Source organism: Orcinus orca, chromosome 6 (genome assembly GCF_937001465.1).
Source record: "Orcinus orca chromosome 6, mOrcOrc1.1, whole genome shotgun sequence".
NCBI lineage: Eukaryota > Metazoa > Chordata > Mammalia > Artiodactyla > Delphinidae > Orcinus > Orcinus orca.
Window position 1 is genome coordinate 86,335,693 of NC_064564.1, and position 118,873 is coordinate 86,454,565.

The 118,873-nt window shown below is 46.1% G+C and overlaps 3 protein-coding genes across 9 annotated transcripts; 2 read left to right on the top strand and 1 right to left on the bottom strand.

Annotated features, from left to right (window-relative positions):
- Nucleotides 1-14,510: 14,510 nt before the first annotated feature.
- Nucleotides 14,511-19,595, top strand: ALDH1B1 (aldehyde dehydrogenase 1 family member B1). Its single transcript, XM_004271460.4, has 2 exons — nucleotides 14,511-14,622; nucleotides 16,672-19,595. The coding sequence occupies exon 2, from the start codon at nucleotides 16,682-16,684 to the stop codon at nucleotides 18,233-18,235; it is 1,554 nt and encodes a 517-aa protein (XP_004271508.2). The 5' UTR covers nucleotides 14,511-14,622; nucleotides 16,672-16,681; the 3' UTR covers nucleotides 18,236-19,595.
- A 7,172-nt stretch (nucleotides 19,596-26,767) lies between these two features.
- On the bottom strand, nucleotides 26,768-41,555 carry IGFBPL1 (insulin like growth factor binding protein like 1). Of its 3 annotated transcripts, none has more exons than XM_004271527.3 (5): nucleotides 40,784-41,555; nucleotides 32,740-32,849; nucleotides 32,004-32,120; nucleotides 30,237-30,382; nucleotides 26,768-29,087 (listed from the first exon to the last, which is right to left on the bottom strand). In XM_004271527.3, the coding sequence occupies exons 1-5, from the start codon at nucleotides 41,229-41,231 to the stop codon at nucleotides 29,060-29,062; spliced, it is 849 nt and encodes a 282-aa protein (XP_004271575.2). In that variant the 5' UTR covers nucleotides 41,232-41,555; the 3' UTR covers nucleotides 26,768-29,059. The 3 variants fall into 3 exon arrangements, with proteins under 3 accessions (XP_004271575.2, XP_033287041.1, XP_033287040.1); XM_033431150.2 differs by having other exon boundaries at nucleotides 30,224-30,382; nucleotides 40,784-41,554; XM_033431149.2 differs by having other exon boundaries at nucleotides 30,229-30,382; nucleotides 40,784-41,552.
- Nucleotides 41,556-52,180: 10,625 nt separating this feature from the next.
- On the top strand, nucleotides 52,181-113,630 carry LOC101282148 (stimulated by retinoic acid gene 6 protein-like). Of its 5 annotated transcripts, XM_033431159.2 has the most exons (20): nucleotides 52,187-52,605; nucleotides 61,337-61,465; nucleotides 77,725-77,908; nucleotides 78,931-79,006; nucleotides 80,761-80,861; nucleotides 83,561-83,691; nucleotides 87,459-87,579; nucleotides 89,167-89,212; nucleotides 91,404-91,532; nucleotides 94,143-94,213; nucleotides 95,620-95,731; nucleotides 98,090-98,243; nucleotides 103,652-103,727; nucleotides 106,851-106,932; nucleotides 107,279-107,327; nucleotides 107,786-107,903; nucleotides 108,995-109,114; nucleotides 110,391-110,554; nucleotides 111,263-111,409; nucleotides 112,134-113,630. In XM_033431159.2, exons 4-20 carry the CDS (start codon nucleotides 78,971-78,973, stop codon nucleotides 112,262-112,264), a joined length of 1,788 nt encoding a protein of 595 aa, XP_033287050.1. In that variant the 5' UTR covers nucleotides 52,187-52,605; nucleotides 61,337-61,465; nucleotides 77,725-77,908; nucleotides 78,931-78,970; the 3' UTR covers nucleotides 112,265-113,630. The 5 variants fall into 5 exon arrangements, 4 of the variants coding, with proteins under 4 accessions (XP_033287050.1, XP_012389114.1, XP_049567095.1 ...); XM_012533660.3 differs by lacking the exon at nucleotides 77,725-77,908; XR_004484021.2 differs by lacking the exons at nucleotides 77,725-77,908; nucleotides 112,134-113,630 and having other exon boundaries at nucleotides 52,181-52,605; nucleotides 108,927-109,114; nucleotides 111,263-111,397.
- The last annotated feature ends 5,243 nt before the right edge of the window (nucleotides 113,631-118,873 follow it).

The following is a 118,873-nucleotide window of genomic DNA, read 5'->3' on the forward strand; positions in this document are numbered from 1 at the left end:
TGGGTTCCAGCCCCTGCTCCACCACTTAACAAGGCTTGTGGATTTCTCTGAGCCTCAGTGTCCTCTTCTGTAAAATGATTGCTTCCTTTTGAGGGAAGAGTTCATGACTATAAAGCATGTAGTACACCTAGTATATGATTGGCTTTCATGAAAAAGAGAACAACTACCTTTTGTTAGGACTAGAAATGGACCTTTTACTCGCTCCTCACTCTGGTTCCTCCTAGGGCCTGGCCTGAAATCTCTCACTGGTCTGCACAACCCAGCAGAAACCCCTCCCAGGCAGTGCACGGAGGCCAGGCCTGGAACCCAGGAAACCTAGATTCAGTTCCCACCTCTTCCACAGACATGCTGTGTGACCGTAGACTCGTGCCTTCACCTCTCTGGGCCTTAAATCTCCCATCTGGCATTGAGGTTAACAGTCTGTAAGTGCTTTATTTCATTTATTCCTTATGCCTATCTTAGATGATAAGTATTACTGATATTTCTTTCTCACAGATGTGAAAATCGGGGCACAGAGAGGTAAAGTGACATGCCTAAGGTTATTCATCTAGTGAGGGGCAGGGTCAGGATTCAGTCAAGTGTCTAATTTCAGTCATCCTGGAGAACCTCAGGAGTGGTGAGGCAGATGGTGAGCATGGTGAGCTCCAGACAGGCTTGCAAGTCTGTGACAGAATTGAGGAGAAGGCAAAGGACCAAAAGGGAGGAGGTGGGGGAATGTCTGACTCATCAAGGCAGCTGCAAGGAGAGGAGCCGGTGAAGACTGAAGGCAGTGGGGGAATCGGGCCAGAGCCAAGTCTGTGGCCAGGGGCAGAGGGCGCTCCTTGGAGAGTTTGAGGGGCCTCATGGGCACAGTAAGGAGCCCTGGACTGAACTCTTGGATGGCAGAGGATTTGTGTCGGGGCAAAGGCTGATGTAAGGAGGAGTCATGGCCTTGGGTGTAATGCTGATCTATCCCATGATTATTGTACATTTACAGCCCTCTATCTCGTCACTGTGTGATCTGCAGGTGTTTATCAGTATGTCCTCATGGTGATCTAGGGAGGGAAGTGGGGAGGTGAGCCCTGTTTCACAAACTTTAGAGGTGGGTATTGAGTGGGAGCAGAGAATTTAGAGAGATTTGAGCCATTTGTTGGAGCCAGTCCTGGGCTCCCCAGCAAAAGAGATGTAGGAAATTCTCCTCTCTAACCCCCAGCTGCTCTGTCACTTGAATTCTCTCCACCAGAGAGGTTGAAAACAGGTGGTCACCAGTGAAATCCGTATTTTGTTTCGCTTGCAAAGGGTGTTAAAAATTTGTAGTTAATATTTTAAAACAGGGAGATGTGGGGCAACTGGAACTCTCATCCACAGCTACTGGGGTGTAAATGAGAACAACCTCTTTGGAAAGCTGTTTGACATTTATCTGCTAAAAGCTGAATACCTGCATGCATGCATGCCCAGAGGCCCAGCAATTCCTCTTCCAATTGTATCTGGGCACCAAAAGACACGTGCTGTTCAAAGTAGCACAATATGTAATTGACCCAAATTGGAAACAACCCAAAAGCCCATCAAGAGTAGAGTGAATGAATAAATTGTGGTATATTCACACAAAGGAATACTATACAGCAGTGAGGATGAAATAACAGCTACATGACTGAATCTCTCATGATGTTGAGGGACAAACACTAGATGCAATGTCCTATGATTCCCATTAATAGAGTCCCATTTTTGTAAAGTTTAAAAACAGGATAAACTGGTTTATGGTGTCAGAAGTCAGGACGATGGTTACCTTTAGGGAGGGTCACTGGAAGGGGCACTGGCTAGGGTGAGGGTGTCTGGGCACTCATAATATTTTGTTTCTTGATGTTGATGCTGCTCTCACAGGTACATTCATCTTGTGAAAATTCCTCAAGCTGTACACTTGTGATGTATGTATCCACTTTTCTGTCTGTGCATTATCCTTCAATAAAAAGTTGGTTTTTTTTTTTTTTTTTTTAAAGCAGTACAGCTTAAAAAAAAAAAAAAAGAGGGAGGTTGTTTATAACTACCCAAGTTTTCTGCTTCTTTGGAAAGTAGGAAACTCTGACCACTCTGGCTTGTGACCCAGCCTGGCTGTCCCAGTGAGAGTGTGTGGGATGCCTGCTGACCACAGTCCTCACCACTTTGTTCCCTGTCCTGAGACAGAGGACTAGTTACTGTATATCAACGCAGTTGCAGTATTATTTTTCGTAGAGTAGAGAAGTATTTGCATCTACCAAAAATAGAACAGAAAGAAAGACAGAAGGAAAGATGGAAAGAAAGAAAGAGAGAAAGAAGGAAAGCAAGCATGCAAGCAGGCTAAGAGGGCCACATGATCTCAGAAAAAAATTGGGAGAGACGATTCTTGTTTGGCTCTCTACATGTATATATATATATATTTTTCTGTGGTACGTGGGCCTCTCGCTGTTGTGGCCTCTCCCATTGCGGAGCACAGGCTCCGGACACGCAGGCTCAGCGACCATGGCTCATGGGCCCAGCCGTTCTGCGGCATGTAGGATCTTCCTGGACCGGGGCACGAACCCATGTCCCCTGTATCGGCAGGCGGACTCTCAACCACTGCGCCACCAGGGAAGCCCCCTCTACATGTTTAATATACAAACCTACTTCACTCTTGGCAGGTCATTTGCCTGGCCCTTGGATGCATTTCAGTTTGCAGCCCTTGCTCTACAATCACCCCTGCCAATGTCTGGCCTCTGTTTGCATACCCTGATGACAGGGAACTCATTCCCTATCAAGGCAGTGCTTTCCATTATGGGGCAGTTCTGGTTGGAAAGTTCTTTCTCAAGCTGACCTGAAATCTGAGAGTCTCAGACTGCGACGCCTGGATGAGACTTGAGAGATTTCCCAGCCAGAAGTCCTCAGCCTTTTTTGTCCCCAGAGGCCCCTGTCATTACCCATTCCCTCAGGCTCTTTGCTGGGATCTATTGTGTCTACCTCTCAAGCTGAGTTTATTAAGTACTCACCTGAGAGGAAGTATTTCCAAGCAATAGTGTCCTCTGGAATTTTTTAACTCTGAAAAGCCTTTAACTGGGAACAGCTGGTCTAGTCTAGCCCCCGGGCTTTGCAGGTGAACAGCAGATGCCCAGAGAGGAGAAGAAAAGTCCAAGGACACATGGTGAGAATGCCTTAGCAGATATAGCTCTCTGACGACTCCAAACCCTAACTGGTCACTGGGGTTGTTTTCATCCAGCCTGACCCAGGCAGAGAGCAGAGGGAAATGGGAAATGGGACAAAGGAGGGGTAAACTTTGGTGAAGAGAAGAGGAAGGACACAAAGGTGGATCCAGGGCAGTTTGTGCCTCTGTCCAAGGCAGAGAGTACCAGGAGGGAGGCCAAGTGCACTGGGCAAGGGGCAGTGGATCTGGGGGCATAGGCTGGATGGGAGATGAGCCGGCATATGAATAGAGGGCAGATTCCATCACAAGCTTACTTACCCAAGCTTCATGCTCCCTCACTCACTCTGAGCCACCCGTTCCCAAACCCTCCCTCCCCTCCACGCTCTTCCCACCTCCAGGGCTTTGGTCCCAATGGTCCTTGGGCTGTTCCCTCCTCTCTCCTCTGCTGCTCAAATGGATCACTGACCAACACAATGCTGGACTTGGTTGTGCCCTTTGGTGTGCTGGTCACACTCCACAGTCGTGGTTCTCTTAGTCCTTACCGTGGCCCTGCAGAATGAGTATAGTTATTTCTAACTTACAGACAAGAAAACTGAGGCTCAGAAAAAGTACATTTTTTAATTTTAGGGACCCCTAAAAAATGAAGTGGGGAAATGAGACTGGGACCCCAGGTCTTCAGGCTTCAAGGTCAATGTTCTTTCGACTACACTTCACCACCATGCCTTTCATGTGAAAAATATTCCAAACCACGGGGTCTCATGTATATTCATAGAAAACAAAACTGGATAGAAACATCCAAAAATGGGAATAGTGGTTATCACTGGATGATTTTTATCCTTTTCACTCCAATATTTTCAGTTCAATCCATTTTTTTTTTTTTTACAATGAACATGAATTGTTTCTATAATCAGAAAAAAAAACCCAAAAAAACATTAGAAGTTAAATCATTCTCATCTCCCCAAAGCCCAGCTTAGTTTAGAAGGAGAGCTCCCTGGAGATTAGCAGCTCTGTCCTCTAAACCTTAGTAGTTGTGTCCTGCAGTCCTTGCTATGGACTGAATTGTGTCCACCCAAAATGCATATGTTGAAGCCCTAACTCCCAGTAAGACTGTATTTGGAGATAGGGCCTATAAGGAGGTAATTAAGGTTAAATAAGATCATATGGGTTGGACCCTGATCCAATAGGATTAGTATCCTTATAAGAAGAGAGCTTTCTTTCTCTGCCCACCATGTGAGGACACAGCCAGGAAGTGGCTGTCTGGAGGCCAGGAAGAGTGTTCTCACCAGAAACTAACTCTTGGCCTCTAGCCCCCAGAAACATGAGAAAATAAATTTCTGTTAATTTAGCCATTCAGTATGTGGTATTTTGTTATGGCAGCCCAAGCAGAGTGAGACACCCCTTCAACAGCAGAGAGGAGTGGGCCTGGAGCAGGGGTTAGGGTACTCACGAGGCTCCCCAGGGGTGCTTGGGTGTTTGTGGAGGACACAGACTACCAGATCAGCCCCCACCCCCAGGATTTCAAGTGGGCATGTCGGAGGATGAGCCCAAACAGATTCAGGTCCTAATCCCTGGAATCTGTATTATTTTAGATGGGAAAAGGGACTTTGTAGATGTGATTAAGTTAAAGATCTTAAAATAAGGAGATTATCTTGTATTATCCAGGTAGGCCCTAAATGCAATCAATCACAAGTATCCTTACAAAAGAGAAGCAGATAATATGCTGCTGACTTTGAAGATGAAGGAAGGGGCCGTGAGCCAAGGAATGCAAGAAAAGTCATTCTAGAAACTGAAAAAGGCAAGGAAGTGGATTCTCCCTTAGAGCCTGCCTTGTGCTCAGGAAGGAGTATGGCCCTGACACCTTGATTTTCTTTTTTTTTTTTTTTTTTTACACCTTGATTTTCGTCAATGAAACTGATTTCAGACTTCTGACTTCCAGAATCATAAGAGAGTAAATGTGCATTGTTTCAAACCACAAGTTTGTGGTAATTTGTTACAGCAGCAATAGCAAACCAATACACAGTGTCATATCCATTTGGTACAACCAGGAATGTTTAGAGCAGGAAATAAATATCACCTCTGGTTCCAGAGCTGTAAGTGCTGGAGGTTTCAGGCTCACATATGCCTTTGTTGTTAAGGGGAGAAGGAACTTCCTCAAAGCCCCAGTTCCTCTGAGAGAGCAATGACTGACACTGATTTCCGGAGTGTTCAAGTGAGTCTGGGTGAGTTGGACATCCTGGGTTAGAAACCACCACTCATTAGCTGGGTGACCTTGAGCAAATTATGCAACCTGATCTTTTCTTCTGATTCTGACTACACATTAGAATCACCCTGAGCATTTCAAACCATACCCGTGGCCAGTCCCTATCCTTAGAGTCTCTGATTTAAGTGGTCTGGGGTGAGGCTTGGGCATCAGTGTTTTGTTTCGCTTTTAATGGATTGTTTTTGGCCGTGCCACATGGCTCGTGAGATCTTAGTTCCCCAACCAGAGATTGAACCCATGCCCTCAGCAGTGAAAGCACAGAGTCCTAACCACTGGACCGCCAGGGAAGTCCCAGTATCAGTGTTTCTATAAGCCCCCTGGTGATTATAACATAGAGCCAGACTGAGCAACCCCTCTCTCAATCTGTTCCTCCTCCAAGATAGAAATCGTAGTTAGGTACATATCACATGGGTGTGAGGAGCCTGAAACGAGGTAATCCATGGTAAGTGTTCAGCACACAGTAAGCCCTCAGTAAATATTAATTATTATTATACTTCAATCTAGACAGGTGGATCATCTTTCATCATCATCATCTTTCAGTGTCCCCTACTCTATCCCTTTTCAAAATTTTCAGGATAAATAGAAAGGCCCAGTAGATCACTAACATGATGACATTTTCAGGTACACTTAAACCAAGCATTTCAAACTCCAGGGAGACAGACGCGGTCTAATCAGAGGTCTCTCTGGCTTTGTGGGAATCCAGTGCCACACAGGGCAGTGTCACCTAGGTGAGTGTCTCACTCCCAGCATTGCCTTAAGGTTGCAAGAAATGACCCATTTATAAATATTCTGGATGGAAAGGACCTGTCTGGCAAGCAGACCAGTAGTTTTAAAAAATCCTTCAGGTTTTAAGACCAAGAGCTTGATTTACAATGGACTCAAGGGCTGCCTCGAAGGGGTGGCTTCCAGTTTTCAAAAATAATTGCTTTTCTTCTTCTGTGCTCCTCAGAGCTCTTCAGGAAGAGGGAGAAACAGTTTCCTAACTGGAGAGAGCTTTGGGAATGGAACCCAGCGGCTACAAGCCCTGGGAGCAGGAATCAGGGAACAAGCAAGGGCAGACCCAGGTTTTGTGGGGCCTGAGGCCTATATGTTATGGGTGGGTTGAGGCGCTCTCTGCCACACCTGGGGCTCTGGGAAGCAGAACCGATGATGGTGATTATAAAGAGATAATGATTAAACAGGTTGGCAAACGTTGCTTGGTGAATAAACCACCTGCCCCAGTATAGCTGTTCCTTTGTCCCCGCTTGAGGTCTGAGATGGGCTGAGGTGGAAGGCAACCAGAGATTCCAGCTGGAAGATTGTTCTGCCCCCTAGTTACCCCTCTTTGTTTTGATTTTGCTTGAAAACAAGATTGAATTATCCTTTTTTCCCCTCTGGGTGTTACAAGTCAGGAAGCCTGTTAAATAAACATATCTATTAAAGGCACTGATCTGTCCCCAGCATGCAGTTAATTGCAGCTCCAAGGCCACAGATGTAGTGGCTTTCGGATGTGGAGGCTGCCTCTTGGTGCTACTCTACCCTGCCCTGGCCTGCTGCGGTCTCCTTGCCTGGCTCGGGGTAAGTCCCTGTCCCTCTCTGGGATCCAGTCTCCTGTCCCATATAATCAGGGTGACAATACTATGAATTCATAGTCAACCCATCACAGTGATGAACCCCTTTGGCGCAAGCCCTAAATGACAAGACAGGACTCATCTTCAGCTGAAAAGCACTAGTATTGCCGTATGGGTACTTTAATATAAAACGATCACCTACTACTTTGTAAGCAGCCGATGTCTAAGCCCCCAAGAGCCCACCTCCACTCTGACCTCCCAGCCCCTGCCCTGGGACCCCGCCCCACCCCAAACGTCCCCATGATTCAGCATCTAGAGGAATAATGCCTGGCCGAGTGAGGGGGACCCAAGGACTGGCCATAGAAAAATTACAGCCAGGCTCACGTACATTGTCAGTGCTGGATGTTCTGTTAGTTAACATTTGGAAGAGCATGCCTGGGCCCTCCACGGACTCAAGCACTTCCCAGTCTTGATATTGTCTCTCTGAGGAGCCTCTCCCACCCTTTGCATCCCAGAGTGGGGCCCAGCTTGTGGAAGAACCTGAGTGCAGCTGGGAATGAAGCCACTTCCCAGCCAGGGACCCGTGATCTGTCTACCCACCCTCCTTTCTGGCAGGTCATCTGGTCCAAAAAGTTGGCCTTGAGAGGACAGAGCAGGCCAGCTGTCCTCCAACCCCATGGAGGACTCTCACCAGACCAGGTAGAGGCCACGTTCCCTGGTTCCTGCTCCTGAGTCACTTTATACTGCCCCTTCCTCATGAATATTCCCAGACCCCTCTACCCAGGAGCATAGCTGGGAAGGACCACAGAGCTACAGAGACCCTGGAACTGCCTCAGGGGTCACCAGGGTAGGGGTCTAGCAAGCTACTCCTCTTTACCTGGCTTGACATTGGCCTTTTGTATAAAATTTCCCCTCAGTGTGTGGACCGTTAGGCCCAGAGGGCACATAGTGAGGCAGGCCTCTGGCCCCCCCAGCCACATGAGATGCCACTGCATCTCATGTCCTCTTTCCTCTGTGGTTCCATTGTCCTCATTGTGCAGACACATCACTCTGTTCTGGGGAAGGAATATTCCATGACCCATACATAATCCATATGAACAGATGTACAATGGGAAGCAGCTTCCTTATTCCAATTTCACCAACCTGCAGCTAATGCCTTAATCAGCCTATCTGAAAAGGTGGTTTAAATACCACACCTGACACCAGGTGAACAGTAAATAAGACTGTGGCACTTGTGGGTTCTTATTATGGTTGCTGGTCCAACCCCCTCCTCCCCATGAATTGATTCCCTGAAGGACCTGGAGAAGCCCTTTTGCCTCTCTGGGCCTCAGTCTCCCCATCTGTACAACAGTGAGGTTGAGGCTCTAACAGCCCCCTTGTTCCCTGATCTGTCCCTGATTTTATAAGGCCAGGGGCAGGAGTAGCCATCATGGGAATCCTCTCTGCTAGGGGCTGCTCCTCCTGGATGACACACTGAGGCAGATACATGGCAGGATCTTTAGAATCAGATTTGGAGAGGAGAGACTCAACCTGGGTCAGTCACCTCCAGTAGCTTGTGGGGTGCTTAAGAGAGTGGCATTCAAATTCAAACTTTGCAATTCCAGATGTACTACTTACTAGTGAATCATTTTCTCCTCTCAGCCTCAGTGTCCTTAGCTGTCAAAGAAATTGATAACACTTGTCTTCACAGCAGAAGGGTCTGTAGACTCCTAGTTATCCCATGTCTTGTCTTTCACAGTCACAGAAATGGAAGCCCTCAAAATGACCACCCAAAATAAAAACTACTTTCCCAGCCTCCTTTGCAGCTAGTTGTACCATGTGACTAAGTTCTCGTCAGTGGGATGAAAGTATAAGTGTTTGGGGGCAGCTTTGGGGGCCCGTCCTTTAAGCAGCTGGCATGCGTTCTTTGCCTTTTTGTCTTCGTCCCTCCCTCCATCCTGCCGCCTGAAATCTGGATGTGGTAGCTACCATTTTGAACGATGAAGACAATGCTTACTGCTAAGATTGACCAAATCATGAATTGGAAGGGGCAAATATCCTTGAGGATCATTTATCACCTTCCTAGACTGCTTACCTCTGGACTTACTTTACTTATTTAGAGAAATCAACTCCCATTTTGCCACTGTTATTAGAGTTTCTGTCACTCAGAGCGAAACCTAATCCTCACTCACTGCCGTGGGATCTGATGAAATTAGAAGGTTCTCTCTAACCAAGGCACCCTCCTGCCTTAAAGTCCTTCTGTGCCTTCTCAGGATAACATTGAAACTCCTTAGCATGACATTTAAGACCCTTCGTGGTTTGTCCCCTCTAACCCCTCCAGCCTTGGCTCTCTCACTGCTCCCCACCCTGTGCATCATACTGCAGGCACCGGCCAGCAGGAGCTACTCACAGCTCCCTGCCACCAAGCCACCACTCACCTCTGGCCTTTAGCACATGCAACTCTGTCTTCCAGAAATGCCATCTCTCCCCTGGCCCTTTTCAGATTTCAAGATTCAGCCCAAGTATCACCTCCTCCAGGAAGCCTCCCCAGACCTTCCCAGGCTTTGTTTTGCTCCGTTTCTTGTTTCTCTTTCCTCCACCGCATGAGAGACGCACACCAGTTTCTGTGTCTGTCTGCCTCCCCAGTCTATGGGTGGCCTGAGGATGGGGATGGTGTCTGGTTCATCTGTGCACTGCCAGGGCCTCTGTGACAGGGTTGTCAGTAACAGGAGCTGAGTGAGGGAGGGATAATGGGTGGCAGATGCTTGCCAATGTGGAAACTGCTGGGCCTGGTGAGGGCTGTGCTGAGGGAATAGTCTTTGAAGCAGAGAGAACTGACTCGAGACAGAGGTGAAAGTCAAGGGCATCCTGAGCAGCTGTTCATCCCTGCTGCCCTACTCTGGTCACCTAGGAGCTGGATACTGCTGGATCCAAGATACCCTGGTGCATTCGTTGGCAGATCTGCACTATGTATCGTTAACGGTGGGGCAGCATTTCAGGATCACTCAATCAGAAAGTGTGTGAAGATACACTTGGTCCCTGCCAACTCTTTGCACTTCAACCGTTGCCTCATTATGGCCCAGAACCAGCAAAGATAACAGGAAGGGAAAGTCAGTTGAATGGGTTTCATAAGTAACATGCATTTGGAGTCCAAAGTTTGTGGTCCAAGGACTCTGCTAACAATGAACATTATTTAGCAGCTTTACTAGAACTTTCTGGGGCCCTGATCACCTAATGGCCCTTTCGTTCATCTCATATCCCCTCCTTTTATAGTGGAGAAGACCAAGGCCAAGAGAGAGGAAGTTGCCCAAGGTCACAGGGAGAGGCTGGTGAAGGGACCAGGAGCCAGGCTCTCACTCCAACCCTCATGCCCTTTGCACAACCCTTGCCCATTCTGTGATTGCTGTCCAATAATTAACTGTGGATTTAGAAAGACATGGACTCCTTGGAGCCATTCATGAGGGTCATGAAGGGACAGATCCATTATACAGAGTCTTTGAACCAGGAAGATACATCCTATTGATGTGGTAACATAATCTTTTCTTATTTAACAAGGTCTCCCTTGTTTAACAAGGTCTCCCAAATATGTAGAATGCAGCTATGATGGGTAGTTCTGACTCAAAAATATGATTGGGGTGAAGGCAGGAGAAGGGGGTGCTGTTTTTAGAAGAAAGGAATGTTGGGCAGACAAAAGAAATGATGTCCACCATAATGATGGAGTGTCTACACAACAGAACACTGTCGACCACCTGGCCTGCTCCAGCTAGGCCAGAGGCCGTAATCCCAAATGCCTACAAGGCCTATAGATTGAGTGAATCAATGTATTAGTTTCCATTTGTTAGCTGTACCAAATTATCACAAATTTAGTAGCTTAGAACAACACAAACTTTATCTTGCAGTTCTGGGGGCTCAGAAGTCTGAAATGAGTGTCACTGGGCAAAATTAAGGTGTTGGCAGAGACCCATGTTCCTTCTGGAGACACTAGGGGAGAATTGTTCCCTTGCCTTTCCCAGCCACTTGCATTCTTTGGCTTGTGGCTGCATCACTCTAACCTCTGCTTCCATCATCGTATCTTCTCTGATGTTGACATTCCCGTCTCCCTTTGATGAGGACCCTTGTGATTACATTGGACCCACCCATATGATCCAGGATCATCTCCCTACTTCAGGATCCTTAACTGCAGACATCCATGTGCTGCCACAACGTCTGTTTCCATCCCAGTGTTATTTGTGTGTTTGTGTGAGAGTCTCGATTCTAGTCGGAACTCAGACACTCATTCTCCTGTGTGACATTGGGCAAGTCCCTCTCCCTTTCTGGATTTCAGTTTCCTCAACCATGAACTGAGGTGTAGAGGGAGGGAACGAACAAGGAAGCCAGGCAGGTGGGAGGGAAACAGTTTGTGGTAAAGACTCAGGGCTTCTTTGGTTTGACAACATTCAGACTTAGTTCATGTTCACAGACTGTAAATTTAGCCGAGTGTAGAGGTTCACGTAGGAGAAAAAGAGCGGGGGAGGTATATTTTGGGTTGCTTTTACATGCATCTTTATTTTTATTTATTTATTTATTTTTGCATCTTTATTTTTAAACTTCCATTTCTTGCACCTCCCTTGGTGTCTTGACCCCGTCTTCCATCTTCTGTTCAAATGCAGAGAATGGAGGCACCTGCTATGTTCATTGTAGAATCAATGCCCAGGGAAGCTGGCATGTCTTTTTGTTTGGAATCTGTCTGATCCATTCATTATCTCAGAGCCTGGAATCTTCTCCAGCAACTTCCTAGACATCCAAGGCTTCAAAACCCTGAAAGAGAGATATAGCTTCTCTTTCCCCACCAGGCCAGTGTAAACACATCCCTGGGTGACATTCTTTGCTGACAATGACCTGACTATGGCTTGTGTTATCTCATTATTCCCCTTCAATCCTTTCAGTCCAAACACTCACAGTGGCTCCAGGCCCAACTTGCATTCTAGAGGCCTGGATCATTTTTTGCCAATTAAAAAGATGAATCTAAAACATTCCTTCTGCAGAAATAATCTGTGCCTTTTACCCTGAGCCATTGCACATTCATCCGTCTCTCTAAACCATAAATGTCAAGCACTGTGGAAGGTTTTAAGTTTTAAAATTTTTGGATGCTTTTACAAATGCCTTGCAACAGGACTACCTTCTGGTGCCAGCCACAGCTTATGAAGTGTCAAGGGTGGGTCTTCTGGATGGACTCTAGATACAGACAAAGCATTCACTTGATAAGTCCCTTTCTTAAAACCACCCATGATGGAGTCATAGAATCCCAAAGACCACTTAGGCTGCTGTTTCCCAAATATAGTTGTGCATCAGAAGCATATGGGGAACTTAAAAAATTCCTGGATCACAGCCAACATCTAATAATTTAGAATCTCTGAAGGTAAGCCCAGGGAGATTATAAAGTTTTGCTTTTTTTTTTTTTTATTTTTTTAATGCTCCCCAGGCAATCCTGATGCACAGCTACATTTGGGAACCACTGGTCTAGTTCAGTCCTTATCTGGTATTCTCCTCTATAGGATTTTGCCAAGTGGTTTTATATCCCTCCTTGTACTCCTCCAGTGATGGGGGACTGACTGCCTTTCAAGGCAGCCCCTCCCACCCATCCTTAGCCAGCTCTGCTTTGTCATGAAGTTCTTCCTCTGACCCCGTTAACTTCCTCTCATGGGTCTGGCTCTGTCTTCTAGGGCCCCACAGACTACGTCTGTTTTTACCCTTTGGAGATTTGAAGGGTGAAATCCTGTCCCTTGAGCTCTGAGGGATGGATATGCCCAGTTCCTTCAGCTGCTTCTCACAGGACGCAGCCTCTCCCAAGGGGGTCACTTCTTGTTTGCTGCTGGCCTCTCACACCTGCCACAGCTTTCCAAGTGGTCTGACCATATGAAGACTGACTGATACTTGCTTTGTCATAGACTCACTGCCTCTTATCAATGAGGCCTGTTAATAGTTGACCAAATAATCCTTAAGTTAATCTACCAAGGAGTGCCATGCCAAGTGCCCAAGGGGTGCTAGGCTGGCCATGTGCTGTGTGGGCCACATGGTTGCTGGGAAAACATGAACATAGATGTGGCAAGACACAAGATGTAGTGCTTTTAGTGAAGAACTAAATTTCGCCTCAAGGACTGTGAACATCCTAAGGATGACATGGTAACAAAAGATTGCATAGAGATGTAGCTTAAGGAAAGAATCATGTGAATTAGTCAGGTTCAACAGGAAAATGTGAATACTCTAAATATGTGGAGAGGTAAAGAGTTAATACAGACATTGGGTGCTGACAGAATTGCTGGAAGGGCCAGAGGGAGGGAGAATCAGGGAGGACTCGACCTTCAGGACTGATGCCCAGAACGAGATGGATGTGGCCCACCAGCGTTGTTACTATCTGAGGCCACCTCTGGAGCTATTTAGCTCAAGACACACCCCTGCAGCCATGATTCAAAGAGCAAGGGAACAGGTAGCTGGAGTCAAGGAGCTGCAGTTGCAGTGGCCACCCCACACCCAGGAAGCTGGAGAAGGATGCAGAAAATCCTCATGTTTCTGCCATCATGCTAGTGATGACCCAAGGGGGCAGGACAATACCCTCCACCTTCCACATGTGACAGGGGTACTGCTAATCGGCACCACTGAGTTCACATCCAGAACTCTAGCTGCAAACAAGGCTGCGAAACAGCTTGTAGCTTCCCAACGTCTCCAACCAGAAGGAGGGTGCAGTGTAAGCGAAGTGACTGAGAGATGCAGGTTCTGGATTTAGCTTCCTTTATGGCAACAACAAGGTGGAGACAATCTAAATGTCCATCAACAATCCACCCTACCATGGAATTTTACACCACCCCGGAGAGGAGGATGTTGTCTTTTAATTAGTGACATGAGAAAATGTTCATAATAAATTGCTGTTAAAAAAAAAAAAAAGGTAGCAAAATAGAGGTCACCATATGATTTCATTTTTATTAAAAGAATTTTTGAAAAATGCAGAGGAAAAAATACCAGCAAGGTGAATGGCAACTTTGGGGTGAAAGGATTGAAAGTAATATGTTTTCTTCTTTTATCCTTTTCTGTGTTTTCCAAGCTTTGTACATTGCACATATACTCTTTATGTCCTTTAAAAAAAATGCAGCTTTTAAAAACACAAAAAAAATCAACTGGGAAAAAGAGCAGAGAGAGTGGAAGACAGTCAAATTAGTGAAACAAGGAAAAAACAGAGAGAGAGGGGAGACCCAGAAGGGGTTAAGGAGAAGTTCAAATGATGGTAACCTAACAAGGCGCCTCGTGTTGCGAGAAAGGAAGAATACAATTGGGGTCCAGTCTCCGATTGCTGTGTGACCTGTGAACTCCTACCCATTCGGGCCTTAGGACTCCAGCTCTGAGCGGCGATGCGAGAGGAGAGCGCTGGCGTGTTGCGGGATACCCCGCGGGGTACGGGGCGCTGGGACGTGGGAAAGGTGGGGCGCTCCCCACCCCCAGTCCCATCACCCCAGTCCCAGCAGCCCCAACACGCCTGCGCCCGGAGGGAGGAGCTGCCTTAGCAGCGGGGCTGGAAGTCGGCGGCGCGCCAGGCGCAGGCGGAGCCTCATTGGTGGCTGAGCCCCGCCACTGCGCGGAGGCGGGGCCTGCGGCAAGCGCCCAGCTAGAGGCCAGGCTAGACCTGTGAGAATCCGAACCTGCACCGGAGCGCGAGCGCCAACCTTCTGCAGGTAACTGGCGCCCTTCCCACTCGGCCCCCCGGGCAGGCCGCAGCTCCCCTTCCTGCAGTGGAGGCTTCCTCTCTGGGTCTCGGCTTCTCCACGTGGTGGCCGGCCTTTCTGCCCCGGAGGCGTGCACTGTAGGAACCTCTTCACGCTTCCCACCCCTCCTTACGCACCCGGGTATCGGGGTGGCGCCTTATCGCCCCGTGGACTCACACCCTCGAAATCTTCCCGGGTTAGCTCGGCCTCATCGCTCCCGCCCACCGGGCCTACTGGGCCCCTGACTGGTAGCTGAGAGGCCAGGACACGCACTCTCTCCCCGCAGAAAGGGTGAGGTGGGAGCCACCCGGTACTCGATGACCCAGAAGGTCCGATCCTTGGCACATTGGGCGCTAATAGTGGGAACTGTAAGAAATTGTCCGTAGTACGGAAGAAACACAAAGCTAGGGCTGTGGGAATCCAGCCTGAGGCTCCTATTCTTAATTGCTGCGTGTCCTCAGTGAGTCCCAGAACCTCTCTGATCCCCAGCTTTCTTCCACAATGAGGGTCATCAGGGCTGCTGGAAGCCTCGGTGAGTTAACTACTGAGAAGGTGGCCTAGAAACTGCAAAGCATGGTGTGCTTTGAGCAGTCCTCTTCCCATATGCAGCTGGAGGCCCAATGCACACCCCACGTAGGCCTCTAGAGTAGAAACAGCCTTGGCTGGGCGTGAAAGCAGGCTTGCCATTCTTGGTCTGTGACCACCCCTCCTGCCATTTGAACCCTTGCACCACCACCCCATGGATTAGTGACCCCGCATCCCCCTTATCCTGACCTCCCCTGGGACCCCTCCTTCCTCAGACCCAGGCCTGTTGGACCCAAGGCTGCTTCTGTCCCAGCATGGGGCAGAGTCCTGAGCAGAGTGGACCTGTGTGCACCCCTGACAGTTCTGCTGGCTCAGCTTCTTCCCAAGGGATGGCTTCCTGGGCAGCACTGATTTGCGTGGGGCCAGGGACCTGGGTGGAGTCTTGTTTTCCTGGATGAGTTCTCTGCTCCTTTCCCTCCCCAGTGGCAGAGGGTGTGTGTGCTGGGGTAGGGCAGGTGCAATTCCTTTTGGGGGCTGGTGGGGTAAGGCTCAAGAAAGACAGCAGGAGTGGAGGGATTGATGTCCTAGCTGGAGAGTAACTGCTTTAATGAATCTAGGAAATGTATATACCATTTAAATTACATTGAATACATTATATAGACTGTTTAAATGTTATAGTTGTTTTAATAAAGTCTACACTGTTTTCAGAGTTGTAGGCAAGAGTAAACAGAGCCTTCTTTCCAGCTGCCGGACTCACTGCACTCCTGGGAAAGCTGAAGCCAGTCCCCCGGGGGGACTGGGCTGGGCTGGTTTCTGAGGGTGCCGCCAGCTCCGATGACCTGGGTGGGCGTGCCAGGCTTTTCATACGCACGACCCCATTCAGCATTCAACAACTCTGGCTCTGAGTCCCTTGGGGTTTTACTCTACCCGTAGGTCAGTTAAACAGCCTTAGTAAACAGCCTTTGTGGATACTTTGATGTTTCCTCTGTCTGTCATTTAATAACTACCCACTGAGCAGCTACTCTGTAGCCAACGTAATTCTAGGTATCAGGGACATAGCAATGAATGAAACAGGAAAAAAAGTCCCTGCCCTCATGGAGCCCATTTTGTTGGGGAGAGGCAGACAATAAACATAGAAGCATGTACATATACTATTTGGTATGTCAGATGGGGGAAGATAGAGCACAGTATGGGGGAGAGAGAGTCCTGGGGCTGAGGAAAGTTGCAGTTTTATAAAGGGTGCTCAGGGAAGGCCTTACTAAGAAGGTGACATTTGAGCGAAGACCCAGAAGAGGTGAAGGAGTGAGCAAGAGGCTAGATCGGACATGACAGAATTGAACCAGAGAGTTCTTCAGGGCTTCTGTAGCCCTTGTGATCCGTGTTTTCAGAGGTGACACCCCTTTATGCTAGAATCTTGGAACATCTGAGCTGATGGGCCTTTGGGGGACCCCTGCTTCCCTCTCCGTGTTCACCCTGGCTCCTGTCCCCCTCCAGAGTACTCAGCATGCTGCGCTTCCTGGTGCCCCGGCTCTTTCGCCTGCGCCGTCTGGCCACCCCGTACTCCTCAGCAGCAGCCCTCCCCAGCCCCATCCTGAACCCTGACATCCGCTACAACCAGCTGTTCATCAACAATGAGTGGCAAGATGCGGTCAGCAAGAAGACCTTCCCAACAGTCAACCCTGCCACGGGGGAGGTCATCGGCCATGTGGCTGAAGGGGACCGGGCTGACGTGGATCGGGCGGTGAAAGCAGCCCGGGAGGCCTTCCAGCTGGGGTCTCCATGGCGCCGGATGGATGCCTCAGAGCGGGGCCGGCTGCTGAACCGCCTGGCTGACCTAGTGGAGCGGGATCGTGTCTACTTGGCCTCACTGGAGACCCTGGACAATGGGAAGCCTTTCCAGGAGTCTTATTTCTTGGACCTGGATGAGGTCATCAAGGTATACCGGTACTTTGCTGGCTGGGCTGACAAGTGGCATGGCAAGACCATCCCCATGGATGGCGAGCATTTCTGCTTCACCCGGCACGAGCCTATTGGCGTCTGTGGCCAGATAATCCCGTGGAACTTCCCCTTGGTCATGCAGGGCTGGAAGCTGGCCCCGGCACTTGCCACGGGCAACACTGTGGTCATGAAGGTGGCAGAGCAGACCCCCCTTTCTGCCCTGTACTTGGCCTCCCTCGTCAAAGAGGCGGGCTTTCCCCCTGGGGTGGTAAACATCGTCACAGGCTATGGCCCAACAGCAGGAGCGGCCATTGCCCATCACATGGATATCGACAAAGTTGCCTTCACTGGCTCCACCGAGGTGGGCCACCTGATCCAGAAGGCGGCCAGCGAGTCCAACCTCAAGAGAGTCACCCTGGAGCTGGGTGGGAAGAGCCCGAGCATTGTGTTGGCCGATGCCGACATGGACCACGCCGTGGAGCAGTGCCACGAAGCCCTGTTCTTCAACATGGGTCAGTGCTGCTGTGCCGGTTCCCGGACCTTCGTTGAAGAATCCATCTATGATGAGTTTCTCGAGAGAACTGTGGAAAAAGCTAAGCAGAGGAAAGTTGGGAACCCCTTTGAGCTGGACACCCAGCAGGGGCCCCAGGTGGACAAGGAACAGTTTGAACGAATCCTGGGCTACATCCAGCTTGGCCAGAAGGAGGGGGCAAAACTTCTGTGCGGTGGGGAGCGTTTTGGAGAGCGAGGCTTCTTCATCAAGCCCACGGTCTTTGGTGGTGTGCAGGATGACATGAGGATTGCCAAGGAAGAGATCTTCGGGCCTGTGCAGCCTCTGTTCAAGTTCAGGAAGGTGGAGGAGGTGGTGGAGAGGGCCAACAGCACCAGGTACGGCTTGGCTGCTGCTGTGTTCACCCGGGACCTGGACAAAGCCATGTACTTCACACAGGCGCTCCAAGCTGGGACGGTGTGGGTAAACACCTACAACGTTGTCACCTGCCACACGCCATTTGGAGGCTTTAAGGAATCTGGCAATGGGAGGGAGCTGGGGGAGGATGGGCTTAAGGCCTACACAGAGGTGAAGACAGTCACCATCAAGGTTCCTCAGAAGAACTCGTAAGAACGGCTGCCAGGGAGCGCCAACTCTAGTCCCAGGATGCCAAAACCACCTACCAGTGGTTGCCAAACAGTTTTTTAGCCACGGACCCCCTTTATTTGTTCCAGATGAATACTTAGAGGAACCTCAACAAATCAAGCAATTAAAATGAGAGCTGCTCTAGTTAAAGCAGGGATGGGGGCTGGGCTCAGAGCCCTGTCCACCTGCACTCCAGCCCCCTTGGTGGCCCTGTGTTACTTCCATGAAACCTTAGGAGTCTCGGAAAGACAGAGTAAGAAACACTGATCCAGACCATGGCTCTCAGTTCTTCTTACTGATCCAAGGACTTCCCGGTGGATTAACTGATGTCTTAGTGGGTAGACTCATCTCAGACATGGGATTGGAAGGCATTAGGAGTTTTAAGCTAGACCCCATAATCTTGGCCCCCTTCTTCAGTGACGTACCCTAAAAATCAAGGCTGCTTTTCTTTTTCTAAGTACCAGTTGCTGACTCGTTTGCTTGCTTGCATTGCTTCATTTTGCTACTGATTGTCCTTAATTTGAGGGAAGGGGTAGACAGAAAATGCATTTATATAACCATTCACTTAAAATAAGCTCAAACAGGGGCTTCCCTGGTGCCGCTGTGGTTGAGAGTCTGCCTGCCGATGCAGGGGACACGGGTTCGAGCCCTGGTCTGGGAAGATCCCACATGCTGCGGAGCAACTTAGCCCATGCACCACAACTACTGAGCCTGCGCGTCTGGAGCCTGTGCTCCGCAACAAGAGAGGCCGCAATAGTGAGAGGCCTGTGCACTGCGATGAAGAGTGGCCCCAGCTTGCCGCAACTAGAGAAAGCCCTCGCACAGAAACGAAGACCCAACACAGCCATAAATAAATAAATTAATAAAAAATAAATAAAATAAGCTCAAATAGCTCTAATGTCCATCAACTAATGAGTGGATAAACAAAATGTTTCTATGGAATATTTCTTATACTGTTCAGCCTTAAAAAGGAAAGAAGTACTGACACATGCTACAACGTGGGTGAACCTTGAAAGCATTATGCTGAGTGAAAGAAACCAGACGTACAAGGCCACATATTGTATGATTCCATTTATATGAAATATCCAGAGTCCATAGAGACAGAAAGTATACTAGTGGTTGCCAGGGGCTGGGGGAGGAGGGAATGGGGAATAGCTGCTAATGGCTATAGGATTTCTTTTGGGGAGGTTTTGAAATGTTCTGGAGTTAGTGTTGATGGTTGTACAACTTTGTGAATATACCAAAACGCGCTGAATTACATACTTTAAAAGGGTGAATTTTATATGTGAATTAATTTCAGTTAAAAATTAAACTCACACATTCTGTTTGCAAATCAATTTTGTATCAATATTCTTTTGCTGCTGAATATTTTACAGAGTCTTGGGGATGGAAGGGACCCCGATAGTCAGAAGTCCCCTCCATAATATTTCTAGTTTTGATTTTGTTTTCTCTCACCTGAGTGACAATGTGCAACTTTAAGACCCACAGAGAAAAGTGCTGGGTCCTGCCTAAAACCAGTTTATTTCAGCTCTCATTTCAAGGCTTCTGCTGGCATTGTCCCTCCAACCCTCACCAATACACACCAGCCCTCAAGCCAAGCTCAGCGTCAGGGCCATCCTGACACGCTAGGGTTTGGGGAATTTCAAACCTGAGAGTTCAGTTTGTTTGTTGTTAGTCTCACAACTCCATTCCGCAGCTGATGGGAGTGAGACCAGGTCAGCCAGACCCCGATTCAGAAGCAGAATGCTGATCCTCTCTCTCCTTGTCTTCCATCTTTCCAGACCATGCTGCTCATGACTCACCATACTTTGAGGTCCACTCAGCCTTGTGAATGCACCCGCCCACCCCGTCATCTCTTTAACACCCCATTATCTCACCTAGGCATTGAAACGATTTTGTTCAGTATCTTACCTTGGAGTTGGCCTGAAACTGCTTCCTGAGGACTCAGGGTCTGTTTGGTCCCTTCATCTCGCCTTCCTAGGATCTCCTTTCTACACCATTTGTCTAAGGCTGGGGTGACCCTGACTGCCCCGCAAAGTGCACATTTTACCTAGTTTTCTTGGAGGCTATTGGCACTTTCCAACATCTCAATGTTTTAACAAATTCATTCCTCATTTGCTTCTCAATACTTCTAAACCGGACTTCCCTGGTGGTGCGGCGGTTAAGAATCCGCCTGCCCGTGCAAGGGACATGGGTTCAAGCCCTGGTCCGGGAAGATCCCACATGCCGTGGAGCAACAAAGCCCGTGCGCCACAGCTACTGAGCCTACACTCTAGAGCCCACGAGCCACAACTGCTGAGCCCGTGTGCCACAACTACTGAGCCTGTGCTCTAGGGCCTGCGTGCTGCATCTACTGAGCCCGTGAGCCACAACTACTGAGCCCTTGTGCCACAACTACTGAAGTCTGCATGCCTAGAGCCTGTGCTCCACAACAAGAGAAGCCACCGCAATGAGAAGCCTGTGCACCGCAATGAAGAGTAGCCCCTGCTCGCCACAACTAGAGAAAGCCCGTGCACAGTAACCAAGACCCAACACAGCCAAAAGTAAATAAGTAAAAAATAAGTAAATTAAAAAAAAAATTTCTAAACCAAAGAGGAGTTTTGTAGAGGGTGTCCCAGTATGGGGTGGGACTGGAAAAGGATAATCTTCTAGGTCCCTTATTTCAGTCCCTAAGATTCTGAGACTGAGGAGTCAAATAGGTCAGATTCCCAATCAGCTCAGCCCCCAAAATCCCTCTGTTCTCATCACCATTGCTCTGAATGTGGGGAAGTGTGAGCAGGGAGGCTGAACGGGGCATCATTACTGAGTGTGGACACTGCCTGCATGATGACTTCACTTGGTCATAGACGTTGCAATTCCGGGGCATCTACCCATTCGACAAACTTATACCAAGCACTTAGTTTGTCAGTCTCTATGCCTTACATGCCTTTGAAGTCTCACAATAATCCTATCAAGTAGGCAGTGGGGTTACCCTTTTTTTCAGAGGAGGAAAGAGAAGCTGAGAGGTTTTGTATGCAGCTCATTTGGAGTAATTTTCCCATGTGCCTACACTATGGGCCAGGAGGAAGGTGTGATACTGTGATTTATAATGAGACATATATATTTGGTCTTCATGCATTTCTGGCACGGCTCCTAAAACCCTTGGAATTTCCTAAGTGATGAGAGTGATAAAGGTGTTTTTCGTTATGTTAATGAAGTGACTTTTGGGCCTTGTCCATCAGAAGCACAGGTGGACTTGTGGCTGGCATCTGAAGGGGGGGTGGAGCAACAACGACGACGGACGGACGGACGACAACAGTCTAGTAAGACTGACCCCTAAATGGGATTTGGGTATCTATCTATCTATCTCTGGGTAGTGTCAGAATTGAGTTGAGTTCTACTACCTGCTTGTGTCTGAGAATTGCTTGTTGGTATGGGGGACCCCCCCTTCTGAGCAACACGCACTTTGGAATTGGGTCCAGGAGACAGGGGAGGGGGAGGCAAACTAAGAGCACATATAATCAAACCCCGAAGCCTGGAGAGCCCACAGCAATGCCAAACAATCCCAAACACCCAACCCCTTTGCTGGAGCGGTCAGGCTGCTGCTCCATCACCCAGATGCCAGGCCACTTAAGAACCTCAGTTTGAGTTGGCTGTATTCTGGGTGTGAGGCTGCCCTCTGGTGGCCACTTTGTTAATTAATTTGAAGGCTAAGGTGCTGGCTCTAGGCAAGTTGTAGGGAAACAGAATTGAATGAGGCCGTCCCTGCCCTGCAGGGGCTCATGGTCTGGCAGGGGGATAATTACAGACCAAGGTGAAAAGTGATAAGTTTTAGTGAAAAGTGATAAGCTGTGATAAGTAGAAGTACAGAGACTGTAAGCTCACAGAAAGAAATAATATTAAGCACCCACAATGTTTGTAAAGCACCTACAATAATGTTTGTTATATCATTTAATGCTTCTGATTACCCTCAAGGCACTTATTATTATCATTCCATGCTTGATAAATAAACATGGAAGCCCAGCCATGTTCAGCTAGTAAGTGGAGCCAGGACTCAAATTCAGGTCTTCTGACTGCCTTCTGCACCCAGCTCAGCCCAAGGGAAAGGCCCAATGGCAGGAGCATGGGACTCTGCAGCATGAAAAGGAGGTAATCTGGCACAGGGATGCAGGAAGGGTATTCCTGGGAGAGGAAAGGGCATGGAGTCTGTGAGAGAGCACGGAGGGTGCAAGGAATGGTGTGAGGAAGGGAGAGACCTGGGAGGAGGCAGGGACTGGATGGGGAAGGGCCCTTACCCCTGCGAGGAAGGCCGCGTGTTGTCCAGCCACGAGGGTTTCAAGGGAAAGTGATTGGGTCATATTTTGGTTCCTAAAGCTGGCTCTGCTTCAATGTGCAGGATAGGTTGAGGGGTCAGCTTGGTGTGGGAGCCCACTCGGGACACTGCTGCTTATGCCAGGGATGCTGACCTGAACCAGGTGTGAGGGTGGGTGGGAGATCCTGAGAGCCAAGAGGTGGGCTTTGGGGTGTGGTGACAGACTGCTTGCAAGAGGAGAGTGAAAGTTAGGGTGACCCTGAATTCCTTGCTGGGATAACAAAGTGGGTGATTGTGCCCCCACTGGGAAAGGGAACCTAGCTGGAGGAGCAGGTTTGGGGACAAGGTAGTGAGTTTATTTATCTATTTGTTTGTTTATTCAGCACACTTCATTGAGTGCTGGCTATGTGCTGGGCAGTATTGTTGGTGCTGACGATACAGCAGGGAACTAAAGTCCTGCACATCCTCCCCATCAGGGGGAGGCTGACCATAAGCAAAATAAATGAAATATTTAGTCTGTCAGATGGTTAAGGTTATTAGGGAGAAAGGTCCTGCTGGGAAGGGGAATAGGGAATATGGGTGGGGTGGGGTAGGAATTGTTATCTTCAATAAGTGATAGACCATCTGAAGAGGTCCATCACTTAACAAAGGTCTCACTGAAGAGATGACAAAGGACTGAAAGAGGTGTGGAAATGGCAGGTGCAAAGGTCTGGGGGCTGAAGCACACCTGAGGTGTCCAGGGAGCTGGATGGAGCAAGCAGTGGGGAGAGACAAGGACAGAGAAAAGGCCGGGCTGGGGGAGGGGCAGATGGTGAGAGCTTTGAAGGCCACTGTGCCGACTGGGGCCTTTACTCTGAACCGTGAAGGAACCAGAAGGGGAGCAGGGCTGTAATGTGATCTGACATGTTTTAAAAGGATCACTGGGTCTGCTGTGTTTTCAGCAGATTGCAGGGAGGGCAAGGATAGCTTGATCTTGATGATGCTGACATCAAGGGGCGGGTGGAGGATGAGAATTCTGTGAAAGGCACTAAGGAAAAGCAGGAGAACCTGGGAGAGAGGAGTCAAGAAGCCAAGGAAGGTGGGAACGGGAGGGAGCCATGGGTGGAATCAAGTGTTTCCAAGAGATCAAGTAAGAGGAGGCTGAAGCCATGGGGCTCCCTGGAGACCTCGGTAAGGGCAGGTTGTGTGAATGGGTGGGGGCAGAAGCCAGACTGCTGTGTGTTGAGAGCACCACTTAATCCCCCCAAGCCCCAGTGATCTGTACATTAACCCTAGATTGGAAGACCTTGGAAGGAAAGCAGGAAGGCACATTGTGAGGGCCTTTGAGAGCCCCTAGCCTCCCCATTCACTTAACTAGAGTGGACCGAGTGACCGTCCAAGGCCAAGGAACTCAGTGGGGTCAGAGCGTGGCCTGGATTACAGGTCTCTTGCCCCCAACCAAATGCTTTTCCCACATGTATCGGGGTAACATTAGGTGCCACAACAAATAAACCCCCAAGTTTTCAGGGTTCAACACAACAGTGCCTTATTTCTTGCTTATTAGATAATAATCTAATGCAGGTGTGGTTAATCAGCACTTGTCCTCCATGTGGAGATTCAGAAACACAGGTTCCTTCCATCTTGGCTCCACTGTCTACAGTACTTCTTGACCATTTTTATGTTACGTATTCCTTTGAGACGCTAGTGAAAGCTAATTTTTTTCACCAGAAATAAATACACACATGCACATCCACACAAAATCTGGCACACTTTCAAGGGGCTCATAGACCCCATGCAGTCATCTATAGAATTCCTATGAGTCCACAGGCCCAGGTGAAAACCTGCTGCATGGGGCCTTAGAGACCTCACGTCCCCTGTTAGATGGGGAAGAAAGCACAGAAAAGGCACAGCTACTTCTTAAGGCCCTGGCATTGTCGTGGAATGCACTGCTTCCATGCCCAGCCGTTGGCAAAAACCATCTGACCCAACTGAGGTGCAGAAGGAAGCGGAAACGTAGTTATGGGGACATTTCCATGTTGTCCTCAAGTTTTGGAGGACAGCTCGCTCTGGCACACAGAAGCACCTCTTTGCAGTTGTGCACAATGGTTAGAGTGTGTCTTACAAAGATGCTTTTAAAGCTTAATCCTCTTGTGGGCTGTTCACTCCTACCTTCCAGCCTTACTCAATGCTGTTTCTTTCTCCTTCCTTCTTTCCTCTCCAAATTCAGCCCATTGTCTTGGAGCCTTGTTGGGGACCTACCTCCTCCAGGACGCTTTCTCTGACCATCGCAATCAAGTCATCTCTGGCCCCTTTGAGCTCATAGCACCCACCCTTCCTTTAGTCTTGCCTTGTGGAAGCTCTTGTTCGTTATCACAGGTCTGATTTTCTGTCCCACTAGGCTGTGTTTCGCGCAGACCACCAGCATGTCTGATCTGACTCCCTGTGTCCTTGCCACTCAGCTCACAGCCCTCAGTATCCCCTAGAGAGTGGATGGTGCATGTCCGTTCATGCATGGGATCCTCAGGGCAGCAGGACAGGGCAGTGATGCTGACCTGCCTGGACTGATGAGGAAATGAAGGCTCCTAGAGTAGAGGCAAGTGCCTCAGACCCACAGACCATGGCAGGGTTTGACCTTGGTTCCGGGTCTTTCAACTCCAAATGTAATGCCTACTCTATCCCAGGGATGACTGCAGCACCTTCAGTAGCAGAGACAGGTCCAGCTCTCTGCACCAGGGCTGCTACTCCGGGGGCTGTGAGCAACAGTAGATCCCTCAGCACCAAGCAGTGCCTGGCGCCCAGTAGGTGCTCTGTAGATGCGTGTGGTGGGTGGATTTACCAATGGAGGTGAGAAAAGCTTCTGCTCCCTGCCTCCCATCCCCTAGCATTAATGATTTTTACTCTTCCCCTGACATCCAACCACTCCCTAATATCATGGGGGAGATTTAGGATAACAAAGAGACAGCCATAGTGAACGGAGACACAGGTGCAGTCAATGCTGAACTCAGAGGCAGTCATGACTGTAAAAAAGTTCAGGCTCCAGGAGAGAGGTGTCAGCTTGAGCTGAGAGTGGGCAAGTGTAGCCACTTCTGCCCTGGATGATGGGCTCCCTACGCTCTGAATTCATTATTCAGCTGCAGACACCAGGGCACTTTAGTTTCCCTTAATTAATTAAAATATCACATAATAATCATTCTCTGATTTAATGTTCAAGAGGCTCTGGCGAAGGCTGGGGATGAGGAAATTTATTATGGGAGACTGTTCACTGTCAGCTGGTTTGCTCGTTCTTATTAATCTTTCCTGCATCATCCACCTCTGGAGGAACGGAGAGGGCAGTGTTTTTTAAAGACATGGGATTAATTTCACCCTAAAACTTGAAGAAAAAAATCCATTTTGACTAAAAACTACCCTTTCTTGTTTAAGGTGGAAAGTGGATACCTTTGGGATTGAACACTAGCTTTTGGATTATCTTCCTCAAGCCTAGTTATAACCCAGTTGACAACAGAAGACTGAGATTCAGGCCCACCTCTTATAGCATCAAGTCCAACCTCTTCTGGTGGCAGTTAGGGGTGTGGCCAAAAACTACCCCACTACCTGCCACTAGAGCTCTCAGCCACAACTGGTCACTACTCCCCATGCACAAACTACACTGCACTTCTCCACCCCTGCTCCTTTTACGTGCTACTTCCCTAGCCTGGAATCTCCCACATCACTTCAATCCCCAGCTTAGATGGCTCTCCTCTTCCAGGAAGTCTTCCTTGATCTCCCCCTACTCTGATCACAAAGCAGACACCTTGTGCTGTGTGGCAGGATGGCAACCTTGTCCCACTCATCCCCACTCAAGTCTCACCTGAGTGCAGGGCCCAGGTCCCACATACCTTCATATTGCCAGTGTCTGCACCCTCTGGCCTCTGGGGAATGCTATTCCGTGTGCATGTGGGGTAATAGAGGGCAGATCTAAGTGAATGAATTAAATAGTAGAATGCTTATACAGTGGGAGACACCAGTTCAGAGGGAGTTAGAAGGATCAGGCTGGCAGTAGATGATTAGTTAGGGCTGGTTAAAAATTGCAAGCAGGGTGACCAGGTACGACAGTAACCACAGCTCAGGTGTGAGAGGTAAGGACAATTCGGATGACAGTAGTTGATGTGGGCAAGCGAAAGAAGGGAAAGATGCATAAGGGATGATGGAGAAGTATCAGTGGTGCCTGGGCCCACCTACAGCAGCGTTCCAAGGACAGAGACCACAAAGACTGTCCCTAAAAACATTTATTTTCAGAGTGCAGGGGTCCTGTGACATCATCACATCTATGAACATAGGGTAGAAAACATAGGCTCTGAGGGCATCATGTTTCCAAATGATAAAAGCCACAGCACACATTCGCTTCGCCTCTGAGAGGTCTTGGGGCTCTCGCAGTTGAAAAGTCATTAGGTTGGAACAGTCATGCTAACTTGCCTTTTTGGTTTTGGTGAAAACTTCAGACAGTGTAACATTTATTATGATTATTTTTTGTACATCATTACGAGGCTACACCCAGCCTCCTGCGGGCTTGATGCTCAGCCCTGTCACCCCGGGGCTCCATCTACCTGCTCTTTGGGTCCACATCCAGCTCTCCAGATTTGACTGGGCAAATGTGAGGTGATTCAACTGATTTTGCTGAATGTGCTTATTAGCAGATGCATGATGTTGTTCTACTACCTTCTCTACAGTTCCCTATTCCTCTGACATGGTTTCACTAAGTCTCTTCCCAAGCCATCTCCCAACCACTCAAATCACAGAGGAATTAACTGCAGACTTGGATACGGAAATCACTGCCGTGGGGTTTGGGGGAGCTAGTAGGGAGGGGACGTGAGCAGATCCCCTGGAAGGCCCAACCTCCAACAGACAAGGACAGCTTCCCTTTTGATCAGGTTCAATTTTGACTTTATTTGAAGAAGGGGTTCCAATGTTTTTAAAGTTTGAAAACCACCCATCTAGTTTCGTTCCCTTATTCAAATGAGGAACTGAGGTCCAGAAAGTGAAGGGGACTTTCTCAGGGTCACCCAGAAAGACAGGGGTGAATTCCCAAATGGACCTCATGTTTCTGGATTCCTGGGCCACCCTCCTGCTATGTACGTCAGGGTGATGCCACCCCAGCATTTCAGATGTGGAACAGCCAGGCTTAAAGGCAGAAAATGCAATTCCAGAAAGGACTCCAAAATGCAACGCCCAGCGTGAGTGGCTTGAGAGTGTTGCTTTAAACGTTGAGATGGACCTTAAGGAGAATCCCTGAAACCTGTGGAAATGGCAACATCTTCCTTTCCATAGTTATGAGATTCTTCTGAGAAGCAGCACCATGGAGTGGAAAGGGTGCCAAAGAGGACCAGATGCCCTCAGCTCCTGTCCTTCTCAGAGGCTTTCAGGCCTCAGGCAAGCGCTTTACTCTCGGAGCCTGGTTTTCTTCATCTGTAAAGGGGGAGGGACATTAATGCTTATCCTGCCTGCCGTCCCAGAGATGGGAAGTGACCACGGACAGGACAGTGTTTCTTGAAATTTAACAACTGTCCATATGTGAGATCCCAATTCTGATTTTAAAAAATTTTAGTCACCTAGGGGGTCTATTTTTTTAGGCCAGATATTAAATATTCTCCTTTTTTCTTTCTTGATTAAAAGAAAAGAAAGAAAGCTTTATTTCTGGTTAAGGTCAAAACATCTCTAAGTAAAATGTATTCTACTACACTCTAATTCCACAGCCCAGAGAGAGCAGTTAACGCCGTTTTTACAATTTGATGTCCAAAAGCCAGGTCTCCACTGCCAGCTTGGTTAGAGAATGCTGGGCGTGTTAATAAGTGGACATCTTGGTCCCCAGATGCCCAGCCAAGGGGCCCCCGAGTCTGGTTAAGTTTCCATCTAGGACTGAGTCTCTTTATAATGGGAAAGCAGCAGGAATAACAGCTATCCACACCTTCATGTGAAGCAATGGCATTTGTTTTTGAGGGAATATTATTTTTAAAAGAATGCTAAGACTACACTTCCCATATTTTTTCTGTAGGACCGTCTTACTCCAGGATGACAGTGTTTGAAGGGACATGGGTAACATCCAGTCCAAATACCACATTCACAGCTGAAGAGAACAAGGCTCAGAGAGGGAGGGACCTACCCAGTTCACACAGCAAAGTTAGAGAGGTCAGGCAGAGGACAGCAGGACCCTCCCCCCTCTTCCTACAACACATACTAAGTCACTAATCAGCCCTACACAAATGAGGTAAAGAGTCACAGCTGACACACACCTCGGTCCAGCCCTTTAGAATTACAAATATACCTAAGGTGACTTTCCCTTGGAGGGAGAAGTTAAAAAAAGAATTCTCACAGAGCTATTCATTTCAGAAGTATAAAAAGGCTACATGCAGTCTGTTTTCCCAATGTTTGCCCTGCTAAAAACTACATCTGCATACGAATCTAGTTTGCATCTAATTTTTAAAAACATACGAAAGCGGTTATCTACAAACACAGTTCTTCCAATTCTTCACAAAGCAAACAAGATCCATGACTTGACTTTTCCATCATCCTGTAATCAATGTTTCTAAGACCCTAGAAGAAAAGAGGGAAAAGAATTAGAGAAAAAAAGCCTGCTCTGTCATAGTCAACTATGTGTTAGACGGAAGGTGGGGGAAATGCGCCTAACTTTAAATATCTCCCCAACCAGGAGTGGTGCCGGTGGGAGCAGAGATGCCTGTGGGGGTCTAGGAAATACATGTAAGGCCAATGGATGGGCATTTCAGGGAGGCAGATTCCAGCTTAATGTGCGGAAAAACTTTCAACTATTGGAAAAATCCACAGATGGTTGTTTGGTGGTAGTGAGCTCTGTGTCCCTGGAGGTATGCAAGCAATAGCCGGCCAATTCTGCATGTTGTAGAGGGAACTCACGGACTGGGCTGTGGCAATGGTATTAAAATTCCATGGCTCTTTGTGACCCCTTTGAAAACTCATTTATAGTAGACTATATTCATACCCTGGTATCATTTCTGTTTTTAAAATATAAATATATGTACTTATAAATTATACATATATTTAAAACATGAAACATACATACACACACACATGTACATACAGAAGTATACATACAAGTGTACAGGACAAAAAGTCTCGATACTTGGCTTTTTGATACATATATATAACTATACACATATATAAAAAACTATAAGTTAAGTATCAGGAGGGCAACTTTAAGAGCCTTCTCCTCACTGAATTCCTATTTGACGATTTTACACCTTACATTTTCCTCCCTGTTTCTAGAAGCTCTAACTACTTGCAGAGCTACAGACAAGGAAGAACCTGGGAATAGACCCATGAAGCTCAGACTGTCTTCTTTGCGGGCGTGTTTTCACCTGGGTGCTGTCATAGTGACCACATCTGCTCTCTTAGCACCCTCACTGGGCGGACTTGGAGAAATAGAAAAAAATAGGTGGTCTTTTTCACCTGACGGACACCCATAACAGTCACAGCTCTTGACTTTGCATCCTAGCGGGAAGCCCAGTGTGATACGTGTGTAGAACATACCACAGAGTCTACCTGCCAATTTTGTAATATGTTCCTACTCTTGGTTTGCATTTCTCTGGTTTCCTTGATTCATGTATTTTTCTTCTTATTTATTATGCATCTTATGACTCATCTCAATCTCCCGTGACACAGGTGTACAAATACTGCAGATGACTTGGAACATGCACATTACCCCCTCACATGTGGTCATCTGGACCTGGGAAGCGGGCGGCTCTGTACTGGCTCCGATCCACCACGGTGACTGTGCCGTGCGACTGGGCCTCCCCAACCGCGTTGGCTGAATGGCACTGGTACACCCCCTCGTCTTCCTTCCTCAGAGGGTTGATCTAGAAGTTAAACAGGCAAGTTTGTACAGTCATATATGGCATAGCAAAATTACTTATTTAGTTCTTAATGATTCTGAACACTTACTCCTTTTCAAAATAAGACAGAGCTCACCCTCTATTTCTCTTCTTGCCTCGGCTGCCAAGAAAGAGTTAAACTTCCTTCTCAGTACCCTCTCTATCCTGGCTCTCATTTTAATGTTTCCTCTGCATTTCTGCCTTTTACTGTGAGCTACCTGGTCCTTTTATTGAAGGTGATAGGTATAGATTCCAAGGAAAATACTGCAAACTAAAAGAACAAAACTCTACTGACCACAGAATAGCCCTCAAATGCTCCCAACGGACGCAGCCTTTACAAAATAACACCAGAGACAACCTTCCCCCACCTCTCCTTGTAATAAAAGGAGGGGAATATGCTTGATGTGAAAAAGCCATGGACCCAACTGCATTCTGAGTCTCTGAGCTGGGTGGAGAAGTTGCCCACGCTGGCCGAGATGGGGGTGGAATGAGGAGGACACCCTCAAGGGCCCATCTCACGCCCCTGCAGAGGAGATCCACGGTAGCTCCCTCCTCTCTTGCTTTCTCTCGTCATAACAGCTTCTCTCCACTGTGAGTCACTACAGACTGGAGAGGGTATGTGCACCCTATCTCATTTTGATCCCATGGTGGCTGAAGGCGGAGCATCGTTATCCTCACGTTACAGGAGACTCACAGGTAAGTCACAGACTGTTAGGGTCACTGGACATGGTCCAGTCCAAGGCCCTCTTTTTATGGTTGTGGACGCTGAAGCTCTGAGAGGTAGGGTAACTAGCCCCACTCGGGCCCCCATCTCGTCACTCCATCGCCCTTTTAAACACAGGGCGTTCCCTCTTCTCAGCCAAACTGCCGCACGTGGCATAGAAGAGCCCTGGAGGAGGGTGTGAATCTGCCATCTTCCGTCTTTATCAGCCATGTGGTCTCAGGCAAGTGTATTAGCTTCCTATGGCTGCTGTTGCAAATGACCACACGTTTAATGGCTTAAGACAACACAAATTTATTATCTACAGTTCTGGAGGTCAGAAGTCCGAATGGGTCTCAGTGGGCTAAACCCAAGGTATCAGCAGGGTTGCCTTCTTTCTAGAAGCCCTAAGAGAAGCATTCTAGAGGCTGCCTGCAGTCCTTGGCCTGTGGCTCCCTCTTGCATCTTCAAAGCCAGCAACAGTAGTTCATGTCTTCTGACACTGCCATCTCTCTGGCTCTCTCTCCTGCCTCCCTCTTCCACATTTAAAGGACTCCTGTGATTATATCGGGTCCACCCAGATAACCCAGGATAACTTTATTAAAGTCAGCTGATTAACAACTTTAATTCCATCCTTATTCCCCTCTTGCCACACAACATACCATATCCACCAGTTCCAAGGATTAGCATAGACATCTTTCCGGGGCCATAATTCTGCCTACCTCTGAAGATCACTTCTGCTCTCAGGGGTTATACTACCTGCCTACTTTCCTCTCAGTTACTGTAGCGTCCAAGGAGAAATGGATCAGAGTATTTGAAAGGTGTAACATGTTATAGAAATACAAAAGGTGCTTTATAAGGGCCAGTCAATAATAGCCAATAATCCTAAACAAATGAGATACTCACCAAAACCCAGGCCGTGGCTGCGTGGTCAGAAGGGCCCCCTTGCACCTGGACAGCTATATTGATGTGGTCCCCAGGCAGGTCCTTCAGCACCTGGGTGCCCTCAGGAGACCGTGTGACCTACAGAGGACAGAAAAACCAGGAGTGATTTAGAAAAAGCATTTCTGGATAAGGACCACCCCACAGACACCCTCGTTGTCTTCACCCTCCTGCTGACTTGAAGGCTGACCCTAGTATCTCTTCTTCCTAAGCCTGAACGTATGTACAGACAGTGCCCCCTGCTGGACAGCGAAGATGTAGACACCACCACTATCAGAATCTCATTGTCTTTCACAGGGCTGTTGAGATAAGGAGACAACATATGCCAGTCTCTCAAAAACTGAACTGCAGAAAGATCTAGTTTTGGAATAGGATTGGGTCATTTGCCACCAGCCAAGTCTTTCTAAAACCCAGATCCAGTGAAGGAAGCTCTAACTTCATCCCAGCTGACCTAGGCTAGATAAACAGCAGAACTTCCTGGACAGCTAAGTGGCAGAGGGAGCAAATGGCAACACCCCTTCTCTGGGGAGACGTTTGGGGTAAAAGTTTTGAGGCATAAATCTGGAGGCAGAGGAGTGGAACATAAGTTTTTTTTTAATCCTCCAATTCACATATAAACACACACACACCCTTAAAAAACATTTATACACCCCACCCCCCCCAAACACACACACACAGAGAAGTTCTTGGATATAAATACCTTCCTCCATGTGACAACTGGGGCAGGCACAGCTCTCACCTCACAGGACAGGGATGCCTGTGCCCCGGTGACATTGTGAACACTCCGGGGTGGAGTGATGACCACAGGAGCTGGGAGAAGAAGACAAGGGAAGACAGCCTTGACCCTGATCAAGCCCCCCACATCTAAGATACCCTGCCTGCAGAGAGCATGTTGGGGCAGATGAGAGCTCCCCACAGAAAGGACACACTTATAGGCAAGGAATCATAGAAGAGAGTTTTCTTAGACCTGGAAGGATGCCTACTTGTTTCCTCCTACATTGCCTTTGTTCTACCAACAGGAAAACAGGGATCCAGAGAGGAAAGGCGACTTCTCAAAGTCGCCCAGCATGTCTGTCTGTGGTCTCATCACACTCCCTCCCAGGATCCCTTCCAGGACCCCAGCTGCCATCTGCTTACAGCTCAACTACACTGACAGTGCGCCAGGCTCCGGGAGGGGCTGGTGTCACTTCACCCAAGGCAGAGTCTTCTACCAGATGGGCTTTTCTCCTTCCGCATGGAGGGCATTTCAAAGAATAACGCCATGCAGAACAGCTGCCCTCACCCCCTGCTGAGACCCCCTGCGGTTCCAGATGCTCATTTGCATATCACAGGCTCCACACACCTCCCCATCCCCGAGGATAAAACTGCAGGCATGGACACCGCCTCGCTGCGTGGAGAAAGGTAAATCAGGGAATCCGGCAGTGTGGTGCTAGGCTGCCAGCACACTACAGAAAGGACAGGGCGGGTGTGGGCTCGCTGGGCGGGACAGGAGAGCATGTGGCATTTGAGTTAGACATTCTTAGCTGATACTCCACACTCTGCCCTTCTCCCTGTGCCTGGCATCTGCTCTACTCACACTGGAACTAAAAGAATCAAGTCCAACTGCCTCAGCTTTCAGGCCCTCCGCCCGGCCCTCAGCGTACCTGCCTGCCCTGCCCTGCCTTTCTTCTACGTGGAGTGCGCCCCCAGCTCCCCATCCTGAGGGCCTGGGGGTGTGTCCTAGTCCAGGACCAGGGCGTCTGCCCGCTTTGACTTACTGAAACCCAGCCTGCCTTGCAGTGCAGGTGCTTCATCTCCACAGACCCACGCTCGCAGCTGTCCCCGTGGGGTCTTGGGCGAGGCGCAATGTGGAGGCTTGGTGAGGAGTATGCTCTCTGCTCAGGTCTGCTGTCTGTAAGATGGGGATAATACCCCCTGCTTCACAGGGCTGTTGAGCTGATCTTACCACGTGATGAGTGTGAAACTGAGGGTTTGAGTTAACACAATATGCAAGTGGGGGGCAGGGGAGGCCTGTTAAACAGATGACTCCGCGAAGAAAGGCATGACAAAAGAGCAAACACATTCACCCTTGGGCCATCAAAATGCAGAGTTCACGACTCTTGGGGCTTCATCTGGGGACTCAGACATCCCTGCAGCCCTCCACAGGCCAGCCTTGGAGAGAGAAAGGGCCCTCGCCCACCTAGGTGGGGCTGCAATGAAAAAGGAGAACAAAGGGAGAGAGACAGAAGGCTGGAGCAAGAGCATGGAGAGAAGGAGTGAAGGGGCGCAGAAATGAGACTGGCCTGACCCCTCCAGACAGACTGGGGGGCAGACCCTGTCAAACTGGTGCCAAAAAATCTCTGGGAAAGTGTCTTAGAGCTATGGAGTCTCAAACTGGAGGGGCCCAACTCCCCAAGAGCATGTGCCTATCTGTGACGGGCTCATCTAGTCTTCACTTGCATGCCCCCAGTGATGGAGAGCTCACTACCTATGAAGCCAGGTCCTTCCGTCCTTGGCTCTGCTGGTTAGAAACCTTGTTCTCACCTGGAGCTAAAACTCACCTCCTGTAACTCCCACCTATTAATCTCAGGGCTGCCCTCAGGAGCCCCACAGCACCTTGGGTGCCTCAAATGGCTTCCAGTGAGTTGAATACAGACCCTGCCCTCCTCACCCCCAGGCTGCTTTCTTCCCCCTCAGCCTGATCAGCTCACTCCTTCAGTTGTGACCAACTGAACGCCCTCCAAGCACCACACCGCTACCCACAGCCCCGATTGTAGCCAGTCCCCTGAATGGACTAAGGTTCTAGGCTTCTAACATTGCCCAATGTGACCCAGCCACCTGCTGACTGCTACAAAGAACCACAGCACTGCTGTTCTCTGGCGGAGCCCCATCTGCAATGGATGACAAAGAAAGTCTAATTTATTCCAACCCCCTGCCAGCATTACTTCCTTTGGAGCCCAAACCAGTCGTCAAATGGCTCACTGTGGGAACAATCAGACCTGCATCTTATTCCAAAGCCCTCAGTAGATTCCAAAGGGACACTCAATCAACATGCTTTACTTTCTTTCATGTAGAGTCATAAATTTTAAATGAGATTTCATCAGTCCCTTTCAGGCCTAAATGAATAAGCCAGTAAATCACATTTCATCTTTCTCTCTCTTTGCATTTCCCCCTTTTTCCATAACTACAATTAAGAAAGACCATCTTGGAAATACTGCCTTTGCCACTAATTTCAAGGCAGAAAATAGCACTTATTTTCCAAAAGAGCCCCCTGCTTTTGGTGATAAAGTGATGTTCAAATTTTGATTTCTTTTTAAATGTACATACAGTACATTCATTCCTTCTAGTATACAGTTCTAAGTTTTGGCAAATGCATACGCCATGTAACCACCACCATACCCAAGATACAGCATTGTTCAGTTATCTTGAAAATTGTCCTCATGTTGCTTAATCTGTTTTTAATTTTAACATCTGATTTTAAATTTAAAATATTTTTATCCATAATAGCTCTTTACAATCAGTCATCATTATCATGATAGTATTAATGGTAATAATACCACCCTTCTGCTTACAGGCTTAAGCCATTCGATCCTTCCAGCAATCTCCCCAGCTGCCAGATGGGGGAGCTAGCCAGGGTTACCCAGCCTTAAACAGCTGGGTGAGGCTATGAGCCCAGCGGTCTAGCTCTGAGCTCTGTCCCACACCATCCTGCCTTCTCCTGAAATGACAGGGAGTTCCATGTCTGCTACTCCTTTCATCCTCACACCAGCCCTGTGAAGTAGGTGCTTTTAGCCCCACTTTACAGATGAGAAATCCAAGGCTCAGAAAGGTGAAGCACCTGGAGGAGTGAAGATGCAAACCCAGGCACGCTGATTCCATTAATCCCACATGGATTTTTAAAGTGAAACATTTGTTAGCCATATGGACTCCATTCCAGAATAAGAAAGAGTTCCTTAGGGATTGTGTTGGGGGCCCCCAAGATAAGTCCCGGGATCAATGATTTGCTACAAGGACTCACAGGACTCGGCACAGTTTACTCACAGCTGGGATTTATTACAACAAACAGAGACAAAGCAACTCAGCAGAGGGAAAAGAGGCTCATGGGGCAAAGACCCGGGAAGCCAGGAGCACACTTTGAGGAGCCTCTCCCAGTGGAGTCACACAGGACGTGCCTAATTCCCCAGCAACGACTTGTGACAACACGTGTGGCGTGAGAGCCTATGCCCTCTACTAGAGAAGCTCACTAGACATTCAGTGCCCAGGGTTTTTATTGGGGTCCAGTCCCCCAGCCTCTGCCTCCTACGTACCAAAATTCCAGCCTCCCAGAAGTAAAGCAGGTGTGCAGCATAAACCATGCTGTTTGTACAGTGAGCTACTCTTATCAGTTCTGGAAACGGTGGGAAGCCTCCCCACATCCAAATTCTCAGACACCAGCCAAGGGTCAGCCTCGCCAACAGGGCTTTCTAAGGATGACAGCCTCAGGCCTGCTATGTTTACTCTTTTCTGCACAGAAATGAAACTCTCCATAATCACCCCAGGGAACAGCTCTTGTGAAGATACCATTAAATGGGCAATGTATCCTTAACCCTGGCAGGACATTCCCAGTCTTACTGTCCCCAAGGGCTCATTCGAGTGTGGCGCTGGGGTCCTCCACATATGACTACCACAGGCAGGTTCAATCCTGTCTCTGCCACACTCCAGTTTCTTCTTTAAAATGGGCACAGGAGTCCATTCTCTCCGCTGTGCCCTCTACACAGGCTGTTGTGAGGACAGTAAAAAGACCTGTTGCCAACTGTAAAAGGCTTCCACGGAGGGACCTGAGGACTCGGCAGGTTGTGCCACCCCAAAGGGTGGTCTCCTCGAAGATGCCCTGCCTGCTCAGGACCCTCTACTGACCTCTGGTGAGTGGGCCTACCGGTCGGGCCCCGCCTGAAGGCTCCAGAGGCTGTGGCCCAGAGCCCTCACTCTGGTGAGCCCGGGGCGCAGCCTCTCACCTTGCTGCTGCCCGAGCTGCCACACTCCTGGAAGAGCCAGGGCTCTCCTTTCTACCTGCCTTTGGCAAGAGTCATGTGGCTTTCAGGAGGGAGGATGGTGTCTGGTCAGCCCAGTCTGTGAATGTGCCAGCTTTGTCTCCCTAGTTCTTCCTTGCTAAACACTTGTTTCCTTCTGCTTGTGTCAGCAACAGCCCTGGAAATGCTAGGCTGGCACAAACCCACCCATCAGGTAACAGAATAGTCACCCAGGTGGGCACTGGGGGTGGGCCAAATAGCACCAAGGGAAATTCAAATGCCCGGGGGCCTGGTCGCTAACCATTGGGCAAGCTGCTAACAATTTCCTCATCTGCAAATGAGGATAATGACTGTGGCCCTACATCCTCCGGGGTGAAGGGAGAGAATGAATGTGACTGTGTTATTAACCATGTGGATCTATACAAATGAAAGGGATCGATATTGCTAAGTGCGTGGGGATCTGTCCCCCCACCCCGTCAACTGAGTGTCTTTGATGGCTGGAATGAAAGATCTTCCTTAATGCCTCTGAGATTTCTTTAAAGTTAATGGCGCTTGGGAAGGAAAGAATATCAGAAGTCATCCGCCAGGAACCCATCTGCTCGTATGAAAAAAGCACACAACCAAAGACTTTAATAATCAACACACTGAACAGCCCTGATAATTTATGCTAATAGTCAACGTGAGGATGTGGAACCAGAAACAGCTTAATCCGGCTCCCTGCAGCCTATGCCTCAAGCCCCCTCCCTCGGCATGAAAGGCTTTTGAGCACGAGGCCCCCCCTTCTTTGTCCCTCTCACAAAGTGGTATTCGCTGCCTCTCCTGGTTACCTGGTAACACACGCCTTGCACGGACTGAGGTTTCTAAGTGCAGCTGGAATTTCAACCGAGGCGAATTTTCTAAGATTTTGGATCTCAAGAGCTCACTGAAGCTTCAGGGGCTCAGTGCCCCCACGGGCACTGGCACGGGACCCCGTTCCTATTTAATGCAGCATTCAAAACACGACCTCAACCTGCTTTCTGCAGGATCCCAACCTCCTCCCAATGCTAGCAAACAGGGTGCGTACATGGAACAAAGCAGCCTTTTATTTTATTTCATTTATTTTTGGCTGCGTGGCATGCAGGATCTTAGTTCCCCGAACAGGGATTGAACCCATGCCCCCTGCAGTGGAAGCTTGGAGTCCTAACCACTGGACCACCAGGGAATTCCCCCAAAGCAGCCTTTTAAAGTAATGATAACAATAACAATTACAGTATTGTCACTGATAATAACAGTAACAACAACGCCATGCCACCTTACTGTTGAGAAATGGAACTAATAACTCAGTACAGAATGAAGTGTCACCCTGCAGCATGGCACTCAAGGCCTGCAATAAGCCTGCCCCAGACTACTCTGGGTATCATCTCCTCTGCCAACCATCCCACTGGGTACTGCCCATGGGTCCACTGTTCACACTCGGCCCAGGATCTCCTTCCTCCTTGTATTCGTTCATGCTGTGCCTCCCCATCCCCCCTTCTCAACCCAGGAATTTTCTACCCATCCTTCAAGGCTCCTCTCAGGTGCCTCCCCTTCTGTGAAGCTATACCTGTTCCTCTCAGGAGCCATCACCTGGTGCTAAACAGAGGAACCAGCAACAAGCCTTGGGGGAAAAAAGGAAGGTGGATTCAGACTGAGAAACCCTGAAGATTCAAGGGTAGCCAATTTGCAGCACCTTCCAGAGTGCTAGAGGTGCATGGCCCCATCTGAAAACAGCCAGGAAAACTCAGGCTGGAGCCCCACCTCAGCTGGGAACTAGTTATGTGGCTCCAGGGAATTCTCTTCTGCCTGCCTCAGTTTGCCCTTCTATTAAATGGGAGTGAGACCTGGCCAGGGTAGTTGTAAAAATCAAGGAAGAAGATGGAATGCAAAAGCGATTTCCAACAGCAAAGAATTATTCTTATGTGGGAACATAGTGGGTCTTCAATACATGTGTGTTGATCAAAGGATTACTCTCATTAATAGCATTTTGGGGCATTTCAGAGAGTAGGGGGAAAGGTCAGAATTTAAGCCTGAAAACTGTTTCCAAATGCCCCTCAGAGGCATGGGTAAGAACACTTCCCACACTGCGGGAGCCTAATATTTACAGAGGCCTCATTCCCTTAAAGTCAGGTGCTTGCTTATTTGAAGGCACAGGTGAGGACTGAGGAGGGGTGATTTTATTACCAATATTGAAGCAGAACAGCTGCTGCTCTGACAGTCTGTTTCCCTTCAAGCAAGGTCCCCAGGGGCATTGTTAAAAAGTGCTCCTGCCAAGTCATCTGGATAAAGGATGGCTTGAGGGCAGCACAGAATGAGGTGCTGCCTTCCCTGGCTGGAAAAGATCCCCCGTCCACACCTTCATGCTTCACCAGGACACAAGGGCAGGGGGGCCACACAAACATTTCAGGACAAAACGAGATGGGGAAACAGTGCCGGGGTCTGGATAGTGGCTGATGACACAATCGCTGGTAGGGAAGGAGAGCAAAATTCTGGGGAGGCCCGATGCCTGTCACTAATGGGATCATTAAGAGCAGCTTCTGAATTGCCTCTGTTCGGCCCCATGAACATCTTTACTCCCAGGGCCTGTGCCTGAGGTGGGCTCAGAGCCCACAGATCAGAGTGGAGGGGCTGTCACATTTACTTGTCATTTGGTAATTTTCAATGAATTAGGGGTATGGGGCTTCCATCTGCCATCTGGCCACACTCTGGTAACCATGGCAACCGCCACCTGCCTGACTTAACACTATCAAGTCCTGTCCTGAAACAGTACTGAATAGGGTGCCGGGGACCCAGAAGCTAGCCAGGCTTTACAGATCACCCTGGATGAGTCCCTTGCCCCATGGGTCTCAGTTTCCTCTGCATAACAGCAGATTTGGTCTAAATGCCTTCAAGGCAGCTAGCTGTCTCTTAGGAACAGAATACCAGCCCCGGGAGGAATCATCTGAGACCATCAGCACGGGTTAGAGTCTGGGGATCTGGTCAGCATTTCTCATGTCTCCTGCATGTGAAGTGAAAGTGTTACCTGTCTGGAAACAAAGAGACCTGCCTGTGAATTAACTGCTGAGGAAAGCAGATTGTAAAAGCAGGTGACAGGAACGAGAAGAAAGGAGACAGGACTGTTTAAATGCCACAGGGCAGAAACAAAGGTTTGAAGTGGAGGAACCTCTACAGTGGCTCCACAGGGGCTGACACAGCTCCTGGAAGGAACCAGCCCAAGGCTGCAGCCAGGGAAACACCAGCCAGCTCTCTCCTCCACTGGGAGCCCCAACCAGGAACAGCCAGCGGTGACTTTCCTGTGCTTCGGGGGCTGCCTCAGACCCCCCAGTGGGCAGCACATTATTTCCAAGTTTCCAGGGACAGGGGCCTTCTTGCCTCATCTCCAGTAGGAACACCCTGCTCCCCGAACTCCCAGTCTCCTGGAGGCAAACATGCCAGGCCTGGAAATAACTGTACCAGCAATTACTTAAGTACCAAAAGGGACAGCAGGCTCATCAAAATTACGACCAGCTCGGTGGCTGGTGTCTCCATGGGTTTGGTAAGGAAGGGTACAGGTTGTGGATTCCTGCCCCGGCCTCCTTTAGTAACTGGCCAGGTAAGGAAAAACTGACCCGAGGGAAAACTGAGGCCCGTGCAGTGCTGTCCATCGCGGCGCACGGCGTGATCCTTCACCCCATAGCCCAGGGGGTCGGGGTCCCTCTTTCTTTACCCGCCCCAGCAGTGCAGGGCAGAAGCCAGACTCACCAAATTCGCAGGGTCCGTCCCGCGCCTTGTGCAGGTGGCCGGGGTGCGCGCGCGGCACCTGCCGGGCGCGCAGGCGCAGCGCGCAAACGCTGGGGTACGAGCGGCCGTCGGAGCCGCAGACGGCGCCGCGCTGCGCGCACACGCAGAGCCCAGTGCCCTCGGGCCCGGCCCCCGCGGCGCGGCTCGCGCACACCAGCCCGGGGCCGCAACGCACGCCGGCCCAGCCCCCGCAGCTCGCGCCCTCGGCGCCCAGGCAGCGCGCGCAGCAGCCGCACTCGTCGCGCGCAGCGATGCTGGGCGCGGGGCAGCGCGCGGGCTCGGGACAGCGCTCCGGCCGGCACGGATCGCACTCGGGGTTATGGCCGCCCGCGCCGCGGAGCCCGAGGCCGGGTGCCGGCTGCGGCTGCAGCAGAAGGAGCAGCAGCAAGAGCACGGGTGAGCGTGGCATGGTCCGCTCTGGCACGGCAGTGGCGCCTCTGCCTGGAACTCCGCTCAGCTAGCGCGGCGCCTCCACCCCGCCCGCCTCGCAGTCGCTGATTGGCCGGGCCTGCACCGCGGGGCTCCCGCACTCGGCTGCTCGGCCCCGGACTAGCGCGGCCCGGTAGGCTCCTGGCCCGGCCCGGGTTCCGAGCTGGAGGGGTGTTCTGAGACCTGCTCTCCGACAGCCAATGGGCTCTTGGAGACCCAGTCGGGGCGGGAACTTGCCCGAGGTCGCTCTGGTAGAGCAATGATTGGATGTACGGTCTCCGGATCCGAGGTTAGCTCCAGGTACTATTCCACTTAATCCAGAAGGATGCGCTCTTTTATTTTATTTTGCATTTAGTAGTTTTCTAAGTTTTATTTTAAAAAGGGAGTATATAGTTTAAAATTTCAAAGTTTACAAATGGATGTAACTATGAAATGAGGGCTTCCCTTCCACCCTATGACCCAGTATCCCACCCCCCAGCTTCAGGAGGCTACACCTTTTATCAGGTTCTTCCAGGAATTTTGTATGTTTATAAAACCACGTATGATTGCATGGCCCCTCCCTTTAAACACACACACACACACACACACACACACACACACACGCTCTACACATTACTCTGCACTTGGTTTTTCTACCCACGGTATTTCCCATAGTTTCCCTACCTCTTACCATCTGTGAAACTGACCGTCTGTAAATACAATCAATGGAGTGGAGTTTAACTGGCTTTTTTCCGCCATAATGCTACATAAAGTCATGGTGCATCTCAAAGTCAGCCGTGACTTTGGCTGTGATGAGATGGTGATACATTTTGGATTGTCCTTGGACATTTTAACTTTGCAAAGTGTTTAACTGCACAAAAACGTAGTTATTTAACCAGTTGTTTTCAGTACTTTCGCTACTGCAAATAATGCTCTGATGTCCTGGAGCACAAGCGGCAGCGTATCTCTGGCATAGTGCGGCGTGCGTGTTGGGAAGACACAGTGGAACAGGTTCTTTCAGTCAGATTTTTATTCCTATGGCCCCTGTGCTTGCGCAGAGTCAGACTCTGCACCCCGTCCATGGCCCAGTCCTGGCAGGGGTCCCAGACGAGAAACTCAAGGGAGTCTTGATTGCTGGAGTTTAATGTGTGGCCAAATGAAGACATTGGATGGAAAGAAGGACTTGTTGACCAGACTTTACGAGTGGCTTTTCATGCCTTCACCCCCAGCCCTCATTTACCCTGTGCTGTTTTCTTTATTTTCTGAATTTCTAGAGAAGAGATGGAGGAAGCCTCTTGGAGTCTGGGAAGACCAGCTACAGTACTCTTGTGTGATGTCCATTTTGCTTTTCAAGGTCCTTTCCAGTTTGCAGCTTTCAGGAGATGTCCTTATTCCCAAAAGGAGCCCCTGCAGAGGCCACTTCATGTAGTGGTCAGAGCAGGGCCAGCTGCCTGGCCTGCTGCAGCTCTTCCCTTGCAAGTAGATGCATAGAACAGGTACAGGCAAAGTACCATGGGAGTGGTGGTAGATGGTGATAAGGACTAAATATAATAATGTCGATATAGCACTCGACATGGCTCTCAGTACTTATTAGCAATTGATTTCAACCAGGAGGCTGCTGTCTTTACCTGGAATGGTTTTTAAAAGTGCTCACACCCCTTGACCTTCTACACCCTTCTATAAGCCTCTCCTAAGGAAATATCACTATGTGTGAAGATTTCATTCTGGAGTTGGTCACTACAGCAAAAATTTGGAAAAAACCTAAATGCCCACTGATAGGCAATGATTAAATAAATTATGGTATATCCAACAATAAAGGATTATCTGGGCATTGAAAATGAGGAAGGAGAGGTAGCTTAATTGCAATGAAAAGATGTTTGTAATATATTGTTTAGTGAAATAGCAATGATAAATTGCATGTCCAGTATGAAGGCATATTTGTAAATATGTGGTTTTGTATACGTGCAGAAATTCAAGATAGTTTAATGATGTAAAGGAAACACTTATAATGTTAAACGGAACAAAGCAGGGCCTGAAAACAAAAGAGATAAGCTCCATGCTGGTTTTCAGAAACATCCTTCCTAATGGGTTCAAACTTTCAAATGGTCATGGCTGTCCAAAGTGAGAATGGACTGCTCCAGAGGTAGTGAGCTCCCTGTCAGTGGAGGAGTTCAAGGATGGCAAGGAGTGTGGAGGGGATCAAAGCATCAGGGATTGGGTGAGAGGATCTCTAAGTCCTTCAAACTGAGCCATGATTCCCATGGTACAGTGCCCTGAGACCTGGACTGGACAAAAGCTGGTCGTGATTGGCAAATAAATGTACACAGGAATGATTTGCCAGCTTTTAATGCAAACATTGAGAGTGCAGTAATTGAATGGTGTTATAATGATGAAGTTAATGTGTGCTTACTGCAGGTTGGGATACACAGTCACAGAGGCACATTTACAATGATCTACATGCCTTTTAAGTAGTAGGAAGAGCATTCTGTAAGCATGACTCAGAATTAAAGCAGAAGACTCATTTTCCAACACTGAGCCTGTGGTATCTGGTTGGAGAAAACATTCCAAAGCTTTGAAGGTGATAGGCATCCATTTCCTTTTAAAAGTTGCCGGCAAGCCCATAGCCCAGCGAACTCTGGTTCCCAGAGCACCAGTTAGCACTGTGGGCAACACCTGTGGGCCCATAGGATTATGGGAAAAATGGAGATGAATTCTCCCGGCGGGAAAGGAGGTTGAGGCACCTCTGCCACGTGGCAGGTATGAGCTCCCATGACGTGAGTGTCTACCTCCTCTGCTCCCAGCGAGCACACAGGGAAAGCTGGCTAATGCCCCACTCAGGGTGGATGCACACACACCCAGCAGCTGCTAACATGGGTGTGAACGTCCAAACCGATTCACTCCTCCTGTGAATGTAGATATGAACGGCTCCGTTCATATCTAACTTGCCCTCCGGGAGTGGAGAGGGGCTCACGTGAGCAGAGGACCCTCCATCCACAGGCCATACCCTTGAATCTCAAGCATGACAGTCAGGCCAGGCATAGAAGGTCCCCATCCAGGCTGAGGGAATATGAAAGCCCTGTCTCCAGGCCTCTGCTGGACCATTCTAGAGTAGAAGGAGAGGTGGGTTTCCAGAGAGAAGCCCATGAATGAGGGGTGGCAGTTCTAGGGGCACAGATGTCAATCCAGTGCTGTGTAAGAGGGGACATATAAGATGTAGAGCTCTGCAAAGATGGGGCCTCGGGTGCTGAGCAGCCAAGTAAATGGTAGAGGGCTTTGCCCTCCTGCCGTAAACAACTCTAAAACCTGGACAGATAACGAAAACAGTTGTGTGCAGGTGCTGCATAGTATTTTCCATCGTGGGGCTGTGATCCTTGAGAGGGGACACACATAACGTGAGCCCCACATCTACCCAGACCTTCCTCCTAGATAGGTTTCCCAGGCCACAGTATGGGGAGGTAGAGCCCAAGCAGATGGCAGAAGGTCTCCTGGACAGATGAGGCAGAGATCAGAGTTCAGGGCTCAGGTAGCTGGGTTTTGTGGGGAGGCAGCCACAAAAGAGGGAGGAACCACAGAGAGGGAACCCTGGAAGTCGGTGTAGAAATTCCCCTTCAACCTTTGGCTGATCCGGAACCACACAGGTGCAGGGTGAGATCCGGAGGCTCTGCAGAGAGCAGCCGCTGGGGGGCTGAGGGCTGGGTGGAGATGGTGGGGCTCACACAGGCCCATCCAGAATGGAGTGCCCCAGCCCACCAGGAACCCTTTCTCCAAGCTCAGAGACACCAGGCAAGCAGCTACCCACTGCAGAGGTGTGAGTTTCAACTCTAAGAGCTCATGCCATATACTACTAAGTTTAAATAATTCCAACCTTTCCCGTTTTTTTAAAAAAATATTTATTTGGCAGCTCCAGGTCTTAGTTGTGGTACATGGGATCTTCGTTGTGGCACGTGGGATCTTTTAGTTACGGCACGTGAGATCTAGTTCCCTGATCAGGGGTCGAACCTGGGCCCCCTGCATTGGGAGTGCAGTCTTAGCCATTGGACCACCAGTGAAGTCCCTCCCTTTGTTTTTCTAGTCCTGATAGTGATAGCTGCTTCCTGCAGTTGCTACCTCCAGATTACCTAGTTAACAGTTCTTTATGTTAACTTCCTTTTTTTCCACCTGATTAGACCCTAAATGGAGTGGTCTCAAGAAACAACCCTTAAAGATGGGTCACAATCAGAGAACCAGAGAGCTTAACTAGAAATAAGCACCAATAATAATATAAGTTATTTACTAAAATAGTAAATATATTTCTTATAAATAAATAAGGTGAATTAGGGTAAATATTGCTGAAAATGACATAAAATTTAATTGTGTGGTTTGCATAATTACAAAGTGAGTTGAATTTACAGCCTTGCCAATCTCTTGTGTGAAAGTTAGGCCATTGATTAGGAAGGAGTGGGAACTTGGATTTTGATTGGTTAGCCTTAATTATATGTGGCATAATCATTTCTGGTAACCAAATCTTAAAGTTCTATCAGGGTGCCCATGTCAGTGGTGCTCTGCTGGTCAAAATTTGAGACTTTGAAATAAAAATTTTGTCGTATTTGTGCCTCCAAAAAAAGAGAGTTAAAATGGGGATATCTGGTGGGCTCAGAGGAAGCTGAAAGTTTGGAGCCTCTGAGTTATTCTCAGCCTCTCCTGCCAGTGGAAGCAGCTTGCAAGTTATGTGTGGGAATACTCACTTTCCCTTGCTTAAGGGCACTTTGATAAGGTCACCCAGGGCAGTTATCTTGCAAGGGATACCTTTTCTCCTCAAGACTTAACCCGCTCCCTCTTATGGCCAGTAGACTCACAACTGGCATCAGAGCTCCACATGTTCAAACAGGGCAAGTACAGAGTGTGATCTGGGAAGATACAGCTTCTCCACTGAAAGAATGGCAAGATTTTGCTAAACTACATTGCAGCATCCTGGGGAGTATGTGCAGGAATGGATTCTAAGGGTGTTAGACCAAGGAGGACAGTTGAATACATTCAATAAAAGTTGAATTTATTGATACAAGTGCCTTACCTGAGATTATGGGCTTAATGTGTTGGTTTGTACAGCTGGTTATGACTTAGCTGTTTGAGTGAAATTGAGACTCGATGAGCATCTTCCCTATTGTGTTATGAAGGAAGGAATCAAAAGGCTTATGGGAGATGTTGGAAGAGAGTTATTATTGACAACCTGCACGCCCACCCACCCACTACATTCCCCAAGGGGGGGCCCAGAGGACTTTCCTTTCCCTACAACATTGGGGAATTCATTAGTGGGGGGAGCAGTAGTATCCTTGAAAAGCCCTGTGGTGACTCTCCTCTGTCGGTCACATATGAGGGTGGGAGATTCCACCATTGAGATTGGCTCCTTGAATCCACTGGGGATGATGGGATCCCAGAAGAACAGAGGCCAACTGCCAAAGACTTAGCTGGGTGCAGGTATCATAATGGATGGCAGGGTGAATTGGATATCACAGTATTTGACCCACAGGGATCTTTGGCCTTGGCTAATTGTCACAGTGTCCCTAGGAATGAAAGAGATGGCCTCCTACTAAAAGGTTACTTGCTCTATTACAATAGGAAAAACTCTTGGTCTCATGTCCAAAAACCAATTTGAATCACTGTAGAAGAAAGCCATGGTCTCTCTTTTTTTTTTTTTAATTTAATTTAATGTATTTTTCTATACAGCAGGTTCTTATTAGTCATCCATTTTATACACATCAGTTTATACATGTCAATCCCAATCTCCCAATTCATCGCACCCAAACCCCCGGCCGCTTTCCCTCCTTGGTGTCCATACGTTTTTTTCTCTACTTCTGTGTCTCAGTTTCTGCTCTGCAAACCGGTTCATCTGTACCATTTTCTAGGTTCCACATATATGCGTTAATATATGATATTTGTTTTTCTCTTTCTGACTTACTTCACTCTGTATGACAGTCTCTAGATGCATCCACGTCTCTACAAATGACCCAGTTTCGTTCCTTTTTACGGCTGAGTAATATTCCATTGTATATATGTACCACATCTTCTTTATCCATTCGTCTGTCAATGGGCATTTAGGTTGCTTCCATGACCTGGCTATTGTAAATAGTGCTGCAATGAATATTGGGGTGCATGTGTCTTTTTGAATTATGGTTTTCTCTGGGTATATGCCCAGTAGTGGGATTGCTGGGTCATATGGCAGTTCTATTTTTAGTTTTTTAAGGAACCTCCATACTGTTTTCCATAGTGGCTGTATCAATTTACATGCCCACCAACAGTGCAAGAGGGTTCCCTTTTCTCCACACCCTCTCCAGCATTTGTTGTTTGTAGATTTTCTGATGATGCCCATTCTAACTGGTGTGAGATGATACCTCATTGTAGTTTTGATTTGCATTTCTCTAATAATTAGTAACGTTGAGCAGCTTTTCATGTGCTTCTTGACCGTCTGTATGTCTTCTTTGGAGAAATGTCTATTTAGATCTTATGCCCATTTTTGGATTGGGTTGTTTGTTTTTTTAATATTGAGCTGCATGAGCTGTTTATATATTTTGGAGATTAATCCTTTGTCCGATGATTTGTTTGCAAATATTTTCTCCCATTCTGAGGGTTGTCTTTTTGTCTTGTTTATGGTTTCCTTTGCTGTGCAAAAGCTTTTAAGTTTCATTAGGTCCCATTTGTTTATTTTTGTTTTTATTTCCATTACTGTAGGAGGTGGATCAAAAAATATCTTGCTGTGATTTATGTCAAAGAGTGTTCTTCCTATATTTTCTGCTAAGAGGTTTTTTTTTTTTTTTTTTTTTTTGCGGTACACAGGCCTCTCACTGTTGTGGCCTCTCCCGTTGCGGAGCACAGGCTCCGGATGCACAGGCTCAGTGGCCATGGCGCACGGGACTAGCCACTCCGCGGCATGTGGGATCTTCCCGGACCGGGTCATGAACCCATGTCCCCTGCATCGGCAGGCGGACTCTCAACCACTGCGCCACCAGGGAAGACCCCACTAAGAGTTTTATAGTGCCCGGTCTTACATTTAGGTCTCGAATCCATTTTGAGTTTATTTTTGTGTATGGTGTTAGGGAGTGTTCTAATTTCATTCTTTTACATGTAGCTGTCCAGTTTTCCCAGCACCACTTATTGAAGAGACTGTCTTTTCTCCATTGTATATCCTTGCCTCCTTTGTCATAGATTAGTTGACCATAGGTGCATGGGTTTATCTCTGGGCTTACTATCTCGTTCCATTGATCTATGTTTCTGTTTTTGTGCCAGTACCATATTGTCTTGATTACTGTAGCTTTGTAGTATAGTCTTAAGTCAAGGAGTCTGATTCCTCCAGCTCCGTTTTTTTCCCTCAAGACTGCTTTGGCTATTCGGGGTCTTTTGTGTCTCCATACAAATTTTAAGATTTTTTGTTCTAGTTCCGTAAAAAATGCCATTGGTAATTTGATAGGGGTTGCATTGAATCTGTAGATTGCTTTGAGTAATGGAGTCATTTTCACAATATTGATTCTTCCAATTTAAGAACATAGTATATCTCTCCATCTGTTGGTATCATCTTTAATTTCTTTCATCAGTGCCTTATAGTTTTCTGCATACAGGTCTTTTGTCTCCCTAGGTAGGTTTATTCCTAGGTATTTTATTATTTTTGTTGCAGTGGTAAATGGGAGTGTTTCCTTAATTTGTCTTTCAGATTTTTCATCGTTAGTGTATAGGAATGCAAGAGATTTCTGTGCATTAATTTTGTATCCTGCAACTTTACCAGATTCATTGATTAGCTCTAGTAGTTTCCTGGTGGTATCTTTAGGATTCTCCATGTATAGTATCATGTCATCTGCAAACAGTGACAGTTTTACTTCTTTTCCAATTTGTATTTCTTTTTCTTCTCTGATTGCCGTGGCTAGGACTTCCAAAACTATGTTGAATAATAGTGGTGAGAGTGGACATCCTTGTCTTGTTCCTGGTCTTAGAGGAAATGCTTGTTCAGTGTTTCACCATTGAGAATGTTGTTTGCTGTGGGTTTGTCCTATATGGCCTTTATTATGTTGAGTTAGTTTCCCTCTATGCCCACTTTCTGGAGAGTTTCTGTCATAAATGGGTGTTGAATTTTGTTGAAAGCTTTTTCTGCATCTATTGAGATGATCATATGGTTTTTCTTCTTCAGTTTGTTAATATGGTGTATCACATTCATTGATTTGCATATATTGAAGAATCCTTGCATCTCTGGGATAAATCCCACTTGATCATGGTGTATGATCCTTTTAATGTGTTGTTGGATTCTGTTTGCTAGTGTTTTGTTGAGGATTTTTGCATCTATATTCGTCAGTGATATTGGTCTGTAATATTCTTTTTTTGTAGTATCTTTGTCTGGTTTTGGTATCAGGGTGATGGTGGTCTCATAGAATGAGTTTGGGAGTGTTCCTTCCTCTGCAATTTTTTGGAAGAGTTTGAGAAGGATGGGTGTTAGCTCTTCTCTAAATGTTTGATAGAATTGACCTGTGAAGCCATCTGGTCCTGGACTTTTGTGTGTTGGAAGATTGTAAATCACAGTTTCAATTTCATTACTTGTGATTGGTCTGTTCATATTTTCTATTTCTTTCTGGTTCAGTCTTGGAAGTTTATACCTTTCTAAGAATTTTTCCATTTCTTCCAGATTGCCCATTTTATTGCAATAGAGTTGCTTATAGTAATCTCTTACGATGCTTTGTATTTCTGTGGTGTCTGTTGTAAATTCTCCTTTTTCATTTCTAATTTTATTGATTTGAGTCCTCTCCCTCCTTTATCTTGATGAGTCTGGCTGATGGTTTTTCAATTTTGTTTATCTTCTCAAAGAACCAGCTTTTAGTTTTATTGATCTCTGCTATTGTTTTCTTTGTTTCTATTTTATTTATTTCTGCTCTGATCTTTATGATTTCTTTCCTTCTGCTGACTTTGGGTTTTGTTTGTTCTTCTTTCTCTAGTTCCTTTAGGTGTAAGATTAGATTGTTTATTTGAGAGTTTTCTTGTTTCTTGAGGTAGGCTTGTATAGCTATAAACTTCCCTCTTAGAACTGCTTTTGCTGCATCTCATAGGTTTTGGATCATCGTGTTTTCATTGTCATTTATCTCTAGGTATTTTTTGATTACCTCTTTGATTTCTTCAGTGATCTCTTGGTTATTTAGTAACATATTATTTAGCCTCCATGTGTTTGTGTTTTTTATGTTTTTTTCCCCGTAATTGATTTCTAATCTCATAGCGTTGTGGTCAGAAAAGATGCTTGATATGATTTCAATTTTCTTAAATTTACTGAGGCTTGATTTGTGCCCCAAGATGTGACCTATCCTGGAGAATGTTCCGTGCGCACTTGAGAAGAAAGTGTAATCTGCTGTTTTTGGATGGAATGTCCTATAAATATCAATTAAATCTCTCTGGTCTACTGTGTCATTTAAAGCTTGTATTTTCTTACTAATTTTCATTTTGGAAGATCTGTGCATTGGTGTAAGTGAGGTGTTAAAGTCCCCCACTATTATTGTGTTACTGTCAATTTCCTCTTTTATAGCTGTTAGCAGTTGCCTTATGTACTGAGGTGCTCCTATGTTGGGTGCCTATATATTTATAGTTGTTATATCTTCTTCTTGGATTGATCCCTTGATCATTATGTGTGTCCTTCCTTGTCTCGTATAACAGTCTTTATTTTAAAGTCTACTTTATCTGATCTGAGTATAGCTACTCATATGGTCTCTTTAGAGACCACCTCTGTGTCTTTTGGTTGGAGCATTTAATCCATTCACGTTTAAGGTAATTATCGATATGTATGTTCCTATGACCATTTTCTAAATTGTTTTGGGTTTTTTTTTTTTTTTTTTTGCAGTACGCGGGCCTCTCCCGTTGCGGAGCACAGGCTCTGGACGCACAGGATCAGCGACCATGGCTCACAGGCCCAGCCGCTACGCGGCATGTGGGATCCTCCCGGACCAGGGCATGAACCCATGTCCCCTGCATCGGCAGGCGGACTCTCAACCGCTGCGCCACCAGGGAAGCCCTTGGGTTTGTTTTTGTAGGTTCTTTTCTTCTCTTGTGTTTCCCACTTAGAGAAGTTCCTTTAGCATTTATTGTAGAGCTGGTTTGGTGGTGCTGAATTCTCTTAGCTTTTGCTTGGTGTAAAGCTTTTGATTTCTCCATCGAATCTGAATGAGATCCTTGCTGGGTAGAGTAATCTTGGTTGTAGGTTCTTCCCTTTCATCACTTTAAGTATATCATGCCACTCCCTTCTGGCTTGTAGAGTTTCTGCTGAGAAATCAGCTGTTAACCTTATGGGAGTTCCCTTGTATGTTATTTGTCATTTTCCCCTTGCTGCTTTCAATAATTTTTCTTTGTCTTTAATTTTTGCCAGCTTTATTACTATGTGTCTCGACCTGTTTCTCCTTGGGTTTATCCTGTATGGGACTCTCTGTGCTTCCTGGACTTGGGTGGCTATTTCGTTTCCCGTGTTAGGGAAGTTTTCGACTATAATCTCTTCAAATATTTTCTTGGGTCCTTTGTCTCTCTCCTCTCCTTCTGGGACCCCTATAACGCGAGTGTTGTTGCGTTTAATGTTGTCCCAGAGGTCTCTTAGGCTGTCTTCATTTCTTTTCATTCTTTTTTCTTTATTCTGTTCCACAGCAGTGAATTCCACCATTCTGTCTTCCAGTTCACTTATCCGTTCTTCTGCCTCAGTTATTCTACTATTGATTCCTTCTAGTGTAGTTTTCATTTCTGTTATTGTGTTGTTCATCTCTGTTTGTTTGTTCTTTAATTCTTCTAGGTCTTTGTTAAACATTTCTTGCATCTTCTCGATCTTTGCCTCCATTCTTTTTCCGAGGTCCTGGATCATCTTCACTATCACTATACTGAATTCTTTTTCTGGAAGGTTGCCTATCTCCATTTCATTTAGATGTTTTTCTGGGGTTTTATCTTGTTCCTTCATCTGGTCAAAGTCCTCTGCCTTTTCATCTTGTCTATCTTTCTGTGAATGTGGTTTTTGTTCCACAGGCTGCAAGATTGTAGTTCTTCTTTCTTCTGCTGTCTTCCCTCTGGTGGATGAGGCTATCTAAGAGGCTTGTGCAAGTTTCCTGATGGGAGGGACTGGTGGTGGGTAGAGCTGGCTGTTGCTCTGGTGGGCAGAGCTCAGTAAAACTTTAATCCGCTTGTCTGCTGATGGGTGGGGCTGGGTTCCCTCCCTGTTGGTTGTTTGGCCTGAGGCGATCCAACACTGGAGCCTACCTGGGCTCTTTGGTGCAGCTAACGGCAGACTCTGGGAGGGTTCACACCAAGGAGTACTTCCCAGAACTTCTGCTGCCAGTGTCCTTGTTCTCATGGTGAGCCACAGCCACCCCCTGCCTCTGCAGGAGACGCTCCAACACTAGCAGGTAGGTCTGGTTCAGTCTCCTATGGGGTCACTGCTCTTTCCCCCGGGTCCTGATGTGCACACTACTTTGTGTGTGCCCTCCAAGAGTGGAGTCTCTTTTTCCCTAGTTCTGTCCAAGTCCTGCAATCAAATCCCGCTCGCCTTCAAATTCTGATTCTCTAGGAATTCCTCCTCCCGTTGCTGGGCCCCCAGGTTCGGAAGCCTGACGTGGGGCTCAGAACCTTCACTCCAGTGGGTGGACTTCTGTGGTATAAGTGTTCTCCAGTTTGTGAGTCACCCACCCAGCAGTTATGGGATTTGATTTTATTGTGATTGCACCCCTCCTACTGTCTCATTGCAGCTTCTCCTTTGTCTTTGCATGTGGGTTATCTTTTTTGGTGAGTTCCAGTGTCTTCCTGTCAATGATTGTTCAGCAGTTAGTTGTGATTCTGGTGTTCTCGAAAGAGGGAGTGAGAGCATGTCCTTCTACTCTGCCGTCTTGAACCAATCTCAAGCCATGGTCTCTTAACCAGGTTCAGACTTCATCTAGACACGGAGCCCCTTGTTGGAAGAGGAGGCCACGCCCCCTTGAAGAACTCTGTAGAGATTCTAGAAATCTTCATCTAAGCCCCCTCCAGAGGGACCTGTGATCATTTACTAGAGTGGTCCACTGTAGCCCACAGTCTACGTGGGGGCTTACAGCAGTCAGGGCCCATATTCCAATCACAGTGAACCCACCTGTGCTTACTTCTCCAGGTCCTGAATAGACTAGACACCCCTGGCAACTGGCAGAATCCCAACATCAGTTCTGTGACACATGGAGTAAGGTCTCCTGTTAGAGGGAGGAAGCCCCTGGAACTTACCTTTTCTGCCAGGAGAGTGAAACAGCTGCTATCAGTTTCTGTATAAATAATTGAAAGAGGAGTAACCTTGCCAAAGGGAGCATTCATTCTTAGAAAGCAGCACAGCCTAGTCTCACGTGAGGAAAGCGCTGGCCTCTTTTAATGAACATTTGGCCCGGCTCCTTTCAAAGTAATAATGTGCCTTTATTGTGCTACGGAGCATTTGGTCCCTTCCTGAACCAGGGTCAACAGAAAAATAAAGTTTTTTTTCTTATTCTCAAATGACTCCCCTGTTGGGGAGGGGGAGTTTCTCCATTGATCTTACTACAGCTCATCCCTAATTCATAGATTCATTGCTTCCTTCTTCATTCAGCAAGCTCTCAGAGGGCCTAACCCCTGCCCGCCAGGCCTGTGCAGGGCACAGAGGGGGCGGGGATAGAAGAGCAAGACAGGCTCTTAAAAGAAGGCAAGGCAGTTAGGAAAAGCAACTTCAGTGCAATAAACGCTGCTACAGAACAGTGCTTGGGAGGTTTTCTGGAAAAGATGCTTCTTCAACTGGGTCTTTTTTTAAATGTTAATATTTAATATTAATAATATCTTACAGAAAAACCCATACGAATTTTTGGCCAACCCAATACAATTTTTAAAGGTTACACTCCATTTACAATTTTTACAAAATGTTTGCGATATTCCCCGTGCTGTACAATATATTATTTTTTCTTTTCTTTTTTTAGATAGACTTGTTTTTAAATTTTATTATTTATTTAGTTTATTTTTTTGGCTGTGTCGGGTTTTAGTTGTGGTACTAGGGGTCTTCACTGAGGCGTGTGGGATCTTTCATAGTGGCGTGGGCTTCTCTCTAGTTGTGGCGTGCAGGTTTTCTCTCTCTAGTTGTGGTGCACCGGCTCCAGGGCGCGTGGGTTCTGTGTTTGTGGTGGTGCACGGGCTCTCTCTTTGAGGCGTGTGAGCTCAGTAGTTGTGGCATGCGGGCTTAGTTGCCCCACAGCATGTGGGATCTTAGTTCCCCGACCAGGGATCAAACCAACATCCCCTGCATTGGAAGGCGGATTCTTTACCACTGGACCACCAGGGAAGTCCCTGTAGAATATATTCTTGTAGCGTATTTTAAACCTAATAGTTTGTACCTCTTACTCCCCCACCTCTGTATTGTCCCTGCCCCCTCCCCTCTCCCCACTGGTAACCACTAGTTTGTTCTCTACATCTGTGTGTCTACCTCTTTTTTGTTATATTCACTAGTTTATTGTATTTTTTAAAGTGCATATAAGTGATATCATACAGTATTTGTCTTTCTCTGCCCGACTTATTTCCCTTAGCATAGTACCCTCCAAGTCCATCCATGTTGCTGCAAAGATTTCATTCTTTTTTTATGGCTGAGTAGTATTCCATTGTATGTATATATACCACATCTTCTTTATCCATTCATCTGTTGATGGACACTTAGGTTGCTTCCATATCTTGGCAATTGTAAATAATGCTGCTATGAACACTGGGTGGCACGTATCTTTTTGAATTAGTGTTTTTGTTTTTTTTAGATATATATACACAGGAGTGGAATTGCTGGGTCATACGGTACTTCTATGTTTAGTTTTTTGAGAAAACTCCATACTGTATTCCAAAGTGGCTGCCACCAATTTACATGCCCACTAACAGTGTATGAGGGTTCCCTGTTCTCCACATCCTTCCAACACTCAGCTGGGTCTTGAAGAGCCAGTAGGTGCTGCCTGGAAGGACAGTGGAGAGAGAGCACAGAATGTCCGAAGGCATGAAGACCAGAGAGAACAAGGCATAGTCAGGAGGGAGGAGAGAGCTCGTGGGGATGGGGGTGGGAGGTGCAGAGGCACAGGAGGCCGGAGAGGGCAGTGAGGGCCAGATCACCAGCCTTGCCCAGCCAGCTTGAGAAGCTTGGAAATGTGGAATATCCAGGCTTGGCCCCTGTAGCTCAGGGCCTGCATTGTTGTCTGAGACTGACACTTTAAAGGTGGAGGGGAGAGGGACAGCACATACCCTTCGAGGAGCCAGAGGATAAGTCTTCGAGGAGACTCCTTCCTACTTCTCCGTTCTTCCCTTCAGCATCTTTTCCCAGGGCTTCCACCAAAATGCAAGGTAGGTATAGCAGCCACCTGTGCAGACTGCCACCTTGTGGACAGTACAGGGATTACAGATCTAGATATGACTTCCTCATTCCTTAGTTCAATATACTGTAGTATTTCTTAATAATTCAGATGAGCCAAAGTGCTGGGATAAGGTGCCTTTTGTTTGAGGGGAGGACAAAAATGCATACAGACAATCACCGAATGCTCAGAGGTGTAAGTCTACCTGAAGCAGTGGGGTCGGTGGGGAGATGTGGGTAGGCTTCACAGAGGTGACATCTGAGCTGGGTCAGGTAGGGAGCAAGGGTCTTTAGAGACCACCTCTGACATCCTCACTTTACAGAGAGGGAGACTGCAGCCCAGCGTAGGAAGGGACTCGCTCAAAATCAGAGTCCTTCAGGTGGGGGTCCCAGGCCAGGGCCCCTTTTCCTGTGCATGGTTGACCTCCACTTAAAATGGGTCCCCCTCCCAGTGCCAGAAATGGCCTTTGCAGAATCTGATCTGCTGCGCCTCCCTGTCCCCTGGCAGCCCCATCCCAGCAGTTTGTCCAGCCTGCCTATTGCTGCAGTAGTCTCTTCCCTCGTTCTCTGCACTCCGCCTGTGATGAACTGCAAAGCACTGAAACCCTCCCCAGGGAGGACACTGTACTTAAGCCAGGGTCTTGGCTGACCTGGGAAGACGGCGGGTGTCTCCAGGACATCTACCCTCAGGGACTACCGTACTTCTCAGTACACAGGTACTTTGTAAATTTTGGGACCTGAATGAATGGGTGAGGTCAGGGAAGGGGAGGTGGGTGGCACCTGAGAGGTCAGTCAGATGTCTTGTGGACTTCTCCAGAGCTGAGTCTAGTCTGGGAAGATAAATTGGGGCCAGGTCACAAAGGCTACTGAACGTTCTCCCAGAGAAGGAGTTTGTCTTGCATTTGTCTTTCTTCTGCCAGCAGAGGGAGCCAGGCCTGTTTGTGACAGAGGAGGGACAGGATGGGAATTTAGGATAGCTTCATTCTTTTTCAAAGTGAGAAATATTGTCCCTAGTCAAGGGTCATACCCATTGATATTACTTAATGAAGAAATTGCCCTGCCCTAGGTCTTCCAGATATTTTGGTTCTTTTTTTCTAAATTAAATAATTAAGCCATATGTCTATAGAATAAATAGAGGCTGTCCTATGATAAGCTCCCAACATTCGGGAAACAAGCATGGCCTTTGTGATGCACTGCTGAATTTCCTTGTGTCATGTCTCCAGAACCCTGGACCCTGATAAACACAGGGCTTAAATAGAGTAAGTCTTCCTAACCTGGGTTCTCGTGTAGTCATCTCTTTCCTCACGTTCTGCCAGCTGCAGCACCATTACATGGCTCCCGGAAAGAGGTCTCTAGTGGAGTGCTTAGGGCTCTGTTCTATTAAATGTTCTTATCAATAACCTGGATGAACTCAGCGAAAGCGTTCAAATGCCCGAGTACTTCAAAAAGGAATTAATGTACATTGGATAGAAGAAGCGGTATTCAAAAAGGCTTGCAGAGGTTAGAATGGCAGAGAGAAATCAAATGTTGAACTGTCCTGCAGACACATGTCAAGTTCTGCATTTAGACTCGACAGTAAAATGAGGAAGCATGAGGGGGAAATTGAAATGGATTACACAGGGTTGTCTCCAGGTTCAAAGAGGCCATGTCTGGAGCATGGTAGCCACTTAGAAATGGTTCCTTATTACTGTGACTGAAACTGTGCTGAACTGAAGCATTTTAGAACAAGAGTCTTGGCTTTTCTCCCACTTTAACATGGCCGTCTTCCTAACTCCCCTGGGCAGTCAGTGGCGATTCAATAGTGACTCTTCCTTAATGGTGTGAAGAGAGCAATTGTAGAATTGTGACGGAAGTAACCAGGAGAATCCAAGAATTTAAAATATCCATTCGAAGCCTGGGCAGTGGAGCCAGGAAGCGCCTGGCAGATGAGCAGTCACAGAAGAGATGGCATCTCCATGTGCCTGAAGGAGGAGAGCTTTACACTTCTTTTCTCTGAATGACGCGGCATGGATGTACCAAGAACTGCTTCTTCTGGGAAGGAGAGGGCCTGGTTTCAGAGGAAACACATTGACAGCGTTTCTTTGTCTGCAGGTGTCCAGTGAGGGAGTTACGTTGTACTGATCCTCATATTTCTCTGTCTTCTTCATTTTTCCTTCATCATTTTCAATTTCGAAAACAAGCATTTGTGGGGCCTCCCCTGTCTCCCAGGCGTCATGGCGAATCAGGCCTAGTCCTGGCTTCCAAGCTACCGTGATCTAATAGGGGGACTGGGACCTGGGCACAATTAACTGGGATGTGACCGTCTGCTCCACTTTCCAGTTGGCACTCGGTGGAGAGCATGTGCCCTCTAATTGCTCATGCTCGTCGAGGGCTTGCTGTGTGTCAGGCACCCTCCTGAGCATTTTATATTAGCTCATTTCAACCTCATCTGTCATGAAGTAGGTGTAGCTTGTCTCAGATAAAACCAAGGATCAGAGGGGTTAACAACATAACGTGGCCAAAATTACAGCTGGTAAGTGGTGGAGTTGGCCCCAAAGTCCACGCTCTGTACCACTGCCCCAGGCTGCTTCTCCACAAATATGTGCTAAATGGACGAATAAAGAAGGCCGAATATGTGCCATAAAAGAGATGTAGGCCAAGCCAAGAGAAGTAAGGTTACACCATGGCGATCAGAACACTACGCCAGATACTATGCTTGAGGTGGGACTTAACGAACGAAAAACCATGGCGATAAGCAGGTGGGAGGCGCCGCTCTAGGCAGGAGTAAAGGGATCAAGGTGAGCGAACACAGATGGCCTGAATTGTCGGTTATGGTGCCTATTCACTGCCTCCAGGACCCCCTCCCACTCCGTCAGAGCTGATTAGACCAGGGGTGTTATGGACTGAATTGTGTCCCCTCCCAAATTCATATGTTGAAGCCCTAACCTCCAGTACCTTAGAATGTGACTTTATCGGGAGACGGGGCCTTTAAGAGGTAATTAAGTTACAACAAGGCCATTGGGGCAGCCTGATGCAATCTGACTGGTGTCCTTATAAGAAGAGACTAGGACATAGAGATGCTAGGGTGCAGGTGCACAGAGGAAAGACCACGTGAGGACACAGCGAGAGGGCAGCCGTCTGTAAGCCAAGGAGAGGCCCCAGGAGAAACCACACTTGCAGACACCTTGATCTTGGACTTCCAGCTTCTGGAACTGTGAGAACATAAAGTTCTGGTTTAAACCACCCAGTACATGGTATTTTGTTATGGGGGTCCTAGCAAACTTATATAGGACTGAGCCAGAGACAGGAAGGCATAGACTGGCTGTGACCACCTGGGAAAAAGATGAACTGGGGCAGATCTTTTCTCTTAGCAGTTAGAACTGGGGAACTCTGGGAAGGAGCCAGTGGACTTTGGGGGTAGAGGTTGAAAGGATACTATGAACTAAAGTCAGGATGGTGGTGAGTTAAAACCCCAAGAGAGCAGAAACCCTAAGGAAGCAAAGGGGCTGAGTCAGAGAGAGGAAAGATTGAAGAAAAAGGCCAAAAAAGGAGAGAGACAAGAGAAAGACCACTTGGCCACAGAGGGGAGGAACCTTTCCCAAGAGTGGCTTCAGTCTCCAACACCTTCCCTGGTTGGGCCCCAGCCCTTGCAGGGGAGGAATTGGAAACCCCTTTAACTCCAGGCAACTCGAGTGGATCTCTGTTCCTTGTTCCCTAAAGAGCCAGAGTAACATGAAAGGCCATGTTTAGGGATGGATAAGCAACTTTGAAAAAAATATAGATGGAAACCAGTGGAGATGAGGCTGGAAAAGAGGGTTGAAGCAACTTCTTGGAGGGTTTGGAAAGCCAGGGTTGGGAGAGCAGACCATGGAGGACGTTTGGCAAGTCTGAGCTGTGCTTTAGGGAGATGCGTGTCTGCACTAAGCATGGAGACTGGGGGCTGCAGGCCTGTTAGAGAGCACTTGTGTTGGTCCAGGCAGGAGGTGGTGAGGGCTGCAACTGCAGCAGTAGCAATGTGAATGGAAAGGAAGTTGTATTGGTTAGGATAAGGACTAGCTGCTCTAACAAACAAACTCCAAAGCATATAATGGCTCTTACATAATAGAAGATTATTCCTTATTTGTGTAAACTCTCAAATGGCTATTCCTAGTCTCCTCAAGTGTTGATTCAGGGACCCAGGCTCTTTCCATGTTGTGGCTCCACCATTCTGAACACCACCTCCAGGCTGGCAGAAGGGAAAAGAGGAATGAGCCCTCTGACATCCAAGGGATGGATAAGAGCCTCCAGGTGGCAGAATGAATGAGGCGAGAGAAAGGGAGGAGCCACAGACAACTCATGGGCGATAGGAGTGTGATGCTGCCACTACCTGGCCTGGCAGCTGATGGATGCGGTGAATCAACAGACGAGAGCACCTGGGGTCTAGTTCCCATTTGGCTCGGGATGATCGTTTGGGAGCAGGGTGGCCATGTAGAATCCATGGGCCATTCTGGTAACTGGGAAATCTTAACACACTTCTCAGCAGCAAGAGTCATGCTCTGCCCTGATCAGGACTTGACCATTCCTTAGCTTCCTGCATCTCTCTGGGTGTTACTTGGTTCTCGGTCCCACTGATGAGTGTTTAGTTCTTGTTCTGTGTCTCAAGGTCAGACTCCTGAAAGAGGTGACCTGTTGGACAGAATGTCCATCACAGATGGCAGATTGATGTGGTTTATGACTGGCTGCCCTTGGGTCAGGCACTCAGCTTTGGCCCAGTGAGCAGTGCTCTGGGGCACAGAATTGCATGGCACCGGCATGAACGCTCACACCCTTGGCACAGCTCTGTGGACATGGCAGGCTTTCTCAGGCTAGTCCTCTTAGTGTACTTCCCTTCCTTAAGCCTCCGTCTTCTCATCCTTAAAATCAAGAACTTGGACCACATGATGCTCACAAGTCCTCCACATTCTGTGCTGTGTTAGCTATAGGGCAACACCAGCTGCTGTAACAAACAAGCTGGCACTCCACTGGCTTATTACAGCAGACCTTTATTTCTTGCTCATGGACAGTTGGTGTAGAGGACAGCTTCCTCTACATGGTGATTCAGGGACTCAGGCTCCTTCCCATCCCATTCCTTTAGGGCCTTTGAGTCCTAAACCAGCAGGTGCGGGAAGGAGAAGGTAGAAAAAACACACTTGCTTCTTAACTGTCTTAGCCCAGAAGTACCACACATCACTTCTGCTCACATCCCATTGGTAGCCTTGATCCCGTGTTTATTCCTAGACTCCTGGGTGGGCTGGGGAGTATGCCCCCTGGTTGGGCCGGTCCTTGCCAGCAACAGCTTCACTTTATGGCAAGGGAGCAGGAATTCCTTGTGGACAGCTAGCCCCGGTTCTGCCACATGGGTGGGGTTCAGTTTTGAACTTGTCTCCAGCCACTTCTCCCAGCAAATTGTCTTGTTTCCAAGGAGAATCTTGAAGCCAGTGGTGCTAGTTTCCTAGTTTATTGCCTTGAGGCAGAGTCCTACTTTATTGCTTGTAATAATTCTTACAGCTAGCCGAAGAGGCCTCAACTCCTGGGCAAAGCTCCATTAGCTCAAGGAGCCAGTGCCCACAGCCAGTGAGAGGCAGCAAGAGTCTTGGAGAGAGGAACTAGGAGGGCAGTTCCTGCTTTTGCATGAGAAAGCATGGGAAGGGCGGTAGAGCAGAAGAGTAGCCAGTAGTGTTCCCAAACAAGGAAGGAGGCCACCCACTTGCTGTCATTTCTCTGGTAAATATTTGACTGGATGTTTGCCTTTCGCTGAGGTTTTATTTTTGGGTTCTGGGCAGAACGTCAGAACATCAGAAGCAGTCATCACCAAGAGGCAAGAGAAGCCCAAAGAACCGCCCAGAGAAGCAGATTGCTCACCAGAGCTGCAGGCAGTGCTTTTCCACCAAGATGCTTTCCTCAAACGCAAGGTGAGTTATCAGGGTCAGGCTTGAGACAAGTCATGCTGGACAACTGTATGTTCCTGGCAACTGTATTCTTCTTTTTTTTTTGGCCATGCCCTGACCAGGGATTGAACCTGGGCCCCTGCCAGTGACAGCACCGAGTCCTAACCACTGTACCGCCAGGGAGTTCCCCCTTTTTTTTAAATAAAAAAATTTTAATTGATGTATAGTTGAGGTACAGTATTAGTTACAGGTGTACAATGATTCACAGTTTTTAAGTGAATACCCTCCAAATCCATCCATGTTGTTGCAAATGGCAAAATTTTGTTCTTTTTATGGCTGAATAGTATTCTGTTGTACATATGTTCCACATCTTCTTTATCCATTCATCTGTTGACGGACACTTAGGTTGCTTCCGTATCTTAGCTATTATGAATAGTGCTGCTATGAACATTAGGGTGCATGTATTTTTTCAAATAAGTGTTTTTGTTATTTTCTGATATATACCCAGGAGTGGAATTGCTGGGTCACATGGTAGTTCTATTTTTAGTTTTTTGCAAAACCTGGCAACTGTCTTCTTTGCTATGGTGATTCATGGAACCGGCAGGAGGGCATGGTTTACCTAATTTGTAGGCAGCTGGCACGATGGGTCGGTGAACAGATTTCTGTTCATCTTCAGTTTAGAGCCACAGAGTGGAGAGGGAAGAGCGCAGATACGGTGTTAGCAGACCTGGGCTTGAGTCCTGGCTCTGTAGTTTCTAGCAGATCTTAAAGCCTTGGTTTCCTCATCTATTAATCAGGTGTAATAACCCCTGTCCTACCTAACCCACAGCTTTGTGAAGATCATCTGAGAAAAGAGTGTGAAAGGACTTTGAGAGCTGTACAGTCCCATCTAGAAGCGTTCTCACTCAAACATATAAACTTAAACACTTCGTTTTAAATGATCCCAGAACTAAAAAGGCTGCTCACAAATAGAACAAAAATTAGAGCCATCACTTTCTGGTGTCATAGTGTTCTCTGTTTAGATTGTCAAAGGATGTTATTGTGGGGATGGAAAAAGAATTTTCCCTTCTAGGGAAAGAACCCTTCTAGGTTCTTGACTGAGACACCCCTGGAATAAAAAGATTAACAGGAGAAAAACAAACAAATTTAATAATATGTATGCCTCCTGTATACATGGGAGATACCCAGGAAAATAGAGTAACTCCCCCAAATGGCTGAAGCTGTCACCCTAAATACCATCTTCAGCTAAAGGCAAAAGAAAATGTTGGGGTTGAGGAGTTAGTTATAGGAGGTTATCAGGAAAAGCACAGTAAACAAGGGTAAGGTCATTATGCAGATTTAAATAATTGTTTTCTACATTGATAAGAGTTTCTAGAGATAAGGTCATCTTACCTTGTCTACCTTATCTACCATTCCTGGTACAGTGAGGAAGACACCCTTACAAACAAGAGATTTCCCCCATACATGTACATGTCTCCTACAAAAGCTCCATTTTTAGAGCTTCCCCTATGTCTGCAGTTTCTTACAAATAACCATGTTAAAATAATCCTTATGCTGAAGAGGCATATCTTGGGGTGACAAATTCTTCCCCCCTTCATCCCACCTTTGAAACTTCAAACAAGTTTCACAGTCCAGAAGCTGAGTTGACAAATTGCTCCATATCTCATTGAACCTGTCTCAGTAGTGAGAATAGGTCAGCTTAGTTAAACAGTTGTGTCTCATTTCAGGAGGTGGTCTTGCAGGTGTGCTCCCAGAGTTAGGCCTAGATAGTGCCAGTGGTCAGGTATTTATTAAGAGGCATTTCTATGGAAATGGAAGAAAACCAAAGCTTAATGGTTGGAGAAGACTCTAAACCACTTTCTGAGCCCAGGAGGCAGCCAGTCAAGAAGATTTTCTCTGTGTTAGGGTTGAACCATCTTTTGCAGTTTGAGTGTCTCTGATGATGTCATCAGGTGTTCAGTTACGCTTTCTGAGTGGCCCACAAAGCAACAGGCACGAGCGATGTCTAAATATGAGCTGTTATGGTGATTTCTCTGAAGTGTATATCAAGCCATTCACATTCAGTTTGCAGGGTTTCAGGGAAAAGGGCAGCTTTTGTTTTTAGTGATTCCAAGTCAAAAAGGTGGGAGAAAATTGGAAACATTCGTTTGGAGATTTGTAGCCGGATATTTGAGGAAACTAGAATTCAGGATCCAGTCCAGTTTACGGGTAGAGAACAAAACCCCAGAGACAATTAACAGAACCAGAATCTTATCTACAAGTGTGTATTATAGTTTCTACTGAAACATAATTTTTCTAAAATCACCCTTATTTCTATCCAAGATAGCCAAATGAAGACTAATTTGTTCACAAAATAGGTCTAGTTTCAATAAACTTGTCCCGATTATTTGTGCAAGCGCAGCAAGAATAGCAGTTGACCATGCAGGGTCTTTTAAATATTCTTTGCTGGCTTTTCATAAGGAATTTCAGATTGAACTTTTTGTTTGTTTGTTTGTTTTTGTGGTATGCGGGCCTCTCACTGTTGTGGCCTCTCCCATTGCGGAGCACGGGCTCCGGATGTGCAGGCCCAGCGGCCATGGCTCACGGGCTCAGCCGCTCCGCGGCATGTGGGATCTTCCCGGACCGGGGCACGAGCCCGTGTCCCCTGCATCGACAGGCGGACTCTCAACCACTGTGCCACCAGGGAAGCCCCAGATTGAACTTTTAAAAGCATCTAGAGGAAAAAAAAAAAAAAAAGCATCTAGAGGTCAGGAAGCCAAGCCAAAGACTTTCCATCAGACTTTGCCTTAATGCTTATGGATTTGAGTTGATTCCTCTCTTCTTGAGGTCCCCCAAGTATCCTGTACCTGCCAGGAAGGGACTTTCCTTACTAACCTGGTAAGACTGTCAGGAACCCTGAAAGCAAGGTACCAGGCTGTTTTTCCAAGGGGATTTATTGACTCTATAAACTCAGCCTTAATTATTTAAAACTGTCTTGTCATATCTGATCCTATGAATCTTCTCAAATCTGACATTCCAACCAAAGCTTTGATAATATAACAAATGTTTCCATTTGTGTCCTGTTACAAGAAGAATAGATTCTTATTAACTTATGCAAATAAATATTTTGTCGTAAAGAACATTCACTAAGCTTCCAAATTCTGAAGGGATCAGGTAGGGAGAAAAAGTAATTGTTTCATCCTTATTCACAAAGGTACACTTTATCAAATTGCTCTAAGTCATAGGTAGCTTAAGAGAAAAAGTTTCCTTAATATTAAAGAACTTAATCTGGAAAAACAAAACATTAAGGAACCAACAATGTTTCAGACAAAAAGTCATAAAATTATAATCATCATCATCAGTTCGTTCAGTCTGTTATTAATTCTTGTTCTGCTTAAATCCAGTTTTTTCATCAGTTCTGGAGATTCTTACTCAGTTCAGTTTTATGATCTTTAAGTTATCAGAAATCTGTGCTTGCCAGAGTCCTTTCCATGAATCTCCTTGAAGATGAAGCACACTTGCAAACACTTCTGCAAAAGCATCAGAGTAAAACAGTAACTTCTATAAATGGCAAAGACTTAAAAGTGGCCATGGTTAAAGATCTGATTAGAGTTCATTACAATGCGATTGACAAAGAAATTTGGTTATCTCTGTAACAGACAACATTCTAGTTATTATTAAGGTAATTACTAGAATTATGACTGATTAACATTATACCAGACATATCAGAATTTTAGGAATTTCATACAATTTCTGGAATGCTTATATACCTATACAAATACACTTAAAGAAGGCTTAGTATTATGTCTTATTTGACAGTGCTTCCCATATAATTTAACATATCAATAAGCCTCTATCTCTCTGTCTTTAAGGAGAAGAAATCTTTTGAGATGTTCCAGGGGCCCTCTGGAAAATCCCCAAATTACTTCCATGTCAAAAAGACTTTAGTTAGAGTTTGATTTGGCAAAGTTTGTCAAAAATATCAAGAAGTTTGGACACTTGACTAACTAAGAATCACACTATGAAACAATACATGGTTGTCTATTTAACCAAAGTGACAATAAAAGATTTTAAAGGCAAATAGAGATTGTTACACAGTTGTGAGCAAAACTTATCTCTTAATATTGAGATGATTCAGTTCTCTTAAATAATCAAAGACCTGATTAAGACAACATGAAGCACAGGAAATTATTTTGATAAAACACCAAATCTTTGCTTTCTAGGCAGATTACTTAAGAGGTAAAGAAAAACCTTTCACAACTTCTTATCAGGAGAAGACCAATAGTCCAATAGAACTTTGTCCTTTTAACAGATGAAAGAAAATCAAGTTCCAGTTTTATATAAGTACACTATTAAGACTTATTTTAAATACCCTTATAATAACAATTCAGTTTCAGCCAGCTTGATTACACAACGTAAAATTCTCTTTCTCTCCCCCTTCAACTTTCTATATACATTTAGTTTATCCTTTATTTTCCACCTTCCCATTCTGAAATAACCAGCTTTACTTTAGGACAAAATCACTTTCATTTCCTTCAACAGAAATGCATCTCCATACATCATATCTTTTCTTAGGTAAAAATATATCTTACTTTTCTTGCATACAGAGTTGTTTCCCATATTATTTCTGGTAGCTTTAATTACATATATTAATTAGAATTCTTAACCCTTAGCAACCTTAACTTCTGGTGAAAACTAAGAAGTGAGCAATTGTGAACTCTTATACCAGAATTCCGTAGACTGGCAAATTTATGAATACATTTCGTAATTTTGAAGCATACAGTTTTTCATAGTACAATCTTTCAATGTGGCACAAAATACATTTACTAATAAACCCAAATATCTTTAGTTTCTCTGTAATAAGAAGAGTCAGTAAACCTGTGTTCAGTAATTAATGTTTCACTGTTTCATCTTATTTGGAAATGACCTAGATATTCAATGAGATTCCATTATTTAACTTAGCTTAGCAAAACTTTAAGGTTTCAAGTTACCAAAAAGATTTTGGTAGCTATTTTTAATTAGAATACCATACACATATTTATTGCTGAAAAGTTCACCTGAAAACTCTTATCCCATTTACCTCTATCTACATCACTTCTTCCCAACAATTATGTTTAGACTATTCACAAAAACCTAATGAGACATTAGACAAAGTCAGCCATCATCCCAAGCTATTTTCCTTGCTGACCAGTTTTGCAACAGAGATAACGTTATCTATGTATTTATGAGAGTTTTAGAATACCCAATCCTTACAAACACGTGTCCTTCAACCCACATAAATAGAGCTCTTTATACATTAATTTCGACAATACCATGTGGAGGTAGAGAGATATCACATCTCTACAACGTACATGTATAAACATACATAAACATACAGACAGATGCAAACAAGACCTTATAACTGTTGTTCTAAAATTTTAGCCATGAGACACATACAATAATACAAAACTCACTAGCTTATAAAAGAACAGTTGGATTCAAACTTTGTTTTGGCAGTTGTCACCTGCTCAGATGGCTAAAGCTTTTTACTAAGATTTGTGGGAGGACATTTAAGATTTTTCATTAGTCTGATTTCCACATAGTTCCTTCTCTTCTGCTTCTGATGAGAAACTTCTCCCTAAAGTTTGCTTCTCAAAGAATGGTTCTTAGGTCCCAGAGAAGATGAATGTAGAAAATCTACATCAAGAAGGCACAGAGAAAGTACTCAAGTTTTCTCCAAGGAGTTTTGGGGTATATTTGCCTATTATTAGAGGTCTAGAGTAATTACTATTTAAAATTGTCCTTCTTTTTCTTAAGTGCAGTACAACTCTGTTTCTGAAATCCCAATATCTACGAGCATTTTAAGATGAAAAGGGGAGATTTGGGGATTGATAAGGCTAGGTGGACTTTGAATTGTTTCTAGAGCCACATTTCTGGTTTTGTAGCGATTTGCAAGACAAAGACAATTGTTTTCTATTTCAGAGAATTGGGTTGTAACCTGAATATCAAGAGACTGACCCACCCATCCAACTAAATTTGCTGCTTTGTATAAGGGTGATTTCCTACTGAGATGGAGATCAAAAGATTTCTACATTAGAGAGCTTCAGGGTTTAATAGACTGAAAAAGCCTGTCTAAGGTGTTTTAAACAAAGGCCTTATTTCTGAGTGCATATTCAACCTTGGACCAATTCACCTTAGGGGGGAAAGCCTCTTCAGTTGCTCTATCAGCCTCTGAATATCAACCTCTACTGAACCATTTCCGAGTCATTTGTAGGAGGGCCTGGGAGAGATTCTGGCTGTCTGATTCCTCTGTGAGGGATTTTTTTCCCAGGGGCCCGCCTGGCTTGTCTGCTAACTTGTCTGCTAACTAATAATCATGCGTGGGAAGAATACCCCTTAACAGCCAATCTAGGTCTCTGTGAGTGGGGTTATGAATGGTCACTGATCTTTCCAACTCCTCTCTTAGTTTGGTAGGATCTTCTGAAAGTAGAGGTAAAAGGGCTTTGTAATTGAAAAGATCTGTGTTTACGTCACCTCTCTAAAGCTTTATCCTTGAAGTTGGAATAATAGTCCATGCTGCATAGGTTGTAAAAAGACTGAGATAATAACTGTAAAGACCATACATAGCCCAATGTCCAGCATGTGATAAACCTTCAATGAACGATAGCTATTATTATTGTTATTTTACTAAGTGAAAAGAAATGAAACTGAATGTTGCTTTATTGGACAGTTAAGAATGGTAGGGAGCAGAAAATGGGCTTTTGTCTTCTTCAGTCACCAATTTTTTGCATGGTAACTCTGTCTGAAGTTGTCAGATAGGCGTGAAAACATTCCCATACACTCCCTCCGAAAGGAGGGTACCTACCAGGTGCAGACCATTCCTCTCAGTACAGCAAGCTCAAAATAAATGGGCAAGGTCAAGGCAAAGGAAAATAAACAGAGATCTGGACACACAGAAGAGAAAACAGAGAGGCCCTGGGAGAAGATGGAATAAAGACAGGCCAGACACAAAAGGTCAATCAATAGCTCATCTTAACATTAGCACCCGTGGGGACTTCCCTGGCGGTCCAGTGGTTAAGACTCCACCCTTCCAATACAGGGGGCGCGGGTTGGATCCCTGGTCCGGGAACTGAGATCCCCCATGCCGAGCGGTGCAAAAAAAAAAAAAAAAAAAAAATTAACACTTGTATTTGAGTCCCACTGTGGACAAGTGACAGGCTCCCTCTGACCCGTGCTCTCTGATGATCCAGTGAGACCTTGGGATGAGAGTGCTTTATAAACTGTAAAGCACTGTTGTTTCCCGCAGTGCCCTGCTCAGAACAGGGGAAGATCTTGCAGCCCCTCTGCCCTGGGGGAGAGCTCTGTTCCCAACTTGATTGAGCTGATTCTGTCTCTCTGAGTCAGTTAACCAGGTGGTGGTGGAGCCAAGGCACCCAGCCAGGGTGTCCAGCTCTTTGGTACTGTGGCTCCTGTGTCTCTCCGTAACGCCAGTGTCTGCGCCCCCCTGCCCCGGGAGGGGCCCCAGGGTCTGCGGGGGGCCGGGCTGCTGCTTGGAATCCTCCACTCCCACCTCATGGAATAGTGTCTGTGGGAGGGAGTTGTAGGGAAGGTGGAAGCAGGCCTGAGAACCAGCAAGCATGGTGCTTCCCAGTTAACAAAGCACCATTCATACCCATTCTCTAATGATCTAGGGAAGTAGATCACATCCATTCTACAGATGAAGCAACCAAGGCTTCAGGAGGAGAAATGATTTACCCCAGGTCGCAAGGTCTCTGACTCCAAATCCCAGGCTTTTCCTCTGGGCAGATCTGAGGACCCACATGGGCATGAAAACCCACCTATACACACTGTCTGGTGGAGGTTACCAACCAGAGCCGAGAATTCCTATCTGTAAAGCAAGGTCCAAATGGATGGGAGTAGTCAAGGCAAAGAAGCAGAAAACAGATTTGGACACACAGAGAAGACAGAGGCCCTGGGGGAAAAATGGAATCAAAAAAGGGTATCAATGTGTGTTTTATTATGGAACTTCCCCTGATTCTCAGAGTCACTGAAAGTGACAGACAGGGACAAACCAATAGGCAATAAGAGAGAGAAGCACAGAAAGACACATGGAACTTTCTGGGAAGGGTGTCAGAGGCAAGCCTGTGGGGGATGGAGGAGCTGGGAGGAAAACAGAAGGGACGGTCAGCAAGGCGGCAGCCTGTGTGGGTTTTGTGATAGTTGTGGACTTTATTTTATTTTAAAAATTTAAACTTTTTATTATGGATGTGTACATATTTATACAAGAGAAGAGAGAATAATATAAAGAACCCCCTATTCCCATCACCCAACTCCAACAATTGTCAACACATGGGCAGTCCCCTGGACACCCCTGCCCACTCCCCCTCCTCAGACAGCCTATCATTTCCTCATGGATTTCATCTTGAGAGGGAGTTTGCTTTCCCCCACACCATTCTTAAAGTTGTGTGTACACCAATGACCTGCACACACATCCACTCTCAAACCTTCACAAGCCCCCGCAATTCTCATGTGTTTGTGCCGAAAGAACTCACACTGCCCTGCCCATAGGAACAGAAAAATTCATTCAAGAGTCACGGAGGATGACAGCTATCAGTTACTTATGTGGTCATCCACGTTGCCAGGGTTCAAGTCCTGGCTCCACTGCTCACTGGCTGGGTGAGCTTGGACGAGTTTCCTCATTTTCTGGAGCCTCAGTTTTCTCATCTGTGAAATGGGGTGATGATAGTACCTCTCACAGGCCTGTTGTGAAGCTGAAATTAGTTAATAAAAGCATAACCCTTAAGGTATGGCTTGGTGCACAGTAGGCCCTTGAGAAACATTAGCTTTCCATCCATCCATTTAGGAAACGTTAGTGGGCACCTGCTGTTGCCACGTTGGGCCAGGAGCTGTGCACATGAGAAGAATGAGGAAGGTCCCTGCCCCCTAGTATCTCCCCATCCAGTGGGGGACACAGACGCAAGAAAAGACTTTTCCACACAGTGGGCTGGCTGCTGTGACTGTGGGCTGAGTCCCAAGCAGTCCAACCTTCTCAATTTACAAGTGACCAAACAGACCACGGGCCCCCCTGAGCCCAAGGAGCCACAGCACTTAGCAGCAGAGCTGGGTGGCCTCGGAATGGTTTCTCCTGGCCAGCCACCTTTATGTGAGAGCCTCAGGGGAAGCTGGTGGCTCTGGAGGACAGCGGGGCCAGTCTGGGCAAGGGTGCTCTGGGCCCCCCTGCCTGCAGTGTGGAGCAGGACACTGGTCACAGGGCCAGGTATGTGCAGCGCTCTGGCTACTGGTTAACCAGGTGAAGGACTTCAGTCCACTGTGTGGTCAGGGGCCCAGGGCAGGGGAGTCCCGGATACCCCCTCACCTAGCAGGAGGCCAGGGATGCCAGGCCAGCTGCCCATGACCTGCACTGGATTGGGGCTGGGGAGGCGCTCAGTCTGGAGACGGCTGACCCCAGATGCTCCAGGGACAGAGGAGCAGATGGGGTCTGGCATCTGAGGAGGTAGAAACAGCCAGTGAGAGTCCCCTTTCAACCCAATGAAAGAAAATCCTTTTCTTTGGTCCAAAAGCAGGGAATGGATGGGAAAGTTCAATACTGACTGAGCACTGGACTCTCATTGTATCTAATCCTCACGGCAGCCTGTAAGGGAGTATTAGATCCATTTTCAGGATGAGAAGAGTAAGGCCCAGAGAGGGGCAGGGCCCCTCTACGGGCACACAGCTGATTGCTGGAGTGGGGCTCACTCCCAGGTCCAGCACTTTTCCCTCTGGGCCCCCTTACTCGATGAGATGGAAGGGGCGACTTGGAGGATTCCCACCACTGGAGGTGCCCAGATGAGGCTTCGTGGCTGCCCATGTGTGGGGGGCTGGAGGCAGGTCCTGGGGGAATTCAAACCACCATGGCCTTGGGTTCCAGAGCCTTTGAGTGACCAGGCAGGAGTCTGAGTCCGTGGCCAAGGGTGGACTGGAGTGTCTCACATCACGGGTGTGGACAGGGTGCAGCTCAGCCGTGTGCTTGCCCAGCACTCAGTGTACACAGACGTTTCCCTCTCTCCCGCCCACCTTCCTCCCCTTCCTTTTCCCCTCTTCACTCATTCATTCAGCACTTGCTTGGATTTGTTATGTACCTTGTCCCTAGTCAGAAGCTGGGGGTGGGGTGGGGTGGGGGATGGTAGGAGTTCAAAGTGGAATGAAGCATGTTTCTTGCTTATGAAAAGCCCAGTCTGAAAGTGAGAGATTAAGCATGAAAAATGCACCTGTAGCAGGAAGCAGAAGTGATGAGAACCAGAGAGCACCGCAGGCTAAGTCTGGGGGAGGGTGGAGTGTCCTTTCCAGGTGACTCCGGCCTCAGGGGGGTGAACAAAGAGGCTGGTGCAACAGTTCCAGACAAGTGATAGGGCCTGAGCTAAAGAGTTTGCAAATGACCTTACCTGCTGTCTATCCATCAGAACAAGGCCTGGTATTCGGGAACCCTGCAGTGCAAAGACCAATACTTGCTGAAGGTGTCAGGAGTCAGAGGCCTTCAGGGGTGCACAGCCCCTACCCTAGCAGTCACCTCATAGTCAAGTCTTTTTTTTCCAAACAGCTGGTTGACACCCATTCGCGGGTTGTAAAATTAATTTCGTGTTTACGGCCAGCATTTTACAAAATGGGATGGAAAAGAACAAAATGAATAGAATTGAATTGAATTAAAGTTACCAGAGATCATATTAATGGTATTGTTTTATGAAAATTTGTTTTGCACACATGTATCCGAACTGGGTCATGGCTATAATGTATATTTGACTTGTAGTCAAAAAACTTAAAAACACTGATCTGGTCCAACCCCCTCATTTTGCAGAGCTTTGGGAGAAGAGGGTAGGGTGGGGCACTGGCCCGCTCCTGTGTTCTCTCTACTAAACTTGTCTTTCTCCTAAAGCATAGTTTATATTGACATAGGTCTCCAAACTCAGCCATCCTCATTATTCCTGACCACTCCCAGAACCAGTGTCCCATCTGCCCAGTGGTGTGCCAGGAAATGTGTAGTAACTGGCTCCCTGAAAAAAGTATGCATATACGTACATAAGTTTAATATAAATTGTACTGTTAGAATAGATTATCACACAAAATTTACAAATAATAAAATATACAATGATCTTTCTTGCAGATTGCACAGAGCCAATTAAATCTCAAAGAATGCTTTCATTGATTTTTGCCAAATTCTTGTGTCTGTAGCCAACCTGCCATTGACCCGTGAGGTTATTTTCCACATGAATGTTGGTTGATACTTTTATTGACATTAATGAGTAACACAAATGTGAAACAATGGAGACAAGGTATATATAAGTCAGAACTTCACTCATTTGTCAATGTCAGTTTCCAGAAACTATTTTTTCGATGAATGGGATAAGAGTTTTAAATTCTAGAAGAATATTTCCTCTTTTTCTTTTTTCTTTTGCTATTCACAATGTAATGGCTACAAACATATGTTTAAATTTAATCTGCCTTGTTAACATTTTCTCTGTCACTTTCTAGACAGTCTGCAGAACAGTAAATCAAAGCCTGATTTGTAGTGTTCACCCATTTCCCTGGTATAAATTCTCCCAGCATGGCTAATTTCAAGCTAACAACATGATGTTGCTGACATGGAGATGTGAAGAGAGGCACGGTAGTGGCACAGACCATAACATAGAGTTTTCATGGTGCAGGTATAACAGATGTAAATAACCTCTAGAGAATAAATCATAGCAAAACGTAGCAAAATAATTAGGAAGTGATGGGTTTTGAGGCTTTACTACCTTCCTTTTAAATAACTTATTTAATTATACATTTATATAATTTAATTTTTACCAATGGTGGTGTTTAACAACCGGCTTGCAAAATTCCTGATAATGTGACAGTTCCAAGCTGGTACAAGCCAGCCTGAGCACACTATTACATCTACCTCCGACCCCAAGGCAGGACTGTGGAGAGGCTGTGTGTTAGAGGATTGATGGGATTCACAAAGGTAGGCCAGGGCTGGCCCAGAGTCAGACACCCCAGCACACAGGCTACTGCATTGCTGGAGGCATCACATGGACGGGCACGTGTGCGCGCGCACACACACACACACACACACACACACACACACACTGCACATACCTCTCCCTCCTTCCCAACCCTTCTCTGCACTCAGAAGTGGGAACCAGGTCAGGGTTCCGCTCACTGAGCCCCTTGAGCTGGACCTGAAGTAGTCCTGGGCTTCGTGATGTTTTCTGCCCACTGGCCCTCTCTGGGCCTCAGCTTCCTGAGGGAAGTTCCCTTGGAATTTAACAGACATGCCCTTATCCTGTCTGTGCCAGGTGCTGGGCTGGACTTGGGATCAGAGATGAGTCAGCCATAGCCCGGAAGGTCAGAGAAAGCTAGGAGCTCCAAGGGGCCACATGAGCCAGCAGCGGGGGCTGGGAGGATGGTGACATGCAGGGGTGCCTGGCTCCCAGCCTCACCTTCTCCTGGGCAAGTTAGGTAACCTCTCCTGGCTTCAGTTCTTCATTATGAAAAGGAGGTAATACAATCTACCTCACAAGATTCTTGTAAAGATTAAATAAGGTAATATAAAATAGCAGGATTCCTAGGACATAGTGACACACAATAAAGTGACATTAATCAATAAAAGTTATTATCATATGTTTAACTTATGACTATAATTTATTTATTTTATTTATTTATTTTTGGCTGAGTTGGGTCTTCGTTGCTGTGCGCAGGCTTTCTCTGGTTGCGGTGAGCAGGGGCTACTCTTCATTGCAGTGGCTTCTCTTGTTGCGGAGCACGGGCTCTAGGAGCCTGGGTTTCAGGAGTTGTGGCACGCGGGCTCTGGAGCGCAGGCTTAGTTGCTCCGCGGCATGTGGGATCTTCCCAGAGCAGGGCTCAAACCCGTGTTCCCTGCATTGGCAGGTGAATTCTTAACCACTGCGCCACCAGGGAAGCCCTAACTTGTGACTGTAGAGTGATAATGTTAGGACCAAAGGAATCAGGACTGCGGGAGCACAGAGACGCCCCACCAAGGCCATCAGGCAATCAGCGTGGGGCGTTGGAGAAAGGAGCTGGGAACGCAGACGACCCTTGCTCTAGATGCGCCAGCTGTGTGTCCTTGCTTGTTTCACCCTCATAGCTTTTTATTTCCAGTATTTTTTAAATAATGAAAGATTTGTAATTTATACCCTATCACAGAACAAATCTTGCATGTTTTCACTTTATGCTGATTCCTGGGCAACTTCCCTTCAGATGGTGTTTTATTGCTTTGGCATAAAGTCTAGTCTTTTCCCTGTTTACAAAAGCAAGCCATTCATTCATTCGACATGTGTCTATTACTGTCTATTTTGTGTCAAGCGCTGTTCCAAGCGGCTATCAAGCAATGCATCTGTGTACTACCCTTGGGAAATTCAAGAAAGTCATTAAAAAAAAGTAGAATGAATGCAAATCTTACAACCCAGAGATGACCACTCTTCACAACTTGGGATCATATTGTTTTATAATTTTTTTTTTCAAGGAACAGTGTATCATAAACACAGTTCCAAGCTATCATCAGTGGAAATCGGATTTCCTACATTTGGGGGTGCTGTTTGGCTGCTGCCCTGCAAAAGCTGTTTACCCCTCAACAGATCTGCCCCTCAAGCCCTGGACCCACTAGGAAGCAGTATGAGTCTCAGAGACCAAGAAGGGGCTCTCAGTGGCCTTCTCACTTGGATTGACTCCAGTGCCTGCTTCATCTATTCACTGCTGGAGTGAAAGCATAGCTATGGACCCCTTATTTAGAGAGCTACACTCTCTACTGTCCCTGAGCTCACCTGTTTCTAGCTGCTACCAGACTAACTCTCAGCTCTGCCCTCCAAGCAAAAGACCGGCTCAGCAGTGAATCGGTGTAGGCAGAGTCACCCTGATGAACGAGTTCTGTGGGTCTGTATATCCTAACATTAGAAATTGCCTTTCTTTATTAAAAGAATTCCGTTTCCTTTATTGATTAAATGAAGAAATCAAGTTTAGTCCGATTCCATTTTTGCTTGAAACTACAGGTTATAAACACACATAATTATGGAAGGAGAAAGGGCTTTTAGTTACTACTTTACACGTTTGTAAGTATTTTGAATGTTTTACGATGAACATATATTACATTTAAAATGTTATACACACATATGAGGGAAGGAGGGGGGCAGGAAGAGTGAGAATCTTAGCTTTCTAGTACCTGAATTCAGGCACCTCTCTGATTATTTCCATAGTGTATATTTTTTAGAAGTAGAATTCCTAGAAGTGGAATTGCTGTATTTAAAGGTTCTTGGTGTATATTGCAAAGTTAATCCTCAGAATGGTTATACCTCCTTACACTTCTGATTACCAGCAAATGAATACCAACTTGTCTTAGCCTTCACTAATGCTGGCCATTTTTGGCACCAGGGACCGGTTTCATGGAAGACAGTTTTTCCACGGAAGCCGGGTGGTGGCGGGGTGGGGTGGGGTGGGGGGCGGGAGGGCGCGGTGGGGGTGGGGGGGCCAGGGGGAAGGCGGTGGGGGGGAGGGGGGAGGCGGGGGATGGTTCAGGCGGTAATGCGAGCGATGGGGAGCGATGTGGAGCGGCAGACGAAGCTTTGCCCGCTCACCCGCTGCTCACCTGCTGTGCGGCCCGGGTTTGTAACAGGCTGTGGACCAGCACCGGTCCATGCCTGGGGCTTGGGGACCCCTGCTGGGTGGTGGTGTTAATAATTCCCACTTTAATAGATAAGACAGCATTTCATCTTAATTTCTCCTTTTATTACTAGTTGAAATTCTAAAAATGTATTGAATATTTTTATTTCTTCTTTGTTGGTGGCTTAATATTCTTTGGACAGTTTTGTTCTTGTGGTGTTTCAATTGTAGTCTTTATTTCATTTTTTTCTCTTCCTGTGTTTGCTGGAGTGATTGAATTTTCATTCCTTCATACACACTTCTTAATACATGGATTTACTTTCTGTTTATGTCCTTCTAGTAGCTAACTGTGGATTTTCAGCATACCTACTTAGAATTATATTTTACTTATAAAGCCCAGAAAGAGAAAGCAGGTTTCTCCATCATCTTTCTAAACATGACAAGAACTTGGTCATCATTTCACTTCCCTTTGTATCTACACCTGTTCCTACCCACCTCTCCCTTCTTCCATGTGGGGTATCATCTGGTATTTCAACTCCAAATTGGCATTTCAAACATTTTATTTCACAATAATTACCTAGATATTTAACAATACATTTTCCTGATTTCTCTGTTTGTTATTCCTCTTAAATTCTTCCCCTTCCTCCTAGATTCACTTGAGAATTTCCTCCAATGTTTCTTCCAATGAAGGTCTTTCTGAGTGTTTGTGTTTCTAAAAATGTATGTATATATGTGTATATATTTAAAGTCCTGTGCTCAGGGGTAATGGGAAGTTTTGCTAATTACTTTCTGTGGCTTTTTGCACCCTTCTACTTCCTCCTAGGTTCATTCTTCTTGTAGAGAATTTCCTCTACTCCTTATCTCAGAGAGGTTCTGTATTAACTTCATTTCCTCAGGGCTCCTCTATCTGTTGAATTTTTGGCTCCCTTTGGTGGTGTAATCTTTCCTCATGTGTGATGTTTCTGGGTTGGGTGCTTGTCCTTGTGCTGGAGCTTCCACTGGGATATTTGTTTGGGGGTGGGTGGCAGCTGCTGCCACAGCTAGTACTAAGGCGTGCTTTCAGTGCTGCAGGATGGAGGTAGGATGTACCGCTCGATGGGGTACCTCAGCAGCTGATCTACATCCAAAGCACCCGGTCCTTCCCAGGTGCCACCTGTGATCTGGAGCACTGCCTTTCTCTCTGTGACCCATGTATACTACTCCCAGAGAGGTTAACCCCATTGCCTCTGGTCGGTCAGCAGGGTGGGAGGACTCTTGGGTCTCTGTGAGACCCCAACTCATCATTCTGTGGTCTGTCGGCAACCCCCGCCTGCATCAGCCTCTTGCATATGAGTGCAGAGCACTTTTCTGTGGTCACAGCCTGTAGCCGTGCTGGCTGATGTTTTTTCTCTTCGTTCTAGTCCTAACTGCTCTCCATCATTCAGCATCTTCTAGTAGTTTCTGTGTCCCTGATAGATTCCCTTCTTGTTTTCAAATATGGCTATTTTTTTTCTTTCTTAAAAAAAATTCTTTCTGCTATTTTGAGGGTTTTTGTAGAACAAGGAGACTGACGTATGTGCTCAGTTTACTTTCCTAAAAACGGAATTCTAAATTTTATAGTTCTATCACATTTCCAACAGCATGAGTCACCCTCATCTCCCCCCACCACTTCTAAGTTGTCTTATTCCTATGTTTAGACATCACCGTGGAGTACTGGAACTTTAAAAACTTTCAGGGAAGTATGCCATGCTCACGGATTCCCAGAGGAATGCTCTTCCCTGAGACTTCTGGGAAAAGTGGGAGCTGACCGGGAAGGAAGCCCGAGGGATGGCCAGATGGATGCTGCAGGAGTGAGGCACAGAGTGAGCAAGGATCTGGAGGGTGAGCGTTTGCTGAGGTGGTGCAGTGCAAGTCAGAGCAGTGATAGTGAAGTGTGGCGGGAGCCCAGAAGGGAGCAGGTCCCTTTCAAAGAGAGACCAGGAAACTACTGTCATGTGTTTCACACACGAGACCGCAGCAGCCTTGTCCTGCAGACTCTGAGGTCTGGAGAGGACAGAGTCCACAGTCTGTCGTCCAGATGACCACTGTCCTGCCCCAATAGCCCAGCAGTGAATCAGAGTGAGCAGATGCTTCTTGACCTCTGGCTACGAAAAACCATGTCCGAAGACTGGTTTCCTGTGAAGTTACTGAAGCTTAAGTCTCAGGGGCCCTCACTTGCACAGGACCCTACCAAGGCTCTAGGAGGGTGGGAGGCACCTTGGTTAAGTGTTTACATGGTGATATGTTTTCCTTAAAATATGAAAAGATAAGATATTTTTGTAGTTTTATTTGAAAAGAACATCCAAATAATATAAGCTTTGGGTGCCAAGGAACCTGAATCTGTCCATGACTATGTCATCAAGCAAAGAAGGAGTTAAAAAAAAAAAGAAAAGAAAAGAAGGAGTTAGATCCAGTTAGTAGTGCAGTTGTATAGATAATTAAGCTGGAGAAAGAGATATGAAAGAAGATAATCCACTTAGTGAAGACACATCACAGGTGAGTGGCACTGACTCAGAAACGGAAGTTAAAAAAGATCAGATGGGGCTTCCCTGGTGGTGCAGTGGTTGGGAGTCCGCCTGCCGATGCAGGGGACGCGGGTTCATGCCCCGGTCCGGGAAGATCCCACATGCCGTGGAGCGGCTAGGCCCGTGAGCCATGGCCGCTGAGCCTGCGCGTCCGGAGCCTGTGCTCCACAACGGGAGAGGCCACAACAGTGAGAGGCCTGCGTACTGGAAAAAAAAAAAAAAGATCAGATGATCTCAGTGGGCTACAAGCCAAATTCCTGACAGTGATGCTCAAGGCTGAAGGGTCAATGCCTGCAGCAGTGACTGATGATGTGAATGTGTGTTTCGGTTGTTTTTCAGGACCAGGCAGCTAAATGGCACTTGTGCCAGCTCGGTGGACATGGAGCTCTTCCTCCATTACTCCCTCATCCCATCAGTAAGTGAAGGCAGGGGAGGGTGGATGAGGGAAGAGAAGGGGAGCTGGGGTGCTCCCATACACAGTCTCCCAAAGGGATCTGAATAGGTCGGCAGAGACTTGCTCTCTTACATTATGCACTAAAAACACAGGCAGAAGAAGGCTTTGAAGGTCCCAAGAGTCAGGGGCACTGACTTTTAGGGGAGTCAGAAAAGGCTTTTCTGAGGAAGCAGTGCTGGAGCTGAGGTCTGTTGGAAGACGTAATGAAGAACATTTCAGGCAGAGGGGAGAGCACGTGCAAAGGCTCCGTGGCGGGCGGGAGCATGGAGAGTGTGAGGAGCTGAGAAGGCTGGCGTGGCTGGAGTGGGGAATTGGAGGTGGAGGTGTCTGGGGAGGTGGGCAGGGCCAGGCCGTGTATGAAGGAGTTTTGTCTTTGTTCTAAATACAGTGGGAAGTAGTGGAGTGTTTCTGGCCCAAGGATGGTGTGATCAGATTTATGGGTTGAAATGATCTGTCTGTTTGCAAGTGGGGATCAGGTTGGAGGCAGGTAAGAGAGGAGGCAGGAAGGCCAGTTAGGAGATGGTTGCAGGGGTCCAGGTGAGGTGATTTTACATCATCCTAGATGATGGTGGTCACCTCCAGATGTTCAAGGGGTAAAAGCAGTAGAACCGGGTAATGGGTTGGATAGAGAGATGAGGGAGAGGGAGAGGTTGAGGATGACTCTTGGGTTTGTAATTTGCACAGCTGGAAGGATGGTGGTATCTGTCATTCACTTGTTAAGGAAAATTAGAGGGCATCCAAGTTTGTTGTGGATGAAGGAACAGGGCAGGGAGGAAAATCAAGAGTTCCATTTAAGACATACTGAATTTGAGAAGCCTTCAACACATCAAAAAGAAATGCCAACTATGTAGTTGAACATATGATTCTGGACCACAGCTGGGCTGGAGATTCAAGTTTGTGAGTCTTCTGTGTATTTGGTGGCCATTGAAAGTGTGGACATGGATGGGGTCACTGAGGAAGAGAGGATGGGGGAGTAAGATGAGTGGTCCTTGGACTGAACCATGAGGAGCTTCACATCTGGTGGTTGGGTAAAGAATGATCCAGCAAAGGAGACTGAGAATTAGAAGAAAACCAGAAAAGTGTGGCTGATAGAAGCATAGGGAAGAGAGTATTTCTAAGAGGAGGAAGAGGTCAACACTGAATGCTGCTGTGAGGTCAAGCAGATTTGGGCTTAATGTTTACATTTGGATTGAGCAACAAGGTGGTAATTAGTGACTTTGACCAGAACTGCTTCCGTGGAGTATGGGAGTAGAAGCCATGTTAGGGGGTCGAAGAGCAAGTGAGAGGTGAGGAAATGGAGACAGCAAGTGTAGATAATTCTCAGGAATTTTCTAGTAAAAGAAGAAAAGGGGCATCAAGTATAGGAGAATATGACTGAATCCACAGGAATAAAAAGCAAAGGATTTGCAACCTGAAAGTTATTACCCATTTTTTACGGATGAGGCCACTGAGGTTCAGAGAAGTTAAGTCTCCCTCCCAGCCAGTGTGTGGGACAGACTGTATTTGAACCCATGTCTGTTCAGAGCAACACAAAGGAAAGCTCAGTACAAAACATTCTGGAAGCTCAACGGTGCGTGCAGCCAGCTCTCCAAGTGTGGAGTTTGAGTCCTAGACGTTCTGAGTGCTTTGCTCACCCACACACTCTCCTCCAGTGAGGGCACCGAGGGGCTGAGGATGAATGTTCCCTCTGACAGACCCTTCTTCTCTTTCTATAGCTTTTCATCATTTTGGTCTTGTCCCTTCTCCAAAGACGAGAGCACCATAGACAGAGAGATGACGCTTCTTACCTCCTGGGAAACCGCTTCAGAATGATCATGTGAGTTGAGCCAAGGTCCATCACTACAGCTTGGGGTACTCTGTGTTTGGGACCAACACCATTTGTAAGACTAGGCTAACCACCAGTTACCTCCCTACCCACCTCTACCCCGCCGTGGACAGCTCTGCCCCTCCCTGCCCCAATCCACCCAAGGCCCAGAGAGTTCAGAATTGGCTTCCAAGCTACTGCGCCCTCAGCACCCAGGGCTGCCCAGAAGTGCTTAAAACAACTCGAAGAGGCTCAGCTCACTATGGGAAAGGCCTTCCCACACTCAGCACCATGGCTACCCCGAGAAGCAGGGGGGAGAGAGTTCCCTGTCACTGGTGGCAGCAAGCCTCCTTGTTGGGATGGAGGCATGAGACATGCCCCAGGAGAGCCCGCTGGACCAGGGAGCTTTCAGGGCCTTTCCCACTCTGCCATTCTGAATCTCTGCTCCCCTCCTCACATTTTTCCTTGAGTTCTAATTGTTCATCTCTCTGCCTCATCACCCTCTAATTACTACTAATGATGATGATGCAATTAGCATTTGTTGCATACTGACTCTGGCCCAGGTACTGAACCATCTGCTTTGCCTACGCTACTAGGATGGACCCCAGCATGGTGGAGGTTGTTATCCTCATGTAATGGATGAGCTAGCTCAGGCTCAGAGAAGTTGAGTCACTTGCCCAAGGCCACAGAGCTACCGAGTGACAAGAGCTTTAACCCAGCTCTGGTCGCTTTTGGCTCTGATTCTCCCAGTGTCATAACCTGAGAAGACTCAAGGATGTGAACACACTCAGGTCTCAGCCTTGGGCTCTGGAGAAGGGAGAGGAAGCCAGGATGTCAGGATGGAGTCTAAGGGTGATCTGACCTTTGCGGTGAGAGAAATCCAACAACAATGTCCATATACCGTATACCAGCCCAGAGTAGCAAACATTCTGGTTACCACCCATTAGAGCAGTCAGCCCCTCCCAAACTGCCAGGTCTAAGCCACATTGGCTGAGGCACAGAGAGAGATTGAGGCTGGTGGATAAAGATCTTCAGACTTTGCCCTGGGCATTTGGCATGTAGGGCCTGGTGTAGGACTTTTTAAGTAAGACCGCTATATGGATCATGTTAAACTGCTTTGAATTCAGTTAATAAAGGCACCGTTTTCTTGCTCTCTGGCCACTTTCTTATGAAAAGCCCTGCTTTCCTGAGTAGTTTTAGCTCACCATCTTCACCCATTAATAATCCTTCGCATGTGCATGACACTCCACAGTTTATAAAGCAGGTCTTCATTTGCCATCCACAGTGTCTCTGTGATATGAGCAGAGCAGGGGTATCATCTCTGTTTTAAAGATAGGGAGACTGAGTCCCACATAGCACTTACGTACTACAGGTGGGATTGATTAGAATTCAAATCAGTTCAACCAAGTGCGTGTCCACGAACGTGCAGTGAGCAGCTACTCTTTTCAAAGCCCTGTGCTAGGTCCCACTCCAGAGGAGTTTATAGTTCACTAAACAAGTGATAAGAAAAGCATGGACATGAACTTAGCGCTGAGGGGACCCAAGCAAGGCAGCAAGTAGGTGTGCCTGATTGGGAGTGGGTTGTCAGGGAGGTTTCTGAGAGAGGTGCTCCCTGAGTTGTGCCTTGAAGATGAAGACGAGCCAGCCAAATGGAACAGGAAGGTGGGGTCCAGATCCTGACTCCCAAGTCCCCACCTGCAGGTACCTGCAGTACCCTTCCCTTCCTGCCACCTTGAGTTTTCATTAAGCCGGCTTCAAATGGCACTCCAGTGGGGAAAGCCTTTTCTCTTTGTCTCAAATGCAATTGCTTTCCCTTATGTAGACAAAGCTCTTTTGGTTAGAGGAAACAGATACCCACTCAAGCTTGTTTGCATAAAAGGAAAAGAAAGGACTTTTTATAAAGTTACAGAGATCTCACAGAAACTGGCAAGGTTGGCCTCATGGGAACTAGAGCTCTTGAGATGGGCGTCTCTGGGAGACGGATTCTACTTTTGCCTCTTTGTGTCACTGGGGTCCCTTCAGCACCATTTTACCGTTTTCCTCTCTGCCATCTGACTTTACCATCGGACTTAATGATCTCTGCTTCCCCCAGACGTCGGCAAGACTCAGTTTGGCATGACTTTCCAGAACAGAATTTTAACAGCTGACTGGCTCCTGTCCTCAGAATCACAAATCCAAAGTACAAGGCCAGGCACGGTGATTGGCCCATCCAAAGTCAGGTGACCATCTGACCACCCATAGTCCAATCAGCTGTGGCCAGGAGGTGTGATCACATGCAGCTAGCATAGCCAGTGATACCCAAACCTTCCCAGGGATATTGGAAAGGAGGACTCTCGTAGACCATGGCCAGGTGCAGGGCAGTTCCCCCAACCTGTCTGGCACATACTCTTTGTTTTGGTTTCTTAAGTCATACTGCTTGTGTCTCTCATAGATGAAATTCATCCCATTTTGCTTGTTGTCATGACTGCTGGTGTCCTTGCTTATGTTCCCCAGACTTGGAGCTTCTCCAGGGCAAGGATTTTGTCTTCCTCACTTTGGTACCCTGAATCTACGCCTAACCCCCCAATTGGCACAGAGGGCCTCAGGATATGTCAGTTGAAATAAATAGTTTACTACTCAATAGTCCCTCCCCAGAGTGGGATTGATACTTTGGAAATGAACTGTGGGAAGGAGCCACTTCTGGCCTCATGAGCTCTTTCTCTTATTCACAGACCTCTGGACTTCGTGGGCACTTTTCGTAACCGATGGTCCTATGGAGTAGCCTTTGGGGCTACAGCCAATAAGGTCATGTTCTTATTCTCAGAAGGCTACCAGCCCCTGCAAGTCCCACAATGGGCCCAAGGTACGTGTGCTGCCTCATACCTGCTGGGAGTTTTGCTGTGGAAATTCTTGCTCTTGGAGACTGCGTGGCAGGGGTTCTCTGGGATCAGGGGATAAACTTCGTTGAACTGTCAATTACTTCTTAGCTTGTTACTTGCCCAAGGTCAATGCCAAGCCCACAAAGTCTCGAGCTTTTTTATGGAGGTTTTCTCCCAGTTAGATTCAAAGGTTTTTTAGACGTAGTAGAACAAAGTCTCAGAAAATAGGTTCACTGTCACCAACCCTAGAAATCTCTCCTGAGTCATAGCCATGACTGCCTTCTTGATATCAGTAAGCCCTCAGATGCTTCCTCAGGGAACAGTGTTTACTTCTCTGGCCATTGATCTGAGGCCTCTTTGTTCCCCGTGCCCTGTGCTCTCCCTGCAGGTTCAACCATCCCTAATCCAGTGACTCCCAAACATCTCCTGTCCAGCTTGGTTCTCTCTCCTGGGTTCCAAGCCTATATGAGCAAATGCCTACAACATCTCCTTAGTTTTTAGGAGTTTTTAATGCAAATTAAAACCAAAATGATACATCTCTTAGAAGTGTACAAGTTAAGCTTTGGCAAATGTTTACATCTATGAAATCATCACCACAATCATGATAATGAACCCCAGAAGTTAACTTTTTCCCCTTTGTACTCTCTCCTTCCCACCCCATCCAGTCACCACCCCCATCCCCAGGCAGTTATGCAAATGGAATCATACAGAATGCAATCGGGGGTTTTTTTGGGGGGGGAGGGGGTCTGTTTTCTTTCACACAGCATAGTTGTTTTAAGATTCATACATGTTTAGAATGTATCAGAAATCATTCCTTTTTCATTTCTGAATAGTGTTCTACCGTATGGAGAGACCACAGTTTGTTTATCCATTCACCTATTGATAGACATTTGATTTATTTTCAGTTTTTGGCTGTTACAAATAAAGCTGCTGTAAGCATTATAAGTCTTTGTATGTTTCCATTTTTCTTGGGTAAACACCTTTGAATGGAATGTCTGGATTATTAAGATCATGTAGTAGATTATACTTTTAAAGAAACTGTCAGACTGTTTTCCAAAATGATGGTTCCGTTTGATTGTAGATTACCATCTTCAGTGTATGAGAGTTAAGTTTCTCTATGTCCTTGACAACGCATGGTCAGTCTTTTTAATTTTAGCCATTCTAAGAGGCATGTTGTGGTATCTCACTGTGGTTTCAGTTGGCAGTTTTGTAATGACTGTTGTTGTTGAGCATATTTTCATGTGCTTATCTGCTATCACTGTACCTTCTTTGGTAAAGCGTTTGTTCAAATTATTTGCCTATTTTAAAATATTGGGGATTTTTCGTTTTCTTCTTATTGAGTTTTGAGAGTTCTTTATATACTCTGTATATAAGTCCTTTATCAGATGTATAAATTGCAAATACTTTTCCCCAGTCTGTTGCTTGTATTTTTATTCTACCAACAGTTTCTTTTGAAGCGCTGGCATTTTAAATTTTGATGAAATCTAATTTTTTCATGTTTTCTTTTATGGATCATGCATATGATGTCATATAAGAAATATCTGCCTAAGCTAAGGTCACTTAGATTTTCTTCTTTGTGTTTTCTAGAAGTTTTATAGTCTCACAGTGTTTCGCATTTAGGTCTATGGTACATTCTGAGTTAATTTTTTTGAATATATAGTGTGAGGTGTGGATTGAATTCCCCTTCTTTTTTTTTTGCCTTTGGCTATCCATTTGTTCCAGCACTGTTGTCATTACAAAAACCTGTCCTTTGCCCACTACATTGCCTTTGCACCTTTGTTGAAAATCAGTTGTCTACACATGTGTATGTATGGGTCTATTTCTGGACTGTCCATTGTGTTCCATTGACCTGCAATATGTGAACGTTCCAATTTCTCCACATCCTAGCCAACACTTGTTATTTTCATTTTTTTAAAAAAAATTATAGCCATCTTAGTAGGTGTGAAGTAGTATCTGATTGTTGTCTTGATTTGCGTTTCCGTGAAGCCTAATTGATGTTGAGCATCTGGCTGGACCAGAATATTGTTTCTTGCTTCATGGCTCAAGGGTTCCTCTTCTGTTTTTTTTTTTTTTTTTTTTTTTTTTTTGCGGTACGTGGGCCTCTCACTGTTGTGGCCTCTCCCGTCGCAGAGCACAGGCTCCGGACGTGCAGGCTCAGCGGCCATGGCTCACGGGCCCAGCCGCTCCGCAGCACGTGGGATCCTCCCGGACCGGGTCACGAACCCGTGTCCCCTGCATCGGCAGGCGGACTCCCAACCACTGCGCCACCAGGGTAGCCCCTCCTCTTCTGTTTTTACAGAATGATTATACATATGTACCCTCATTACAACCTCATATTTTCTGAGTTGGCTTCTTCCACTTTTGTCTGGACCCACTACTACCCAGTTCCTAATGTTCTTACCTTCTCATTTTGGATTCTCGCTGCCAGCAGTTTCTCTTTCATGTGGGGCTTGTGCTGGGAGGGGACTTGGATATTTAGTATAATGAGCTCATGGGCCCTGATGGCTCCAGCATCCTCAGACCTACTAACACCTTACTAAGGTCTGCTGATTCTCACCTATGAATCAAGGCCTTCAGCCCTGTGCCCAGTTTCAGCTGTTATTTCAGCTTCAATTTCCTGTGAATATCTGCTGGCAATTTTGGGTTCTTCTGTTCTTGGGATTTCAAAGATCCTATTGTCTTTCCTCTGCTTCCCCTTAATCAGATGTTGATATCAAATGAGTCCTGTCACTTAGATTTATTGTAGATGTTTGTTTTTGGTTTTGCTATCTTCACTGCTCTGTCTGCTTTCATGGTTGGGGGAATTCAGATAAATTAAAAAATTATGCTGTTGCAGCTTCTAACCTCACAGCAATTATTCCTTTTATATGGTCCTTAGCTGCCAGTCCCCCACTATTCACATTTACACAAATACTGACCACCTCAACCAACCATCTCCCCTCCTTTGAGTGAGAAATGTCCTTTCTTCCCTCCTTCTCTCCATCCTACAAACTCCCACTTATATTTCATGGCCTTGCTAAATGTCACCACCTCCAGGATGCCTTCTCTGATACCCAGACCCCAGGTGAGGTCCATGACTTCCTCTTCTTGTCCACACAGCAGGTTGAATATGCCTCTATTATAGTACATATCACATCGTTTACTTTTCTTCCTGTCTTCCCTATTGGACCGTAAGCACCTCAAAGCAAGAACTTTGTTCATTCCCCCTGTGTCCTTGGTGCCTGACCCACGACCCAGCTCAAAGTAGACACTTAGGAAAGGTCATCTTGCCCAATTACATTTTACTGGATCCTGTTAGACCATCTCAGAGCTAGTCAGTGGCAGCATTAATATTATTATTGCCTTATGGATGAAGTGCACAAGAGGTTTTAGAACACAGTACATCACTGCTGTCTGTGTTGCTATGGTACACTTTATGGTGCTTTACTCTCAGTGATTTTTGTTTGTTCATTTTTGTGGTATGTTTCTGCCCATCATACTGTGAGCTAATCAAGGGCAGGGACAAAGTCTTCTTCATCTCAATAGTTAGCCCAGTGCCTGGCATGGAAGAGGTACCAGGAAGGGCCTTTTGCATGATTGCATGAAAGACATCTCTGCATTCCTCCTTGTACTAACCTGGGGCTTGTCCACTCATCTCCTTAAGTCCTGAGGTCTGTGACTGCAAGTCACACGAAACCCCATAACTGCCCTGGGTCTCCCCTGAGCCCGTGAGAAGAGGAACTCATGTCATCTCTGGCCCTGTCTCTCCCAGCCTTTGTGCTTCTGATCGGAGGCATCGAAGTCGGCCTGTCCCACTTCCCCTTCTTTGCTTGCCTCTCGTCGGAGTTCCGGCTGGTCAGCTCCATCCTGGGGTTCAGCTACTCTCTGATCTGGTAAGATGGACTCTGCCTGCCTGGCCTCCTGCAGTTCCTTTGGCCGTGGCTGGACTCTGGACAAGGAGCTGGAGGTGACCTGAGAGCTCTCTTTGGAGGGTACCTTGCCCAGAACCGACGCCCAGGGCGGGTGGGCGGAGTGACTGGTCCAAGGCCCACTGCAGCCCCTCCTTGGAAACTGCACTTGAGGCTTCAGAAGGTCAGGCCTGCATTCTGTCTGCTCCACAGGAGGCCGCTCATGATCAGAATAGTCCCAGAAGTCAGGGCTGTAGAAAACTCCGTTTCTGTCAAGTGCCGTCAGTCCCGTGGTTAGAAGCAGGAGTCCCATTGGGTTCTGCTGCTCCTCGCTGTTGCTGCTTCCCTGGGAGCCCAGGAGAAAGTGCAGGTGCCTCAGCTGGGCGTTCAGTGCTGTCGCAGTCTGGCCTCTCCCCATCTCTCCATGCCTGACAGTCTCTAGCACACACCTCCGGTCATGCAAGACTCCTATACTCCTTTCTCCGTCCACTTATTCGTTCAGCAGACATCCCGCTGTGAGCCAGGGAAAACACTGGAGGACAGGAGAGACCCTCCTGGAACATGTGTTCTGGCCTCTTTGTCTACATATTGCTATTCCCTGTGTGGATCGTCTTCCCCGACTTGGCCCAGTGATAGATACGTGCTCATCCTTCGTGGATCAGAGCCCTCAGATGTGGGACCTTTCTGACCCTCCTCTTGAGCGCTGTGCCCTCAGCGCTGACACCGGACTGGCACAGAGCTGGCCCTGGGGAATATTTTCTGGCTGAATAATCCCATGAACACTTCTGCTCTCCAGCCCTGAAACTCATCTCATTGCCTGCATCCCCCTTACTGGGCCGGCTTCCCCACTACAGCATTTTCTGTGGGGCAGGGGTCCCAGGCCCAGTGTGTGAACCAGTGCAGGGGGCTCACAAGCAAATGATACCCCAATGGCTACAATTCCAGAGTTTGTGACTTGCTTTTTAAAAATTAGAAGAGAGGGTATTCAGGGTTAGACGTGGAATAATATCATCTTAACAGCCTCTGCCAGACTTTCTGAGCAGGAGAGGAGAGGGTGGTCAGAACCACTTAGCAGCTTGGGCACCTTGGGCACCTTGGGAGTATGACCAGGAATGTGTGTCCAGCCGGGAGAAAACGTTGAGGCTTATTCCTCAGGGCAGTGTTTACAGACAGGGCATGTCCCGTCAGAAAGAGCCTCGGTCCCAGAGTCAGGACACCTGGGTCTTGGTCCTGGCTCTGGGTGTGACTCTGGAGAAATCCCTTCCCCTCTCTGGGCTTCAGTCTCCCCACCTGAGTGATGAGGGGAGAAAGTAGGAGACCTCTCAGTGTCTTCCTGCTCTGCCGTCGTGGATCCCAGGATTATGTCCTCAGTGAGGATGTGTTAAATGAATTCAGTGTGCATGTACCTAGGCACAAGCTGTATGCCTGATCTGGGTGGGATGTACTGGGGACCAGTCCTCCCAAGAAGGATTCAGAGGGGAGGTAACTCCAGGCAGGTGATATCTGAGCTGTGTTCACAGGCGCTGTGCTGGGAAGGACCCCAGGACCCCAACCCTGGTTTCTGTCTTGCAGGTTTGCTGTCACCACCCTTCACATCACACAGTGTCCCCATGGGCAGGTGAGTCCCTGCTGAGCTGTGTTTAGGGTATTCAGTCCTATCACCGTGGCCAACTCACTGTGTGACCTGGGACAAGCCTTTGCCACTCTGGGCCTCAGCTTCCTCGTGTGGACAAAAGGGGAGTTGGAGCCATTCATGATGCTTCCATTTGTAGAGCATCTTGTGTTCATCAGGTGTCATTCACAGGAGATGTTCTCTCAGTTGATGCTCATAGCAGCCCCTCAAGGGAGGGAAGCTCTTAGCAAACCTGTTTACAGATGAGGAAACTGAGGCACAAGTATATTATGTAACTCTTGAGAAGCAGCAGATTTGGGAGTTGAGACGAGGTCTGGCTGACTCTCAAGCTCATTTCTTTCCATTCCTTCATGTAGCCTCAGTTTCTCTGTCTATAAAATGGGAGACTCGAACTAGATGAATCCCTCATCACTTTGCCATGCATCGTCTTTCTCAGAATTAGAGGAAGCTGGTTCATCTGTTTAGCCCTGTACCCCAGGAAAAGGAGCAAGATGAAAGAGGGGTGTCACACTGCATCTAGAAGGGTTACCAGGTGTGTGAGGGGAGTACGAAGAAGCCACCTGGGCCAGGAGCCCACAGGAGCCTTGCCAAAGCCTTTCCTGGGCATCAGTAACTATGGAGGATTAAAGGGTGTGATAAAGAGAGTCTGGGGGGAGCTGGGCTAGAAAATGAGGCTGGTAGTCTGGGCCTTCCCTCTGCATCTCTGCACTGGGATTGAGGGCATTCCGGCACAACTCTGCCCCAAAAGAAGCCCTCCTTCCCACTGCTCACAGTACCTGAGGTTCAGGATCACAGGTATTTTCTTTGGAGTCTTGGAGAGCTTTCAGTCTTCCAGAGGTTCTTTGGAAATTTGAAATATTCATGGTTAATCGGCAGGGTCTCACTTCTATGCTCAGAATCACTAACACCAAGAACTGCTACATGCCAGGCGTTGTTCTAGGCCCAGTTCCAATCACTAACCGGAGAATCCTCAGGACACTTTGCAGACAGTGTGCTAGTGCCATTCCCAGTTCACTGGTAGGAAAGCAAGGTTCAGGGGCTAACATGACTTACTAATTAAAGATCATGGGACTGAAATCCAGACTAAGGAATTAATGAAAATTTGTCCTCATGTTTTCAAATGTATTTATGAAAACTTTATTTATAAAAATGAGACATTAGAAAGGGTCTCAAATGTCAAATATTAGGGGAAAGTTTAGATAAAGTTTGGTTCATATAAATAATGCACTATTATGCAGCATTAAAAATAATGTTCACAAATAATTTGTAACCATGTGGAGAAGTGATTATGCTATATACAGACCTACATATTTGGTACTATCTCTACTTATAATATATATAGCTATATGGGTATAGATAAAGATGAAAGACACTGAAATACTGATGGTGGTTATGTCTCACATATAAGCATATGCTGGAGACAAGGATGAAGACACGGGCCCGCACGTCTCAGAATGTGTCCGTCCCCCAGTCTAACATCACTGCATCAAAACTCTGATTTCTCCTTAGGGAGAAATACTCTGGAAACATAAAAAAAAATGAAACTAACCAGTAAATTATGAAAGATACATAACAATATGATTTGTCTTAAAACAGTGAAAAAAATTGTTTATCAAAATGAAGCTAAAAATAGAAAAACTATGAGCACCATCTTGAGAGACCTGTTACTCTTGGGAGCTTGTGTTGCTCCCAAAATGATGACACTTATGGGCTCTCCCTCCCTCCTTCCTCCTTCCCCTGCTCCCTCCCTCCTTCCCTCCTTCCCTCCTTCCTTCCTTCCTTCCTTTTCTTCTTCTCCTTCTCCCTCTCGCCCACCCCCTCCCCCTTCCTCTTCTCTCTCTACCCTCTTCTCTCTCTCTTTCACCCTCCTCTCTCTTGTGAGTATTTTCCAAAAGTAATATTTAATACCTAATGAGAAAAAAGCCATGAAAGCCCTTTGTATAAAACTAAATAGGGGTGCTAAGACTCAAGTCCAGGGCTGCTGGACTCCAAGTCCACTGCTTGTTCTGATGATGTGGGGCTTGGGGAGCGGGGATTGGCTGCTGACCTCCAAGCTCTGAGAGGGTGGGCCCTGGTGGGAGCAGGCTGGGGCAGGCAGGTTCCTGTGCACAGCCTCACCAGTGGCCTAGCCCTTCCCTACCTAGAGCCCACGCCCCATGGTCTGCTTCTGTTACAGTTTGTGGGGAAGTATGAGACTGTTGTGTTCTACTGGCCCTCACTGCTCTGCCTGGCCTTCCTTCTGGGCCGCTTCCTGTACATGTTTGTCAAGTCTCTGAGGGTCCACCTGGGCTGGGAGCTCCAGACGGTGAGTACTAAGTAAAAACACCGTGTGTGTCCTGACAGGTTAAGTTTTCCCAACAGCCTTGTGAGGTAGGTACTATTATTACTTCTCCCACTCTGTATTAGGAAACTTGGACCCAGAGGTGTCAGTTGCATTGCCCAAGCTCACATAGCTAGTCTATAGCAGAGCCAGACCTGGAACCCAGAGAATTTGGTTGTTGAGGCTCTCTCTTACCTATTGTGCTGCTTTTTCTAGTTCCTCAAAGTAAAGAGTTAGGTTGTTTGCATGAGATCTTTCTTTTTTTCTTAATATAGGCATTTACTGCTATACACTGCCCTCTTAGAACTGAACTGCTTTTCCTGTATCCCATAAATTTCTGTATGTTGTATTTCTATTTTCATTTGCTTCAAGATATTTCTGATTTCCCTTTTGATTTTTTCTTTGACCCATTGGTTGTTCAGGAGTGTATCGTTTGTGAATTTTCCAATTTTCCTCCTGTTATCAACATCTAGCTTTTTGTGGTCAGAAATTATGTCTCATATGATTTCAATCTTCTTACGTTTAAGACTTGTTTTGTGGCCAAACATATGCTCTATCCTGGAAAATGTTCTTGAGAAGAATATGTATTCTGCTGCTGTTATATGGAATGTTCTATAAATGTCTGTTTGGTCCATTTGGTCTATAGTGTTGTTCTAGTCAGCTGTTTCCTTATTGATTTTCTGACCGGATTATCTATCCATTGTTGAAAGTGTGGTGTTGAAGTCCTCTACTATTATCATGTTGCTGTTTATTTCTTCCTTCAGTTCTGTTAATATTTATTTTATATACTTAGGTGCTCTGATATTAGGTATGTATATGTGTTTACAATTTTTATATCATTTTGATGAACTGACCTCTTTATCATTATATAATGACCTTCTTTGTCTCTTGTGATAGTTTTTGACTTAAAGTCCACTTTGTCTCATGCAAAATCTTTAGTTGTGGCATGTGAACTGTTAGTTGCGGCATGTGGGATCTAGTTCCCTGACCAGGGATGGAACCCAGGCCCCTTGCATTGGGAGTGCAGAGCCTTAGCCACTGGACCACCAGGGAAGTCCCCATTATTTCTTTTTTAAAAAAATATTATTTATTTTATTTATTTGTTTTCCTTATTTATTTTTTTTGGCTGCGTCAGGTCTTAGTTGCAGCACACAGGATCTCTGTTGAGGCATGCAGGATCTTTTCATTATGGTGTGTGGTCTGCTTGGGTTTCTCTCTAGTTGCGGCATGCAGGCGTCTCTCTAGTTGTGACATGCAGGTTTTCTCTCTCTAGTTGTGGTGTGCAGGCTCCAGGACACATGGGCTCAGTAGTTGTGGCGCCTGGGCTCCAGAGCATGTGGGCTCTGTAGCTTGTGGCATGTGGGCTCTCTCATTGAGGCGTGCAAGCTCAATAGTTGTGGCATGTGGGCTTAGTTGCGCCGCAACATGTGGGATCTTAGTTCCCCGACCAGGGATCGAACCCGCATTCCCTGCATTGGAAGGTGGATTCTTTACCACTGGACTACCAGGGAAGTCCCCCCATTATTTCTTTATACAGCTTTCTCCCCTTTTCTCTTTCTCTGTTCCTTCGAGGACTCCAGAAGGACTCCCCCACCCCATTGACCCCCCTGCCCCATTTCCCTGCTCTTAGCTTTCCCCAGACTATTCCGCCATGCTGATCCCCTCAGTGTTCTGGGTGGTGTGAGACAGGAATGGATCTGTTGGCCAGTGTCCCCCAAGACTGGGGAAGGTGGGCTCTCACTTCACTTTTATTTTCCCTCATAGGAGAAGTTACAAGCTAAGAGGGCCTTCTCTCTATGCCCTGAGCTATACTACTTTGGAGGAGGAGTGATGTTGGTAAAATGAAACTGTTCTCCTTGTTCTCTTTCATGCATCTATTCTTGGAGTTTTTGCTTAACTAGCGTGCTGTAACCTCCAAGGTAGATATTTGGGCCCCCACAAAGGTACTCTCACCTGTGGGTGGTTGTCAAAGTTGGAGTATCTGAGGGCATATGGGAACTGGAACCTCCTGTTCCTCCAGCTCGCTGATGTCACTTACGAGTCAGAATTATAACCAGGTCTATTTTACTCTGCGCAACATCTGCAATATATAAGATTTCGTCTCACAGTGTGTAAAAGTTACATATTCAATATATTGGCAAAACAGATGACTACTGTGGAAAGCTCATTACACTTGGAGAAAACATTTCCAAACATACTATTAAAGTTCATTTCAAAATAAGAAATGAGCAAGAGAAATTCCTTTTCATAAAAAATAAAAACACTGGGATTTTGGGTGTTTCATTTCTGGAACAGTGTTTTGAACTATGATGAGAAATCACCAAATCTCAAAGGGAAAAATCGACTTCACAAAACAAAGGCTGGTGTAAAGCAGTAAGCAGAAGAGTCAAGGAAGGTCAGGCCTCTGGCATTTCATGAAAGAAGTGCTTGGGAAACAGGAGACGGGACCGTATAGTCTCTTCAATAAATGACGGGTGTCTGGGGATGGCAAGTTTTACCGAAAATCCTGGCCTCTAGGGAAATAGCCCCTCAAAGAGACCAAAGCCCTAACAAGACTTTGTGAGCCAAAACATCAACCTCTCTCTTTTCTCACAGGAAGAAAAGCCTTTCCTGGAAGTTCACCAGGCAGAGCACGTCAAACAGCTCCTGAGGAAGTGCCCCCTGCAGTAAGCACAGTTATATTTGTTCACGCCCCTCGGCGTTTGTACCAATATTGATGAGCCCTGACCGTGTCAGAGACCTGGAGATGACTGGAAGAGCCCTGTTTTAGGACGCTTGTTTGCTAATAACAGAAACTTGACTCAAATGGGATTAAGGAGAAACAGGAAAGTTATGGCCTTACATAATTAAAGAGCCTAGAGGTCGCCAGTTTTCAGACACAGATGGATCCAGGGGTTTGACTGATATAATCAGAACTAGGTCTCTTTCCCTCATCTCTCAGCTCTGCTTTTACCTGTGTTAAACTCTTAGTTAGGTAGGCTTCCTCCCCGTGGTGGCCCCCAGAATCTCTAAGCTTATACACTCCTGTCTTAAGCTCATAGAGAAGAGAATGTTTTCTTTCAAATAATTCAAACAAAATTCCCATGAATGTGTTTCATTGGATCAAGTTGGACCACATGGCATCCCAGAACCAATTACTGTGAGTAGGTGATTGGAGTAAACTGATTGTTAAACCAGGGTCACATGTTCACCATGGGAACTAGGAAGTGGTTCAGCTTCACTTAAACCACCAGGACTGATGGTGGGGAAGAGTAGATTCCCAGAGAAAAACTGAGATGTTGTTACCAATAAAAGAGGACATAGCTCTTGACCAGGCAAGAACACCTGGTCTTCAGTGACCATTCAAGTCACCCTACCCCTGCCACTGCCACTGTGCACAAGGGTATATTCCCAGAGAAGGGATATGTCTAATCCAAGGTCATAGTGGCAAAACTAGTTCTTTGGTTAGAGTTACATTTGGCTACATATAGCAGAAAATGCAAAATAATCATGGCACAAATAAAAGAGAGATTTCTTTCTTTCTCATGTAAAAGAATTCTGGAGGCAGGCAGTCCATACTAACCCTGGACTGCCCACCACACAGTTTACCCATTGTCTGTCTTTCTGTTCCAGTAACGTAGTGGCTTCCATCATGAAGGCTGTCTGTGGCCCAAGATAGATGCTGGGGCTCCAGCCTGGGCCAGCCACCATGTCTGCCCTTCAGATGGCAGGCAGGAGAAAAGAGTGAAGTCAAAGGGAATCCTCCCAGCTGTGTCAGTTCCACCTGACCAGCCTCCCCAAAGTCCCACACCACATCTCTGGTCACGTCTAATTGGCCTGTTTAGTCTTGGTCACTCTTAGCTGTAAGAGAGGTCGGGAACTATAGCCTTTAATTTGGTAGATTGCTGTACTGAATAAAACTGAGTCTTTGTTCTTAAGAATAAGGGGAGAATGAAAACTGTGCAATCTACCAGTGCTCTTTGTCTTCACTATACTCTAAGGTGAAGAAGAGGAGATGATATTATTTTCAGAAGAATCAGGCATTTGTTTACCAGCCACAACCTGTCTTCTCTTGATGTTTATTCATTCACAGAGAGAGAGAAAAGTCTTGGTTCCAAACCAGGATATATGAGTGGGACCCTTACTTTCAGTTCCCAAGCAGGATGATTGGAACCACTGTGTTGGCTTTCATCTGCTTGTACCTTGTAAGTAGATCTAAGCAAATCCTTTATTATTTTATAAATGGGGTGGGTCTAGGATAGGGGTTGTTCTTTAAAAGCTGGGTCAAAATTGAGTATCTGTAAATCAAAAAAGTACAATTCTTTGACCCCACCATTTTGACTCCAAGGACACTTATACTCATGTGGTGAATATTACTAATAAATATAATCGAGTTATTTACGGAGACTTCCAGTTACCAATTCCACATGTAAAGAGCTTGCAATATGCCAATCCATCTTAACAAATACAAATCTGAACAAATTGAAGAATCAACAACTCTTCTTAGATCCCTAAGAGCAGTGAGGTCATGGAGCAAACCTTTACCCCTAAAACTGAAGAGACACGATCATCACAGAATGGAGCAGAAACCCCATGGCAACCAGTGCCAAGGTAGGAAAATCTGAACTGTAATTGATGCCATCAATCAATTGGATATTTTGGAAATCCAAAGACTACTTCATCAACAACAGCAGAATACACATTCTTCTCAAGAGTAAATGGAAAATTCAACAAGATAGACTATATCCTGGACCATAAAACACATCTTAATAAATATAAAAGAATAGAAATCATACAATGTCTGCTCTCAGATCAAAGTGGAATTAAATTAAAAATCAGTAACAGAAAGATAATGGAGAATCTGCAAGTAGTAGGTATGAAAACAACACACTTTAAAGTAACATATGAGCCAAAGAAAAACATCAAGGGAAATTAAAAATGTTTTGAACAGATGAAAATGAAAACACAGCTTATCAAAATTTGTGGGAGGCAGCAAAGGCAGTGCTTAGAGGGAAATTTATAGCATTGAATGTACATATTAGACCTGAAGAAAGATCTTAAATCAATCGTCCAAACTTTCACCTTAGGAAACGAACAAACAAAAAAGAGCAAATTAAAATGCAAAGTAAGCAGAAGAATAGATGTAATAAAAATTAGAGCAGAAACCTATGAAATTGAAAACAGGAAGTCAATAAAGTACAGAATCAAAGCATTTCATGTGGTCATTGTTATCTGAGATAAAATGTCTGAGTCAAAAGCAGGGTCAAATGGCGGGATAAAAATGGCCAAATTGTCTTCTGCTCATTTTAAATGTACTAGGATGATACCTATATAAACTAATCCTGTGATTAAGTTTTAAGTGGATGTATTAGGTTATGATGAAGTACCACATAAACCCACAAATTTCAGTGACAACACTGAATATATTTTTGCCCACCTAACAGTGTTGAGTGAGTGTTGAGGTTTGGGAGGTAGCAGTCTTCCACGTGTTTGTTCCATAACTGGTTTCTCCATCGTGTGCCTTCATCATCCCTGAGCACCCTCACCATCTGCATCCAGTCAACAGAAGGAGAAAGCAGGTGGCGAAATGCCTGTGAGAGGTTTTCAAAGGCTATGTGGACCCAGCACACATTCCTTCCACTCTTCTTCCATTGACAAGAACCTTGTTATTTACCCACATCTAACTCAAGGGAGGCTGGCAAATGTAGTCCAGCCTGTGCCCAAAAAAGAGGAGAAGAGATTTTAATGGACAACTAGCTAGAGTTCTCTGCAGCAGTGGGTAAATCACTAGGGGTTATTGTGTTTATTAAATCATTATTGGTTGTCTACTCTATGCCAAACACTATACTAAGACCTGGAAGAGAGAAGAGAGCTGATTCAGCAGAGTCTTGGCCTGGGAGTAGCCCATGGTCTAAGACAAGAAGATAAAACACAGTATGAAGTACTGCCGTCTAACTAGAGAAAAAGAAAAGGTAAAAGTGCTTTGGAAATTTAGTGAATTACTCTGGATTGAGAACCTGCCTGAAAATAGTAGCATTTGAGCTCCACATTCAGTTCGGTTGATGAAGTAAAATGGCGTCAGGGACTCTAGAAGCAATGGCATGATGATGGGGGCATGAGGGCAGGATGACAGGATGATAGGAGGGGAGCAAGCATGACATGCATACAGGAAACAGCACCTCCTCCAATTTGGTCATTGCCAAGATACAAGAAGGGGAACAGTGAGAAGTGTTTGGAATTGTCCCCAGGGTCACCCCTTATTCAAAGTCCACTCTGTTTTAATTATTTCACTCTGATTTAATTAATGTTTGAAGAGTTCTTTGAGCCCTTGTGGTGCCTACTCTTATATGCTGTTGTGTTAAGAACAGAGTTTGGGGTGACTCCTGTCTCCAAAGAAGTCACAATCCCATTCATCTCAGTAGAGCAAGTGTCCAGAGTCTATTGCAGATGAGTTTTGAGCTTCAGAGAGTTTTGACCTCAAAACCAAAGAGAGACCCATATGTTATTCATATACTGAGCTGGACTCAGGTGAGACCTTGAAACATTTGCTCTGTGTCCCCCAGTTCATTGTCATTGAGTTCTGCATGTTCGTGTATGTGAGAGATGAGCTGGATGTGTTTGAAGGGGAATTGGAGAGCTACGTCGCCTCCATGAACCGGACGGGTACCCTGACCCCAGTCCTCCTGCAGGTGAAAGAGCTGATTAACGTCACCAAAGGTAAAACCATCCTCCACCTTTGTTCCTGCTGCCTGTGTAGGAAACAGAGAGGGACTTGTGACCTGTGGCAGGTGCACACCTATAATGATTATTGCTGCTGGTCTTGATATTACCTGTGTTACAATTGCTCTATGCCTCCCTGGGTTGACTCAAAGGAAAAAGGGGTCAGGACACAGGCCATTTTGTTAGAACCTGTTTGGGGCTGAATTGAACATGCCCTGATAATTTTCTAATCTCAAATAGCCTGTTTTGTTTGATGCCAGTGGAAACAACTAAAATCATCATATTTTTTTCACTTTGGAAAAGATAAAACAGTGGTCCATGACTTTATTATTATATGGAAAGTTTACTTATATCATTCAAATTTAATTTCTGCTTAGTTCAGGTTGCTATAACAAATTACCATAGACTGTGTGGTATAAAAACAGACATTTATTTCTCACAGTTCTGGAGACTGGGAAGTTGAAGGTGCTAGCAGACCTGGTGTCTGGGGAGGGTCAGTTTCCTGACTTGCTGAAGGCCACCCTCTCTTTGAGTCCTCACATACTGGATGGAGAACAGGGAGAGGAAGCGAACTCTCTCATGTATCTTCTTATAGGGCACTAATTCCATCATGAGGGCTCCACCCTCATGATCTAATCACCTCCCAAAGGCTCCATTTCCAAATACCATCACATTGGGGATTGGAGTTTCAACACATGAATTTTGTGGGGGGTGGGAGACACACACATTCTGTCCATAACAGTCACTTTACCTTAAAATAGTAGCTTTCTTTGAAAATGACATACTCTAATTATATGTCCATTGCCCATGAAGGAAGGAAAGTTCTTCACTATTCCTTGTTGAGAAAGGACCTGGACAAGATGTCAGGATAAACTCTGTCATTGGACAAGTCAGGTCCCTTCTCTTGGCCTCAGTTTCCTCATCTTTAAAATGGGACTGGGATGAGGGTACCAAATGGTTTCCAAAAGCCTTTGTAGCTCTGACATTTAATGGCTGTAAATTACCATATGTTCCTTAAGCCATGAAACAGGTGATGCAAATAATATTTTCACTTAAGACTCACAAGCTAGTAGAATATCAAAACCAGAGGGGAATAGATCTACTGTGAATTATTTGAGGAAAATTCTCTTATACATACATGACATAGAAGGTTACACTAAGGTGGGTACTGCTTCTTCCATATCACCATACTTTTTTGTTGCCCTTGAACACTTCTATTCATCTTTAATGTTCTGCCTGAGTCCCTTCCTATACACTCAGCGAGCATATTCTAATGTTTGATTTAATAATACTTGTTTTAAGTCATACTTCAGAAAATTCACACTTCTACCCCTGTTTTGGGCAACTTTTTAATGCTAACCTCAGTTACTTGGTCTGGGTGAATTGTAGTGAGTATATCGCCATATTCACTCATGTTTTATCTCCTCTTTGATATATTTCTCACGTTTAGACACTTTAAGAATCAGTATATAACATTTTCACTCTGTCTCAATCTCTTCCAGCTTTAAACAGCTGCCCTCTTTCCAAGAGAGACTCTTAGGCTGAACATGCTTCACCTTTGGGATGATAAAGGCATTAAATTAAAGGTGTGTGGTCATGTTCTTGCTGCTGGCTGGAAAAAGTCTGCACTCACTCTTCTTGTGGCCAGACTCCTTCCATCCTCTCCTTCCAAGGATGTGTCCCCTGCATCCCCTGGGGTGAGGTTTATGGTGATTTACCCACATCCTTTGTGTTGGTGGAGGTTTGGGATAGAGCAATTGCCTAGTCCTGGTGATGCTGATAAAGACACATCTGAAACTTGAAAGGAATGGAAATCAGCTTTCTTTTTCCTTCTTTTTAAAAACAGCTTTATGAAGATATAACTCATATACCATACAATTCACTCATTTAAAGTGTACCATTCAGTGGCTTTTAGTATTTTGAAATTTATGCACCCATCACCACAGTCAAATTTAGAACATTTTCATCACCCTAAAAGAAATCATGACCACTTTCAGTCACTCCCCATTTCTCAACTCTCCCCGGCCACTATTTTCTGGCTCTATAGATTTGCCTATTCTGGACATCTTATATAAATAGAATCATACAATATGTGGCCTTTTTTGATTGACTTCTTTCACATAGCAAGATGTTTATAAGGTTCATCTATATCATAGCATGTGTCTCAGCTTCATTCTTTTTTATTGCTGAATTTTATTCTGTTGTATGAATATACAATATTGTATTTATGTATTTGTCTGTTGATGCAAATTTGGGTTGTTTCAACTTTTGGTTATTATGAATAATACTGCTGTGAACATTCATCTACAAGTTTTTCATATATTTTTATATATCTTGGGTATATACCTAGGAGTGGAATTCTGGATCATGTGGTAATTATGTTTAAGCTTTTGGGGGAATTGCCAGACCGTTTTCAAAAGCAGCTTCATCACTATGTATTGACATCACCAATGTATGAGGGGTCCAGCTTCTAGGCCTTCATCAACATTTGTTAATATCTTTATTTTTTATTATAGCCATCTAGTAAGTATGAAGTGGTATCGCATTGTATTTTTTTTAAATTGAAGTATAATTGATTTATAATGTTTCAGGTATACAGCAAAGTGATTCAGATATATATATATATATATACACACACATATATATTATTTTCCAGATTCTTTTCCATTATAAGTTATTACAAGATATTGACTATGGTTCCCTGTGCTATACTGTAGGCCCTTGTTTTTTTTAATCTATCTTATATATAGTAGTGTGTATCTGTTAATCCCAAATTCATAATTTATCCCTCTTCCTCCCCCCCACCTTTGGTAATCGTAAGTTTGTTTTCTATGTCTATGATTCTGTTCCTGTTTTGTAAATAAGTTCATTTGTATCATTTTTTTAGATTCCACATATAAGTGATATCATGTTATATTTGTTTTTCTCTGACTTACTTCACTTAGTATGATAATCTCTAGGTCCATCCATGTTGCTGCAAATGGCATTATTTCATTATTTTTTATGGCTAAGTAATATTCCATTGTATGTATATACCACGTCTGCTTTATCCATTCATCTGTTATTGGACACTTAGGTTGCTTCCATGTCTTGGCTATTGTAAATAGTGCTGCTATGAACATCGGGGGTGCGTTGCAGTTTTGATTTTCATTTCCCTGATGGCTGATGATGTTGAGCATCTTTTCATGTACTTATTGACAATTTGTACCTCTTCTTTGAGTAATGACTACTGAGATTCTTTGCCCACTTTAAAATTGGATTATTTGTCTATTATTGAGCTGTAAGAGTTCTTTGTATATTCTATATACACATCCCTTACAAGAGATATAATTTACAAATAATTTCTTCCATTCTGTGGGTTGCTTTTTCACTTTTTTGATGGTGTCCTTTGAAACACAAATGCTTTTAATTCTAATGCGGTCTAATATATCTTGTTTTCTTTTATCACTGTGCATGTCTAAGAAACCATTGTCTAACCCAAGGTCACAAAGATTTACTCTCATATTTTATTCTGAGACTTTTATCATTTTAGCTGTTACATTGAGTGTATGATCCATTTTGATTTAATTTTTGTATACGGTATGAGGTAAGGTTCTAACTTCATTGTTTTACATGGGGAATATCAGTTTCCCCTGCACTATTTGTTAATAGGCATATTCCTTCCCCATTGAATTGTCTTGTCATCCTTGTTGAAAATACATTGACAATGGGGGTTTACTTCTGGATTCTCAATTTATTCCATTGGTCTATTTGTCTATCTTTATGGCAATATCACACTGTCTTATTACTGTAGCTCAAGAAATGTGAGTCCTGTAATTTTGTTCTTCTTTTTCAAGGTTGTATAGCCTATTCAGGGTCGCTTCATTTTTATATGAATTTTAGGATTAGCTTGTCAATTTATCCAAAAATGACATTGGAATTTTGACAGGGATTTGAATCTGTAGATCAATTTAGGGAGTATTGCCATGTTCACAAAGAACAACCAATACGTAAAAGTGATACGTTTTTCCATTAATTTAGGTCTTCTTTAATTTCTTAAAACAAGCTTTTGTAGTTTTTTTTTTTTTTTTTTTCGGTACGCGGGCCTCTCACTGTTGTGGCCTCTCCCGTTGCGGAGCACAGGCTCTAGACGCGCAGGCTCAACGGCCCATGGCTCACGGGCCCAGCCGCTCCGCAGCATGTGGGATCTTCCCAGACCGGGGCACGAACCCGCGTCCCCTGCATCAGCAGGCGGACTCTCAACCACTGCACCACCAGGGAAGCCCTATTCTTAAGTATTTTATTCTTTATGATACTATTGCAAATGCAGTTGTTTCTTACTTCATTTTCATATTATTTGTTGGTAGTGTATAGCAATAGAATTGACTTTTATATATTGGTCTTGTGTCTTACAACCTTGCTGAACTCATTTATTAATTCATTTTACTTTGTTTGTTTATTTATTCCTTAGGATTTTCTATATATAGGAACATGTTGTTGGTGAATAGAGATAGTTTTATTTCTTCCCTTGCAGTCTGGATGCATTTTCTTGCCTAACTGCCCTGGCTAGACCCTCTAGTACAATGTTGGATAGAATTGGCAAGAGCAGACATTGATTTTCTTATTCTTGAACTGATGGGGAAAGCAGTCTGTTTTTCACCAATTAAATATGATGTTAGCTGTGGGTTTTTTGCAGATGCTTTTTATCCAATTGAGGAAATTCCCTTCTATTTCTAGTTTATGGAGTGATTTGAGTTATAAAGAGGTGTTGGATTCTTTCGAATGCCTTTTCTGTACCTATTGAGAGTCGGCTTACACAGAAGCTTTTACTTCCTTCCCTCTGTCTCCATCCCTCTCTCACAAGCACACAGAATCATTCTGAAAGCAAATTAGGTACGAAATAGTAAAAACATACTGAAAGATGGATGAATGAATAGTCAAGACCCTGATTCCAGTTACCGTTGCACAAGGTGACTGTTTATTGGGTAACCACCCCCCCAAAAGCAGAGATTGGAAGTTCAAGAATTAATGATGTTTTACTAGGCTGGAGGCTACCTACAATGTGTACGCTCCATAATTTTCTTTTTCTATTACTCACTGTAGATTGAAAATATTAATACCAAAGGCAAAGATTATAAATACGCAGGAAATAAAGGATATCGAGGGTGTATGGCTAAAATGAAACAGAAAATAAGCAAAACGTTATTTGCACAAGAGGTGTGTTAAAGGAAGTGCAGTATATTTTGCCCAAACCTTTCTGTTGTGAGTTTCTGCATTTTAGTTCTCCGACCAGGGATTGAACCCAGGCCCTCAGCAGTGAAAGTGCGGAGTCCTAACCACTGGACCACCAGGGAATTCCCTCTGCATTTTAAAAATAGTTTCTGGTTCATCTTCTGAGGCCTCTTGTATCACCTTTTCTGTTTCAGGAGTCTGGGTGGTGACCATCTTGCCTGCCTCCCTCACGTGTGTGAGCTACCTGTTTCACATCTTGGCTTGTTACAGGTAAGAGGGTTCTAGGAGTCATTTGTGTGTCTTCAGCCGGGAAAGCAGCTGATAGACTTTTCTCAGAATTCCCAGGCAGTGCCAGCAGTGCCCAAACTGGGAACAGCAGTATATATAGGGTCTAGGGACAACCATACCTATTGGTAGTAAAAGACAAAAACAAACAAACAAAAAACTATTGATTTGAGCTCCCACTATAAGCTTGACATTGTGATTAGAGTCTTCTTTTGGTTTTCAGCAAAACCCCAAGCGGTACTTTCATCTCCATGTTCACTGCTGAGTAGGCGAGACTCAACACAATAACTTTAGCCACAGGCTGTTAGCAGCTGATCTCGTCTTCTGGCGCCTTCTGACCTTGTCATTTCTTGTACACTTCTGCATTGCTACTAGGTGTTAGACCCGCCCTGCTCTCCAGGACTAATCACACTGCGCTCCCAGCAGGTGAATCTGGCTCAAGGGGACCTCACAGGAGGTTGGGACAAGGGAACCAGGGGTATCCGTCTCTAGAACAGCAGCACAGGAGGAGGGGATGGCCTTCAGTATGTAGCTGGCATTTGCATGCAGACGGAAGTTGAATTTAGGTATCTATTGCTCCCTTTTCTCTCCATTTCTCTGCCTTTGTCTCTGCCTCTCTTTCTCTTTCTTTCTTTCTTTCTTTCTTTCTCTCTCTCTCTCTCTCTCTCTCTCTCTCTCTGTCTCAGTCTCTAGTTCACAGTCTCCCACTCACTCACAGGAAGCCCAGGGCCAATTCCCACCCCTGCAGAGCATCCTGCTTTTGCATCCTCCCCATCTGGCTACTCAAAGGTTGGGTCTCTTGCAGATGACATCTAAGTGAAGACTCTCCTGGCACAAAGAGCCCCAGTTCTCCATCCCAGCCCTGGCTTGCCCCCTGTCTCTGCTTTCTTCTCCCTGGGCTCTGTGGGTGGACTGGACACTGCTGCTTACCCTTTCCCTGCCTGTTGTAGGGATATGTCTGCTCCTTCCTTCATTAGCCTACAAGTGGCTGGGAGATATTCACTGAGGCATTTGACCGCAACCAGGAACAACCACAATGCAGAGCTGGCTGCATGGATGTGGGTGGAGGGTAGCTGAGGGCACAGGGACAAGAAGGCCCCTGTGGTGGGGAGGCCTCCTTCCCGTCCAGGCTGGCCCTTCCCTCCCACACCTGTCACCCAGGAGTGACAATCCCTGCCCTGCCTACTTTACAAGACCGTGGGGCAGAGGAAATAATGGATGAGAAAGCACCCTTTGGACAGCAGTAGCACTGTGCCAGTATTGTTATTTTTCTTATAATTATGCCAACCTATCTACAGGCTTGTGTTTTAAAAACAAAGTTACAAAAATATTTAGTGTAAAGTAGGTCTTCCCATCAGGCCCCAGATTGTTGCCCAAGAGCTAAGCACTATTATTCATTTTCTGTGCATCCTTCCAGAAATTTTCTCTGCAAATATATCTGTGCATGTTTGTATTCCTGGTTGCACACCTCTGGTACTGCCAACAGAAACACAATGAAAGCCACAGATACAATTTTACATTTTCTAATAGACACTATTTAAAAAAGGTAAAGGAGAGGTGAAAATAATTTAATAATATGTTATTTAACCCAGCATAACTCAAATATCATCATTTCATTATGTAATAAATATGCCAACTATTAATGAGATACTTACATTCTTTATTTCATACTAAGTTTTCCCAATTCAGTGGTGATGAAATTGCAAAATAACCTGGAAATTGCTGGAATGGGATGTTAAGAAAAAAGGAGGATATAGATGTGAATGTGGACTGTTAACAAAACTATGCCAACCTAATCTTTAGGCAAAAGGCCAGGCTGAGACGGGCACATGGGAAAAGCACACAGTGATTTCTTTGGGTGCTGGGATTGTGAGGAATTGTGGCTTCTTTTTCATTTCATTTTGTGTTGTTACAAGTGGGGGGCTATTGTTAAAATTTTTTTACCTGTTTTGAAATAATATTATATAGGTAATGTATATTCATTGTAGAGAAAATAAGAAAATAGAGCAAGCTAAAGAAACTAAAAGCCACACACACAGTCTCAACTATCACATTCAGTCACCGTTGAGATTAGGTAGCTATATGCTATTTTTACAAAATATATTAAGTTTAAGGTTTTTAAATTATCAGGGAAATGCAAATCAAAACCACAATGAGATGTCATCTCACATCTTTGAGAATGGCTATTACCAAAAACACAAAGATAAGTGTTGACAAGGATGTGGAGAAAAGGGAACCCTCCTACACTATTGGTGGGAAGGTAAATTGGTGCAGCCACTATGAAAATAGTATGGGGGCTCCTCAAAAAATTAAAAATAGAGCTACCATATGATCCAGCAATCCCACTCCTGGGCATATATCCAAAAAAGTGGAAACAGTAACTTAAAAAGATACATGCACCCCAGTGTTCTTTGCAGCATTATTTACAATAGCCAAGATATGGAAGCAACCTTAGTGTCCATGGATGGGTGAATGGGTAAAGAAGATGTGGAATACACACACACACACACACACACACACACACACACACACACACACACACACACCAGAATACTACTCAGCCATAAAAAAGAATGAAATCTTGTCATTTGTGACAGCATTTATGACCTTGAGGACATTATGCTAAGTGAAATAAGTCAGATGGAGAAGGACAAATGATTTCACTCATATATGGACTCTAAACAAAACAAAACTAAAACTAAACTCATAGAACAGACTGGTGGTTACCAGAGGTGGGGTGGGGGGAGTGAAATGGGTGAATGGCATCAAAAAGCACAAACTTTCAGTTATAAAATAGATAAGTCATAGGGATGTAATGTACAGCATGGTGACTATAGTTAAAAAATAGTGAATATTTGAAAGTTTCTAAGAGAGTAGATTAAAAGTTCTCATCACAAGAAAAAAAATTTTGTAACTGTGTGCAGTGACAGATATTAACAAGACTTACTGTGATCATTTCACAATATATACAAATATCGAATTATTATATTGTACACCTGAAATAATATCATGTTATATGTTAATTATATCTCAATTTTCAAAAAAAGTATTAAAAAATGATTTTTAAGCCCCGGTCATGAGCATTACTAACTCCCACTTTTTCTTTAGGAAGCAAATGAAGAGGTTGTGGGCAGGAGATAAACACTTTCTCCCTTTGAAGTTCCATAATCCTTCCTCGTCAGAGAGTGTGGTAAGTCTACAGAGGCCTCTTTCTGCTCCGAGGCCAAAACCTGCTCTCCTGCACCTCAGACGGGGGGAGGGGGGGGAGGAAGAGCTCTGGGCTGGGGGTCCAGAGTCCTCAATTCTAGTATGTTCTGCTGCTGGGTGACTCGGGACAGCCACTGTCCCCATCCAGCCCTCAGTTTCCTCATCTGTAAAATGAGGACAATCATGACACCTGCCTTGGTGGGTTGGTGGGTGACCCTCACATGAGACAAGGATGCCGGACACGTGTTAGAGGTAATCAGCATGTCTCCTCTTTCAGACCCTTTTTTCTTTCTAAATCTCAGGTGGCCTTTTTTCTTTCTAAATCTCAGGTGGCCATTGCAAGGTACTCTGGCTGGCAGATAGCTTATATTCTGTGGGGTAAGTGCCCTCACATGACCCATTCAATTCAATACACATTCCCTGGGCACCTGCAGAGTCCTGGCTGTGGGTAGGGAGGAGACACGTAGGGCAGAAGTGGCCCCAGCTCTTCCTTGAGGGACCTTCCGGAAGGAGTGAGAAGCACACATTCGTGTAGGTCATCATCACCACCTGTCCTGTGCCCACGGGGTGTGTATGCTAAGGGCGGTGGTGACCCAGAGGAGGAAGTGACTGTCCACACCCAGGACAGGGCAAGAAGCCTTTCTAGTGGAGTTGATGTTTGAACTGCACCTGGCAGGGTGAGCAGGTCAGCAGTCATGCCAGGCAGAAGAAACCAGTGCAAGTAAGAGTGCCAGGACCTTCGTTTGGGAGGAGGCTAGAGGGAAGACTGCAGGGAGGGACCTGTGTGACTGGATCCTGAAGGGCCTTGAGCGACCACCGGCTCCCTTGGCCCACAGGCTACCTCATCATCCACGTGATGCAGAGCCTGTGTGGCCTAGTGATCATGTACAGCCTGGTGCTACCTGTCATCCACAATCAGACCCTGGAGATGCTCCGAGGACTGGGCATCGGGATGTAAGTGCTGGGCGGGCTTCCTGTCACTGCCCAGGGCCTGGGAGCTGGTGGGTCTTCACAGCTGCTGTTTGAAATACCCCTTCCCTGATGGGCTCTCACCAATCCCTGGACCCATGCTCCCAGCTCTGACCCAAGGATGGGCTAAAATAGCAACTCATTGTGATGGGAACCTCACAGTTTACAAAATGTTTCCACGCTCACTGTTCAATGGTGTCCTCACAATTGTGTCTGTGGGAGATATATATGTGTCCATTTTATAGGTGGGAAGATTGAGGTTCAGGGAGGTGAAGTAAGAGAAAGGACAGTATAGTGGAAGGAGAGAGGAAATCTGAGCTTGGGTTTTAGATCAGATGTGTGGCTTGTAAGTGCCTCTCTGAGCCTCAGTTTACCCATTTGGAAAGTAAAAGTGAATGCTGACATTATTGAGAATTCACTACACATCTTTTCTCTTAAGAACTCTTTGAGGTTGGGACTTACATTAGCTCCCTTTTTTCAGATGAGGAAACAGAGGCACAGAGAGGCCGAGCAGTTTGTCCCAGGGGAGGAGGCAGGACTGGGAGCTGGGCAATCTGAAACCAAAGCCTCTTTAAACCACCACCCCACATTGCCACTCAGAGAATGCAAACACAGGGCGTGATGCCCTCTGGGGACCTCCCTGCTCTGAGGTCCTTTGTTCCAAACTCACCTAGAGCCTCCTGTGAGTCTGGGGCAGAACCTGCCCTGTCCACTCTCCCGTGGCCTTCATGAGCTCTTCTAAAGACCCCATCCTTTCTTTGATTCCTATGCTGTTAAACCACTCAGCCCAGCTGCCACCCCTCAACAAAAAGACATAATTAAATCCTGGAGTTCTGGTCTGGAGCCAGAAGACCTGATGATGCAGCTTTGAGAAAGTCATCTGCCCTTTGTGAGCCTCAGTTTTCTCATCTGCACAGTGGGCAGGAGAATGCTCTGTAGGCATAAAGGGCAGAGCTCAAGCTACTGTTGGTCTGGCGGGCAGTCAGCATCTCTCTTCTCTCTATCAAGGGGCATTCGAGATGGGCTTGGGAAGAACGGACAAGGCCACCTCAGGATGGTCTCACCTTGTGTTTCAGCCTCACCATATCCATCGTCCTGGGCCTCATGGTCCTGCAGGTATGGATCGCCGCCAGCTTCTTCCTGCAACCAAAGATGGGAACAGCTGACAAGCAGAAGCCCTTGGCTCTCAATAACAGGTGAGGGCAGAGAAGGGAGCGGGGCATTGTAGGGCTTTGGCCTCAGCAGTCTCGTTCCTTCCTCTTCACCCTTGGCAGGTTCCTGGGTGGACTCTACACTCTCTGAGAGGGTGAGGGGCAGTGGTTCAGAACCGGGGCCTAACTGCCTGTGGCCAAATCTTGGCTCTGCCCCTTATGAGCTTTGTGACCTTGTGTGACCTTACTAAACATCTATGAACCTCCACTTCCTCATTTTACAAATAATTGTGCATACATCAGAGAGGTGTTCTGAGGCTGAAATGTATTAAAATATGAACTTAGAACAATAGTGCCTGTCCCATGGGTAATCCTTTCTAGTTCATTCATTCAAAGCTGTTCACTCATGGAGGAAACAACACGGGCACTGAGGATAAAGAGGTACCCCACACAATCTGCCTGTGATGTGCTCACGGTGCACTGGAGCCGACAGACACAGACATATAGGGACAGTAGAGTCCAGAGGGTGTGAAAGCATTGCAAGAGAAACATGAGTAACGAAGAAGGGGGTGGGGTGGAGGAGAGGCGGGGGGGTGGGGGAGAGGCGGGGGGGTGCAGGAGAGGCGGGGGTTCTCTTTCAGCTGCAGTCGGGACGTGTGAGCTGAGGTCGGTGGGATGGTAAGATTCCTACAGGCAGAGATGAGGAGATGGCGTGGCTGCAGCCCCCGCTGCACCAATGCAGGCAGGAAGCCATGAAAGGGCAGGATGTGTTGGGAGAAGAGTGAGAATCCAATATTGTGGCCATGTGGTGGCCTTAGATGGTGAGGGACAGGAAGGAGGTACAAAGTGGTAATGCCAGAAAAGCCCCTCTCAGCGAGGACCCCAGAATTCATAGGCAGTGTTTGGGCTTCATCCCATAGGCAACAGGAGACGGATCACATGATCAGGTGGTCATTTGAGAAATTTCACCTGGAGGACTTGGAGCAGTTCTAGCTGGGGGCAGGTCACTGTTGCAATGGACAGTGGGAAAGCCACACCCTCTGCCGTAACCACAAACCCAGCTGTAGCCACATGAGGTTTACAGTCCCCACTCACATTCAGCCTGCCCTGGGCTCAGCACCCTCTACACTGTTTCTGAGCCAGTCCTCACATCAGCTGCGAAATGGGGACAGTCAGCTCCTGCTAACAGCACAAGGTCACACAGCTAGGAGATGGGAGACGTAGGCTTTGACCACAGGTCTGGGGGGCCCCTGAGCCCACCTGCGTAGCCACCTTCTCATACTGAAAGGTGCTGCCCCCCTCCACCTGCTTTTGTTTGCAGGAGAGCATTCCACAACTTCAACTACTTTCTGTTCTTCTACAACGTGCTGCTGGGCCTGGGCGCCTGCCTCTCCAGGCTTCTCATCAGCTGCATCCTGGGCACGTGGCTGATCGCCCGCATCGACAGGACCATTCTGCAGAGTGGCTGTGAGAGAGCAGACATGGGTACGTGGCCAGGCATCTGGGGAGCGCTGGTCTTGTACTTTTGCAGAAGCTGCCTGGAAGTCGGGTACCAGAGGCTTCACTTATGCTTAGAGTTTATCTTCCCATGGAGGCTATAAAGCTGAATAGAAAAACAAAACAAAACTATTCAGCCCAATGGTCAGAAGGGAATTCAGGCTATTAAATACTTGTATGTTTGACAGACCTTTGAGGTAGAATGAAGGGCAGTAAGAGGTAGCGAATTCTATCTGAACAGTTAGAAGGTAATTTATGAATGCATGGCTCTGAAAATTTTGAGAAAACACATCTCAGAATTACTGGTGTTGTTAGTTGCAAGCTTAGTTAAGAAAATGGTTTGTTCAGTTTCAATGGGCCAAAATCAAAGCTTTTTCTGTGGAGAAAAAACAGTTTTTGTCCTATTTCTGGCCCATGTCTGTTCACTCACTCATTCATTCATTTAATGGCTGCTGCCTTCTTCATATAAGACACAGAGGCTCCTAGCTGCTATGAGCTTCAAATTCCCATAAAATGAACAGATTAGGGTGTGATCTCTAAGAATCTTTCCAGCTCCTTATACCTCATTTTCTAGATTCTCAGCAAAGACACAGGCACCATTTGGGAACAAAGTGATGCTGCAGTTACGTCATAACAAGCACAAGCTGGGCCATCCTGGGACGTACTGCATGGCCTGACTTGCCGTCTGGATTTCAGGGTTCAGTGCGTGGATTGGCATGCTCTATGTGGATCATTATCACACCAACCCTGTGCTCGTCAGCTTTTGTCATATCCTGATCACAGGCCACAGAGAGAGGAGGCTGCAGCAGGCCATCAAATACTGGTACCCAAATCAGTCAGCAGGTAAGTCTCCTGTTTGAACCTACACTGGGGTCAGACACCAGGAAACACATACCTTCAGGCTTCCCTGGGATCCCTAAGATGTCCCAGGTTCCTCCTTCCCTGCCCCTCTTCCTCCACACTCCCTGCCCTGGGAGCCCTTCTACCCAGGGGATCAGGAGGCTTTGCCCCCAGTCAGCCTGGCTACAGGACCCCTGAGGCCTTGTGTCCTTGTCCTGCCAACTGGGCTTCTCCCTTGTTTCCAGAAACGAGCTCTAGTTCTGATAGCTGAGTCCTTCATTCAACCATTTGTTTGAGATGCTACCCATAGCCCAGGCTGCAAGCCAGGTGCCCTCCAAGATGGTGTACAGTTTTGCTTAATTTGCCCCATTCCTTACCACAAGCTCTCCCAGCCACCGACTCCTATCCCCTGAAGGTTATACACTGTCTACTCCCACCCCTGCCACCCCTATTATTCTGCTCTGCCTTCCGCTGGGAAGCCCTCCAGTTAGCCATGTTCTGTCGTGGACACTCAACACTGACCTGGACCGTTTTCATTGCTATTCCCAATGCTGCAGATACCCAGATCTGTGGGACAAACTCACATCCCTCCAGCCGCCCTCATGTCCCCAGGAGTCCTGGTCCAGCTCCTCCTTCCACACTTCACACCTTCTGGGCAGCTTTCGCTGAGAAGGACAGAGACAAGCTGCCCCCTCCTCCCAGTCTACTGGTTCTGGTTCTGTCCTAGGTCCCCGCACCTCAGTGAGGTCCAGGACAAGGTGGCTCCTGCTGCAGACCCTGATCAACAACCCCAGACTGGTCACGCTCAGAAAATCAAGGCCAGGTCATGGCTCCCGGGACTTACCCAGATTCTGTTGATGTGCTCGGAGAGCTGACGTTGACCTCCCACATTGCGACAAGGCCATTCCAGGACATCTGCCCCTGAGGAGGCCCAGGCTACCCAGCAGCTGTCCCCTGCAGTGTGACGGGATGCACAGGCGCTGTCCACACAGATGGCATACAGGCCAGCAATTCATGGGATGGCACTTGGGCTGAACAATGAAGTCTCAGGTCTAATTCATTCCCTTGGTAAAAAGATCAAGAACTAAAGAGAATTTCTGTTGAACAAACTTTGCCCAATAATGATTTCCACTATCCATGGTTAGGAGGCAGCCCTGGGGAGATCCATGTTGAGACACACTTAATGTAGCCACAGGGCAGAACTTTGTGTCACTGAAAGAGGTGGTAAATTTTTTCATATCAGGAGAGTTTAACCATTTGGCACAGGTTTTCTCTGGGAGAAAGTATGGCCTTAATCCAACAGGGTCCTCGTTGTTTCCTCCTTTCTAGGTCTTATGGTGGTGGGAGAGAAGGAATCCACGATCCCAGCCTCCAGTCTGGTGGGTGAGCAGACACACACTGAGTTCTCTCTCCCACAGCCACTGGGATGGGGAACGGATCAGAACTGACCTGGGCCTTGGTCACAAATCAGATGTACAGATTCTCTCTGACAAAGAGGGCATTCCCTGAGAAAGCCACTTGTCTGAGGAGGCAGAGATGGGATGGGCAGGCATGTAAGGTGGGGGACAACAGGAGCAAAAGTGTGGGCGCAGGTTTGAGGAGGGCGAGCCCTCTGGTGTATGCAGGGCATGGTGCTGGGGGCTGGTTAGACCATCCAAGGGGGTCCAGGTGCCCGGTTGAGAAGCCTGGACCTTTCTCTTTGTGCAGGGGGCCCAGTACTTACCCAGATTCTTCATTCCCCAGCATAAGATCTCTGATAAATGGGGACCTGTCACTCACAAAACCTGTGCAAGTACCAGGAGGACTCACCCATAGGGTGAGGGAAGTCCCCATCCACCTCACAAATCCCAGAGCCATTGAAATCCAGTAATCATTGAGTACCTTCTGTAAGCCCAGTCCTTTGCTAGATGTGTCTGCCAGACGTATCTCTTTTAACTTTATCTCTGCAACCAAGCTTTGTCATTCTGCTTTTTGAAACTAAGGAAACTGGGACTCAGAGTATTGGGATCCCCCCACCACCACTTTCTAGCTGTGTGACATTGGCTAAGTTACCTCACCTTTCTGTGCTTTCTTTCCCCTACATATTAATAGAAAAAGGGAATGATACCCGCAACGCCAAAAATTATTTTGAGGATAAAATGAGTTAATATACACCAACACTCCTAAGCTAGTGCCTGACATATCCTAAACTCTCAATAAATATCAGTCGTTGTTTGTAATGTTACCCTTTGTGGTGACTGATTCATGTCTGCCTACCTCTCATTATGCTCTCGGCTCCACAAAGAAAGAGGCCTTCTCAGATTTTCCTCACCATTACCAAGTATCTGCTGTAACATAGTAGGATCTTGGAATGAATAAAATAATAAGGCCATGATGACTGAATATCTCAGCCATGAATTCAATACTGAAATCAACCCTGGCATCATGGTTGAGTGGCCGCTAAACAGAAGGTCAGGAGCACTGGGTTTGGGTTCCAGCTCTGCCACTAGAATGAGTCTCAGTTTCTCTAAATGAAATCTAGTGCAGACCTCACAGCCAGTGCCCCCCACTTGCACCCAGCCAGTGCTGACCAAGTACTTGCTACGTGCAGTCACCACTCCAGGGACACAGGACACCTGAGGAGATGAGGTTCTGCCTGCAGCATGTGGCAAGGCCTCTCTCTGCAGCTCTTGCTACAGTTGTCTCCCAGCCTCTTCCCTGGACTGGTTTGTGAGCTCCTCAAGGGCAGGGATCAGGTATCTCTCATCCTTGAGGACATTATATATTGATAAAAGGTATAATCCATCAAGAAGGTATAATAATTATAAACATATACATATCTAACAGCAGAGGTCCCAACACATATGAAGCAAAAACTGACAGAATTGAAGGGAGACATGGACAGTTCCACATTAATAGTGGAGATATCAGTACTCCCCTTTCAATAATGTATATTACAACCAGACGGAAATCAGTAAGGAAATAAAGAATTTGAACAACACCATAAACCAATTAGACCTAACCCTCCACCCAACAACGGCAGAATACATATTCTCAAGTGCATAAAGAACATTCTCCAGGAGAGACCATATGTTAGGTCACCAAACAAGTCTTAGTAAATTTTTAAAAATTGAAATCATGAAAAGTGTCGTTTCTGACCACAATGGAATCAAACTAAATATCAATAACAGGAGGAAAACTGGGGGAAAATCACAAATATGTGAAAATTAAGAAATACAACATTAAACACCCAATGGGTGAAAGTTGAAAATGAGGGATACTAGAAAATATCTTGAATCAAATGAAAATGAATATACAACATACCAAAACTTATGACATGAAGAAAAAGCAGTGCTCACAGGAGAATTTATAGTTGTAAATGTCTACATTAAAAACAAGCAAGATCCGAAAACAATAACCTGACACCTTGAGGACTAGAAAAGGAAGAGTAAACTAAACCTGAAGCTAGCAAAAAGAGGGTAATAATAAATATGAGAGCATAGATAAAATAAAGAACAGGAAAACGGTACTGATGAACCTATTTGCAGAGCAGGAAAAGAGAAGCAGATGTAGAGAATGGACCTGTGGACACAGCGGGGGAAGGGGAGGGTGGGACAAATTGAGAGAGTGGCCTTGACATATATACACTGCCATATGTAAAATAGATAGCTAGTGGGAAACTACTGTATAGCACAGGGAGCTTAGCTTGGTGCTCTGTGATGACCTAGATGGGTTGGATGGGGGGAGGGGTGAGAGGGAGGCTCAAGAGGGAAGGGATATATGTATACATATAGCTGATTCACTTTGTTCTACAACAGAAACTAACACAACGTTGTAAAGCCATTATATTCCAAATAAATAAATAAATAAAATAATAAAGGAAAAGAACAGAGACAGTGAACCAAACCAAAAGTGGATTCTGTGAGAAGACCAACAAAACTGATGAAATTTGAAGCTAGAATCACTAAGAAAAAGAGAATAGACCAAGTTATTAAAAACAGAAATGAAAGTTGGATAATACTACTGACTCTACAGGAATAAAAATGATTATGAAAGTATATTGTGAATATTTGTACTCTAACAAATTGGATAACCCAGATGAAATGGACAAATTCCTATAAGGACACAAACTAACAAAGTTGACTCAAGAAGAAATAGAAACTCCTAATAGACCTATAACAAGTAAAGAGATTGAATTCTTTTTTAAAAAAATTAATTAATTAATTAATTTGGCTGAGTTGGGTCTTTGTTGCAGTGCGCTGGCTTTCTCATTGCGGTGGCTTCTCTTGTTGCGGAGCACGGGCTCTAGGCGTGCGGGCCTCAGTAGTTGAGGCTCACGGCCTCTAGGGCGCAGGCTCAGTAGTTGTGGCGCACGGGCTTAGTTGCTCTGCGGCATGTGGGATCTTCCTCGACCAGGGCTCGAACCCATGTCCCCTGCATTGGCAGGTGGATTCTTAACCGCTGTGCCACCAGGGAAGCCCGAGATTGAATATTTAAAAAACAAAAACAAACAAAACTACAACAAAGACATGCCCAAGACTGGATGGCTTCACAAGTGAATTCTACAAAACATTTTAAAAGATTAAAATACAAACTCAAACTCTTCCTAAAAAATGGAAGAAGAGGAAACATTTCCTATCGCATTCTATGAGGCCAGCATAACGCTGATAAGCGAGCAGACTAAAACTTCCCAAGCAAAGAGAACTACAGACAAATATCCCTTATGAAAATAGATGCAAGAACTTCAAGATTATAGTAACCAAAGTAAAAATATTTCTACTTGCTGACATCATGATTTTATAAATTCTTAAGGAATAAAAATAGAAGCAAAAAGAAACTGTTAGAGCTAATAAATGAGTTCAACAATGTTACAGGATACAGATTAACACTCATCTATCAACTGCCATTCAATACAACTGTAGAAATGAAAGTTTATAATTCTGTAGAAAGGAGCAACCTGAGGAAAATTATTTGCAAGAGCATTAAAAATAATAAAGTACTTAAAAAATATTTAACCAGGAGGTACTAGACTTGTACTCTGAAAACCACTAAACATTTCTGAAAAAATAAAAGCTAAAGAAGTCATAAATAAATGAAAATCTACGCCATGTTAATGGATTGGAAAACTTATGATAAGATGGCAGTACTCTCTAAAGTAATCTGTACGTCCAATGCAATCCCTATAAAATTGCAACAAATCTTTCTTGCAGAAATGGAAAAGCTGACCCTAAAATTCATATGGAATTGCAAGGAATAGCCAAAACAACGTTGGAAAAGGTGAACAAAGTTAGAAAACACACTGCCTGAGTTTTAGTCTTACTATAAAGCAGTAGTAATCCAACAGTGCATCACTGGCATAAAGATAGACATAGACCAGTGGGATAGACTGAGAGTCCAGAAATAAACTATATCTATGGTCATATGATTTTCAACAAATGGTTGAAATTCAGCAAATGGTAAAGACCGTGGAATGTGGAAAACAGTGTTTTCAACAAACGGTGCTAGGAAAACTGAATATCCACATGCAGAAGAATGAATTTAGATCCTTACCTTATACCATATGCAAAACTCAAAATGGAGCAAACCTAAATTTAAGAGCTAGAACTATAAAGTTCTTAAAGGAGTAAATATGATATTGGATTTGGTAAAGGATTCTTAGATATAAAATCCAAAGCACAAGCAAGAAAAGAAATAATAGATAAGTTCATAAGACAATCTATTAAGCCTTCATAAATATGATAAACTTTTGTGCATCAAAGGACACTTTCAGGAGAGTGAAAAACAACCCATGGAATGGAAGAAAATATTAGACCTGATAAGCACCTAATATTCAGTATACATAAAGGATTAATAGAACTGTGATGGTCCTCCATGTCAATTTGGCAAGGTTATAGTTCCCGGTTATTTAATCAAACACATCTACAATCAGTTGACTATAGAGGATATTACCTTTGAAAATGTGAGTGGGTCTCAGTCATTCAGCTGAAACCTTTGAGAGGCACCCACAGGAACCCTCTGTTCCCTCCAGTTCCATCCAGGTCCTACCTGTTTTCAGAGATGGGTGTAAATAGCCCTTCCTCTGGGAAGTTGTCCTTGATGCCAGCCCACTTCCCCCATCTACCAATTCAATGGGTCTCCCACTACTGTATTATCAAATTCTCCCAGTAAATGTAAGACTTGGGACGGAGCAGGGAGTGTCCTGCACAGAGGGTCTCTGATTTCCACTCCTCTACCACTCTCCCACAGCGAGTACCACAGCTGTTCACCTTATTCCTTTTCTAGAGGAATATTCCTTTTCTGGAGGTTGATCTGATTCCCCTAGGAGGCAGACGGCTAAAGTGCATCAGAAAGAGACCCCTAGCCCATCACTAGTACTCCATCCTCGCCCCTTTCATGTTGCACTACCACCAAGGCCCTTGAGGGGGCAGTGCACATCCAGAAAACAGGACTTGGACCTGGCCACGCTGTGGACTCCAAAGCTGGGGGGACACGGGAGCTGAGACTCAGGGACCTTCTAACCCAGTCTTCTCTGATGACAGACAGGGAGACCAAGGCCTCAGTCAGGAAGAGACTTGGAGGAACCCACATCTCTTTCTCCTCCATGGCACCATCTGAGGGGAAGGCTGACTCCAGCTCCAGACCAAAATCTCCTGCAGCTCTGCTGCTTCGCCAGCAAGGAAACCGGGATGGGTGTCTTATGTCCCTGATCCAGCCATTTGGACCCAAGGCTAGGCAGCCCATTCGTCCACTTGGTCCGTGGGAGTCCCCTGCAGTGCCCATCCTTGGTGAAGGCAGGGTGCCCTCTCCTGGGAGATGGAGGGAAGACCAGAGGGGCAGCAGGGGCCCGGCTTCCTGAGGACAGGCTAGGCTGGTTTAGTGAAGAAAGGAACTCCCACCCGCCCCACCAGCCTGGAAGAAGCTAAATGCCAGCGGGATGGACCAGCATGGAAGCCAGACACCTGCTGATTCTGCCGGTTCAGCATCCCCTCCTGGAACAGCCAGCTGTTGCCACTTTATCCCATTACCAGGGCCTCCTGCCCCCAAACTGTCCCCCACCTGCCCACGGACCAAACAGACCCCTCTTCCTGTTAATCTAGACAAGACAAAACTGGAATTTTTCAAAGATACCTTAAGTGAGAAATGAAACGGCACCACGTCTCGTGCCCCTCTCCCTCTCTCTTTCTAGACTTCCAGACTCCACTCTGCCTCGATGAGCAGCTCCCAACTCTGTGAGTCGTCTTTGCCACCAGCTGTTGAAAATTTGGGGAACTCTTCCTCAGGGGAGGGAAAAGGAAAGAAGGAAGGAGATATTTGTGAATAATGGGGGGTGTGTGAGTGTAAATCCCTTTTATTTGAGAACCCAGATGACCCAAACTGTCTAGATAAGGGTTTCCACCTGGTTCCTCTGAGCTCTAAGGGATCCGTGGGCCTGGGGGGAGCCCTTGTGTTGGCCGCCTGGGGCCTCCACTCCCATTTCTTCTGAGCAGT

What these genes read in the sequence shown, in the direction of transcription:
- IGFBPL1 (XM_004271527.3), bottom strand. Translation starts at nt 41,231, where the DNA reads ATGCCACGCTCACCCGTGCTCTTGCTGCTGCTCCTTCTGCTGCAGCCG. An exon ending in GGACGGACCCTGCGAATTTG is followed by an intron (nt 32,850 to 40,783) that starts GTGAGTCTGGCT and finishes TTCTTCTCCCAG; the next exon opens with CTCCTGTGGTCATCACTCCA. An exon ending in CAGTTGTCACATGGAGGAAG is followed by an intron (nt 32,121 to 32,739) that starts GTATTTATATCC and finishes TGTCCTCTGTAG; the next exon opens with GTCACACGGTCTCCTGAGGG.
- ALDH1B1 (XM_004271460.4), top strand. Translation starts at nt 16,682, where the DNA reads ATGCTGCGCTTCCTGGTGCCCCGGCTCTTTCGCCTGCGCCGTCTGGCC.
- LOC101282148 (XM_012533660.3), top strand. Translation starts at nt 61,446, where the DNA reads ATGCTTTCCTCAAACGCAAG. An exon ending in CGAGGACTGGGCATCGGGAT is followed by an intron (nt 107,904 to 108,994) that starts GTAAGTGCTGGG and finishes CTTGTGTTTCAG; the next exon opens with CCTCACCATATCCATCGTCC. An exon ending in GTACCCAAATCAGTCAGCAG is followed by an intron (nt 111,410 to 112,133) that starts GTAAGTCTCCTG and finishes GTTCTGTCCTAG; the next exon opens with GTCCCCGCACCTCAGTGAGG.